The sequence below is a fragment of the Balearica regulorum genome, chromosome 9 (assembly GCF_011004875.1).
Source record: "Balearica regulorum gibbericeps isolate bBalReg1 chromosome 9, bBalReg1.pri, whole genome shotgun sequence".
Classification (NCBI taxonomy): Eukaryota; Metazoa; Chordata; class Aves; order Gruiformes; family Gruidae; genus Balearica; species Balearica regulorum.
In genome coordinates, this window is record NC_046192.1 from 10,528,631 (window position 1) to 10,672,809 (window position 144,179).

Below are 144,179 nucleotides of genomic sequence, written 5' to 3' on the forward strand. Positions count from 1 at the left end.
ATGGGATTTTTAAGTGTTTGCTCTGATTTCACATGATGTGTTTGGTGGCGTACTGCTGCACAGGCTTGCTCCTACCCGCTCTATTTTGCCATTTTGATCCAAGACTTTGCTCTGTAGAGGTATGTCTTTAATGGAACAACTCTCATGAGCAGTTGTCTACGTACAAGATCAGTGCTCAAGCAAAACAAGTTACTATCCTCACTGAATCCTCCCATAACATTGCTATGTTAAAGCAATTTGTAACAAAGGATTTGAAACTCATTATTCAATAATGGGTGTCATTCAGATTTCAAATTCTATCTGGTTCCGTTAATTACATGTCAACGATTTTTTTTTCTCCTTTTCCAACAGAAAAATAAGGTGCTGCCACTGGCAGTCTGCCTGAAAGGTTCAAATGTCAGGGCAGTAATTTTGAATGGAATGGATTTGACTCAACAAATGCCAGAATAAAAATAGCTATTAGAGATTCCCTGACAAGTTGCTGTGACAGTGAAAGCTTAGAACTGCTTTCACCCACCTGCCTGTATGACTTTTGCTCTGTCCTGAATGGTGTAGCACAGAATGCAACACCAGAAGAATAAAAGACCTAGCCTAAAATCTCTGTGGCTTTTCCTACAGTCAGGACTAATGGTTCCTCCTTTACTTTCTCAGATGAGGGACTGACAAGGCAGTATCATGGCCTCGCCTTGGCCAGGCACTGAACACAATGCACAAAGGGGCCGAGCGCGGTGGGCCACAGCCAGCAGGACTCAATACTCCTGCATCAGGAAGGAAGCCCAGAAAGGACAGTTCTGCACGTATGAGGAAAGAACTGCGATTTAGATATAGCCACTGCAGCAAAGCATGGGAGTCAGGACAGAGCTCAGATCAAGCTTCCATTGAGCAAGTTGTCCATTGTAAGAGCACACAACAGCGAGTCAAGCTTCTGACAACTCAGCCATATATCTGACTTCAGTACCTCACTGATGCTTTAATGCACCTTCTATATTTATCTTCTACATGGCTTTTAACAGCTCTTTCTTGTCCAGGTTATATAAAAATAAATGTCAAACACAGGAATGATTCTGCACTAGATCGTTAACACTACTTCTGGTTTGCTACTTCTGGCCATCAATAAAGGTCTGAAGATGGCACTGCTTCTTATCCCTCCTGAAGGGTCAAGGACACACCAGGAAAGCAGGCAAACCCTCAAAAATTAAAAGATGACCAAAAAAACAAAAAAGGAAGAAACTTTAAATGCTTTAAATAAGCAGAAACTAAAGAGAAGGCTTTAAGTCAGTGGATGTTGTTTAGCCCAGACAATTCAATATCATACAACTTCAAGTCATATAACTTCTCCCATACACAGAAATAAGTGCCCCATGGCATTTCACTACAACAGCATTTAAGAAAAGTTCAGCAGAGGAAGTATCCTCAGGGAGCCAATTTCCCTCTTAAATATGTTCACCTTTTTCAGCATCTCTTTTATCTGAAAATTTATGACAACATGCAACCTAACCTGCCTCCAAAGAGAACACAATTTGCCACATGTCAGGTGGCAGAAAAGAAGAGGTGAAGGAGCTTTCTCCCCAGCTCCTCTGGTATGGTGGGCAAACAGCCTCTGAAGACTTCCTAGCAGAAACTTCTGTTCAGGTACAGCAGAGGGGCCAGAATGAATAGGATCACAGCGTCAAGGCTATTTTACCTCTTTGGACGTACCTTCTGTACTGTAAAATAAGAAGAGCCATCCTGACCTTCACTGTAAAGCACTTAAAGAGCAACAAATTAGAAATGGTAAATAAGAATTAGCCATCATTGTTCAATGATGATTCAAGGAAAAGGTGAAACCAGGGTTATAGAGATAAATGATATGACTTTAAAATTCTTGGAGAAGACTACCCCAGGAGAGGGATATTTGAAATAAGGGGCTCTGTATTCTCTCTCTCCTCCCTCAGAGACAATGGCAACAGGAGGTAGGAAAGATGCTGCTTCCTCCTCAGACCTGCGTGTCTTCACCATAGCAACTGGTAACTAAATATTCTTGAATTAAAAACAGACTGGGACAGGTATGTCTCAATAAACACAATATAGTCATGTTGTTTGGCCACTTTGTTAACCACTTCATATTTCTTTAATACCATCACTCACAGGTTGCCCAAGATCTTTAAGTAAGCTGTCGTGAAAAGCACCACAAAAATAAAAAGAGAACATTTAAAGAGTTTAAAGGTGTCCTGGGAAAAGTATCTAGCTGCATGAGACCAGCTCATGTGTCCAGAACTGTCACATGTCTAAAGAAGGTCATTTAAACATTGAAAGACGGTGTCCTGTCTTCCTCCATTATGCATTTTACTGACCTTGTATGGCTGCCTTCCTCTATTTATATGTATCTGGTTTTCATCTACCATTCTCAAAAATTCTTCCCCCATCAATGCTTTCAGTTTTTCTGCTATCTTTCAAGACTTTTGCTCTAGCCAAGCTGTCATGCTAACCTCGCTTCTCTGAAGGCACTGCCTGCAGCTAATTCTGTGCAGAAAAGCCACCAACCCGGAAAAGCAGCAGGGAAGGTTCAATTAAAGGCAGTGCAGAAGACATGCTTCATGTGTGACCTCCCTCCTGCTCTCCAATGACATATCTGCCTCCTTGATCATTCCTACAGATAACAGCAAAACCAACAAATGACACAAGAGAAAATGACTTGCCAAAATAGATGATGACCTGTGCCACCAATTTCCCTATTAAAGGGATGTTTTTGTTTCTTACTAGCACTTATTTTCTGCTAGGGACATATCAAGGCTCAAAATTCTCAATCTGTATCTGTTGTCAGGCAAGAGATTGCTCTTTCAACTTTTATTTCTGTGGTGGGATACAAGATTAAACATAAAATTAATTACCAAAATCCTTTTGCCACCTGAAAGGACAAAATTTGCTGTTGAATATTTCCAAGATCTTTGATTTACACCTCTTCCTCCCAAAATGTGTTTTCGCTTGTCTCATTTGGGTATCTTCAAGCTTTTCTGGGTTCTTTCTTTCTCTGCTCTTTTTTTTTTTCCCCCAGACATAACCAAATTACACAAGGAGAGCAGCGTAACACTGTTCTCATAAAGATGAAAGCCCTAGAAAAGTGGTATATTTAACACCTTTCGACCAATCTAAAGAGCTTGAGGAGAGAGAATTCTCTGTCAATGCATATTGTTGCGGTATAAGGAAAATCACCTAATGACTGTCAACCTTTAGGCTTACTTGCTTTAGTTACAGGCTTTTCCCACTGCTAACCCAACATGGTCTGAATTAAATTCCAGGTTAAAATGGTCAGAATCCTTCTGCACCCTGACATAGTCTTACTCTACCAAAGGGGACAGCCTCTGTTCTACTCTGTCCACACACAGATTCCCCGTACTTGGCTTTGTACACAGAGTCCTAAGAAAGTAATTTCAGAAACCGTGTTCTAGATTTCCTAAACAGTATACATTGGAATAGTTACTGCCAAGGATTAAAATAATGCCTACGTGATTTTTTCCAGGCACTCAACAATACAGTATTCTTTTCATCCAACAGCCTTTCATGTGACACTTTTATATAAAAATGTTTACAGGAAATAGCAAACTTTTCTTTTGTTCTTCAGGTTACATGTACTCCCATAAAATGCAAATGCTGAATGAAGTCATCGAACTACCTGACACTTAAAAATGAACACATCTAAGTATCCTGCTCAAGATCAAATGGTGGCTCCCAGCAGCTAAACGGATATTTCAAACATTAGATAACTGATTTTCTTCCTGGCCTCCAACTGCCACTTTTAATGGGGAGTTACACAGTGAATCTTTATTAGCAAAGACCGTGGGCATTAGGGGGTCAATGAAAGGTGGTTTCCATTTGCACTTGCGCAGTGTGATGCCCAAGCCTTCACCTTTGTGCAGACTTTTAAAACTTGAAATGAGGACTGGGGACTGTCACGGAGACAAAACACGTGAAGGAACACACAGTCCTGCAGCACACCAGAGTCTATGTGCTTCCTACCAGACCTGTAAGAAAGCTGGCAACAGCTGCTGGGCAGTGCCAGCCAAAGAAAACAGAGTTCACTTCTGCAAGAGCTTTTCCAAAAAGTGAAAATGTTTTAAATCATCAGAGAACTTTCAGGATTCTCTCATATGAACAGTTGAATAATGATGTAAAAATGTCTATTACATTCAGTTTTCCCTTTCTCACACCTTCCCTCCAAAGTTTTAGGAGGGGTGTTTTTCCACAAAAGTGAAAACCAAAAAGCCAGAAAGTCTCTAAACCAATTCACAAGTAATGCGTTCACCAGCAGCACATACAGAGAGAGGCACACCGAGCCCCTGGGCACAACGAATGTGAAGCTCCCAAAGCTGAACTCAATGGACATTGGCTGGTGAGACCTACAATTTCTGTGGTAGATGCTTAGATTTCCTTCTGTGCTGGGCAAAAGATAACACGAGGCTCTCCAGCTCAGTGGGAGCAACTCCTAAAAAAGCAGCAAAGCTTTCCTAAGAAGCAACCTTCCTAAGAAGGACGTATCATTTTCCTCTTTCATTCTTGGTAGAGAGTTGTCAGGGCTGTACTTCCCCTCCCTCTGTCCTTCCTTGCATATGGGCCTTTTTTAATCAAGTGATTCTATCACAGCCTTCTTTCCTCTCATTAAAGAAAAATGTCCAACCCTTCAGCACACTGACTGCGATCACTTGTGAGAACAATGAACAAGAGCAACACAGGACATGCCATGCTACTTGGCAAACAGATGGCAAGGCTACGTGCCCTCGGGCTACATTGGCTGCTCAAGGTGTGCTGTTCCTGTGCCTTTTCCCTCGTGGCTACACCGCTAGCAGCCGCAACGCTGCAGCTCACCATGCCCAGGATACAGGGATACTTAGAAGGATGTAACTGATTGTGGGGGAGCGTGTGTACTGGCTGTGTGGCATGATGCCAGCTAAAAACTTTGGGACAGGAACAATCTGTTGGGGCAGGAATTTCTTACATGTCCTTTGCTAGCAGAGGAAATCCATCACTAAGCTACACATTGGGTACAAAGAAGCTGCAGGCTCTCTTCATGTCTGCTCCTTCACCGCCAAATGTGGGAATAGAGCAGTTGCTAGTAGAGTGGCTTAATATTTTGCCATGTTCCTTGTCATGTTTTTTCCCCCCTAAGACCTTATCCCAGTTACTACGGAAGTAAATTGGCAGTTAAGAAATGCTGGCAGTTAGGAGTCCTATTGCTGTAGGGCTGCTTTGTTTCTCAGTGTAAATAGTCAGTATATTTTACATTTACCATCAGAGCTGCAGCCAGCCACAAAAGCTACACTTTCAGCCTTGCAGCTGCAAGGGGAGATACCACATGTCTGTGCCGAGGTGACTTTCCACAGGGGATGCTGAGGTGACGGCTCTTGTGTCTCCCTGAGCGTACCCATAGAAAATACAAGGTTTCCAGGCAGCTGGGACAGAGTCTGGTTCTTTTGCACAACAAATCCAATTGACCAGCAGTATGAAGCATTAGATATTTTAAATTGTCAGAATTTATCCAAACAAAATGCTGTTAATTTGAAATACTTTGTTCCAAACCTTCCCCAGGTCAGAAGCCAGTTGAGATAGGACCCAGCCTGGATTCTCTCTTCAAAGCTGATGACCCTAAAAATTGAGGTCCAAAACCAAATTAAGAACCACCAACAATAAAATTTTCTACAAACCAGAAACTCTGTTTTCCACCACCTTGGAATGTGTTTCATTGAATGCAAAAATGAGAATCTTGGCAAAGATACCAGAATTTTATCACTTATTTTTTTCCAGAGGAGTCCTGCAATATTTATTACCTGCATAGGATGAGCATAATGGCATTCATTCTAACGTTTCATCCAGAAGAGAGTTCATGAGAAAGTAAGAACATGTTTTTTAATGAGTAGAACCAAGAGAAACGTGATTGAGATTTGGCCAATTCAACTTTTTAAAAAGCTTATCCATTTGCAGTCATTGTAAACTTCATTTCCTCACACTCAGGATGTGCACCTGACAATCTGACCACACAACCATACTGTACTTTGAAGTAAGGGTGAGCCTGCAGTCAGACAAACAAATTTCTTCAGCTCACATCTCTGTTTCTGGCATTTTTGTCTTTCTTCAAGAAACAAGTTGGATAAAAGCAAATCTCTTGAGGGGAAAAATGTGTTTCCATTTAGTGAGGGACCATCACTTTATCCATCCTCAGACTGAGAAATGAGTAACATTGAGCTCTAGGACAAGAAAAGGAATGCACAAATGTTGAACTAGTTGATGAGCAGCGTTTCTATGGGAAGGCAGGAAGAGTACCAAAGTGCAAAAAAATGACCTCTGCAGCCCACATGAGGTGTAGTGCATGGGGTTTTCAAAGAAAGCACATCTTGAGTGTACAACAGGAAAATCATAATTCCTTTTGAAATAATTCCCAAGAAAACTGACAGCACTTTTAGAGCTGAAAGCCTCACTGGGGGAAGAAGTAGCACCGTGGGTTACAGGACAGATTCAGAGAAGACGCGTAATAGAGGAAGGGACCCAGCAGAGCTGACTGGATTCAAGAAGGTAGTGTCATATACATAGTCACATATAGTCACCTGCCCTTTCGAATCAGCCCCCATTCCTGGCTAGAAATAGACCTTGGGGATGTAAGAGGCGAAGGGGCAGGCAAAAAGCTGTGTCTGCAGGCACAAGCAGGCCACAAGATCTGTGAAGCAGTGATACATGACTAGCTGATGACATGGCAGAGCTTAAAAATAACATTGCTGATTGGAAAATGTCCACTACACAGGACACACTCTTGGGGCTAACTGCAGAAAGTTTCAGAAGTTCTCTGTGGGGGGGAGTCTAGATCTTGAAAGGTGGACAGCAAAAGCAGATCACTTGGGGGGAAAAAAGACCATTCCCAGGTTTACTCAGTCATCCTGAGGGTACTCAGAAACTGCCTGCTACATCAGAGCTGCAAAGGGAGAAAATACTGAGGTCTCCAACGTGCATTTCTACAGATAATCAGACTTTAAAGTATTTATCTATATAACAAAGGAGCTCAGGAGAGCCAGAGTGTTCAGGATTAAAATTGTTCCAGAACTTGGGCATGAATATGGCTGAAGGAAAAGCCACTTCCACACAATCCAAAATAAGTTGTAATAAAATAGTTTAGGAAATATCTTGTTACTTTGCATGCACTGAATAATGGGTAATTTCACAACTTCCAATGACCATACTTAAGAAAAGCTTTTAAAAACCAAATTCAATGAGTTCTGCTCAAGGGACTCTCTTGCAACACCGTGGAACATGCAATATCCACAGGTATTGCAACATCTAATTGCAAAATAAAGGCTGTTTTCCTCCAAACCTCCTCATGTCCTCCTTTCAGCCAATGATGACAGTGTAGCATGGGGATGGATAGTTTTATTTTGAGTTAAGGAGTTGAATCAGCTCAATAATCATCTGACAGGCGCCCAACACATCCAGCTCAAGAGAAACAGCAGAATTGCAAGGCCGGGAGCTAACAATGGGAATAAGACCTCTCCTGCCAGTAATACTGAGCTATTAGCACGGCTACTTCTGACACTGCAGTGCTACTCACAAACTGCTCAGCTGTCCCCCTGGTTAAAGGAGAGAACTCTGCGAGTCAGTACTGGGCCCAGGAGCTCCAGCATGAACAGGAAAGCAATGCTACACTCACTACACGCATTGTGGTCACAGTTAGAAAGATCAAGGAGAGGCAAAGTTGTCATGAACACACCATTGGCCCAGAAAAAAAAAATCTGTGACAAGCTAACAAAGGGAGCTTTTAAATACGCATGCTTGGAGGTCAAACACTGCAGCTCATGACCACTGACCAAAGAACAGTGGGTATCTTGAAACAACTTACACAATGCAAGGTTTGCTGATACCTCTTCCTTTTCATCCTTGTTCTTAGCTGGTTCCTATGCTCTGATCACCTTTTCAATGCACGCTCCCTATTTTTCCTGAATATACTCTAGCCAACTTCTGCCTCTTCCTCCAACTTCCATGTCAGAATCACTATGCCTTGTTATAAAGAGACAAAATGTGGTACTGAAACAGTTTATGCGATACAGTGAACTTAGCTGCTGGTGATCATAGCAGAAAAACAGTATCTTCCAGAAGAGTTCAGAGTGGGACCCAGCTGAAGGTCAAACGTCTCTGGAGGACCCCGATGGGGTCAGTGACGCAGCCAGGCTGACCTGCTGGCTGGCAGCTGCAGATGGAGGACTCCTGTTCCCCCATGCTATTATTCACACCTCTCCTGTGCAGCCTAGCCCTGCCCCTTCTGTGGCAGGAGCCCTACTCATTATCCACTTCAGCTCATTGGCATGGCAGAAAACTTAACTTCAGTTGTCAAGTCTTACAAACTAAGCAGGTTGAGCAAGCCATGGCAGTGCACCAGGGCTGATGCAGGGAAAGCAGCAGGAGAACTCAGTGGGGGACAGGAAGGTGGAAGAACCAGGATTGCTCCCTCTCACCTGATAAACTTCTGCTGGTGGAGCACGTACGAAGTCTCTCTTTATATCTCTGCATAATTCTGTCATTGGGCACTCGGGCACTCTCAAAGAGTGAGAGGAAGAGGTTACCTGATCAATCAAGTATTTCCTTCAGCTGCAGTTCTTTTTCCTACCGGAAGCCCTGGCTTGTATAAGCCACTCAAGAAGCAAACATCAAAGGACTCCTCTATCACTTAGTCAGGGTAATAGACTGTACTTGAACTCTACTCAGTGAAGTGAAACTTCTTAAGCTGAGAGCTGAAGTTAAATTTGTTATTCCTGGCAAACTGCCCAAGAGGAAATGGATCCAGGGCAGAAGTTTGTTTGTTAGATAGCAGAGAGAGATTGACACTTTTATAATAAGCCACAAAATCAGGGAGAATAGAAAGAGTTGCTGAAACTACTGATTGTTCTAAGATCTACTCTTACTGCTGTATTAGTTATGAGACCTCCTTTTAGTAATTGGCAAATAATGGAAAGCAGAAAGTGTGAATCATCAGTAAGGAGCAGTTTGAGCAAAGATTCTGCACATGAGGCTGATTCAAAAGAACAGGAGGAAAGAGCACATAATCAGTGACATTAGGTCTTTTGCATGCAGGAGTTGTTACTTCACAAACAGATTGGGATCAAAGATGCTCCTTCACTAAAGACACAAGGTACTGCTTGCCAGTTCTGTCTGCACTTAGCTTTTCAGACCATTGTGTGCCTATATCCCGCACACCAGTGTAAAAAAGGTGGTGCAAGGAGCTCTCAGTTGTTTGATAACGTACACTACAACACACAGCTAGGATCCACTCCGGTGTGCTGTCCCATAGATCTGCTTGCCTATATGCCTAGAGGTACATAAGCTCACAGACCCTCAGCCAAGCCAAGCTCTAGAAAGCCAACAGAAAACTTGGACTTTGGTGAACAAGCAGAAAAAATTATTTCACTGCACTGAAATTCTTTGCTATGTTTCTCAAAACAACCGACTGCACCTGACAGCCACACCTTATGCAAAAACATCACATGAACTCTACCCAGTCATCTCCCAGGTGGAGCTCATTTAAGATATCACCTCCTAAATAAGAAATCTGAAGTTGCATTTTGACTTTTGGATTAATGAGGGTTAGCTCTTTATTATATATAAATAGTAAAAATACTCTGTGGTAACATGTCATTTTGGGATCTCCTTTACTGTCAATAACTTGTAAGCTGCATTGGGACAGACAATTCGAACTAATGAAACCCTCCAACAAGAGCAAAAGCAATGCATTTACCAAAAAAACCAAAAGGAACTTGATCTCTGCAGACTTTTTTTTTAATATTTCTTTCCACTTCACTATGCCTGGAGCATAGTTTAAAGAACTGATTAGGTATATAGATTTAAGAACAATTCCAAATATGAAAAAGTGTTATTGTGCACATTTGGTAATGACTCATCCAAAGTTTATTGCACAGATTTTACAACGTGGAGGAATTCTAAATATTGTTATATCCCATTCCTTGGTACTTTGCTCCTTTGGTAAAACATTTTATTTGGAAAGGCTTTGTCTAAAGGTTAAACAGCCCCCATGTAACGTACGAATGAAACAGAAAAGCACGCTTAGATGTCTGGTCCCAACTGCCAGTGTCCCACACCTGCCACCACTCCCAGCCTGCACGGACACTGGCGGCTCCCAGAGTACATTTGCCACCTAGTCCTTTCCTTCCATGTGGACAAGGCAGACTGGGATCCAACCATCAGACTCTCCACAGATGCAGAAAGAGTTTTCAGCCAACTACAGACATTCCTCATCTTTCCAAAAGAAACCCAAAGCACATGGAAGCGTCCTATGGATCAATCTGAGGCCATGAGCTGCCAAACTGACCCATACTGGCTCTGCCATACACCACAATAAAAGATGCAATTTGAACACTGTCCCAGTACGTTTCCTGTAGTTTCCGCCTGGGCTTGGAGAGATTGTCTCTTGGGAAGGAAAGATTAATCAGTAAGCATTTATCCATAATTAAGTAAATAGGCTATTGGACAAATTTAATAAAATAGTAAATAGCTAATGAATTATTTTTATACCATAAAAAGACAAAAAAGAAAAAAGAAAAAAAAAGAAAGAAAAAATAAAAGAGAAAGCACCCTAAACAGGAAAGCATGAAATCTTATTTTGGCTTTCTGCACAAGAACTACAGAATAAATCATATACTGTTGATACATTGCTTTCAGACTCTCACCCAATAGCTGTTATGATCAAATCTATAGTAACTCTGTATGTAAACACAGAGGAACAAGGCTAGTGGAAACTGTTTGGTTCTTCAAAGCCAAGAGAACTGTAAACAGGTAACATCTTTACCTTTAAATGAACAGTTTGCGCTAATTGGGCTGTCACTTTTCCAGCTGCAAGTCACTAAAGCATTTGGCTCCTGAGCTCAGGGAAAAAGCCTCCAGAGACCGTGAGTCAGTGAATGAAAACTGGTTTGGGTCCCATGGCAAAGTAAGTACTTTGCACTCAAAAATAGATACATTTCTTGTGGGAAAAACCAGCCCAGCTCCTTCCTCTCCCATAGATAATACCGCAAAATGTCAGACACCTCCCAGCCTCCGTTCCCAGGAGATCAATAGCATTGCAATGATTACTTTGGTAGTTTTTTCCCTTAAAGGTTAGCTTATGTCTAATCACAAATCGTGACCCAACAGCTCACTGCTAATGGGAGGATGAGGCATGGGACATAAGGTTGTCACTACTGTTGAACTGCCACGGCTGCAAAAAGCAGCAGGGTTCAGGCACTTGGAAGACACAAAACTGGGGCAGGAAGGCAAGGCCAGGAGATGGGGAAAGGCAGGGTGCAGGGGAGCAGGCAGCGCCTGCGTTCAGTGCACAGCAGCAAAGGGCTCCAAAGCAAAGGGGAGGAGCTCACGTGCAGAGGAAACGTACCTGCTCGCTTGTGTTTGCATTTACACAGCAGAAAGCCCATGGGATTAATTTACTGTGTTTACAGTATGTCCTATAGGTTGGCGGCTGTACAGAGTGACAGTGGATTAATGTGCTGATAAATCTGGTTGGCTGAATTTGGGCTGAAACAGTAGAGCAATGTGGAGTGAAACCCCTTTACTCAAAGATAATATTCAAGGATAAAAAGTATGCCACGTATACCTTTTTAATTCAAAGCCTTTCAAGCAGTGGGTTCCTTGACTCAAGCATAAAAGCACTCGTGACCCTTGCACTGTAACAGAACTGCCAGTGCTGCGGAGCCACAGCAGGACCTGCGGTGCTGCTGGCCCTCCTGGCTGCTGCAGCACACACCAGCACAGGTCAGCCTGAGCCCCGCTGGCAAACTGCAGTCCCAGCACAGCCAAGCAGAGGGTCTGAGATCATCAAACAGCATCGTTGCAACACCACGGTGTAGTGCCGCAGCGTTGCAACGTTGTGTAAGACCACAGCTAATCAGGAGTCCCTACTCATCCTCAACCCTTCTGGGCCCCTCGGCACGGCATGTTACACCTGTACTTTGTGCCGGGTTTGCAGACAGTGATCTCTGGAGCAGGGACAGAAGCATGGATAGACACAAGGACATTCCCCAGAAGTTATTCTGGACCATTGTTCTCACTTCATGGATAATTCCTACATCAAATATGGGGGGGGGGGGGGAGAAAAAAATCCCAGACAGGCAGTTAAACTGAACTCCAGGCTGTGTGCTACAACTGCAGGCTCTGCAAAGCTTTCGCAGTCCTCGGGGAGTTAGGAAGAGGGGGAGGAAATATCACAAGAGATGACTTTGCTTACTCACATCATTGGCACAGACACACTTGTTTACATTGGATTGGCCTCATCTAAACTTTGCTGGAGGTTGACCATAATATTTACAAGCTAAAAGAACAATTATGTAGCTGAGAGCAGCTAAATGGAACAAAACAAAACCAGAGAGGCAGAAATCATGTTATTTGCAAAAGTAAAAAAAAAAAAAAAAAGAGCCATCAGACCACACATCCTCCCCATGCTATATAAATTTACACCATGGCACTATTTGTGCTGCTTTACTGCAGTATGGATGTTGAGTTTATAAACACTTACGGTGCTTATGTGCTCCATGTACTGATTTGTACCATAAAAATTTATATGAAAGGATATTTCCTATGCCTCATCTGTTTGTTTACAGAGTCCACCTTTAAAAGACCAATACTCTTTCCTCTGGGGCCTGTTTACAGTCTGCACCTGTGATAGTTTCTTCAGTTTGAATCTCATGGGCTGTATTTATTACATAACTGTTTTCCCTCTTTTAGACACCATTAATCATCCCTCTGCCAAGATCTTCTTCCCACACCAGGCTTTACTGTACATTCCTTGCATTTTCATACCATGATGTCAGTCCAGAAGTGGAACAAAGATAAGAATGGCTCAAGATTTCCCTTCAAATGATCCCTTTTCTCCAAAGCTATATATAAAATAAAAACCTAATACTCACCATAGAATTCAGAAAGGACGAGGTTTGGGGATTTGTGGCCCTCTCATATTCCATATCCTTATTTCCGGAAAACTAAAAGAACGTATGCGAAATGATTTTGGAAAAATGAGTGCAGAAATACAGAGACAAAAGCAAGCACAACATGGGCTTTCTGATCTATGGTAAAGCAACTAGGCAAGTATGTAAATTACGTCTGCAAATGTTTTGAAAATAGTTTGTCAACTATGCTTGAAAAATTATGAAATTTTTTCACACTTCTCACTGTTTGGGAAAGTGAGATTGTTGCGTATATTTAACACCTTTTTGCCACTGTAAATGATTTTTTTATATTTTAGAATATCAAGAAGAAAAGAATGCTGAGACACAATTTCCATTCATTTGCATGTTTCAGAGATAGGATGGACTCCAAATTTTTAATTATAATCTTCAGTTTATGAAAGAAAGAAACCCCTAATAATCTGGCAAATCAGTATTCTTGGGCAAACACTCATCCTACTGTGCTTTTATTTGACTCAAGTACTCAAAGTAGGTAGCTTCCAGCTAAGTAAAGATCTCTGCCTTATTTTGTTATAACACTAACATTGTAAAGAGTAAAGACTCCACATAACATCCTAGCAACGTATCAGAAGAGCAGTGCTGTAACATGTCTGGCTGTCAAATATCGGCCTATAAAAATACCTAGGCAGTTCTGTTCTTCTCTTGGAGTAGAGAGAGCTGTTCAGGCAGAACAGGGTTTGTTTTATTGACAGATTTTACTGTTATCTGTTACCCACCAGTGGGCTCCATTTGCAGTTTTCATCATAGTGTAATTGCTTATTAGAGCCATTAGCAGGTTGTTTATTTGAAAACTATTATGCTAATAAGGAGCAATCATATTAGCAAGGTGTGCTCTTTACAACTTTATTTGTTTATCCTCAGGGACTAAACTTCTGAAATCCCCAACCTTTTGTTACATACTGAAAGATTTGAAAGTAAAATGTCTGAAGCTTTTTTTCATGTCTGAGAAATTTGTCCAATAATAATCAGTAGTTTTATTGCTGTCATAAATAACAGGAGCTGTCTCTGACAGAAAGATATTCATAGGATTGAAGGCCATTCTGTACATAACCATTTTCTTGCTAAGCAGCCTGGAAAAATTATGTTGCTGCTGTATTTGCATATTTTCTTATTATAAATGTTACCATAGCTATATTATACCAACTTTAGTATATTATTAAGCCCAAAGGAAAGGAAGAAACTAATTGTAGCGTAACTTCTAAGGCTCTGGGAAAGCACCTGTTTATCTTAGCCTTCTTTGAGCCTTAGGGGGTTTCTGACCTCGGACTCACCAATAAACTCCTTTGAAGATAACCTAGATGGATTAGTTATGTTTACACATCCCAAGATGTCTAACAAACCAAGAAGTGCTCATAGCACATATGCACTCTTGCAAGAAAATGCTTTCACCATTGGTACAGCTGAAAGGTTTTGCTACGCTGTTGCTCTTCATTATTATTTGCTGGGGGTTATTTGTACAGTACACAGAATAACTTTCAGGCAAAAATTAAGAAAACAGTCTTGCAATGAGTAGTGCCCACAAGCATAGTAGAGCTGCAGTGATTCCAACCTGACTGCATGCCAAAGCAGCAACACTTATTATTATTGATATTGCAGTAGCACACAGACTCAAATTTGGGATCAGAGCCCAATACTACTAGGTGTAACATAAACATGTAGGTGAAGAACGTCTTGACCCAAGAAGCTCATAATCTAAAGTGATGATAAACCAAAACAACCCAACCCCCAAAGCCCCCAAAAAACTATCGGAACAAAAGAAAGCAAGCAAAACAGCAAGAAAAGCAAGCAAACAGCAGAGCAGGGGAAGGAAACAAGGAAAGAACAACTCGCACGGAGACTAACCAAATACAACTCAGCTCACCTCCTGCCTGCTGGCTCGCCTCGGCAGTAACTGAGCGTGGGATGAGGCTTTGGATTAAGTAATCAGACAAGTCTGTGTAAAAATGGAAACAGAATAGGCTGGATTTTGTTATGCAAATATATAGATATTAAGCACTGTAAGTATCACAGTGTATTTCCTATCTCCCTCTTTCTTTGTACATACAGACCTGAATGTGTGCTCATTTATGACTCATGGTATAGTTAAGCTTAATTCAATCTTATTGCAGTATAAGCAAAGCACATGAAAAGGAGGTAACAATGCAGAGAACAAGACATGTTGTATCAGAATCGCATGTGTCTGTGGGCTGGAGTCCAAAGCCAGCAGTCCTGGTGTATTTTGGAAACTCTTAGACCTGAAATTGGGTAAGCATACCTGGATAACTACCTGAACTTTCACTTCACTGCCTTCAGATGAGGAACAAGGGGCAGAAGTACATGAATTCTTACAGCAAAACTAAAACTCTTCTTGCAGCAGTCTTTATAAAGTAACAGCAAAGGAAAGAGAAATACATAAAAGGCACAATGCTTTGTTCTGAAGCCTCAGCCACTCTTCAGGAAAGAGACCTATCACTTTACATAATACTTTACAAATCAATGCTTGCTTCAAAACACCTCTATTAACAGTAAAACCCGCAGATCTGGCGGTCTCCCAGTCCTCGTGCTGCCTTTGTGCCAGAGAAGTCTCTCTGAGTAAAGGCTGCTCCAAAGAGTTCCTAGGGCTGAAAGCTCAGCTAAATATCTGTGTGCTAGGTGCTCTTCCAGCCAGCCCCCTGCTCTGCCAGGTACTCAGCCCCCCTTGGCTATGCCAGGGGATCCCCTTCTGTGCCAAAGGACTGTCCTGCATCTGGAGTGGCAGGACAAAAGCCAATTTTAGACAGCTAAGAGCACACAAGAGCATGCAATGTAGTCCCATATTTTAAGAAATAATTCCAGCAACCTCTTAAAACAGGTCTGTGCCCATTAAGGTTCATCCTTTAAGTCTTTACTGCGAATTGCGTGCCTGTGCATACACTTGCATGTACTTCAGTAGGACGTGTGGCTCACAACACATGATCCAGCAGAACTGGGAGCAGGACAGTCCCTGCTGCTTATCCTCCCCTGCCCCAGATTTTGCAGGCTGCTCCGTTTCGCCCTGCTAACACACAAGGGTGGCAACTGAGGGGCAACAGCTTTCCAAACTCTTCCTCAGATACTTACATCAGCCGGCAGAAATTCTTCAGAGATGGCAAGAGGGCTAGATATTTACAAGTGGTGTTTACTTTTCTGGAATAGCATATGCAGTCAGCTGCATGTTCTCTTCATCATAAAGTCTTATGATCTGAATACCTTTAAGCCAGTCTCCTGTGTCTCTTGTCCCTCTAGATAATCTTTTAAAAAAAAACAACAAAACAAAACCAAAAAAGAACACTTTGCCACTTTATGGTGTGCTCTTACAAGCACAGTCTTGTTTGTTAGCACATAGTGGGAGTACAGGATGGCTTTGTGAAGAGCTATCTGTTCCAGCAGGTTTATATTTGAAGGTGACAGTAATGAATGGGATCAGCCTGTTCCACGCTAGCAAGAAGCGAGTCTTAGGCTGAGACAGCCAGTGCGGTGAGGCAGATTTGTGTCCACTTGTGCTCCAACACCACAGCTTTAAAGCCCTTCTCTTGGGCTCACCCTTGCTCCAGGTCGTTGCTAAGAGAATTAGCATGTGGGAGGTTGTTTTGTTTTTCCATCTATAACGTACTGACTGTAGCTCTGGTCATAGCCTAACTTAGGAGAGCAGCTCTGCACTGGCTTCACACACAAATAACTACAAGTGAAAAAATATCAGCAATGCCACAGTAGACAGGAACAGATGAGCTGAGACTTCATAATGTGCTCAGAAACACCTATCTGAGGGAAGCAAAGCCAAGCTCAGGCAACTGCAAAGCCCCAAGCTCCACACGCCTGCCACCACCTCTTCACACCCAAAGTGCCCAGGGCCTGCTGCACGTGGACAGGGTGCAATGGAGCGGGAACACCTTCCCGCCTCACACAACAAAGCTGGGCACGCTCTGCCACCATCCGCCAAAGCAGCTACTCGCTCCTCTGCTTCGTCTCTGTGCAGCTGTTGGGTGGAAAGGCAATGTCCCACCAGCAGTGGTGTTAGTCTGCTGGGAAGTCCAACGTGTGGAGCACACGTATGTGAACAGCTGTAACAAGCCATTGTGGCACACCTCAGTTCAAAATCACTGTTTTAATTTTTGCCCTGTAAAGTAAGTCTTCCACAGAATACATTACTGAAATTAGTACTTTCTCTTTTTCCTCCACACTTTCAATTTTCTTTCTTCTTCCAGTTTTGGGTTTTGTTTTGTTGTTGTTGGTTTTTTTACTAAGTCAGTTCTAGTGTGCAGCAAGAACACTGCAGAGAAGGTGGAGATTTTTTCTAGCCCTTAGACTGGACCACGCTCTGTAGGGCAGCGTCCAACCTCTCAACCCTGCCTGCCTCTTGGGGACCAACTCAGCAGCAGTGTTTGGGTTATGCGCTGGATATAGAATTAGTTCTTCTCCACTCTTCTGTTCCTGCAACTCCACTAAATTTCCACTGGGTATTTGAAAATAGCATTATATATGTATATACATACATACACACACACAGAGAGAACAGAGTTCTTAAGAGTTTGCGTCCTGGGAGGAAGCCAGCAATGATTTCTTTAAACTCACAGTGACTCCTGACTTATTATGAAGGAGGTCATGTGTCTGAGAAGCAGCAGTGGAAATTTGTCTTTCAGTGTTTCCTCTTATCACTCATCAAGGTTCTGGAGTACATTCACATCTCTGTAAGGGCCCTGAAGAAGCCTCACTGAAAAGCCTTGTTCCCATTAGCAAATCTGTGAAATTGTCTGAGAGACTGACATATGGGAATACAGATAGCTGCATCACATTCGTTGATCCCTGCTACCCAGCTTCCTAGCTGCACTGTTTAGCTTCCATATAGCATCACTAGGTGCTAAAGCTTTGATATTTTATCCACTCTTCCACTTGTCACAATGCAGAATGAGTCTGTGAAGTATTAATATTTTTAAGCAAACACATGAGCTCCCAGGACTGAAGAAAAATCTGGCAAAGGTGAGACATGACAGTTTGGGTGATGGCCTGATCTACCAAAGTGCTGAGGAACTCAGGTAGCACACACACTGTAAACCCACAAATGTGCTGCTAATGTCCAAGAAGAAAAGGCTGCTGCCATAAATCACTTTGTCTGTGAAAATATTCTGAAATGACATCATAATTCTCTATATTGGGAGATAAAGTCTGAAGGAGGCTGAGGAAACTGGATAGTTTAGCACAGACACAAAGGAAAAGTAAAAATAACAAAAAGAAATTTATCTGAAGCCACTTAATTTTATCTATCTGGACCTCTGAGACACGGTTCATGCAATTTCTCCTCAGCACCATTCCCCTTCTTGGAGACATCACACTTAGGAAGTAAAGTATCTAATTTAAGTGAGTGTCAAAAAATTAGCAACTTCTACATTTCTGAAAACGTTGAATACAGTGTTGGGGCTAAGCCACAAATTGGCACCCAGGTCATATTTTTTCAAGGTCAGAATTGCTCAAAGGGGGCCCCTGGAGATGGAGCACAGATACTTGACTTGAACTAACTTAAGACTGAAAGAAATATATTCAAAATACACCTGGATGAGACTTGGTTGATAAACTCCCAGGACAGAAACGTCCTCTGCTCTTTGCATTGAGAACAAAAGGGCAGGAATAGGGAACAGGGACATTTGCATTCAGTGAGCACACAAAAGCAATTAGAAAGGCTGGCTTCTCCTTTACTTGCTTCTGCTACTGCCTTTAAATGTCAAAGTTTCAGATAGATCCTTGTCCTGTTGTCCTAAACATCTGCGGGGGCTCATAAGTAAAGAACTCTGCATTTTGTCCGGGGCAGCAGAGCGGTTTTCAGTGCTGAACGCCGAATGGTCCCTAGGGCAACCTCTGGTCACCACTTCTGCCGGCACCTGCCAGAAAAGTACCGGCCCCTGCAGAAACTTCTGCAAAAAACCCCTCGCAAACAGCGACAGCCGCAAGTGAGCATATTATAAATGGTAAAGAAACACTGAAAGGTTCTTTTCTAACCAGAAAAAGGCTGTTGTTGAGTGATTTAATTTCCCTGCTAAATTGTATAGTAAAAAATAAATTGCATGTAAAGACCACGTGATTGGGAACGAAAAGAAGCCTCTCGTTGAAAGCTTTCATTTGCCCTTTATCACACTGTTTTGCTTCATATTCTATAAATAGCTCGTGTGCACTGTTTTTCCTTTTGGCCTCGTAACTATGAACTGGTTCCTCACTGGCTTTGAGGAGTCTAAAGAAAATCTCCTGAGAATGCTGTAAGCATATTTGATAGAAGCTCACAAGTGGATTAATTTCAAAACAGGGCTCAGTTGGCACATTTTAAAATATGTAATAATCAGAGCTGTTTGTAATAGATTCATCTCTTTCTGCAGCAGAAATCAGGAATCAGAGTAGCATGGTTTCTGCAATCTGATTTTAGTTACAGCTAGGCTGCAATTTATTTTTAGTAACAAACTGTTTCCCCGAGACAGATTCGGCTGCTCATTAGCATTGGGAGTCTTCTCTGCAAAAAAATATATTGTGAAATTTCCTTTTAGCACTGACTAGACCTATCCATTAAAACACAAACTCAGTTCTGCAAAGAAAGAAGATTTTACTATACATCTTGTCATTGATGGAAGATAAAGACATTGGAAATAAATTGTCCCTCTTCCCTCAATTTTTTTGTTTAGTATCAGCACACAGTTTCCTTTTTAAAAGGCAGGAAAATCTGTTAATCTGATACATGTATTAAGAGCTTAAGGGAAAAAAGCATAATTGGAAAATGGTTTGAATGAAAACCAGTAATATACCAGTTGTGATTTTATACCACTGAACTGTTTCATCAGAAGAGAGGCTGGGGGAATCCTCCGCAGTGACTCCTCTAGGTGGGTTAATAGGCAGGTTGGGATCCAAATCATCGCCTTTACCAACTGATCTTTCCGGAAGGAGGTTAATCTGCTTTGCTTCCCATTTCACTACTGGTGCCAGCCCCTGCTGCTGCAATAGCCACCTGTTTTTACATATTAATCAGTATTTTCCAGGCCATTTTTTCTGCAACACCCGTTCAGGTAACCTCCAGGCACCCAGACTTCTAACACTGTGATTTCCAGCATGAGAAGTGCCAGCTTGGGTCAGGCCAAAGGCCCCTCTCGCCTCCCTCCAGCAGGAGGGGAGCTTGTCACCAGCCAAGACCTTGGTGTTTAATAGCTATGAAATGCCTTTCTCCAGATGTGCTTAGTTGTGCTTATTAGCTTTTAAAGGTTACCCACAGCAAGCAGAAGATATTTACTTTAGCTCACCCCTACGGGTGATGAAAAATACCTCCCCTACAGCACACTGACAAACATCAGCAGATGGTGATCCTAACACTGAGCAACCTCTTGAGTCATGGTCCTGCGAAACGCGGCTCCTTATTGTTCCCCAAATTCTGGGGTAAAAGATAAACTTGCTTTTGCAAAATATTTGCTTTACTGAAGATGAACTCTACCAGCTGTTCAAAGGAGCTAACTCCAAAACTGACAAGTGTCAGAGTTCAGACGTGCCATTTGGCAGATTTGGTGCTCTGTGGGTTTGGGATTTTTTTAATTTGTTAGCTACTACTAATGAAGTGTCATGTTAGAAAGTTTGGACATTTAAATTATTTTCAAGGTAGTCAACCTACTGCAGTAGATTCCAATCTATGCCTGCCTAAAGTTTCAAGCACTAAAATGCAGTTAACAGTTCAAGTGTTACACAAAAGTTGTAAAATTTAAAGAAAGTTACTCTTAACTTCTTTGAATTCCCAAAGTAATTAATACATTTCCATACAGTTTTCCATAAAGATAAACATTTTCCCTAAGAACAGTGTTTAAGTTGGTTATGTCCAACCACTATTTTCATACCTAACAACACAAAATAAACCCACTTTACTATGAAGTATGAATACAATCTGAACCGTTAATTGTCATGGTGTTACAAAAATACCACTCAAACCGGTATGAAGACTGCTCAGAGCAATTGGTAGAGCCAATTCACAAGCTAGTATTAACAACTCGTCCGATTCATACATATTTACACACAGACCTTTCACATACATGGCTATGTGTGCTTTTGGAAATTATGTCAACTGGAAAAACATCATTTCCTGATGTAAGGGATGCAGCCTTCATAGATTTTTCACTGAAATCACACTAGCTGATTCAAAAATTCTTAACCCTCTTCTTTAACTAACCTCGACCCTTTGACCCTGAAAGGTTTCACAGCTAATTGCCTGAGCCAATACACTGGCTTGAGGGAGAGATCCACAAATGGTGGATTTCAAAGAAAAACAGCCATCATTTTATATCAAACATTAGTGTACTTGTAGGCAATGGCATCCTTCTGCTTTGGATTTGCCTTATTTTGGTTGCCTTCATCTTAACTGCAATGTTATTTCCAGGAATTTGGGTGCTTAGCTTTCTGGTGATGGTATCTGTAGTAGCACCACAAACCGCCCTGCATTCTTTGCATATTTGGTGGCATGCATCAGACCAGTTTGGAACAAAAGCTCTCGTTTTGGACATATCACTGCAGACTGTTGCCTGATCCAAACTGTCTGCTTCCTTCTGAACTTCTAAACAGAAATGACAGATCATTTTGTCGTTTTTAACAGATCTAGCCTCAGAAAACTTATCTGACATTGCCTAAATATGAGCTACATTTTGCATCCAGGTTTGTGGTGTTCTTTTTAATTTACATCACATTCTTCAACAGCTTAGTACCCAAAAGACAAAGAAAATTTAGCCATAAGCTCTAACTATGGGAGGATTTTACTTGCAACAGTATCTAAATATGTGCAATTAACACAAGTCTAGGTGTTTGAAGAACCATTGCCAATGCTAATTAGGAATGCACATACACATCAGCTGCATAAAGCAGTTTCATTTGCAATGCCTGGATATCCAATGTGGCCTACCTGTTCACTGCTCATAGTATTCATGCAAAGAAACAGCATCTCTTTCTTCCCATACACAAGCTGCAATGCTGGCTGCAATGGGGTAGAGGACAGATTATCTTCCACATATTCCTGATCACAGACAAACAGGGAACAGAAAGGTAAAACCTTAGATGCACTCCTGGCTACTTTCCCTACTTGCTAGGCAGACAATTTTGGTAGGAACAGAGAGTAACAATTCTGTTTTGAAAAGTAAGTGAACAAATTTAATCCCTGACTACCTCAAGTATCAAGGCAAAGCATTCCTCCTCAGGAGAAAAAAGATCTTTGAAAAGAAATCAGATAGGGACATTGAAAGGACATCCAGTCCCTCCTAGGTCTCAAAGTAGGAACAACTATCTCCATGTTGTTTATGAGAGGTATCTCTCTAACATGCTCTTTAAAACCATCACAGATGTCATAATCTCCCGAGCAATCTTTTCCAGTGCATCACTATCCCTACTTTGCATAGTCAAGTTGGGGTTTCCTCCCCCCACCACCTTTTTTTAATGCCTTCTTTGAATATTTTCTGCTCCAATTTAGTTCTATTAATTCTTGTTCCATCTACTGCAGAGCTTTTACTCTATGCAAACAATACACTGCTCTTCTTTGCAGCAGCCTTTTCTGTATTTGAAGACTCTTGTAATGTTTCCTCTGGTGTTTTATTCTCTACACAATCCAAATTGTTTCAGTCTGCCTTCTAGGTTTGTTTCCTAGTCATTTGATCATTCACACTTTGGAGCCTCTCCAATCAGTCCACATCATTCTTGAATCTACCATTCATCTTGGGATAGCCTCTTGGGACATTATTACCACATATGAAACCACGTTTTTCCAGTCAGGTTTTAAAATGACCTCTATTAAGCTGAGGGTTGTGTCTTCAGTGCACAGTTAACTTGAGTTATTTGCACTTGAGTTAAAATGTCCCCAGTTAGCCTCACGTCACAGAATCAGAGGAACAGAGAAGTGGAAGGAATCGCAGGAAATCACCTAGTCCATATCCCACCTCTGAGGCACAATCAAGTGGCATATATCTACACTGTTTTTAAAAGACTCCAGCAGCAAAGTCATCATGACCTCCCTAGGCAGTCTTCAGATTAGAAATTCTAAATCCCCATTTGCCTGTTCATCCCAGGATGTCTCAGTCAGACGTGTGCCCACCTTACTACATTTTCACCAGCCTAATTTGCTGACAAAAATGTGGTGTGAGACTATGTCCTCATTTGCCTTGAAAAGAAGGTTCCACCCAATCTACTAGACCAGTAGCACCAGTGCATAACGGTACCATAATAGTTACTTATCATATCTGTAACTCAAAGAAAGATTTTTAAAGCATCATCTAATGATTTATGCCATTATTAATTTTCAATACTGTATAAGCATTAGCTTTCTCCGAATTCTCCACAGCTTCCTTCCCCTCAGCTACCCTTGCATTTTCAAACATAGGTAATGCATTTGCCTTCTTGACATCATCAGGAGACTCCACATTTTTTAAAGAGAGTGGCAGATGGCTTAGCGTTTGCAAATTTTTCATATTATAGGACATCATATCAAGTCCTGCTGACTTGCATAATCTCTCTTATCTATCAACTACACCTGACCTGTTCCTTTTCAGTCCTATTTTTATTAAAATTAACTGTTCTAAGTATCTGGTCATAATTTACCTTTTCTGTGGCGGTCGAAAGGAGAAAGATATCAGGTAGATCACCTATTATTTGCTCATTTCCACATTAATTAACAAACTTCAACTTTCCTCCACCTTCATTTCTCAAGTACTTTCTTGCTATTCTTCCTTCCTTGGCAGTTGCAATTCAGTTTTACCCTGCGCTTTCTGACTTTTCCCTACATGTCCATGAAATCTGTCATATCAGTCCTCAGCAAGTAGAAACGCACCTTTTCCATTTTTCCCCGAGTGTAGTAAGCCACGCTTGTCTCTCACTGCCTGCCCTCCCTTTGGAATCATTAACTGAGAGCAGCCGCACTGCAAAATAACCCTTGCATTGCACGGAGGGATTGAATTACTGCACAGAATAACTGCGTTAGCAGCTGACAAACTGTGTTAACTCGAGCTGTAGCCTATGTGACCAGACAAGCCAGTCAGTTCAAGTAAAAACACCACCATCCTCATCTTAAAGGTTGCTGCATTTGGACAAGACTTGAGCTGGGGTGAAACTGAACTTACGACTCAAACGTACCGCAGAGTCAAGACAAGCCCAGAGAGCACTATGAAGAGACATAAGTGGATACTTTCCTTGAGCTCTGTTGAAATAAAACAAAAGCAACAGGCTGCATAGCAGAAACAGAGGCCTCGCTGCCTGCTTACATTTGAGCTCTAATGAAAACGAAAAGGAAAAGAAAGCTTGACTCTTTCAAGAGTTGCTCCTTCTCCGCTTTTACATGAGATCCTCTGTCACAGAGGGTGCACAGGAATGCTCTGAGCCCACAGAAAATCTTCTCTTCACCTGTTAATGAGACAAAAGGTATCAGGCAAACCCAGATGAAACATGACAAAGCATGGTAATACGGACAGAGGGATCCTATTTATCTGTTTTGCAAACGGAAAACGTTGAGAAACTAATGTAAATAGGAACAAGCTCCAAGAATTGTTCTGCAACCTTAAATTAACTATCTAAGAGCATGGCAGGCGTCTTGCTGGTAATTCTGCACTTCACTTAGCTCCTACAGTCATACAATCCTACAAGCTTCAGTGGAAAAGAAAATAAAATCCTCCAATCCTTAGGGAAAAGTCACAGTTTATCTCTAGAAAGCATGAAGCCGCAAATCTGAAAAGATGCCAAAGTTGACAGTTAACTGCCACATACTACTGAAGTCTTTTTCTCCCCCCGCTTTTTCTTAAACTCTTTCTTCCCATTCCCAGGCCAGACTCAAGTTTGGAAGTCGGTGAATGAATTCCGCAAGTACTACAGTTTGTACTTTCACAAACAGCTTAAAAGCGGAGGTATCAGATTTCACAGCTCTGTGAGGAGGCTGGCACAACTTCAAAGCACTTCTGAAATATCTATTACTTTATTCTGAAGAGACAATAGCCTCTCCATAGTGAAGGCTGAAACAGTCCTTCCCTTCGAAAGTTGATTTTGACCCATACAGTCTCAGCTTCAGTAAAGCAACACCAACATGTCTGAAATTTCAAGAGCTTATGCCAAGGCAGAACTTACCTGTAAAGTCTGAAGCAAATCAGAAAGCATTTGAGACCCCAAAATTTGTAGAGATCTTGGGTCTGTTACAACTCAAAAATGGGTTGGATTCAAATCCCATATTGGCTTCAGTGTGCTAATCCTGGTGGAAAGCAGGTGCTTTTGACAAGCTTTTTTAGTTACTAGAAATAGCTCTCTATTACATTATCAAAACTACATAATCTTCAATTTTTCTCTTGACTGTAGTTAAATTTTAAAGACACAAATGTATCAATCCCAGAATTTATAAAGACGGGTCACATAAAACCTTCCTATCCTGAATTACTTCAGATACAGCCATTTTAAAAAGACATAAGTTTTGCCTTTCTCCTTTGAAATGAAGTCAACTTTCATAGCTTCCTGCATAGATAAAACATGCAGGATTTTGTATACTTTTGCCAATCAGTTTACAATCAAAACCTTTCACCCAATCTCAAGAATGGTTGCAAACGTCACCTCCCATAAAGGCAAGGGCGTGCCAGAGAAATGGATTTTTACCAGGAATAGCAAAATGAAATAAGAAATAGGGATCTAAAAAACCCAGATATAAATATATCAAGAGCAACAAAACTGACTAAGCAAATACTGTACTGAGAATACTCTTCTGTGCTCCAGGTCAATGGAAAATTTTAATTTACAACTGTACCATGTGCAACAGAGCTGCTACAATTCCAAACATGACAACTGGGTGATATATGTCATTTCCCATGTTCTTATATGTCCTAGTATTTCAGTTATTAAATGACAAGCTGAGAAACAGTAATACAGAGACAAGTGACAATAAAGCTGGTGAAAGGATAGTCAAAATTTGTCAAAGTGTGATGGAAACTATGAGAAGAACAAAACATGAGCTGCATTGATGCTTGGGAAAAAAAAAACCAAACACAAACCACTTGAGAATTTGAACCAAGGACAAAATGAAACACTAGACACATTCATGAGGCGAGATGGCATATATTTGGATGATCCTTGATAGAAAAGCTTAACGGAAAGGGAAAAGAGAGGCCAGCTGAAAGCACGTCAGTCTGATGCTTCATCATCCCCTCTCCCTCTTCAGAACCTACTGGAACAAACTCCATACAGGGGAGAAACAATCTCAGCATTGTTGTTTAATCATAGCTCTCCTTGCAAAAGAACAAGGGGAAACAACAGCAAAGTTTCCATGGAGTTTATCAGGAAAAGGAACTTACCTTGATTACTTAATCCCCTTTTATCCTGTTGATCTGGCACTTTGCATCTGCACTACTGCAGTCTAGTCCCTGGGTGACAAACTGTTCACGTGGCTTTCCTGCTGCCACTGTCTTCCTCACAGCACTTGTCTCACCTGAGTGTTTCATTCACAAAAATGAATGGAAAAGACTTTTCAGCTAAATTAGCAGCTGGCTTTATCAACTTGTGCTGGTTTTCCTCTGTGGGGCTGGGCAAGGTTTGGATGGTGAGGAGTCTACCCTGCGCTGTCGTTCCCACCCATGACCAACATAACTCTATTAACAAACTTCAGGTAGATTACGAAAAGTGTGGAAACTGCCTCTCAGAGCCTCGGCCTTTAAGCCACTTAAAAGGTATGAGCTGTTCTTAGATGATGCTACTAAATTTGGGAATCTGACTCTGGTACTGAATGCAAAGCTGATGAGCCCAACATCCAGTCCATCTCATCCCCCTTCCTCTCCAATAATCTCATCATGTAACCTTTATTTCTTCCTAACTTCAAATGCTGCAATGGTGCTTCAAGCTAAACTACCCAAACACTGTAAGGTCAAGAATCAGCTGTATGTTCTGTGAGGCATCCTACAGTTACAACATTCAAAGGCAAAATGGAAGAAGAATCTTTGATGGAAATATAGTCTTCTTTCTCTAACAAGTCATCAAAAACAGCAAGGGGGGAACAAGTTTTTTTAAGAAAAAAGAATAAAAGGGAATTATCTTGAGATAACATTTAAAAAATAAAGAGTAGAATCTGAAAAGATAGCAGGTAATAAAGATCAGCCACGAACCACAGTACTGGCTGCAGTTTAAACTTATTTAAATTAGGTTTGCTGTCCCTCCTCCAAATGTAGGGTCTATGAGCCTGTACATTGTTGAGCAAACTTTTTCCCATGAAACCATTCCCACTCCAGTGCAGAGATAGGCATTATGGTCGAGCCATGTTTCTAACAACAATGTTTGGTTTGGCAAGTTTTAGTGTGGTTATCTTGGCAAACAGATACTTCAGCCTGTGCCATTTATTTGGCCCCAGTACATTCCAAATTACTTTGATGAAACTTCAAGTGTGATATGAAGGGAAAGTCATAGCTAGTAAATCACCTGGAAAGTCCCATAAAGGATAGGTCTTGATGGCCTCACCCTGCCAAAGAAACAACACCGGGTTGCTGATCTGTTACGAATTGGAAATGCTTACAACAAAAGCAGAGGTTCTTTTTATTGCAAGAAGGCAAGGAAATATATACAGCACAAAGAATAGTAATATGACCCCACAGCAATGCTCACCATAGAACAGAAGGATCATAACTCTTAAGAGCAGTCAGCACTTAAGTTCACAAAGTTATTGAGGCGGTTCTCACAGCATTCCCCTCTCTCTTTTTTTAAAACTTGTTATTTATGTGCATGCACATGTATGTGCACAGACGCACACTTTTAAATATGTGGATTATTAACTTAAAGGCAAGAGTTCACACCAAGCAGGAGGAGGAACGAGCTGTTTCTTTATCAGCACTATCTCCTTTCAACAAACAAAACAGAAAAAGCACTGCAAATCGTAATAAAATAGAAAGATGACAGATTTAAATCCCAGATGATGCATGATAGCTCACGCAAACATGATTTTTTTTTTCAGCCTGTTGCTCTTTAATGATGCTGTAAGAATTGCAGTATTTTTCCTGAAAATACAAGGTTTTGCAAATAATTCACAATATCTGGGAATAGTACACATCACTTTTTATAGTCCTGAATACTTTAAGAAGTTACTTTTAGAAGTGCAGAAGTAGCAGTAAATGGCTTGGTTCTCAGAAATGCACCCTAACCTCAGAGCCCAGTGTAAAAGACAGCATCTGTCATTGCCTTGCACTTGTGGAAATCAGGCCAATTCTAAAAGCTGGAAATAAAAAAATAAATATATTTTCTATGTCTGTTGTATTAAAGTAATTCCTAATTACTTTATCAAAATCTCACCTGTTTTAAAAACAATAAATAGAAAATGCATAGTGCTTAGTTCTGATCTGTATTCACATAGTTTTTCCCACAAATGTTCAGATGCACCTCTCCAGCTTTAAAGCCATCCTCAATCACAGACATGAAATACCTACTTTTCATCTTCCTCCAACCCAAATGCTGACTGCTCAGGAGTTAAGAATAGCAGCAGCAAGCTGATAGAAAACTAGGAAAAGGAAAGCATTTGAAAATTAATGCTCAGGTTCCCAGTATTATCAGAATAGGCTGACTGACAGCCATGATAATCTTACATACATCTATAGGAGATTTCATTATTTAATTTCTCTCATTGCATATAGTATTATAAATAGGAACAGGAATTAATATGCAATGAATACAATTAAATGTAAATATTTGGGCTCTTAATTTCATAGATATTCTTCAGATGCCATCTAAATGGGTACGCTGACTTACCTGTATTTTTCTTTTCCAGAACAGATATCCCTCAAATCAAACAGCAATAGAAGAGGATTATCTAATTCACTAAGTAGCATGCTATAGAAGCAAGAATCATATACTGACCTCTTTTTCACTGGTGGAGATCCAAGATGGCTATCACCTGCAGGAAAATAACTCCAAACTTACCTTGGTTCAACAGAAACTGCTACACTGTACCTCACCTCACAGGTCTATCACTGAAATTGAGTCCTGGGTAAATATTTAACATACTCTGAAAAACTGAAATTTCCTCCAACGGATCTTCATCTTTAAATACATCCCACAGAACATGTGCATCACAACTACAACATAAAGCAAACCATAACTTGAACCCCGTACAAAATACGTCACTTCATGTAATTCACTAATGAAAAAATGCTTACTAAATACACATGTTACGGCTGTTGCAGGATAAAAACAGAACTGAGTTTTAAAGGGCGATTTGTGCCTTTTGGTTAGCTTGCATTCAGTGCTGTTGGAGCATTTGTTGTTTTACACACATACATTCATACACACACACTTAGACACAGTCACTCTCTGATGCTTTTCTATTTCGTCTTTCCTTATCTTCTACAGTTCCATCTAATTCCCTTTTTCCTTCTTTTTATTTTCTTTTGAATAATCTTAGTGTATTTTAGGTCCTTAGAGAAACAAGAAAATAAATACAAATAATTTACACTAACCTCTGCATAGAGAAACTACACTGCTATGGACACTGTCTTTTTCTTCCAGCAAGTCAGCTTCTTTAAACAAGCTGTACTCCACCAAAAACACACATCTTAAAAACAAAGTAATTAGCTTCCTACAAATTAATTTTTTCCTTTCCATACTCTTAAAGCTTTTATCTACATTTTCCTCTTTTACTCTAACAATAAAATTGATTAAAGTCAAATTACATTTCTGTAGGCATTGATTTGCTAAAGCTTTTGATACAGCCCATTCCGGATGCATTAGCCGATATGATAGATCCTGGGACGCTGCCACGGATTCCAGACAGCGTTTGAAGTACAGTTATGCGTTGGATGCCACAATGCCCGGGTAGTCAAATTATCCGGTCTTTACAACTAAGCTTTTTGGTAGATGGGTAATTCACACGGATCCGTGCTGGTGTCTGTATACAGAAACTGCGTAACTGTCTGGACAAGGCACAGTTGAATATGTGCTCAGAAGTTACTATACACCGACCACAGAAGTGGTCATTGGGAGTAGTTCAAAATGTTTTACAAGAATGCTTTGATGCTATCCAGAGCAGTACTACTGGCCAGTAGCTAAACTATAATTATGCTAGCTGGATCTGAAAGTCAGGGCTGAGTTGCAAGAATTCCCTTCTCGGCTCACCCGTTCCAGACCTTGATCAAGGCCAATGTACTTTTGGGAAAGTTCAGTTCACTGAAAATATAAGCCTACAGCTGAAAACCTCTTGGGTTCGCTTTTTGTTTTAAAATCTAGGTCATGTCACTCTAGGAGCAGTGGCAGACTTTCCACACAGGTGCAGAGGGCGTGGGGATACTCTACACGCAAGAAGGTACAAATAAAGGAACGTTTACAAAAATCTAACTGTATGCGTTAAAACAAAATATTAACATCAATTCATTATAAGCTTTGTCTCTGGCCTGGCTACCATCTGTGATGGGGATTTTGTTATGCAGTGAAACAAAAGAAAGATAGAGCTTTAAACGCTGCCTGGAGCACACAAGCCCTATGTTTATTCCCAGCAATATATTCATAAATTATAAAACCGAGAGAGGACCACTTTGACTCTGTGGGCTGCAGGAATTTACTTAGTCATGACATGTTCTGCCTGTTACTGCAACCAAAGCAGACATTCAGAAGCTTGCAGCCAAATTCCCATTTGTTTTAATCATGTACATTACCACTGTACACCTGGATGGTGGCCCCTACCTCCATGCATCACGGATGAGTGATTAATAGCACTCAGATGGTTTCCCACTAGAGCAGGGTTGGGTGCAGCCACTGCCTGGGCCCGGGCAGCGGACCTGTCACATCACCCTTGCAAATGTGCATGCTCCACAGGGAGGGCCAACAGCACGGTCACAGATGGCAGCCACCACCGGCTGAGCCCACTGATGACATGGTGCACCTTGTTCCTGAGGTCACTTCTGCCGAGGGGAGATCAGATAAGGCCAGTCAGGAGAGGATCATCCCTACGGGGTGAGCGGGATTAAGTTCAGCATCCAAGCTCCACTTTGATCATGCCGTTTCCATGGGCAAAGATCACAACTGTGGATTTTGTTAGGCTTTTTCCTACCTTTGTTGGCTATGTTTTTTAACCCACTGCTTCCCTGCATAAGCACGTGTCCAAGCTTGAGCCTATCACCTAGCTTTCAGCTCCTTCAAATTTTGCTGATGTGAGGAAGGGCTACCTCTATTCTCCGCTCTCTAAACTGGCTCTAAAACAAGTGATCAACTGAACAATAATTATAATCTGGAATGTCTTTGCTGTGTGCCTCATGACGTAGGTTTATGGAAGCCTGTGCATAGCATACTCCCACATCAACCCGTGTACGGTTCCCATTATCACATAACAAAACTGGCAGGGAACCACAATTTTTTTCCCCTTGCCCCCAAATGAAGAATCCTTATGACATTGAACTCCCTCTTCCTTTAAGCAGCCTCATTTTAAGCCTCACTATTTAAACAAAACAGAACACAAACCAACACACTATCTTACAGACTACTTCATATGGTAGAGAATTATCTTCTGTTAATTCAGCTCCCTCTCAGAAATGGACACTTTTTTTTCCTGTCTTAGGAAATAGGGATGCCTTACTGCATTTGTGTATTTCAGTTCACTCTGTCATACATTACCCTGATTAATTTTGGCAGTGACAAAGTTGGAAAAGTAATTTAAAATTACAATCATACGGAAGCATTGTATTTTACTGCAGCAAAATCAGCACTCCTGTTTAACTCTCCTGACCTTTCATTTCCTCTGAAGGAGCACCGGAGGTAAAACCTGTTTCTGAAGGCACAGCCTCAAGAGTTCCCACAATTTTGTTTTTGAATTATTATCCTTCATAATAAATGAAAACAGATACAGTGTTACACGTAGAGAGACCACAGTACTGCAATAGCACCAAATAGGTATACTAAAGGTGGAATTAGACTAGAACACTAATGCTGTTAAACCAAAGAAAGTCAATCTAAATTTATCTTTGTCAACCTTAGAAAACAACAGGGAAGAAACCAAGGAATGCAAATGATAGGCATGAGAAATCTGACTCATGTTTGCTGGGTAAAGTTTGCTTTGAAAAAGAACATGCAGAAATACTGAAAACACCAAAATATGCAAAGATGACAAAGGGAAACTTTGAGTACATTGGACTTGTAATTTATTTCTTTTGAGTTTCATTTCTTGTTTCCTTCTCATTATAGCTATTGAAATATTTTTAAGGAAGTATTATAATATAATGAGAGTTATCTATGTGAATTTTAAGTCATTCATGGCTTAACTCCTCTCTTTAAGAATTGGCCTTCACTATTTTCCAGACTAAGCATGTACTTCCTGTCATTTCCCAAAATAGCTTCTGGTGATCACTGGAGCTAGAAGAGCTACTGATTGCTGGAAAGTGATGCTTGAAGTGTCTACACAGAGATTAAATATGAATTTATTAGAGAGCACCTATCTGAATGCCTATTGCGATGTGATGAATTGTTGATTCTTCACTGACAAGCTTCTGAAAGCTGCTTCTACTCTGCACGCACAGAAATGTGATAAGCAGCAAAAACATCCCAAACAAACAAAAAACACGCCAAAAAGCCATTAAATTCTTAAGAGATGTTGATCACAGCTCTCCTTAAAAGATCTAATCTATTCAGCATCAATTTATAATACTGTTATATATGACAAACATCCTACTTAAATAACAACACTGTTAAGAAAATGGACTGACAAGCCCACATCCCAGTTCTGACAATGTTATTTGCTTAGCAAGGATATGTGATTATCTTACAGTGATGGAAGTTTCATTAGTTCTTCACTGAGACAAAACTCAAGAGTGGAAGAGACTGCTGGACCAAACACCTTCAGGCAACCAAGTTTTCTGTTGGAGCAAGATGATATTAAAAAGAACAGAGAAAGCATTGAAGTGGATACTGAAATCTGGAGAGATAACAAGGGCTGGATAGTACTACTGTTCTGCAACAACAAAGTTTACGTAGTTTCTTTACAAGCATTTATATGTTGCCCAACACTGCAGGAGTCGAGTACTTCTTATTCTTTACTTAATCCTCCTAACAACTCGATGAAGGAGCTGAAAATCATTTTCAATCTGCATACACAAAACTAAGGCAATAATATTAAATGATTTATCCACCTTCATACAATGTTTTGGAAGACGTAAGAACAATCGGCTCGCTCATGTCTGTCTCATTGTTAGCTCCAATTTTAAAAATAACACAGCAGGCAGAAGTCTCTTGATCTTTCACATACATGTGTCATGTTCAGACCCATCTCCTTATCTGTCACCTCAGATGACAACCCTCAGGATTAGCCACATGACTGGGAGACTGGTGATGAGCCAACAGATTACCGTGCCACTTCACACAGAGAAAGCCTGACAAGGAAGAAGCCAAGCAAGTTGTTTCCTGGCACATTTAGGAAAGAGAATTTCAGCTTACCTTTTCCTGTGGGATCCCGCTGAGGTGGCACCGACGGTGCAGATGAAGAAGATGGACTGCATGACTAAGGGAACCTGGCAGGAACTCCACCAGCAGGCTGCATTACAGCAGTCACAAGTGCACTGTGAAAAAGCTGAAATTAATGCAAAATGTGCTACTGATAAAGGCACGCTGATGGTATGAGCTAGATTACTCTGCCACGTAGCTGAGGAAAGCCAGATGTTGTGGTGAAATGGCAGGCTGGGCAGGACAGCAATGACCTCCTCCTCCTCGGAGGTAAAAGCATGCAGAATCAGTGCGCAGGGCCTTCAGGCTACTCTGAAGAAGTAGAATTCTAGTTACTGAAACCACAGGAGTATCTGAAGGTTGTTAGAGAACACTCTTTATTCTCTCTAAAGTTAGTCATATCCATATTTAAAAGGCAAATAACTACTTTTGGGCCCTTCATGGGCTCAGTCCGTGTTTTGGATTGAGACTGTGACCGCAGGAACTGCACACTCACCTTATTTCCACCAGCCTTTTAAAAATAAAAGCCATCAACCTGTGGTTGATTCAGAAGATGCAGCCTGAGGAAAAAAAAACAATGACAAGTTTGCCTTGCACCCACCGCAGCTGACTGCAGAGAGAATCAGCGTATCTGAGAAATTCTGTTGTTGTTCTCAAACTCCTGCCTTAGTCAAATTTCCAAACAGCAGTTTAAAGAAAAATGAAATGTTGGCCTAAATTCACGAGCTGAAGGTGAAACAGTAAATTGATAAATGGTTGTAATTATAATTTCTTCTTTCAGTCAATGATCCAAAAAGTGGAAAACCAGAGCAGAGCACTATCACTGAGGTAAAGAAATGTAACATGGCAGCACTACTGACCACAATAAACTGAGGAGAGAACCCCTCACATTTCAACTTTATTGTATTTTATTGACAATAAATAATTCATGGCATAACTGACATCTTATTCAGCCAAATTAATAATCAGTTATTAAAACCAAAACCCCTAAAGAAACCAGAGGAGATGCAGGAGCTATCACTCCCTGGTTGAAGAGGAGGGCCCCTCAGAAAGCACCCCCAGGCTCAGGCCCAGCACAGCCCGGCTTCCATCCCAGCAAGGTTCAACTGTCACATCAAAGAGCCAAACCACGCCAGACTGGTTTTGAAGTTAAAAGTATAAAAGAGAGGCAGAGACTGTGACTGCTGTGTACAATATACTGTAATGCCACAAGCCTGTGGATAGTCAGACAGGAACACAGCTGTAAAGCAGAACTTTTCAAAAATTACTGGCAAAAATATCAAAGGCATTACCTGGCATTTTTAATTTTTTATCAATTCTGTAGCAGCATTGCTACTTTAATGGGTTTTTTCTTGCAACACTCTACCCTCTACAAACATAGCACCTGAGTTCTTCAGTCAGGTCTCTTTCCTCTAAATACTTTCTATAGATAGAAGCAGGGCCTAAGAGTAGCTGAAAAAGCATAACCACTTTTTTCAAGCCATGACACAGAGTAACTCCTCTTCCTGTTGTTCTGATTCAATATAATTTATCTGCCTACAGATAACTTGATTTCACTGAGATGTATTCCATTGGTTTAATCTACAGAAGGCATATAGGCTTTACTTTATTCTCTTACCGTCCATCTCCAAATATAACTGTCGTGTATCCTAACAGAGCAGAAAGAGGAGTTTGGGGATCCAGAGAAATACCCACCACATAGAGCCTTTCAGTGCAACGTCAGGGGAATTTCCCAGCAGTCGCTTTTCCACGGCCCTTGGGTACTGCAAAGTACTGATTTTCAGATCGTGTACCAACTCAGTCAGGAGTTCAGAATGGCACAGGACCTTTTACAGAAAGTGTTCCCATCAAGCCTTGCAAGGCACAAGGTGTTTGAGTCTGTCTCCCTCCCTGCACCCAGCTTTACTCTGCCTTACAGTACTTATAGATAAATGTTCTTTCAGAACATACATTTGGAAAGAAGTGACTATGACAGATGATGATCCTCCCCATCTCAGATTTCTCATTTCATCTTTTCTGAGATGAAACTTAGAGATACAAATACAAAAAAGAAAGAGCTTTTCTACAAACTGAAAGTCCTGATTTTTTTTCCCCCCCACTTCACTCTTTTCCACTCTCCATCCTCCAGCCTGAAGAATTTCATACAGGTATCCGGTAAGTTCACAAACAGCTTATTTATGGTACCTTCAAAGTCACAGCTTAATGAATTTACTAATAAGCAGGTAAGTACAAGGTGAGCTGGACAAGGGTGAATACCATCACTTTACACCAGTGAACTAGCCTCAAGGCTTGCAGGTTGAAAAAACCAAAAGCCATCAGCAGCACCCAAAGATGGGTTGGAGATCACGCAAGAGATGGGCACAAGATTTGCCCTAACTTCACTATTTTCAGTATTGCTTCTTTAAACTAAGCTAGCTTAGGTGAATTAAGCTGCAGAACAGAGTACTCAAACATCTATCCAGACTGATTTAATTAACAGCTGACATACTGTACTTAAGCTGCTACCAAGTACTAGCTTCGGCTAATCATTTCACAAGCAAACATGAAGGCTGTTCATATTGCTGCATTAATCTGTTGCTGCAGAGTTATGTAACTGAAAAATGGCACACGCTAAGTTGATAGGACCCATTTAAGCACATACTACTCATAACATAGCCCTTGAGTGTAATAGAGGGCATGAGTAATAGCTTCAGCTGGAAGTCAGCTGGTAGCAAGATGGACACGGGTGCTTAGTTCTTAAATATGCAGAAAGTAAGGCTACAGCAATAGAATATGCTCATAAACGTGGCCCATTTCCTTTTTCCTTTCTGAATTTGTACCTTTGCTAAGAAAAACCCCCCCCACTATAAGAGACATATGACATTTTAAATACTAATTAAAGAGGTTAATATCAAAGACTAGAAGGATGAAAATTTATTTAGAGTTCCACAACATACACGCCAACTCAGCATCAAATTGAGCTTGAACACAGCAATCCTTGCAAAAACCCAAGTGTATAAGTGTTGCTTGTGCTCCTGGAGACGGCTTCAAATGGTTTTTCCAACCCCATTCATTTTCAACCAATAGCACTAATAAATGCATTCAGTACAGATTTTTTGAAAACTGAAGCTGTCCCAGTAATGGAGCCAGAAAAGAACTCAAATAATAACCAGAAACTTCCACTTGAAAAAAATTCAAAGCAAAATAAACTCCCGAACATCTGAGTTTTACTAGCTGATGTAGGACTGATCCCATTTGCTCATTTTCAAACTTGGAGAAATGATAATTGCTTCTGTGACAGACAGAACAAAAGAATTCATAAAAGGCTAAGATAGGATAGTACGGTGGTTTTGACGCATTTATGCTTTAATTTAAAAGGGTTTGCTTCATAATGGTCTATTTATTAAAGTTTGCCATTTATAAGAGTAAAAATCTATGCAAGAAAAGAATCAAGAGTTTCAGGTTTGGTTATGAATGCATTTTGTTTCAAAAGCCTTTTCAAAACATTTGCTAAACAGGCATGTTTAATTTTACTAGGAAAAAAATAACGATTAACATAAAAACTATGCAAGTTAACATCATTAACAAGCTGTTTCTCTGGCCGTACTTTACAGTGAACATGAATGGAAACCCACCAGATCTGCACTATTCTCCCCCACCATTCCCTTCCATAATGACCATTGCCAGTTCTTAAAAGTTTTTAACATTCACATTTTATGAACAAAATTTGCTCATAGAAGTATCACTACGAAATACTTCTACCTGGATTAAATGTACTCACTAATGCCTTTTAAAACTTAACAGTAGTTTCCTGTACCTACAAACCTTTTATTTCAGTAATTGCTAGAGTATGCAAATTATCTGAAACAATGCAAAGCACAATGGCCATAAAATACAGTTCTATCCAAGGCACTTGAACATCAACATGGGCTAATATTTAGCAACCAAATCAACACAGTGAACATTTATGTTAATTTATTAAGCTGGGGAAGGCTGTGGGCAAAGGGGTTGGGGGTGCGCTGTTTTTATGTTTTTACTTCAGAACATATGCAAGTTTTCATTGCAACTAAATCCCATTAAAAAAAAAAAAAGGATCTTAAGATAAAATTAAAATGGGGAACTTACAAATTTAACTACTGATATGATACATGGGGCTTTCTTTTAAAAGGAAGTACTGCCTTCTTAGATATTAATGATTCTTTGGAAAAATACACCCTAATGCTCATCAAGAATAATAGGCAAGCTACAGAGAATCAAACTTGCCCCTTCCTACATAAAAAAAGAAGCAAAGCCTCTTATCTTTTACTGATTAGTATCAGCCTCTTTGGGAGGAGACTCTCCTGTCAGCAAAGGCCAAGATTTCCAAAGGCAGCGCCCTGGGCAGTTGCAGGTCCTTCTCAGGCTGCGGCCTCACCATGCAACATCCTCAAATCTGCCAGCACCACCACTCGTGCAATTGTTCCGAGGGATCTGGAATGGTTTAAATATTCTTAAGCTGCAAGTCCTTTCTTAAGTGAGTATTTTGATTTGATAGGGTCAAAGTGGTTATATAGGTGCAATATTACCAGCAGATCTAAGGGAATGGTAAGCCTCCAGCAAAAGGAGAGTTGAAAAATAGCTGTGCAAGGGCCCCCTCACCCATACTGTAGTCAGAAGAGGCCATTGCATTAACCACAGCCTAACCCCAGACATCATAAACATCTCAGGGGAAAGAAACCCCTTCTTTGAGGGTTTGACAGCCATCCTGCAGGGAGAGCAGCTGGTGCTTCGAGTGCCTGCCTTGTCCTGATAACAAGAATCCCATTGAATGTGCACTGGTCCATGGAGTTGCTTCACTGAAGCAGGAGGACGGACCAACAGGGACCTGACATGGCTTCAAGTGCAATTATCACTTCAACAACATTTTACTTGGAAATCCATGATCTTGGTGTTTTTCCAGTCTCAAAAAGAATTAAAGCTCTGCAAATGCTATGCACAAAAGAATTTCCATCTGCACAGAACCAGAGTGGAGCGCAGGAGAGTCGCAGCAGAATTCTTCCTCATCCTTCCTCTTGCACTGATTTCCAGACAATTATCTGGGCTGTTCTTGCTGTGGCTTCCAGTGATTTCACTTGCTGTAAACTCTTCCACCTACTCAAGTGGAAAGAGGGCTGTATCCTGAAGATTCTCCAGAAAACTGAAACAAGAGCTTTAGTGAAATAATTCAAGGAAGCATACTCCCTACTACACCTAATTACACTTGACTTTATTCTTAAGCTATGGTGATCCACAGCCATTCTCAATTACACACAATGGAAATATCAAAAAAAGCTGGTGGGACAATTTGAGATATTTGAGACAGCTTAGCAAGAAAACAAAACACCCCAAAAAACACTACAGCAGATAAAACAGTATCTAGTTTATTACATATAGAAAGAGATTTCCAGAATTTACAAACACCCATATTTTCATTCCAGGGAAAGAGTCAATTTGAAAAGTTCACCCTTTTTTGTTTTCATTTTGTTTTGTGGTTTTCTGTTGGTTGGGTTTTTTTTTTTCTCTTTACAATATATACAGTGGAAGACTTTGATTTCTTTTTTCTGATTTTTTTTTTGTCAGTTCCTGTGCAATTGATGAATTCAAGTTGACACTTGTAAATACCATGTACAGTAATGTTTGTCTTCATTGTAGTTAATACAGACTATTATTTTACAAGGAGTACAAAATTATTTTTCTTTTGGAAAGAACTCAACTCAACATCAGGGTTATCTTACAACTGATAGTATCAGTAAATACGACTGTACAATCAAGGCCCAGGGACCAATGACTCATATTATATTATTTTCTGAATTACAATCTTAAAACAAGAATAGTACCCTACTCTATTCTTAGAAGCCTTGTTTTAAGCAGGTTTCCCACTCTGTTTACAACAGAATATAGTATACCTCAGTTCCACATCAAAAAAGATGTGCTGTAGGAAAAGTTACATTTTAATTAAAAAAGTACATGTATAAATCAAAACCTATGTTAAATATTTAATACTCTTCAACCAACATTAAGTTTTGTATGTAATAATTTACAATGATGATTTGTCATACAGGTTTTCAGCAGCAAATGAAGTTGTGTAAATGTGCTAGTAAAATACCCATTCTCACCATGACATAGTGGTGGGCACATCAGTTCATTGTGGCCAGCTAAGTCCTTATGGTAGAGGATGAAGTAAGAAAGACTCATTGTCCAGGTGTCACAGTGCTTCTGCTTGGCACAACACGGGATGTGCAGCTCAGTCAACTAACTCCTGAGGTTTGTGTAAAGTAAACAAACTGAACTGGATGCATCGTACCCATTTACAGAGGAAGAGGAGGAGGAGGAGGTGAGGTCCTAGTTGTGATAGCATGAAACATTTATAGTCTTGATACCCATGAGTTAAAAGAAGGATTTGCTGAGGTTGTATAGGTCATCATTCTGAAATTGAAAGAGAAAGAAAATTAGCATCATGGGCACTTTAAAAGCTTTTCTGTAATTATTTCCCTCCCCCTCTTTTTGGTTTGTTGTTTTTTCTTTTTTCTTTAAAAGAGTTATCATCCAAACTGAAAATGTTAGCACCTTGAAAAAATATGGCATACACAGTTGAACCGTACTCAAGCATCTGAATCCCAAAAGCATTTAAAACAGATGTTGGCAATAAAATTCAAAGCACTCAGAAATACACTTAAAACTTGCAAGAGATTCACCTAAGCAGAAACAATTTAAGTGTCCATACTGATTAACTCTGACAAGCTCCTGTGACAAGAGAAAGAAAAGCTCAAACCATTAGCCTGCTGCTGGCATTTTTACCCACTACAAGAAAGATTTATTAGATATAAGGCCTCTTTGTAGGGCTTCCTGGCCACTTGCAAATGTCATGGCTTGCATGGGAAGGATGACCAAGGAATGGAGCTTCAGGGGTGCAACATTACTATTCCCTACTGACATACAAGTTACAAAAAAAACGGTATCCTGAAAATCCTGTTAAAGTCCATAAATTTATCTACATTCTGCTTCTCTCTCTGAGAAAGGACTGGGTGAATAATAAGGTCCTGCAACCCTAATAATGCACAGCACAGGTTTACTGGGGAATCGATGTCAGAAGCTGCCTTTGATCCTGTCTCACCAGTCCTCCTCATCTCTTGGCTCCAGCCTCCCTGATCCAGCACACAGCATAACTGTCTCTGTCAACCAGTCCTCTCAACTCTGCCTTTCAGTTAATGTTACACCGGCAAGTCATCAGTACAAGGGCTCTGATCATGAGCAACATGGTGCACAGTGGGGCACTCTCGGTGCCGATCTGCCTTGTGTCCCGCAGCAATCCCACGGCAGATGCCTCGTCCCCCGGTGGGGAGTGATGTGCCTGCTGGGGGATGCAGGGTTGGGGTCGCACGCCAGGGCGTCATGGGGTGCCTCCCTGCTGCGCTCCAGGCCCTGCTGCAATGGCTGGCCACACGCACAGCAAGGGCCTCCCACCAGCCACCGGTGTCAGCCCCACTGCCCGCAGGGCGGCCGTGCAAGCATGCAATCCCCGAGCCACCACAGACCACAGCCCCGTCCTCCTCCCTTCACACTACAGTCGCATGCAGCCATACCCACTGGGGACTGAACAACGCACCAGTGAAATGAATACTATTTTTGTTTTAACTGGGGTTAGAGGACTACCATCATTTACATTTCAGGAGTTTCATCTAAAATCTGATGAAGCAAGACTTAGACTTTACATAAAAGTGTGTCTATTTCTATATTCGATATTAACTATGCTCCTGAAAAGATAGGTAAACAGTGCATTTTCCTCAGTACAAATAAAGGCTTCCCATAGACATGTTGAAGTAAAAAAGCTGAAAAGACCTCCTGTCCTATATTCTTTCATTGCCCAAGAAACAGAATTTACTTTGTGTGGTCCTTCAAGTGAAAGGAAAGCTTATCCCTGCAAGTGATGTGTGGTATGCTGTGAAAACTCCCTGGAGAATTATCTCACAGATCTCTTATTTACTTTCAGCTTTCTTCTGCACTCACATTGCGATCTACTGGAATGTTCCTACCCAAATATCTATATACAGCTTCACATAGCTTTGCAGCTTTCAACTACGTTGGACCTAAAATTAGCCAGTAATGCCATACTTTATTAATAAAGACCAGACGACAAAGGAGAAATGGCTTCATTTAAAATGGAGGAGCAAAGCGTGCGTGACTTGCGTGCTGCATATCTGAGGTGGGTGTTTCACACCCGGCTCCTGTGCAGTGGGCCCAGGGGAACAGTCGGGTGCCCAGCAGCAGGGCCCCACAGCCCGACCTGCCCTGCACGTACAGGCAAGCGGAAGGAAAGCAAATGCAGCTTTTCTACATTGCTAGACCTTATTCTGCTAAGAGATTTTAAGTACATAAACAATAACTTGCCAAATATTACACCTCTTCACTAGTATTCAGGTCATCAAGCTGAAATACATCATGTATTGAACAAAATGGTCTGTCCAACCCAAATCCTCACCAATTCAACTAATACAGTCAAGACATCATCGCAACTGCTACTAGAGAGCGTTCATTCCTGGATTCAGGAGTCAGAAGAGCAAAGGAAGAAAGAGAATAACAAGTCTATTTGAAAAGCAAAACACTTCCTGGAGGAATTCACTAAGAAAATAATACTGAGGAAACCCACAGTTACAGAAGCCCAGACGCTCACATATTACAGTCCTGCACATTTATAAAAAGAATGAAAAAAAACACAGCAGACTTCTGAAATATCGAAGAGTTTGAGACTTGGGATGAAGAGCCAGAATCACGTAGGATGCAAACTGGCACAGACTGCATTTCAGACAAACTTCAGCTGCAGGTATAACAGGACACAGGGGCACAGAGCAGCTTCAAGTTTGTAATTGCACCTCCCGTATCTTCAACAGTACAACATGGAAAACTGTCACTCTTTGATAAAAATATATTGGTAGCTTTTGTTTCTTCTGATTTTGTGAGGGAAAAAAATTTAGACTGTCTGCTACAGACCCTCTGAGATTATTTATTGCAATGATTTGTTTTCACATCTCCAATTCCTCTGACAAATCTCTTTCCACAAAACAAAAATCGTGTAACTGAGAACGACAACCTATTCGGTTGGGCTATTCGGTGCCTGCTCTGTCTGAATGCACACAAAACTGCCTAGAAAATGGCCATTCTGAGAGCAAACCTGCTCCTCCAAGGTCACTGGAAATACAGTTGACCTGCAAGGTCTTGGATCCAGGGAATTCTTGTTTGTACATAACTTACAGCCAAAAGCCCCATCCTTAATTTTATTGTACAAATGTTCTTTGCTAGACTTAAAATTATATTTCTTAAATTCTTGACAAAACAATCTAAATATCCTCTCCCCTCAGTGAACTATTACAGTATGTTTCAAGGCGGAAGTACCTTATTTGGAATTTTAGTCATTGGTGGATACCTCACTGTTTCTTATCAACAGCCATCAGCATTTCCTTAACAACACGTAAAAACAGTGCAGAAGACAAGTGCTTTAATAGAGAGTGCTAGGACTGCAGCGAGCTGAGGTAAGGATCATTAAAACTACTGACATCACTGTTGGCAACCAGAGAAAAGGGGAAACCTGTGTTTAATCTATTTCCTCTTCACCACAAGCTTCAGCTGGAGTCCCCAATAATACAGTTTGCGGTTGACTTTATGGAAAAAATTAGTGATGCAAGAAAAATGTACCGAAACAAACAAGCATCTTTAAAAGTTACTACAAGGTACCTTTGACAAGTAGTCTCTGCTCAACATCTGTTACAATACACATACAGATAAAACTCACGCACGTTCCAGCTGGCAACACTTTCTTCTCCAATCTAGTAGTGCAGGCTGGATACGACACAGCTAACTGTAGTTCCTTATTACAGCCGAAGTCCCATTCTTAAATCCAGTAACTAAAAATAAGTTGATACTTCATTTTATTTCCAATATCAGGGAGCTGGAGAAGGAGAGGAGTACTTAAAATTTGAACTTTCTAAGAGCAGAGCATCTAGACAATTTAATAATGTATCTTTCCTGAAGTTAACAGAATTTTCACACGTAAAACAGATGTGTTGTTAAAATACACTGAACGTATAATCCTTACTCCTTCCTTACAATCCATTCTCTTTCAAAAGTAAGCAAGAAGGAACAAATATATCAAAAGAAATGAAAGTGAAAACTCAAGTAATCTTCAAGCAAAAGACTTTCCAGTCACCAGTTTAAACTTCTACTTGCTATTAAGGACTATATGTCTTGTCCCTAAACCACCAACAGAAATGCTCTTCCAACGGGTCATTTCATTTCAAACCAAGTAAGACAATGCCGAGTTGCTGTTGAAGCTCCATGATCATCTCAGCAACTAAATGCAACCACTTTGTCACTGATCAATATGGCAGGGCAAAATGCAGCTCCCCGACACCAGACCTGCTCAGCACCCTGTGACACCTTTGCAGTGTTAGCTAGACATCTGTTTAGGAAACAAATCCACAGATAACAGAGCCAGATCAATGAAAAGATCACTCCTGACCAAAGAAAATGCCAATTTTTCTAGATCTGCGAAAGGAAGATAACTTCCCAACTCTGCCATCAACCTTAGGAAATGAAATGTATTCTGCAAAACTGTACATATCCCACCAGCATCTCATTTGAAACAATGAACAACAAGGACTGGTTGCAGATTCCTTTGTCAAAGATACTAGTTACAAACAAAAGGTTTTAAAAGCAAATGCATTTATTGTTTACTTTAGGATCATATAGAGTATGCTATTCTGTGTAGATTAAATGGTGATTTACTGCATAATAAACACATCTACCTAGTTAAAAAAAAAAGCTCAAGAACGAAAGCTCAAAAGAAAAAGATAGTCATTATGAAAATAGACCAGTGGACTCACACAGAATTTCACAAGTCGAGGTCTGCATGCAGCCTGGGCACCCTTTGTCTGGGCAGGTATAGCCAAGTGTCTTTAGAAATCTGACACAAAACAAACACATGAAGTAGTCCTGAAAAGCTCATTTACAGCTCTTGTCTTGGTGACATCCACATGAGTCATCACCTAATTATGATGAAATGGTGCACACCTACTTAAAAGCTGAATTTATCCACGTTTTTGTGTTCACCATACTGATGATCGTAAGTAGTATCTGTTTACACTTTTCTTGGTATTACTAACGTGCTCACAGATATGGGAAGTATCCCATTCGGATAAATTAAAAACATCAACCAAAATTTAAACTAACTCAAATAACTTCTTTTCAAAGAGATGCAAATACATTGTACAGTTTCCTCAATCTCACACGGACTGTTGAAAGAGTAAAGGAATGCAAAAAGAAACAATGGTTGCTCTAGTATGTTAATTGTAGCCTAAGTACTAACAAAAGGAATTCAAAATAGAACTAAACAAGGTAATTACAACATTGCTATTTAACTTGACAGGCTATAATCTACATTTAATAAGCCTAGATAACCTTTTCTTCATTGTACCCCAAAATGCCTATTTCAGTTTCTTGTGAACGTCGTAAGTGGGGAATTACTGACAATTTGGTTTCACTAAGTCCCTTCCTATCAGGCCGAGTAACTGGATTTGGTGTTTTCACCCCCTTTTTCCTCTTCATACAGGTAATCGTTCACTGATGGAGGAACCTAAGGACCAGTAAGAGACGGTACAGCCTTTCTGCTGTGAGTTCAGACAAAATTCACTCCCTTCATGTACAGCACTGAAAAAAAAAAAAGCCATCCTCACCACAGAGGAAGGTCTTCCTCTTTTCCCTAGAAAGAGAAGGTGGGAAGAAACAGAAACTAAGAGACTTTTAAAATAAGATGATGAACAGAACCAGGTTCTTACATTTAAGAACCTGTTTCCTGGGGTGTAAGTATAGTGGGAAAACACAAACTAAACCATATATTCTTTGGACGAGCTTCTGCCCAGCAAAGAATTTGTATGTTTGATTTGAACTTCACAGCGTGTCAACCTGATTTAAACTCACTCAAGACAAAACTAAACCCATCAGTGAGGTCAGCACGAAAGGCTGCTGCCACAGACAGGAAGCCCGGGACTGCCTGCGCCAAGCACCTAGACAGAGACTGACACTGCTGGAGATCAGAGTTGCTGTTTCCACCTGTAAAGAGGAAGAAAGCAGCCAGCAATCCTCTCTTTCCAGTATATAAAGATACAGGAAAAAGGAATTCACTGAGTTTGTATGTAGAAAAAATATTTTAAGGTATTTCCTGATCTATTACACAAAATCAGCAGCAGTTACAGATTTGAACAAAGCTGACTGACCCAAGTACTGAACTTCTGATTCAATATTTCATCTTTTCAATTTTGGAAAAAAAAGTTACGGACTTTTTTGTCTTGAAAACTAAAAGAAAGAAGACATGACTAAGTCTAGAAAGAAAGAGCTTAAATTCACTAATCTGTTTTGTAAAGAAATTCTACAATTTTTCTTGCAGGGATGCAGCTAAAGTGTAAAACAAAACAACTGTCCAACGTTGCAAGTTACAAAAACCTGAGATACAGCCCTAGATTTTTGTTTGCTTGGTTTTTATGAAATGGGAAACGTGGGAAGAGTATCTCTCATTAAAAAATGCTACATTGTAAGTGCGATTCTCATGTTTGCTCCTTTCAATTTTCTAAGGACTGAAGGTCTGGATCTCTCCCCTTCCTTTACTGACAGTCCAGCTGAGTAATCTGCTAAAGGTTGAGTCCAGCTTACCTGAAGAGAAATTCCCTTTGTTTCAGGACTGAAAATAATGATGTTACCATGAAGCCAGGGCATGCAGGATCTCACGAGATCAATACTCCAAGTTCATCCCAAATCTTCTTATAATGCTTCTCTAATACTCTTGGCAGCATTGTTTGTGTTTGATGTCCCTCAGATAAACCCACCGCTGGCCCAGGGTCTTCTCCCCTCCCCTAGACTGCAATAATGAGAAGGGATATCAAAACCTATCATCTAGTTAATAGCTTCAGCCTTCACAGGACAACATTGCTTCTGTTTTTAAGATTCAAAGAAACTTGCAAGTTCAACAACCAGGGTCATTAATTATTTTGGAATTTGTACTGGTCAGTTCTCCACATTATCAGAGTCTAACCCCGAAGAATTTGGGGCATTCGCACTTCCCCTGATGACCCAATAAATCACACACAGTTCAAGAAAGCAATGATGAAGCACACTTTGTATGGCTGTATCCTTGAAAGAGGAAAACACTGCTCAGTATTCATCTTTATCAAACATATAACCATATATCAACCATATTAATAAGGGGAATCCAGAAACACAACTTCATTATACAATTTGTTTCTCAAAGGAGCTTTCTTTGCACATTTTTTTTTAATTACTTTTATGGTAGTTTGGAATTCAATAAAACTCACCAATGTTGGGAATCATTACAATTGCTCTCCCGATGGGGAAGCAGATGATCTGTGGGCCTTTAGATGCACTCACACACCTTCAGCTTGTTAGCTATTTAAACATACACAATTAAATTTGACCAAACTTGAGTGCACTGAAGCTGTGCTCGTATTATATCAACTAAATTACATCAGCAGTGGAGCTCAGCAACGCATAACACCCAGTGTCGCTACCAAATAATCAGAAAAGATCTCAGCTGCTGAATTTTCATTTTCATTATCCTTCTGTGAATTTGTATTTCACATGCCCTTCTGGCATTGTAGTCTGGTTCCCCACTCCTGCAGCCAAACATTGCCCCTTTCTCCTGTGCTTTTCTGACCTGACTTTATAATGCTCATTTTCTGGCAGATTTACTTCTCTCTGACAACATGTTAAAAAACCCTGCATAAATAATCTCAACTACCTTGAAACTATTCTCAAGATGCACGCTAAATTGTGAGAGTTCCACCTTAAGGCAAGGATTCACACCATTCAGCTTAGCAGGAGCCATTTTCCTCCCAATGGACAAGTAAGTGGGAAAAGTAGAACAGACAGAAGAAAAATGGCTTTTAAAAGGAAGACATACAGAAGCGCTGCAGGGGGATAACCTGGCCAGCTGACCTTCCCTTTGAAATTTTGCCAGTGCAAATTAAGTAGCTAGTCTGCAGCACTTCTGGCAGCAGCGTGGGAAGGAAGTTCTGCAGTGATTTTGGATGAAACACTTCCTCAATTCCCAACAACAGCACATTAAATATCAAAAAAGGATAATAAGGAGGTGCTGGAAAACACATTCCAAAAAACATGCCAAGAAAACAGAGAAGGGGATAAGAGCAAACAAAATGTCATAAAGGTGACAAAACTGTAACAAGAAGTTTGGAAAGCCAAGGTAGATACAAAGCATCCATTATTTTGACACTGTTTGCTCTGCTTTAATACAAAAACTGTACCATACAGCAGAAATTAACAGTTGAAAACAAACTAGAGATAGTGCGTTAATGAAGTAAAAGGAGAAGGCCTTTGGTAAAAGGCAAAGAGCAACAGTAAAGTTTGTTACAACTTGAAGCTGGACTACAAAACAATTATTTAATCACAGATTTAACTTTTCACCAAGATACCACCATCAGTCTGACATCAAATGAATTACGTAACTGCTTTGACCCATTGTTTTCTCCTTTGTAGACCAGGAAGATAATAAATCGTACAAGTCTATGACATCTGACATAAAATTTTTTCAGTAAGAATATATTTATTTTCATGTACATCCACAAACCTCCACAATTCACTTCTTGTAATTTGCACTTACTTGACCCAACCTTTTTGCCTTCTCTCTCTCTGCCATAAATTGCAAAACTTCTCTAGGTGGAGTCATATGGCATTTTCATCTTCCTACCACTTCAAACCTGATGTTCAGAACCCTTTGACACTTAAGCTAACAACTGAAATTCAAAGCATCAGCCATGGTCAAAAAAGCTCTTCAACAATAAAGTGCTGCGGTTGGGGCATACAACCTAGAAGCAGGTGGACAAGCATACAACTGGATGCAGAAAGACCCAAAATCTAATTCTACTCCTTGGTTTGAGTTGCTATATAGTTTTACTCAAGTTACTTTGTCTTGGTCTCACGTAAAACAAGATAAAATATCTACCCCATCTATTTTCTACATGAAATTTTCTTGTGAGGAGGAGGAAGTCATCATGTCTCAAACACACACAGTCACTGTAACATCTAGGGAATTAGGTTTGTGCCTTAATCTTCCCAAATCTCAGTGAGATGAGAACTGCTACCTGACAGAAGAGTTCAGACCGTGCCAGGGGCCAGACAGCAGGGTGGTAAGTGTCTCGACAGTGCCCACATGATGCAGGGCAGCATCTGGACAAGGTGCTATAAATAAAACATCAGGCCAGCCATACACTGAGGACAAAAAAAGAACTCAAAAAATGCTTCCTTCCCTGAACACTACCTACAAACCAAAGAATACATTATATGTGGGAAACACTAGTTTCTTACTAGGAGAAAGCACGTGCATGAGGGTAGGGGCAAAAGTATCATTGCTTAAGGAAAAAATAACATTTGAGGATTTTGTGTCTGTATATATTGCCAAGCATTACTCCACATTAAAACAGATTTATAAAATTAAGAAAACTCTATATGCAAATAGAATTTTTAGCTGGAAAAAGAAACAAAATTCCAACATAAGAAAATAAGCCTTTACAGGTAGAGCAAGTGCTCTACCCTTCTACTCCCACTGATTTAGCAATTGAGATACTCTGGACTGAAACGGGATTAACCTCAAAAACAATGCTGAGCACTTTAATGAGCTCTGAGGTTGTTCATGGCTAAACTATTCACTGTACCATTTAAACACTGAAATACTTGTTTGTATATAGATTAGGTTTTCAAAACAATTGTCATCCAATTTGTTTCCAGAAACCATAGTAACAAGAAAACAGTAAATATGAAACAAAACAAAAAAAAAGATGGAAGGGGAGAAAGTGAACATAATTCTGATCCAAAACAATGGAACTATCTCAAGTTTGAAGTCTATGAACAGAGGAAGCAGCACCTGGCAGGCCCTTGGGGAGGGGGGAACCCCATTTGGATACAGCTGTGAATTAAATCCAAATTATAAAGACCAATCAGACAAACCAAGTCTTTTACTGCTTGCTCTTTAGAGTTTCATTCAGTGAAATCCTAAAAGCCTGAATGACTGCCAATATTATATTTTAAAGTTACGAACAGCTTAAATGGACTAATCTTCACTTGTTCAGTTGCCGTGATTTCAAATGGGAAACTAATCAAGAGCCACGTTAATTATCTGATATAATTTTAACACTAATCTAGCATTATGAAACTGTATAATTACACAAGCAAAAGCAAAGTAGGTAAAAGTTATTCTCATCTCAGACTTTGCAGTCAGGCATTTTAATTCAATAATTCTTCCTTAAATTCTTTTAAAAATAAATGCCAGGTGGAAAGTTTTCCCGTATAATGAAGTTGTTTACAACAGTATCAGTAAGAATCTCACTAGATGATAGATGCTGTATTATTGTGACACACAAATCAGTTGTCAAACCTAGTATTAAGGATAACCCTTTAGAAGCTATTAGTATAAGTCAATTGAAAATTAAAAGCATATACTAATACAGATTAAGGGCTTAGCATGCACACAAAAGGATCTGTACATGATATCACATCTTGTTAAAATATCTTGGTTAATCAATGATTGAAAACATACACTAAACATTAACCTTGACAAAATACATAAAAATTCAGCCTTATTATGCTGTATGACCGTACTATATAATCTCATGAAACGGATAGTTCTCCATGTTCTCATAATCTACGACATGAATTTACACCATTGGCCGCTCAATCTTGTTAACCAAGAGAGAAATTATCTTGGACTGCTGTTAGTCTCACTGATTACAAAAGTAATTGACACTACATTTAAACCTCTCCCCCAGATAATAAAGGATGATTAATAGAATTTATCAACTTCACTCAAAAAGTTACTCAAAACACACGACACAAACGAAGTCTCTTCCTGAAACAAAAAGAAGTTTAATATTATACTAGTTAAGCACCAATAATGGTTTTAGAAATACTTTGACAAAATAGTATCTGACAAGTAGTTATTGTAACTGCTAGTCTTACTGACTATAGCACTGTTTAAATTAGCGTCAATGATGGAGCATAGATTCCTTGAAGTCCAAAACTAGGCATACTTGCGGCATTCAGCATTCAAAACCTAAAATGTGCTAGAAGGAGAAGCAAGCAAGATTAGAAAAAACTTTGGCATACAGAAGTCAAGGTCCACAAGACAAAGTACTGAGTCGGACATTACCTTGTGCTTCCTTTCACCATCAGGTCTTCTAACAACTGCGTATCCCACAACTGAAGTCTATGTTACAGTTCAGCCATGTCACAGAAAAGCCATTGACTAAAATACGCTGAAAATAACTATTCTAAGCACATAAGTATTTTCTTTTCCTTCAGTGACTGCTCAGCAGATTGCCCAACTGGCAGCTAAACACAAGCCAGTCAAGGGGCAAAGATGTTTGTCTGCTGCAAAGTAGAAATAGAGCCAGCACAAAACCCAAAGACAACGAAGTGACAGGAGAGGAATGGAGGATACGGACAGCACAACTAACACAGCACAAGTAACACAGTCACCAAGAAGACAAAATACGTTGTGCCATACTCAAGAAACCTTAGCTTGTGCTGGTTTCTTTGGTCTGGTTTCCTGAAGAAATGGAGCTTATGGAATTGGCAGAATAGAGAGCAGACCTCCTAAACAGGATGTAAAATTCAGTTTAATTTTGGCAAAGACATAAACTTTCAGATACACTAAGCTGCTGTACATTTTGTAAAAATCCACAGCTGAGTGGATTCCTTTTCTGAGGCACAGTTTTAACCCGCGTGTTCCACAGAGAGCAGAGCGGTCAGCACCCACCAGCAGCCCCTGCACCCATCTCCTCAACAGCCCCAGCAGAGGAAAAGCAGCAGAGGGTGTACTGCAGGTATGAAAGGGACAGTTAATACATGTAAAACAAATCTATAGGAAACAGCGCTTCATTAGTTCCACTGCTCACAGATCATCTGTTTGTACAAGCAGTTTTGCTTGGAGCAGTGTTTTGTCAGTACTATTACTGTTATGTTATGCAAAGAATGTATTAAATTCTTAAATATTACATGAGATTTAATGGATTGTGTATTGCATGTGGGAGGTCAAACAAGGAGGGTAATGTTCCATTCAACCTTATAGATATAACTTAAAAAACAGAAGCCTGCATTATACTTCAAGGAGCAAATACAGATCAAACACATGCCAGAGATGGGAGAAGGCAGCTTGAAAAGCAGAGAGAAAAAATGAAACCAAAAATTTAAAAATTATTTTAAAAATATCAATGGTTGTGACAAGCAACAGTGCAATTTTCAAGGAAGTTCTTGTCACTCTGATCTTTGTTATAAAAGGTAACTCAAACCACAATAAGACTGCAACCAAGCAGCTATGCCACTGATGACACCTAGTAGTAAGTTACTTCCAAAGCCAATGCTCCACAGTAAGGAAGCTTTATAGCACGGTTCCTTTTAAAACCTTTTCTGCTTTCAGAAGCTATCTATAGGAAATTATCCCCATATCCTTTCCCTTATCCAACAGAATACTGCATTTGGTTTTTAAGTTCTTGTATATGTTTGGAAACTTTGCAGCTGCAGTGGTAGGGACTCTGAATGTCCTTGCTACATACAGTAAGAACATATAAAGAACAGCAGAAAGTATCTTGACTTCTACTTTCCATCTGTATTTTCATGCCAGAGACAAAAATACTCTAAGTCTAATTTTAGGTCCAGTTCACTTAAATGAAGGTTTTAATTAAGATAAAGCTAGCATTTTTGTTATATAACTTCCACTTTCATGGCCTTCTGGAAGAAAAAACAAAAAAACAACCACATAGCACAGCAACCAAAGAAATCTCAGTCTACATTATTTTGTCCATCTGTTTTCCAATAACAGCAGATTTTTCATATTATTATTAAGTACATTTCATCATTTTAAATCACATACGGAACAAAAGAAAACAACTTTGCAACTATGTTGTCATATTGAAAAAATACTTATCTTGCAGCTTAGAATTTTATCAGAAGGTATATTGCTTATCACTTTTCTGCAACATGAGTTTTCTACTTTTCACATGCATTGTACAAAATGTAAGAGTATACCACCACTGCCTGTATAAGTATGCATATACACAAAAAGGAGCTAAAGTAGGCTATAGTAGCATGAAAAAATAAAAGTTCAATTGCTTTACTGGAAAAAACAAAAAAAAATCCCAAACCACGACAGCTCCCTGCCTCAGTTAAAAAACAAAACCAAACACCCACCCCCAAACCTCCATATTGTCAGACATAATTTATGATTCCCAGGACTCAGAAGTAAGAATCGTCTTGGAAGGAGAAGGGAAAAACAAATAACAGTTATTTTATCTACAGATAAATATACCTTACATAGGTAATGATTGTTTTCTATTACATTTTCTCCAGTCTCAATAATTGCATATTCCTTTCTCTTTAAAAAACATTCCTTTTAACTTTTCAAACTTACTTCATTTCCAGTTACCAATTATGGATAACGCTTAATGCAATGTTTAATTTCAATTAAGAATCGTGACAATTAGAAGTCAGAGTTTCTGCAGCAGGCATCTTGTTCTACAGAGACAGTATGATGAAATACACAGGAACCTCTTCTGTCTGCAAGTCAGAGTCCTGGTATTTCAGCAAGGTAAACCAACCTTTCAAACTTTCCTTCTCGTCTGTGATTCTCTTCTAGCTAAAAGCCCTAGTTGCTAGGAAAAGATGCATCATGGTCTGTGGAAGTACACACAGTGAGAGCCACAGCTTTTAAAAATAATAACCAAAAGGTGTAGCAAGTTCTACTGTAAATGCAACTCGGCATTTTTCAGTTCCTTAGAGTATTGACATAACAAAGCATGGCTTTCAAACAAATAGAACACCTGAAAGGTAGCAATTACTTCCTTCTAAACTTCAAGGTCACTTCAAAATCTGCAAAACATCAGAGCTGTCCAAAGAATTGCTTGGAAGGGAAGAAAAAGGAATACTGTTCTCACCGACGATGGTTAAATTCTTTTCGATGAGGCTTTTCAATGAATTTTGACTGGAAGGGACTGGTAACAAGCATGGGAAATTTCAGCCTTAAGCACTGAAAGTTGTCAAAAAAATATGAGCAAATTACATGTTCTGCTATTTTACCATTCAAAATATAGACAATACAGACATTCACATGACCTTTTAAATGAAAATCTTCTTGTAATATACACTTTCAAAAGAATAAGCAACTTAGCTAAAATACTCTAAACTTCCTTATAGGGCACAGCATAATGATTCTTTTAAAGCTAGCTCATCTTAGACAATCAGATTTTTGCTAGCACAATCTTTGCATAACTGTAAACACAGCTTTTTATTAAAACCCCCACAAAATCCTCTCTTTTGCTACCATTTTTATTTGTCAAGTGTCTTCCAGATGGGCTTAAGAATACATCCACACATGCTTCTGTACTCTTATGTCCTTTTCTGTGCTCAGATGCCTCCTTGCTGCTGCTATATTATTTCTCAGTTTAAACATTCAAGAGAGGAGTAAACAACCAAATATTTCTGCACTGTTCTTTCAGCCAGAGCAATCTTTGACAAAAAGTAATAATATATTCAGACACGTGTAAGATTTCAAAGCTCTATAGTTTATATGTTGAACTGGCCACTTCAGTTATACGATGTACATGAAATATAGAAAACATTAACCCACTTCACTAAACAAAGCCATGCTTCATCGAAAGTGAGATCACAGAATTAACAGAAAATTAAGAAGGGAAAACATGGTTTAGGAAACAACCCACAGCTCCAATTTAGATGTAGTGATTAAACCAGGGAAGAACACAGATACCTACTGCTTTAAAAGGTTTAAAGAAGACTTTCCCCTTAACTTAAGGGTTTAAAAGTCAGATTCAGTTACAGAAAAACAATGGTGCAATCTTCATTTACAACAAACCCTGAATTTAGTAAGCCATTAGCAGTAACAAACAGACTTGAGCATAGAAGAGCCGGTACCTGAACTACGGGCAGGGCAGTCCGTACAGCACAGACTCCTCGCTCCCATCCTTGTATGCCAGCTGCTTCTTTTGACTTTGATGACTGTCTTAGGGCAAGTATTTCCATAAACCAATAGTGCTTTTCTTTCTTTTATTTAGTTAACCATAAACTATATGTTTATAAAATTTTAATCCATATTCTGTAATATGTAAACAAGTATCCGTTACTTCGAGGCCACAGATGAGCATAACATTAGTCATAGAAACAGCTGCATTTTCCTTTTCCAATTGTATTTCTAAAGCATCCAGTCCTTAAAATATTCTCCATACAAATCAAAACATGTTGTGCCTGAATGAAAGACAAAACAACAGTAGTTTTAAAGCACTGCACTTCCTGCAATGCTATGCAAAGTAAACTTCATTCTGCAGTGTGAGTAGGTAGGGTACTTCAAAGGGTATAGCAACTAGAAAGGTTACTGCTGCCAGCTGGCAGGGAGAAAAAGGCATGCTTCACCCTACTGCAGATTATCCATCCCACCACCCAAGCAACCTTGATATTGCAATCATTCTTAAATGTGCGGTTTTATGTGAGCTAGCCCACTTTTTGCCTTCATTTGCCAAAAAACAGTTTTTCTCTCTTGATACACACATAGGTACACAGAGATACATATAAATATATACATATACACACATAACATATCCAAGCATTCTTACCCGGTTGACATGGGTTAGCATAAAGCCAGACCTATTTTAGCATTTCCTTCAAATGTCTACAGTACGTGCTATCTTCCATGTCAGTACCAACTACAGGTAAAAATTATGTGCACCGATTTATCAATCATTAGAAAATAAGGCACTCAAAACAGATGATCCAGAAGCTTTGAAAGCTCTCATCACTCTTTTGAAAGATAAAACATAAATACTAAAATCACTTAACAGTTGAGGGACAATCTTTGTGTGATCAACAGTGCTTCAAAATAATTAAGTACTTTGAGCTAGCTTACCTTTTGCCTTCATCTGCAGCAAAACAGTATTTAAATATAATTCTGTAATCTGGACTATAGAGGTATCCAAAAGAAGCTGGGTTAGGCAAGAAGCTAGGTTTCCCCGAAATGGGAAAACAGATGTGGTTACAAACCCACAGATATAATCTGCTGTACGCCTGCAGATTCTCATAAATAAATGCACACAGAACTTGCAGCTGGGATTTCAGACATTTCATAAATAATATCAATTCACTGTTTGCAAACCTACCTGAAATCAACAGGAATTGATGATTTTCTTTCCCGTGTATCCCAAAATTACCTGTAGTTGCCAAATGATATCTCGGCTACCGCCTTACAAAATAAGCCACTGGTAACAACTGAGTTAGCAGCTCACTCGCAAACAAAGTTTCTAGTACTTTTTGAGTTGAGTTTAATTATTTGGTATAGTTTTGATTTTAACTTAATATAAAGACAGCTTCTATAGAGGCTCAGGTCTCTTGTGACATTTACTTTCTGCAATTTTAACCTTTATCAGAAAAAAAGCTTAAAAGAGGCCCTGGAATACACAATACTAAAATCAAACTATGCTAACAAGCAATATTTGGCCTTCCACTCCCTGCAGTTGGTAGCAATTGTTTCTGTGAAGATCAAATAAAGTGTTAGTACCCATGTATGCCAACATAAATTAAAATACAAAAAATTAATCTAGTACACACATAAAAATAAAATAATCTATTTTTTTAAAATATAAAATAATTTCAAGACTCTCCATCTTACAGGCTGTAAAGATGACATGAAACCAGCAGCCATTTATAAATTGGTATAACACTGGTATACCAGGAGGGAACTCATTACTTGCTTTGACTTTGAAAAGAATTTATCTGTTCTTTGGATTCGGTTACAGCAGAGAGGCCCCACCAGCCCCTCTTCACCTTCTGTGGATTTGGCCCCTTTCCAGCTCGGGAAACGAGCTGTACTCCCTGCTCCACGACGTGCGGCTCCTTCTGCAGCAGCTACTTTATTTTTAAACTTATCAGTTGGGTGGTGGAGAGTCAAGAGTATTGGAATAGATTACTTAGTTTATATTATCATTTGTGAAAAATACTGATTATAATTTTGAAAGGCCATTACTAAACACATTCTATTCTCAGCAGAGAACAACAACTCTAACAACTCCTATACTTCACGTTTTTCTTCCATCATTTCATGCATACCTTCTTTTGCATAAAGCAGATACTCGGGTTCAAACCACAAGACAAGCACTAAGCCCCAGGCTGCAATCCCAAGTTAAACTGGGGTGCCTGTGTGCACACTTCAGCAGCTGGTGAACATCCTGACATAACAACCACTGCACAGCAGCTGTAGCAAATCAAATTCAGAAACCTTGCTGCACCTCCTGTATGTTTTGGTATGCATGAACAATTATTTCTACGCTACAACTGAATAAAGATCATATGAACAGAGTGTAACTAAGCCAAATAGCTCCTCCAAAGGAAGAATTACATTAATAATAGCAAACCATAGCATCGGGTTTTCTAATACAGAGCATAATCATCAAATGGGGGAGATTTCTTTTAAAAAAGTGAAAAGACTGTGTTAGTACTGTTTCATGCACAGCAATATATTTATAGTAACCACACAGAATAAAGAACAAGCAAGAGTATTATATGTGTCACTAATGTCATCATTATGCTGCAATTTTTCTAGTTACCACAAACATGCAAACATTTGCATGAAGATAAGAGCTCTAAGTTATACTAAGAAGAAACAACATGAATTCACATCACTACAAAACAAAGCATCAAATAAGATTCACACCAGATGAGTACCTGACACCCATGTATTTAACTTTCCCGAGCAGTGCTTCTCCTCCATCCTGTAACTGTTCCGTGTCATACCTACCCGTGTTTGCCAACATCCTTCCATAAGTGTGCTTATCAACTGAATGCAACACTTCAGAGAGACAGCTATACTTACTTCACATTTCAAAGCATATCTAACAGGCTGCTGGCTCTTCTGCACGTCCCTGCACATCAGTTGGGAGCCATCATTCTAGTTGTAGTCTTTCCAGAATTACAAAAATAGATACAACTAACCTTGCGACAGTGCAACTGAATTGCAAGTTAATAAAAATCATTTGGGGGGGGGGGGGGGGGAAGGAGATAGAAACTTCTGACTTTCACTGTATTTTGTTTTCACACCGGTCACAGAATATTTTGAAAGAATTCATCAACTTAATTTTTCTTTCCATATCACCCAAAGGCCCTAATGAGGCATTGAGAACAATTACCAACATAAAACATCACGGCCACGCAGATATTTTCATTCTTCGTAAAATGTCAAAGTCAAGCAACTATGTAATTACATTGCTTTCTTCTATAATTAGAAGATACGATATTTTGGGGAAAAGACTACATCAAGTCAACATGCTGCCAGAGCACAGTGTAAGGGTGTACTCTGCAGCACAGCTGTGTGTGTCTCTTTCAGCAGAGCTTCCACGTTTGCTGGAGTTTTCCTATCTGCTTCAATGAAAACCAATACCTCTAGGTTCCACGGCTGGCTGTTTATGTGAAACTAAAGTTAGAAGCCAAGCTGAGCACCACCAGAGGGGGGTGGGGTGTCAAGACAAGTGTGTAGCCAAGTAAGAAGATGCTGGGGGAGACTAATCTCATTCTTAAGTAAGGAAATAAAGGCAGCAAATGAAAGAGTTATGCCAATAAATCTTACCCTGCAAAGCAGATTTTGAGATGACAAAAAGACAGATGCATGTTTTTAAGTAACATGAAATGCAAGCACATTTCACAGAGAGCCAGCTACCCTTCTACAACTAGTCTAAATGCCAATTATAACAGACAATTTGAGCTAAATATAAAAAGCCACAAATCTCACGGTTTGAGATAACTTCCAAGGAGGTGTTAAAGTTAACTTTGAAACTATACAACAAGACTCCAGTCTTCTCATAATGAATATGTTATTGCAGAACACCCAGGAAAGGACAACCATGCCAGTCAAAGCACCCCATGGTTTGTGGGAATGGAGAGGCTGTAGAGATTAGGTAGGTATTTCACATACTTCACCAAGAGTAGCAGCAGGAATTTTCTGCTCACAGAACTTCAGGGATGAGAACTTAACTGTGCAGACTTATCAGTGGCAAGACTTTAGCTAGTAGCTTCAGTAATCTCCGCATGTGACCAGGCTATGGTCACTCCTGACTGCAGCAGCCGGATTAGCAAGGCTGCCGTGGAAATACTGCCATGTCTGATGTTCTGCAGCACCAGTAACCCGCGACATGGAGAGGCCAGGGATCCAGCCTGCAAACGGAGGCTTGTAGCCTTCAGCACTTCACCTTTTTATTAAAATGATTCTGCCACTATAACCTCAAGTGCAACAGACAGGTTGCCATCCCCACACTAGCTGGAACTCAGAATACAGCTTATTTGACAGCTTATCAGATGGTTTTCTCCCTTTCTAACAGGCTGCTTTTACATTTGATACAACCAAGCTGCATGTTTTCTGTTCATGGTAATGTCCTGCAGCAGCAGCTGGGGACGGTAGATCTGTCTGTCCCCTTTCCGGCCGGTTTGGAGCTGCATGTTTTCCACTGCCTCTCCTGTGCCTCTAGCTGCGTGTACAATGCAGCTGCCCAAGCTGCCTTCCTGACATGCTATGTTACGGTCAGTCACCTCATTATTAGAGAGGAGTATTTCGGACAGCTTTTGCCAACCTCTGAATGCTAAATAACCAAGCGAAGCTTCAAATCCAACTACCAATGGAAATACATATATATTAGCAAGTTGGATTGGATTTCATTTTCTGCTCTACCAATATAGTTGGAAAAACCCCCAACTTCCATAGAAACAGAGAAACTGAACAAAGTTACTACAGTCTTCTAGGCTGCAAGATTTAGCTCTCCTCCTTCAGTAGTGATGAGGTTGTAGTGTTATCTGTAAGCATCCATCCGCAGAAGAGTAATACCTATGCTTTAAGTAGGAAGGCCACTTGAATGGATATTGAAAGCACTGAATTCATCACTGCTGGCATGCAGTTTACAGCCTTACTTAGCCACAGAGAGAATCTCAGCATCTTGCACCTCCTCTTACGCTGCATTTGTTAAATGCTCTCTCCAGCAAAAGCATACTCAGACATGTACTTTCAGCCACCCTTGATCAAAAGATGTTGATGCTTATCCCTGATTACTTGTATGCAACACACAGGATCAGGTGGCCTCTGCATGTTTCCCTGTGCTACAGAGGTAGGCTCCACATTGCCCTCAGAGGTTGGTCTGCCATCACCAGGACCCCGTCCCTGCACAGACCAAATTGTAGCAATGTAATATTTCAAGGAGTGGTATGGCTACCAATGGACCAGCAAGGCAACGTAAGCAGCTTTATACTGGGGCCTTCCATAAAAACAAACATGTTTGAGGAAGACTTCATTTCCCCCCCCCCTTCCTTCACTCCTTACAGCTGATAATTTCTAGGGAGCAAAAAGAAGTCACAAACCAATCCACATAACCATCATCCTCCTTCCCCATCGCTACAGCAATAACATCGTTAAGAGAGTGGAAAAGTCAGTTTCTCCAGAGTTGTTCAGGTAGGCGCATCCTAGCACGGGACAAAAAGCAAAGGAAGTTTTCTCCATACGTTCGTTTTTCCGTGTTGCGTGCCGTGACTGGAACCAAACCAACCAAAATCCTAATACTTCTAAGCTCATGCCTGCAGTGTTAGTGCTCATCATGTTGCCAACCCCTCCGTTTGTATTCTTTTAGTGCTCTTCTTGCCACCCACCAAGAATGGCTTTTAAATAAGCTCAAACTCATTTATTTTGATCACTAAATACAGTATCAACATTTAAGAGTATTTTCATTGCATCGGATGGAAACACTAGACACTCTCAAAAATGAACAAAAAAAGGTACAGAGCTGGTTCAAATGGCAAACATTAAAGACTGTTCACAGAATAGTAAATATTGACTTTTTTTTTTTAATCTAAGTATTTCAAAATTTAATAAGAAGGTATTCTCCTGGCCAAAGAAGAAAAACTGGGTGTTTTTTTCTGTTTGGTTCTTAAGTTAGTGAGTAAGCTTTACTTTATGTGCTTTTATTCCGTATTAAAAAAAGCCAACAAACACCCCCCCCCCCCAAACATCAACGTTCCCTACCCACCCCACCCCCATAAAAAAACCCAGAGGGTCTTTTTCTGTATTCTAAGAAGTAGAAGTGTACTGCTAAGATTTATGGCCTCTTTCAAGGAAAGACTTTCATATAACTTAAGATTAATTTACACTTTGACCTATCAAATTTTACTGCGCAGTTATGGAAAGAGAAAGAGGGGACAGGGAGGGCAAGAGGACAAGCTCTCGCAGGGCTCATACTCAGCGTTCTTCCAAGACAACTATGCCCTAGCAAGAAAAATTCAGATGGGTATATCCACATGAATAATAAGTATTGCTAGCGTAGCCTTCTTCAAGATGGATTCTAGAGCAGTTTGACACTAGACTAAGATGAAGCTCGACCATGTCCAGATTTAGATATAACCTAGCTCTTTGCATTAATCAAGTTTTCCTGCAGGATAAAATATGTTGTAGAACATTATATTAGAAATGGGACATTTATTTATCTGTTGTTAAGAAACCGAAGTTAAAAATAAAACCAAAACCCCACCACTTTTAAAGGAATGCCCTCACCATTTTTCTATTTTTCTTATTATGCCATTTTTAGCATTTGTTCAAATTGCTATTTTTCAGCCTTGCAGTCTCTCCAGCCTTAAAATTATGCAAAAACTCCAAGTTCTCTTTATTAATGTGTCTTTTAGACGATTTCCACCCAAATTCATTCTAAAAATATAACAAAGAAAACCACTAACAGCACTAGGCTCACTGTCCTCCAGTTACCAGTGGTTACCACCCTACAAGCCACTGCTATACCCAAGTTAACTTTGTGAGGATTTTAAAAAGAAAACCACATTTACTTGAAAACAGTGTAATATACTATCCTAGACTAACAAAAGAGCTACTGGCATTCTTCAGATTATGAATCAATGCCTTCTAGCTGTGGGTTTTCTTCTTGCTCATGAGCAAGGTCCACCAACTCATTTGCATCAATATACAGTGTTGGTAACTTGGAAATGAGGCAGGGGATGAAGAACTCGCATTTCTTGAAGCACACTGGGACATAACCAAATAAGGAATATGTCACACCGATGAAATGATAAAAAGTGTGTTGGAGTCTTGTTGCATAAACAGCAGTGTACCTGCTTACCACCACAAACTGAAGGCAGCAAAGTCTAAATAAAATCTTATCACTAGCAGCTGAGCACTATGCCAAACTTCTCCTTGTAATCTGAAAGGAAAATGATGAGTGTGACCCAGATGAATCACATTCCCAGATGAACTTCCCAGTATTTTTTTCCTGGCTAGAAAGAAGGAAATATTTTCCAGCTTACTATGAAGCAACAGGCATCTCAGCTTGCAGTACCGATGAATTTAAGCAAGTAGATCAAAAGTCTCCCCTGGAGGTGCAGCTTACTGAACATTAAAAAAAAGAAAAAAAAAAAACCTTCATGCCTCCCATCTAACCCTGCCGTGAATGTAATTTTGAGTGAAAAACAAAAAGATCCCATTAAGCCTGAGAGCTCAGGAGTATAAGAAATGCCTGGCTGGGTCAGACCGATGGTTCATCTAGTCCAGAATGTGTCTCCAACAGGGCAGAAAAGATGCTATTTAGAGAGAATCCATAAACCATGTTCTGTGGTCCACTCCGCCTCACGCTCTACCTCCTGACCATGAACTCTCCTAACACTGTTTTGAACCTGCCTATACGGCCTGTTTTCAAAACATCCTCTGGCTGCAAGATGCATAAATTCACTACCTGCTGTGTAAACAAATACTTTCTTTAATCTGTCTTAAACTGATTCCCAACCAGTTTCATCAAGTGTCCTGTAATTCAGGTACTGCAAGGTTTCTGTCAACAAGAGTTCTGCATTCACCTTACCCACCACCTTCACGATTTTGTAAACCTTGATGATATTGCCCCTCTCAGCCTCATCTTCTAAATCAAGCCTTCTAAATGCCACAACTCCACACAAGACAGTGATACCATCCCCCTGGATTGAGGGTTGCCCTTCTCTGTACCTTCCCTAAACTAAGGGTACTAACTGGACCTTCTTAAGACGCGGACACCAAAACTGTGCCCAGTGCTTAAAATGCGGTGGGCATCCAAGCGTTTTAATCATTGGCAAAACGACACCTTTTTCTTGTCCTCAGCACCTTTTTCTGATGATGCCAAGAGGCACTGGCCATGGTTTTCTGGCTTTTTTTTTTGGCTGCTGCGGCTCCACATTGCAGACAATGATTCTGGAGAACTGTCAATGACAACCACAAGGCCTCTTTTCCAAGTTACAACCCTCAGTTCTGAGTTCAGCATCACACAAGCATGGTTTAGTATAATTTTTTCCTTACCAGAAAAAACTTATGTTTACCTATGCTGACATTCATCTACCGCATTTTTGCCCACTCAGTTACGTGATGGCCTTCTGGAATTCCTCAGCACTGACACAGCATCCAACTACCCAAAAGTAACAGTAATCCCATTTTTCATCAGAACTGGAATTATTTTGAGGCTGGTGCAACTTAACAAATCGAGCTGTTCGTTTGAGTGATGTCTAGAAGCCACAGGGAAGGCAACTGCGATCAATCAAGACCACTAGAGCTAGTCTTATCATTGTGGCAAGATTACCAGAGGCTTATTAAGCAGGACAGAAATCAGGTGCAATCAGGTGCAAAATTTAACGAAAACAAAAAAACCCCACTCACATATCACACGTCCATGACTGATGATGGAGAACAGTACAAAACCTGCAATGGATTGTTCATAGAATTGTGGACTGGTCATGGATGCAGCTACTTCATCACTATTATGGAGGAAATCAGATCTCTTGTAAAACCAATTCTGGTGCTATTCTAACATGACAACCAGGCAGTGGGGTTCTTAATGTCATTTTGTATCTGTCAGCTATCAGTTCTCATTTTTACCTTACAATGAAAAAATTACTGTCAAAGAGATCTTCAAAATTACCTTTTAAAAAGTTAACGTAAAAATCCAAGTAACATTGGAGAAAAAAAATTATTCTAATTAAAACTCACATGGAAGACTGAAGCAGGATTATTCTGTTAAAGAATTCTGTATTTGGGCAAAGCTGAACTGCCACAATACCAACAGAAACTGAACAAAAACTTACTCAAATTATCACACAAGAAAATTAACCAGCAACTGTAAAAAAAAAGAAAAAAAAGCAAGCCTTAAGAACTTCTGTGATTAATGTAAGATCTTCTTAACAAAATAAGTATTTTGGCTCAGCTGCATCCTGAGAACTGTTACATCACCACAGGAATCATCATCATCTATCATGTGCAGCACTGCCAAGGGCTGTCCCCTAAAACGTATCACAGAAACTACATGTGGTAGCAGACAAAGTTAAAAAAAAACCCTGGTAATTTCTACTTTTGGATATGATTGCAGTTTTCTCTGTGAAAGGAAAAAAAAAACCCACAACACCTTTGTTCAGACACAAAAGTTAATTTCAATTAACTATCAAAAGTGGATTCCCACTTTTCTTGGTCAAAGGAATCAAAGACAATTTTATGGCTGTTCTCTTGAGCATTCAAATAATTTCAGACAAAAAAATACCCAATTTTAAAAATTAGTTTCATCAGATTCTGTTGACTTGTCAGTGATTTTACAAGAGAAAGCCATTTTTTTGCCATACCTAGTAGATCTGGGAGTCTGTTTCAGGTTTGTTCACAGAGACTGCATCCTAACAAATGGAAATACCACATTCATTTTGTACTTTTCATCTTCAAAGATGCTTAGACATTGCTTGTAACAATTAGCATATACCCTACTGACTGAAAAAATGCCCTAACCCCCCCCAACCAAAAGAATCCCACTAACTTCCACATTCCAACTGAATTTCTGATTCCAACAGATTTAGGTTTGAAACCTACTTTCTCTAACCTCCCCCTCATGGATTTTCTGAATGTTTTGCTCAGCAGATCTGTTTTCAGAAACCCCAGTTCTCTAAGAATCTTCCATTGGGGATCAGGTGATGGGTAGGTACTGACTTCCTTAAGTTTTGAATGCTAATAAACCTTGTAGCAGTCCAGAACAAGTGTTTCTGGATTACCTAGGGTGTTATCTTCTGCAACTGAATGTTATTGAAAGCATTGCACTTTTGTGGAGGGTGCTGAAGCCTAGTGTGCCATTTGTCCTCTAGAGTAGTTTCCATCATCTTAACTCTATTTTCCCCAGTCTGAATGTAAAGCAGGACATAATTAATAATAAAAGGAGAAAATCTACAAAAGAAGAAACCAACTTTTGTTCTCAAATGAAAAAAACCTTTTGTGCACCATCTCTTAAAATAGATGGGTTTTGGTTTGTTTTCCTGCAAGTCAGCCAGAAGTAACAAAACATGGCCACTAACGGGTATGGCAAAGTCACACTAAATATGCAGAAGCTTTTGAACCTGAGTAGCAATGACGGCAGCAAGCTCTCCCTTCAGTACCAAGACTGTCCAGCGCAGAGTAGGAAGTTGTGAGCATGCAGACAGCTATGCACAGTGATGTCACTCTTGTCAGCTCTTCTCAACAAGGCACCTGCTGCTCTGCTGAATAAACTACTGGCATATTCTCCATGCATCTGTCACCAAATAGCTGGATGTTAAAAAAAACTCCAGGAGAAGGAAACAAAACCAAAAACCACTTCCACTCTTAAATGGAAAGAAAAGTATTATGTGACTTTGCTATTAGTAACCTACTTCCACAGAACAAGAAAAATCCCTTTCCGGTGCTTTCCTGCCTGAAAGCTGAAGTGGGAGTTACATTTCAGCTTCTCTCCTCTTCCTCCACCAGCAACAGTGGCCAGAGGGTTTTTTTGAAGGACTGAGCTGCCGTTCAGTCTCCCAAGCAGATTAAAAAGGCAAACCAGCCTATGGAAGGAGCAGGAGAGTTCAGAACAGGAGCAAATTAAAGCATCAGTAAGTTTGGGGAAGGAAAAAAAAAAAAAAAAAAAAAAAGGAAGGATTTGTGTAATAAGGAATTTTACAAAGTAAATTTTAAAGGTGTTGTAGTGCCTACCTTAAGGGAGAACAGCTTGAAGCATTAAGCTGCATGGTGCTATGCATTGCACAATCTTGACCACAAAATCAGCAGCTCCAAATTCTTCTGGTGAGTATCGGGAAAGAGCAATTCAGCTGCATCACTGTTTCTTCACTTAATGTGCTTTTATTTTCCAATTCTACATAGGGAATGGTGTTTGGCTCAACATTTAATTAAAAAGCATTTTTAATATTATTAGAGGATATAGTTCTCTTTGGGAAAAACCCAAACATTCTTACCTATATAAAATTTTATCTCCCATTTTTCATGCAATTTAAACAAGCTTTGCACTCAGAGTAAGTCTGTTTCCTCTTTTTTTTTTTTTACAAAAGGTGTAAATAATGAGTTCATTAAAATGAAGCCATTCTCAAACACTGTTCCTTTCATCTTACAAATTCTTTCCTGCCTTGTCCAACTCTAGATCTCCTGTGCACTTCGATCACACATCAGAAAACCTTAGATATAATTTCATAAACTGAAGAAAGCACTAAAACTCCACTAACTTCACGTTATGTCTGCTGCCTTTTCCTTATGAACAGTTTAAGTCTTAAGGGACAAGTCTCTTACTTTGAAACCTTAACATAGCTTCAATTTCAGTTCTTCAAGTTTTATTTTCCTTACAACTTTGGTATAGAGAATCTATTTTCTAAATATTTTGAAACCTGTATATACAACAACAACTTGTTAGCGAGTAAGTTACCAGTATACACACATTTGCAATACTAGCACATGCTAAATCAAGTTTTTGGTTCTTCAGCCTGCACATCCCAAGTTTGTTTAAGTTAGTAAAGCAGAAAAGACTACTACTATCACATTTACTTTGGCATGTGTATCTAGTCCTCCCCTAAAAAGCAATCCGCCCACGTAAGTCAGAGGCAATAAATAACATCATTTATAATCTGTTTAAGACAGGCAAAGGCTATGTGTCAAACATTACAGCTCACCTCTCTCCTCTTTCCAATTCTCTGCTCTATTCATTAGATTAAATCTTTTGGTTTCTCTAATCTGCATTTGCCATTAAAAAACATTAAACTCCCTTTAAAACCTACAGTACTTGGTAAGAGAAAACTGAGGAGCTGACAAACTAAATTAAGATACTGCCTTAAAGTTGCACTTATAACAGTGATACTTCTTGCTTTACACCTCTATCCACAGCAGCAAAGAAGCATTCAGGCATTTTAAAGTCTCTGAAATGCTGCCCCAGGAATGCCCATCCTGCCCATCTCCAGAGTCACTTTTCAGTGGTCAGTCTAGTCTCAAATCACAGACAGAACTTCAGAATGGGAGATGTATTTACCCTCAGTTGACTAGCAGTGTTTACATGTTTTCACCTACAGCTGTTCTATTCCTTTTGAGCCAATTATTAATTTGAGGTTCCCTGGACTGAGACTTTCATCTATTAAGGCATTAAGTTATTAAGGGAGATGAGGCACATGATGATGACGACAGGTTAGCGCACCTAAGATGATTATCTGTTATCCTATATCTTTTATGAATTGGTTATGCTTGACTACAAGGTAATGGACACAGTGCAGACGAGTAAACTTAAAACAGTTTCATCCAAGAATTTTCAGCAAGATCAACTACACCATTCCGTCAATCCTCTAAGAGTATCTCTTAGGTAAATGATACTGGGTTTTACTGGTAGATTGGTACGTCCTAGTTACCAAGCCTCAGGAAACCTATAAAACATTTAGGGAGACTGCATAGTAGAGATGTGCCAATATATGTTGCTGAAAAGATGCTTCTGCAACTAAAACTATACAAACCCTTAGCGTTACAGGCGTAGCTTGGACTACACATGCAAATGGCACAGATCCTGCATGAACTATGCTCACAGAGGTGGAGCACTTAAGTTTCCTACTACAGATAACCCTGTCACTTGATCTAGTGAAATATAAGCCATGTGATTTGCACAAAACAAATACAAGATTTGCTGGTCTAAAGGAAGGCATTTTGTAGCATGGGATAATTAAAATGTCTGAAGAAAAAAGAATTACAATGTTAAACAAATTGCCAAGTTGCAAAAGAAACAGTATATATATTGACTGTGATAATTAAAAAAAATATTGCACATGCACTTTTCAAAAGAAAAGTTAATTTAGTGCTTGTGAGCACTCTGCTCCCTCAAGTCTGTGCTGACTCAGGAGAATGCAATCCCCCGTTTATCCATGGAACAGGTTTTCCGCCAACAGCTGATTCCTCCTACTTGCTTGAAACTCTTTCTGGCCTCTCCAGCAGCAGCAAAAACAAAGCTGTCAGTTGTCCTGGCAGCCCGCTTTAGTATGTAATAATGTTTTTAAAATAATAACAACTTAGAATATTAATAGCATACACCTTAACAAACAGGCTCAGGAGCAGAAATCAGGATCCAGCTCTGCTGAGGCGGCAGCTGGATCGCATTTGGCGGGAGGGCGCAGACGCAGCGAGCACCAGCGAGCTCCGGGCGAGGGACTGAACTTTGCCCCATTTACTGCCTTCACGTACCGCGGCTTTGGGTGAGGGACTGGAACAGCACGGCCCCAGCGCTCACAGGCAACAAGGTGTTTTCGTCACATTTAACGCTTCTAAGTGACACGTTTCCAGCTTAGGATCCAAACCAGCGGAGCAGGTAGCACCAAAAAGAGGATTTTTTGTTCTGCCCCTCAGCGAGCCACCTCAGTCCTTCATTCAACATATATGTGAAGGGAAAGCAAAGCCGGGCAGCAAACAAACCTCATTTAACAGCATTCCTATGACACCATAGTTCTTGACTTGAGGCATTTAAAAGTGTCTAACCCTACAACAACAAATTAGATCTAAAAGTAAATATTTGATGATTTCTAAACCACACACACACACAAAAAGTTAAAAGGTTGACCTAGAAATATTTTTAAAATAACTTAGAAAGGCAAGAAGTGGGACCGCAGCTGAAGTGAAAGAAAAAGGAAAGCTGCATAGAAAACTAAGTCTCCACTAATTCCTGGCCTTAAATTGCCCCACACAAGTGCAACACTTGCATGCCCTGGTAGCTCCTCTAAAATGGTTTATCAGACTGCTATAGGCAAGGAGAGCTGACGCGTCCCCTCCAGCCCCCCAGGTCACCTACTCACAAGATACAAAATACCCCGCTTCTCAGAACACTGAAATATTTTTCCATCATTTACGTGACCTCATCCTTAAGGACACTTTTGAAAACAACGTTCGATGCCTTCTGACTCACAGCCAGTGGTTTCACTGGCAGCCAAACATGTGCACTCCAAAACACTCTCTACAATCTAAATTGCAAATACAGTACAAGTATATCAAGTTCCCTTTACAGTTTATGGCTTCATATGTGAGGAGAAAAACCACTCAAAAATAAACAGAATCAAAGCTATACCCTACCTTACGGAAAGGACTTCAGTTATAGAAGGACTGTGAGTGTTTTGTCCAAAAAGATAGCCCAACTGTCTATTTGCGCTTCAATAAAGCTAAGCAAACAGCTTTCAGCAAGAAACAGAGATCTTTGACTGGCAGTGGGTAAAAAAAAGCTAGTAAAAATTCAGAGTAAAAGGAAACACAGAGGGGAAGAAAAAACCCCAAAACCTTTTTATCCCCTGAAGTACAAGATGGAATAAAAAAAAAATCTTCTGTTTCAGAATTATGGGTTTGGCATCAAAATTCATAATTACCCTTGTATCTTCTCCCTCCCTTTTGCCTTTCTGAAATTCTAAGCTAATTTCGGAGCTCTCTGAACTTCTTCCCCAAGGCAAAGACACGAAGCAAACCTCTTTTGGAAAACTACCCTGTCTCTTCTGCGTGGCAGAGCACAGCTGTGGAAGGAAAGGGTGTGCTCTCTTTGAAGTCTCATTATTAGCACTTGTATCTGTTAAATATAGCTCTCCCTCCTGCACGGCTTGAGCGATCGCACTGTGCATTTTGATGCCTCTTGCTTGTCTGTACCAGTTGTCTGGCTGGTGCTCTCTCTCAGGTGCCCCCAAAAGAGGAACCTCCCAAGCTCTCTGGTTTCATCATCCCTGAAATCACTGAAGATTTAAATTTAGATGACTGGGGTCATAAAATTGAAGAGTTAGCAGCTCTTTCCCCCTCTTCAAAATGCTACAGTTCCAGGTTGTTTTACAGGGAGCGACCACGTCTGTCTCAGCTCTGCTGCACTGAGAAGCAGCTGCACGTGTGGCTCACACAAGGTATACAGAACACACTACAAGCCGTATAACGATTGTGGGGAGGGAAAAAGATCATCGGTCATTTGCTTTTTAACAAAATATCACTTGGCAGTAAAAAGGATCCAATTCTTATTAAATAATGAAAGATGTGCCTTTTAAGAAGATCGCTGTTATTCTTAAACACCAAGAATAGCAAGTAGAGACAACAAGACAGATTACAGGGCAATGAAAGCAATCACACATGCAATTCAAAGTTAAACACAGAGGAAAGGAACCTAGTATACACATCATATTTCTGGTTACAACCTTTATGATGCAGACTTGAAAAAAATCCTAGTGCCAGCACTTCTGGACAAGTTTCGGTAGAAAGAGCTACTGGGATGGAGGACGGGGAGAAAGCTTGACAACTCGAGGTTTGCAAACAACGTGAGGCTTATTGATTTGGGGTTTATGAAGACTTTGAATCTCAGCAGTGGCAGAATGTTATGTATTTGGACAACGCTCAGCCGGCGCTGTACAGGAACTGAAGCGATAACCACTGATAACAATTATTCATATTGTTTGCACTGCAACAGCATACAGGAGCCTCAGTCACAGTTGAAGGCCTCACTTTACTGGCCGCTGAACAAACAAAGTAAAATGACAGTCCCTGCCCCAGCAGACCTATAGGGAAAGAAAAAAAGAGACAAATAGATACATCAGAGCACAGGGAAATTACAGCATAATATTTCTCAACATGTCGTGAGCCGCATGTACAACTTACCAAAGGCCACTGATGGGTTATTTCTCATTAATTAATGAACATATGGCTGCAATTGCATAACTACTCAACATCCTTTCTGCATCCACATCAAAGAACTTCCATCTGAACAATGAGGCTTCTTATCTTTAATTATGCTTAGCAGACTAGTGCAGGACACAACATTAAAAGAGAGAGTGCTTGGAATTAGGCTTGGGTGTTTTCATTCCCCCTCTTCTCTTTAAAGTGACCATCATCTAAAGCTTTAGAAATACATCCTCACTATTATGAGGTACCATATTAGCATTTGGATAGTAAGAAGATTAACAATGGGTTACAGTGGCATGGCTTCTATTAATTCCTTCATGGCCAGAGGCCTTAGGTGATGTGGTTATTGCCTCCAAACTCAGCCCAGAGTCCACTGCAGAGGTCACCCATCAGGTATCCCACACATGAAATTCTAGGTTTCTCCCTTTTAAGTAAAAAACTCATTAACTAATTTTTTTCTTAGGGACCTGCTCTTTATTTGGCATTTCCTGAAAAGATCCAGAAGGTTTTTCTTTGAAGTTCATTATTTTCCCCCTCCTCTATCTTTCTAGTCCAGAAACATGAGGGGAAAAAGGTCTTTATTTCTCCTTCTTTGAAGAATGCCTTGAGTTTTAATCATTGTTACAAAACCAATTAAGCACACATCTGTTCCTAACTCTCAAATAAGTAGCAAGGTGGTAAAAAGTCCGAATCAAAATACTTGCTCGCAGATCTGAGAAACAAAACCTAGAATCTGCCTTGTGGCATAAAAAAGTGCATCCCCTTCTAGAGCTTAACAGCAACATAAATTACTGATCTATTCCCTGCAAGTCAAAGTCACACGTTGGGCAAGGTAAACTACCAGTTCATCTGTTGTTGATAATGACAGGCTTACAGAATAAGCCTCAAACATTGTATTTGTTGTACTAGCTAACTGCTACAAAGAGTTTAGTGTGACACATTTCCCAAGGAGCAAGAGATTGTATGCTTCCACAAGCAGAGAGAGAGAGAAGATATCCTTTCAGGACAGTTACTCAAGAGAAAACAAACCAAAACAACAACAAATCCCCCATCTCACTACATAATTCAGCACAATCACTCCCATTTCTATTAATAACTGAAAATCATCTTAAAAATAACTACAAAACTCTCCATAGTTTAAAGACAGAAAAATTACTAATTAACACTCCTAAGCAGAAATTCAGGTGCTCAGTGCCACGTCCGTATCCCTGACCTAGCAGGTACGAGATAGGACCATGTAAGGAGATGCACACCCTTCTGGAGCAGGAGCTGAAAGTTAAACAGGAAGCCCAGGAGCTTCTAAAGAAATGCACTAGACTAACCATAAAGGTTAAGATTTGGCTGCTTAACATCAAATGGGTTTATACAAAAAGAAAACAAAAGAACCTTTGTGCATAAGGCTCACTTCCAGCCATTAGAAAGTTTCTGTAATCCTAGCGGAGGAAAAGCCCCTTCAGCTTCACACCATCAGTACAATGCCTCAAGGCACAGTTATCCTGCCCCAATGAAATAACTACTCTGAAAAATGAATGAAAATGTTGCAAGAAGATGATCGCGATTTCATGTCTACTTGAAGCCAGTACAAGTCTGTCCTGCTGTTTTGCTTTAAGTGTTCCCACCTACTTTACATATCCCCATCACACACAACATCCCCTCCTTTGCCCAGGCACAAGGGACTGCATAGCAGCACGATGAGTTGGACATGAATTAGAAACTGATTTCTCCCCTCCCCAAGCCAGGTTACTTTTAGTCTAGATTAGGTCCCTGATGTAGCTGCCTGCTTAGCTACAGGAATGCTTGTACTCGCACGAAGGAGGCGGCAGCATGGGGGCAGGAGTCAGAATACTTCTCCAAAATGACAGTCTAAAAAGTAGCAGTGAAAGGATGGTGTACAGGTGTGCCCAAAGCCTTGCGCAGGTACTTGTGTACAAGTCCCACCCATACTCTGAACTGACAGGGCACATACTCTGCCTTGGCTGTTCAGAGACACGTCTGTAACTGCACCTGCTCCAGTAAACCTTTCTTCTTCCTGGGAAAGAGGAGGTCCAAATCAGACAGCATGCTCAGCTCAGCCGTCTGATTCAACATGGGAATATAATGTCATACACTATGATCAAAACCATAAAGGGCTTACAGGGAAGGGGGGAAATCTGGTTTAGTCAGATGGAACTTGAGCTGATGACTGAACCTTGAATAGCCGTTCATACCTGCGGTCCACATAAGTAAACAAAGTCACTGAACTTACCCTGGTTAAAATTATACCCAGTTGTAAAAAACCCACAAAAAACCACCACCCCCTTGATTTGCTATGAAATGTCTCTATGTCTTCCCCAGAGGTCTAAATTAATCTTTCACTTTATGCCATCGTTTTCCTTTGCCCAGATCAGTCACTATTTTGCATGGTATTAAAACACTTGTATTAAAATGCTGACTTCCTTAATTCACACTTTTTGTTTCTCTGTGCAAGTTTGTACGTAGGCCAGCCTTTAATGTCATAGCATTTTCTTCTTGCTTAATCAAAGCCTTGTGTGTGAGGACACTGACGCACAATAACTTGATATTATTCAGCCAAATCAGAACACCCTAAGTTCAACAGAAGTATAAACCAGATTTTACAAATCTATGACATACACGTCAGAAATATTTCACAAGTGATTTTCATTTCAAATCTTTGATTACCCTTTTTCTCTGGAAAACAATGCTCTTGGGGATTGGCTTGAAGAGCACAAAGCACACAACTCTCACTCTAATGCACACATACATTTCCACAGGAAAGAAAGAACTAGAGAAAATAAGAGTTCAATAGCATTCACTATCAGCTTTTAAACACTGATAAAGGACCCTTGGAAAAGAGCATTTCTGAACATACAGCAGCACTACAGCACTGCAAACCCTACCTACTTCCCTCTACTCTGTCTATACGACTGAAGAAACTCCACCCCAATGAAGTCAACGGGTGTTAAATGAGAATATATCTCCCAACAGGGTGCAAACACATTAGCAAAGCCATTTCTTCCTGCTGCCTTCAGGATAATGGTACAAAGGACTACCTAGCTTAAAAATTTGACTGTGGTACAGAGAAATCAAAACTAAGCCTATTTTTCTAAGGCACTGCAATTCAAACTGCAAACAGATCCAAAGGCAACTGTAGACGTGAGGAAGACACCCCAGGGAGATGTGTCTCGACCAGAAGGTGAAGCTGCTTCAAAAGCCAAATGGCTGAGCTAGATGGCCCTTGGAAAGGAGGTGCCACCACACAATGTAGGTGAGCTGAGCTTGCACTGAACATCTGAAACACTATACTCCATATTTTGGTCCAGTTTTTCTTATTTCTGATTTCCATACCATTGCTAATAATAAACTGCCAGATGACAACTGTTGTGTGACCTTCAGTTGCTGAAGCAGAATGAACTTGGGGCAATCCTGTCATTGACAAACACATCCATTAAAAGGTGCCAAATATTTGCACTGCCAGAGCTACTTAAGGTGGAAGAAAACTACTCATCCATCTGGATCAGTGGATTTCCATGAGTCTATGAAGAGCAGGAATGTAACTTGAACACAGTAAGTCAAGTTCATGCAACACAAAATTTAAGGTTCTTTTTTCAAAGATCTAAGAAACCTGTGTCTGTGTTCTCTTCCATGTTTTTTGGTAACACCCAAGACACACCTTTATATTAAAAAAAGGGGGAAAGAACTAAAGTTCCCTCACTTCCTTGCTCAGAAAATACTCATTGTTTGGATGAGCCACAAAATTAACTTCAGCTGTAGAGAAAATGACTCATTAAACAGAACAATCAAAAATTTCACTGGAGAGAGGGGGAGGAGGTAAGGAGGAACTTTAACCTTCCCCCTCTACTGCCAAATAAATGACACAGTAGTTTGAAAAAACAAACAGAATGCAGTAATACTTCTTAATAGATAAGGCTTAAAACAGAAAACTACAGAAAATTGAGGCAAAGAGGAAAAAAAAAAAAGCCAAGCTACAGACAACTGTAGCTCTTGCAGCATTTTAATCACCCAACTGTACTCAAATACATCTGGAAACTGCAGGGAGCAGAAGAAAGGCAGAGGTATCTTTAAGAGGTTACTTCCTAACGTAGATCACAATGTTAGAAGTTCAACAAATAGTTAAAAGCCAGTTTTGTTTTTACAATCACGTATCTGCTGGACAACATGCATTCAGTTTTGTATCACAGCACAAGGGATAACATGCAAAAGATTGTTTTAATAAAAGAACAAAAGTTTTCTTCCACAGACTCATCTGAGCTGCTGCAAGATCAGTAGGAAATGTTTCAGGAAGACTGATGTTTCCTTCTATTGGAGTCAGTTACTTACTGAATCCTCCTATCAACACTAAATTTGAACAAGAATTCAGGGCAGAAAGGTGGGAACCCTGCCTGTTTCTCATCTGACACCCTGAGTAACTGTATCAGAAGGTCTGAAAGACAGCTGTCTGCAGCTATTATATATGTATTTCATTTCCACCTGAAAATGTTTTCCACATACGTATGACCTTATCTAAACCAGAAAGGCTAATTTGTCACTGTGGATTTTGGTTTTGGTGGTAAAGGTTTTTTGAGAAGATGACTAACACAGACAGGTAAATGAGTAGGAATACTAAAGCAGCAGGTGCAGGTTTGCCAGTAAAAGATGTCTTTTCTCAGATGCAGCTTCCTATTTTTCACCTGAACCAAAATAAGCCATATTTCTCAACAGCATAAATACACTTATATTGCATTAGCACTTAAAAAGGGTACCTCCAGAACGAGTGAAGAAGCAAACCCATTTTGATAAAACCTTTGTGATTCCAGCCCAGCACACCTCCAAAGGCTTCTGGGGCCAAGGGACTGGTGGTACAGCTAGTTCTGGCCAACTCGCAGTTGGTGAGGATCATACCTCACTAAAGGCACAGTTTCACAGCAACTGTGCAAATAGGCAAATTCAAACACAGTTTTTGCAGTTGGCAAGCAAAAGGAGAACCCAGACCAGAAGTAACAGTAGTGAAGGCCAAGACAACGGTGGTTTCAAGGAAACTAATCATGTAATGTGTTCTACTTGAAGTTTTAAATAACCCAAGTCCAGATTGGGGGAAAAAAGAAGTTGGGGAAAATTGGGGGAAAATGCCTGAAAGAATATTGCAGATGAGGTTTCACAGCTGGTTTTAACCAAACTAGGAGCAAGCTGCTGCCTAGAGAAGTGGTCCGGCATTCCCTCCTGAACACAATTCCAAGTGCTCCACTAGCACTTGGAACCTGCTAGCAACCACAAGTGATGCCAAAAGCAACTCTCCAGAGAAATACGTGGTCAAGGAGACACACAACAGGGTGGCTGCCAATTACTTTAGACTGATGGCAAAGCTGCGTCCTGCATTCTGCTTCTAAAGTGGAACAATTACCCATACTTATCAGAGCTCTTTCTAGCCTTAAATCTGTCACACGCACCTGCATGAACTGAGCCTCCAGACTCAGAACAGAGAAAATTGCAATGGTAGAAGTTGTTAAGTATGACTACAGGATATACAGATAAAGCCAGAGATGTGAAAATAGATTCCAGATAGTGATTTGTATCACCCTTGACTTCACAAAAACAAACCAAAAACCTTCAAAAAGTTACAGTGAAGATCAGTAAGAAGCTACTGTAAGACTGTATCAGTTAAAAACACAAACAGGTTGCAAAGCTCTAGAAACAACAGGAGTTCTATAACGCAAAGGCTATCATCAAGTGTTCCGTAGTCCTGTTTACTCTAAGCATATAGCAGTCCTGCTAATAGTCTTTTGCTTTTACTTGTTTCTTCAACCTAAATGCAAATGCTGAAATGTGACCCAAATCTATAACACACAATTAACATCACAGGAGTTATTTGATAAAGGAATAAAAGCTGATGAGCTACTCTAACAAACATAGAAGTAAACAAGCTTGAATCAAGACAGATCAAACGTCTCGCCAATCTTCAGGAGAAGAATTTTTGGAAAAGATGAAATACCCAAGGTGGGAGATAAATTAGACACTGAATTACAGATCATTTTGTAGTACTTTAGAACTAACTCATTACTATAGCTAATTAAAATTAATGAGGCCTTGCTATTAATTCAAACAGAACAGTGTAGTAACAGCTTACAGTAAAAGAAAAAAAAGTTACAGGGACTCATTCTAAAATGAGGCATGTTGCCCTCGTCCCATCAACTTCAAGCAGGTACAGCAATTTACATCAATGGAAGTTCTCTCCTCTTCCCCATCAAGATGAAAAATACTGCATAGCGCACTCATGCAAAAGGATCATCGTTCAAACCTTCCTCCAAAATATGTTTACACCAGTGTTATCACCATCTTACACAATTTTTTTCCTCTAACAATTCTTGGCACATCAGTGCTTTCCACTACTGCAATCCCACAAAGTTATCAGTGTAAGTAACTTCATTCATACCTTTGTTTAAAATTTTAAACAGCCTATCAAGGTAAGAGATTATGAATCATTCAAGCCACAAAAGCCCAATTACATCAACTGAAATCTGAGCTTCCCAGCATGATTCCAATCTCTCCTTCTGCTCACTCAGCCCTTGTATGCCTTCCTACACAACTTTGCCTTCTCTAACCTTGTGAGACTTCACTTTCAGAAGACCCACTAACTGGCCAGCCAATGTAAACAGCCTGCCTGTCACACCCTTCAATATATTTAACTACTATTTCTCTGTACTTGTGGTTTTGTGCTCTCCTCTCACCCTCCCAACCTCTTACTATTTCTTGTATTGTCTGCTGCTCCTCCTCTGGATCAGAGTAGGTCCTGTAACCAGGTCTTTTCTGTGCCTGCACTTTATTTCTGCATGATCATATCAGTTCAAATATATTTAATTATCATGAGTATACTGACACTTGACTTCACGGTGGATTAATTCAAATTAAAGTGATTAAAATAATCAAATTTAGATTAGCAAATGAGGAAACTTATCTTTTTATGTTCTTAATGGTCATTCTCAAAGAGCGATAACCACCAAATCATGCTGATCTGCAATATAACCTTTTAATTTAGCACTTGGTATAGTCCCTAGTTAGACAATACTGTTAGTGTATATTTATGCAGATTCTTGATATAAAACTAATGACCAATACAGGTCACTGTTTACTACCTGGTTAAATTTTATATTTATGACTTTTCAAGTTGTGTTTGAATGAAAATCAGGACAAAACTGTGAAATAGTATGCTCCGTATTTAGTTATCACTTAACTAAAACCGAACAAAATATCCTGAACACGTAAGAAAGTTGCTTAACAAAATAAACCTCACATTTAAAGAGAATTCCTCCTCTTTACTTACTAGGTGAAGTTGAGTGGGCTTGGCTACTACAGACTTCGAAATTTCAGATTTAGTAGAGTTCATGTGTTTTTTAAAACTAAAAAACTTCAGAAAGGAAAGCCGTCTTCCTGTCTTTTCAGTTTCCGTTGATCTCACTCAACTTTGAGTAAACTAATCACGTCATTAGGCTAGTCATATACTAAAATGAAAATAAATTTCTCCGGATACCTACTTAAGCAGCTGCTGTTCTCAAAAATAAGTTTCTAGCACTTCAAACCCTGATTCTGGATACTTCACCAATCATGTTCACTAGAGCAATGGTTTTATTTCCTCTAAACATTTGATAATTACATTGATTGAAAGGTCTCACTTAATTTAGGTAATATTAATATATTACAGCATATTTAGTCCTGAACACAGGTTTATTTTTGAGACAGCATTACAAAGATTACTTAAACTTGAACCACCCTACTTTCTCAACCTCAGCTTGCCTTCTCCAGGGATGTGCTACCACCACCTCAGGGTCAAAACAGGATTTAGACGAAACATAAATATTTGCTCTCTTCCTGGGAAAGCACTACATAGAGAGGAGGGGAAAAGAGGGGATGTGCATACGGGGAATTGCATCAGTATAATTAGAGAGTTTTATCAGGCTGGTAAATGTCTGTGTAGGCAATCCCTTTGCTCTAAAGGGTATTTCCTAATTAAAAATATGCACCCCATTTTCCAGAGCCTTCCTACTGAAGAAACATCGCACCACCACCGCCCAATTAGATCAAATTGGGTGGCTGGCTGTTTTTGTTGTGTGCATGATAATACAAAGCCTCTCCAAGTTCCAGCTCAACAAAGGCTTGTGTGAAACAGGCTTTGAAGACACAATAACATTCCTCTTGCGAGTTTCAAGCCCGGAGGCTAAAAGCACCAAGTAACTATTCATTCTTCCATCTTGAGACACATTCCTAACCTAGTTCAAAGGCCTGAAAAAACATGCCCTAGCTACATGCCTGCACACCTTCAGAAGGGCTTTTCCCTTCTAACAGAGCTTGCTAAGGGAAGAAGTTTCATACAGAAAAGAATTAAATGTATTTGAGAGTTTTGTTTCATTTTTAAGAACCCTTAAATTGCTTGAAGTATTCAAGACTGTCTTGCATGTAAACCAATCAGCTATGTTAATCCACTTAAGAATGAAGTTTCACCATTTACATCTTTAAACTACAATGTGCACCGATGCTAGCAGATACCAGTTCTTTAACTTCTGCTCCTAAGAAGCTGCCATGGGAGGAAAGAGTGTGCACAGCAGTTGTAAAAGGAAGAGAGATGATTTGAGCTGTTTGGTTTCCATCACTGCTATTCCATTTAATTTCATCTGCCTCTGTTTTCATCTCAAACTAGTAAGATCTATGTAAATCACACATGGCTATCCACCCATATCAAGATATCCAAGGAATTCAAGAACATTCTGCATCATGTTCACCAGATGACAATAAAGTCAACAAAATACAAGATTATTTCCAAAATACTGACACTAGAACAAATATTAACTTTCAATGAGGAAAAATATTTACAGTTTTCAACCTACAGCTTCCTAAACAAACTAAATTCCTCTTTATACATTTTATTTTGCTGTTTCTCAGAAATCTGAATGCCATTATATGCAAAATGAGGAAATATAAACAGTTACTTAAAAATACGTCAGCCTAACTATAGTTGCCATTTACTTGTATGGAACGGAGGAAAACAGAGAAACAGCGGGAGCATGCGGATGAATAAAGGCGGCTGACGTGCCACCACCCTTTTCAGTAAAGCAAGCTGTTTAAATCTGCCCAAACATCTTGTAGGAATACACCACAGATGTGCCAGCCAGCCTGCTTTTTGAGATTCCCAACCGACATGGAGTAGATAGCAAGTTCCCTGTGTCTGTAATGGTTTTCAGTACACGTAAGCTTTAGAAACGCTAAGGTTTCCCTACCTGTATTTCATTTTATGTCTGCGATCACGCAATTAACTATTTAGTACTCATGCACTTCCCTTTCTTTGTCAAAGGGCAACAAGTATTTGTTATTCTGCAGTTTATTTGCCACTAGTTTAAAAAAAAAAAAAAAAGGAATAAAAAGAAACTGTGTTCTGCAATACAATCAAAAGTGGACCAAGTGCTAAAAATACTGTAACACAGCAAAGCATGAAGGGACAGTATACTGTACCTGTGCTTTGCAAGCAAAGAAGTCAAAAAGAGAAATAGGGTACATGCAGCAGGTTAAAGAAAGGCAATTTTTTCACTTTTAACAAAGCAGTTCCTACCTGGCAAAAATATATTTTTGTCCTCCACAGGATTTCAGTAAGTCACGTTCCTTTTCATCAGATGAAAATGGTTCAGTTTGAATTTACCATCACTGCAAAAAGGTGAGTATTGCTCATTTTTCCTTTCCTGCAGCCTGATTGTACAGATCTTTGCTCCCACCAAAACAAGCAATACATTACCTTACTGACTTCTATGAGTCATTTCAAATCCTCTGGGCAAGTTGAGCTGTCCTACCTCTTTCAAGGACTGTGCAGCTGGGCTACCTGCTGTTGGTCACTTCCATGAAATGCAACTGTACTACGACAGGAAAATCCTCATGGATGTATTTCCAAAGTAGAAAAAAAAAAGTAAGAGAACATTGTCTTAGCCTCAACTGATTAAACTTGTTAATTTATTTCCTCATTATTCCATAACATTCTGCTCCATAAATGCCACATTTTGCTATTTTGAAGTAACAAGTAATTCAGCATTTGTGATCAGGAGAGCAATCAGTAATTATGACAGCACAAACTTTTCTGAGGAAATGAAAATTAATCTCAGCTTTCAGAGACCATTCAGCCAATGTCTCCATCACTTACCTACAGTGCTTGCAAGAAGCAGAAATGGAACAACAGCCATTATTTCAGCAGAAGTGCCCAGACTATTTCTCTGAGTATCACCATGACAGAACAAGTACCATGAAGCAGCACATTGTACCCTGCCAGGGAAGGCAGCAGACCTTACCAGCCCTATGACGTGGTAAGCACAGGCGCAGCAAAAGACATTCCATTACACCTGTATCTTCTCCAGGAAAGAGAAGACTTCTTTTTTTTCCCCCTTTTCCCTTTTTTAGTATCAGTATGAAGGTTCTTGCATACCACATGCATCACTGCTGACACTTACTCCCGAACACCTTGTCAATCACTTGCATAGGACTCATCAAACAAAACTGGGAAGTTACTGGAAGACCACAGTCTCCTTGCTCTAGCAATTTTCAAGGTATTTCAGCAGAATGATTAAACATTACTGATGCCTGGGCACCAGCACTCCCCTGGTGTGCAGCGCACACAGAGGGCTTCTGAGCTCTGACTTTGGCTCTGAAGCTGAGAGGTCTCCCCTGTCGCTTGTCCTCTGTTCTCTAGGGGTTAAAAATTCCTCTTCTAACACAGCAATCTTCTCTTCAAAATGAAGGCCAGCTATGCTGAAGATGAATCACCATCCAGTGTTTTAATCTAGAAGTTTCCCTCACTGATACACATCAGCTGTCACTCTAGATGTCTTTTTGCATCTCTCATACACAGCGCAGGGCACAGGAAGCTCAAGTCACAACTGAAGCAAGTCACAGCTTCAGCCATGGCGTTTCGAGCTCCCAACCTCCCTTCCACTCCTCTGCTGTCATTTACAAACTGATAAACAGCGAGACCCCAGCTGAGATACGCCCTAAGAGGAGCAACAAACTCAATCTTCCACCTCCGATCTACATTTCCTGAGTTCTTTTTTTACTCTCCTGACCAAGACACGTGTCTCCTCCACAACTTTGGGCACAGCATTTAAACATGGATGTTACTTGTGACGTACAGACGTCCAGTATCTTGTGAGGAGAAGGAATGGGGGTTTCGGGTTGGGTTTGGTTTTTTCAGCCTACAGTTTAGTGAAGTAAAGGCAGAAGGAACCCATACAATCACTGGCTTAGTCTCCTCTGCTCCACGTTTGAGCTTTTTACTCCTTCGGGGAACTGTGCCATTGAAGGAAAGCTCCTGTGCACAGACTAGTTACGTATTTTATTGACTGGCAAAGCCAGCTTATGGAGTTCTTGCCCCATAGTTACATCTTACCAAATATTTGTGCACCACACTGAAAGCCAGACTGCTGAACCTGGACAAGAACCAAGGCTGATAGATAATTCACGGTTTTTTTTCTATTCACACAGATTCTATACTTCAAAGAAAGCTTGTCCAATGCTTAAGTGCCCTAGTGGGTTACAAATATCCAACCTACACAACCTGAAGAAGAAACACAGTCAAAGCTGTAGATGTTCCCAGACTACCACCTTCCTGCATTTTATAACATGTATTATCAGACAGTTTATATGTACAAGTACACTTCAACAACTCTACTAGCTGTAAAGTGTACAACGTAATTCCATTCTTCCTGAAGTGTATCTTACTTGAACATTTAACAGGTCATTTCTTCCACATCCCCAGCTTCCAAAAAAATGGTATTTTACAACAGTTGACAAAATCCACACAGGCAAATCTTCTGTATCATGGGAACGGTACCTTTCACCTCACAGCTCAGGTGGCTGACACCAGATCTTCTACCTAGACTCCCAAATTATTACAAGCAGTTGAATACACACAAACTTTCACAGTTTCACCTACCTGATCAAAAACTACTCTGAAGAAAATACACTTTGCAATTACCCAAGGTTAAATCTCTAATAATAGTCTTCAGAGAACATGACCTAGATATGTCAAACATGATCAGAGAGATACATACCAAGACATCTTCTAGTTAGTTAAGAGTGCCAGGCTTATTTAAATCTCCTTTATCTGTTCACACCTCAGCTTTTGTTATATTTCCCATCATTTCTGTAAGTGGAGAGTAAAGCTGTTAAACTTGAGAACCCTTTTAAGTTACCGACATTTCTCCTTTACTACCTTTGTCTCATGTATTCAAAATAATAATCATCACGATCATCATTTATCAAAAACCCAGAATGATGTAAAAATAGAATAATGATATTCGCTTTTATGAATACGTACTGTAACATATCAGAATATGTACAGGTGACCAAAAGCCAGCTTTTAGCATTCTGACAAATTGGGAATTCAGATCTATTTGTTTATACTAATATATTTGTGTTGCAGCTCTTACCACAAAATGAAAAACACAAGATCAGCTATAACAAGCCACAAGAATTTTGCCATTTGGAAATTTCTTTTACAAGATATTCTTTAAATTAAAGAATTTTAAGGGAATCTATACTTACTACTCCATAAGACAAATTATGAAACTAGTGAACCTCATTTTTAATCAAATTTATAACTGTCCAAGTAGTACAGCATAAAGAACAAAATACTGCAGTTAAAAAAAACCTATGTGAATATAGTTCTCCTTTCTTTATATGTATTTTATAAAACCAAGGGGTTTTAATGTTGAAATTCACTCATTCTTATTTATCTTGTAGTTAATTCAGATTCCTACCTGTGGTTTACTGCTGTGGTTGTGACAGGGAAGCTGCAAGACAAAGAATTCAGGAAAGAAGAACCAAAGGCAAATTCTGCCTATCTTACTATGCACATTATCCTGTTAAGGTCAGCAGAATATCCAAATAATATGTAAAAAAAAATAAAAATAATCTAATTGCAAGTAGGGAACACATGTGCTCTCTAAACAAAGTGTCTATCCCAGTAATAAAGATCAAAAGAAAAATATGTAAGTAAAAACACCTTCAGAAAACTGCAGTACCATGCAAAATGAATGCCTCTAGAATAAACTCTCTGTATATATCCAGGCTCTCTGCATTTCTCTATACTCATCCTCAAACTTTCACATACCACTACCCTAATTCCCTTCAGATCACGAACACCTTGCAATTCTCTCCACCCACATCATCATACCACAGTTCCTCTGTGTCCCCTAAGTAATTTCTCTCCCTCATTTCGATCTCCCTCCCATACCAGTTTCTAAAACTATTCCCCAGCCCACACCTCTAACTCTCCATTATCTTATGTCAGCATCCCATAGCCTCTCTTCTAGCCACAGCACAGGGGTCCCGTGAACAGCATTTCCCCCCTTATCTCTTAAGAGTACTTTATTTCATAACTCTGTCAAACAGAATAATTAGTTTTCAATGAAACTTGTCACAGAAGTTAAATTTAGTATCAAATTTGTTTTGGAAAATAGTATCTATTTCTCTTCATTATCATGGGACACCAAAATATTTTTTCTTTAAAGCTTATGTTCACCAGTGACTTTATTGACGCAAAATCAGTACTGAACAAATCCACTTTCAGAGCTTCAATAAACTGGAAAAAAACACCCCACTTTCTTCACAAACAAGCTATTATACAGCTACTGCAACTTGTTCAAAAGAATATTCAAGTACATTTTACTTTCAGTACTTGTACTCATGTATTTACAAAGTCATGAGAATGGTATAGTCCTAATGAATATCAAAATTTCAGCTACTATAAAGCATTCCTGAAACAACGCAACATACTGAAGATATTGGTCAAATAACATTCCCGCTCCACAGCTGCTTGCTGCATTTTATTTAAGAGCTGTAATTCTCTATTTACGAGTGTTATCTAAGGAAACATATGATCTCTCCACAGTTGCTAGTTAAAAATGAGCGTCATCCTTGCCCTGCAATGTCCTGTTTCATTTTCAAAGTTAAACCACATTCAGAAATCAGTTTAAACATTGACTAAATACAAAACCTATGTGCTAAAGAAGTCCAGATATTTCTTCATAGCTGACTGAATTGGTTTATAAATCATACAATTCCAATTTATGAGCCAGGAAAACAAAAAAGTCCCAAGAAACTTGTCATTAAAATCGGGGTGGGGAAATAATCAATATTACAATTTAATGTAACTAGATTAAAGGAACCGATCTACTGTCTAAATTACAAAAGAAAAAAAAATCCAATAAACCCTCAAAAAACCTGAAAACATTAATTATAAGCTTGTGGTCTTGTTAAACAGGCGAACTGCAAATACACGAGTATGTGGAGACACAGGCTCAATTTTGGCAAATAATTAGGTATGGGGAAAAACTGGTGTGCGCATACAGTAAGAAATGCACTGTTTTGTCTACAGTAATACCCATAAAGCATGGAAAACTTTCATAACTTACGGTATTTACCTTGGTGCTGACCCAAAACTACAGAAACTTCTGTTCTTTCAGTTCTGGAAACAACGTCCTCCCCCCAAAACTTAATTTAATTGTACATGTCTTCTTTTGGCATTTGCTGTGTTTCAGTTGTTCCACCTTAAGTTTTTAACTTGAGGAAACAAAACTAGCTATTGAAAACTATTAAAGAAATAAAATAAAAAAGCAAGCAATGTCCCAACAAAAAAAGTCCACATATATTATACAGGAATTACATGAGTAATTTTCTGTTTACCATCATGTGTATTTTGACGAGACCCAAACAAATGTTTAGCTCTTCCCCTCAGTAGTGCTTTGCTTTAACTGGAACCAGACAAAAGGCCTAACAACCATATAGATGCCATTGTACTGTATTCCCATTATACTTATTCCATTTTCTTACATCACCAAAAAAAACCCCAAACCACCCATGCACTGGGTAAAATAGGCGTCAATAAAGCTGCCAGTGAGCCAAGTTACCGCTTGCTCACACTACACATATTCTGTTCGGTGTTATTAGCACTCACTTTCACGAGTTCTCAGACTCATCAACAAAATGGAAATGAGGCAGGGGAATAATGGCTTTGCTTTGAAGCTCTAGAGATCAAAGCCACCTACCTGGATTCATGCTACTATCCTACTAAAGCCTTTCCTGTTTCTCTGGAGCCAACGTCTAATGGTTTCCTTTTTGGAATATTTTTTGACTACTTACTCAGAACACAAGCTATCAGCGGTTCATCTTCAATACCCCTGCTCACTCTAGGAGCCCTCTTCTCACAGCAATTCCAAAATCAGGATCCACAACATATCCACATCTGCTCATCTGCGCATGCAAAACTCTAAGGAGGAGGAAAACGCCTTGCAGCAACACTGCTCTTCCCCTCCCTAGCTCTCCCCTCACTTTCTCCATGTCATAGGCTGGTGTTTCCCAGCACAATTTGGCCGTTGCAGCAATGTGGCCTTCCAGCTACAGCTTAACAGCCCACTTATCAGAGGGTCCAAGCACCAGAGTCACCAGCTAGGCTATACACACACAACAGCACCCAGTTCTCTGAAGTAGAGGGAAGTGTTTGGGCAGAGGAACGTGCAGGACTGCATTGAAATTGCTGCACTTTTGACAGGAGAGCAGAGAGCTAGAAAGGCCAGGGCAGGGCCAGCTGTTAGGAAACAGCCAAGAATATATGACAAGGAAGGCAATGGGATTGGAGAGTGCAGAGGAATGCTGTGGGTGCGAGAGAAATGTTTTTTAATTAAATTTGGAAAACAACGTGATTATTTCAGCCAGTGTCTTTAACATTAGGAGAAATAAGTATACTTGAAAGAGGTTAAAAATACTTCAGAATGTAATGCCTGAGCAACTTGGAGGCAGCTGGGAGGGAGGACAGGGGAGCAGGGATGAGAGGAGTTAGCTAGCTTGCAGCAAAACAGCAACAATCATTTTACCCATTAGGAGATGAATGGCCAACATTTGGGGTCCTTGTCTTGTAGTCTGGAACAACCGAAGATTCCAGAATAGATAAAACAAGAGTAATCCAGATAGTTTTGGTCTTTGGAGTGGGGTGGAAGGCTGCTCTATGGGGAAAAAAAAAAAGCGCACATGCAATCCCTTTCTTACTTCTGAGATCAAAAGTGTAAATAATAACCCACAAAAGAGATGGAGAGCAAAAGAAGAGTACTTAATGCAGCCTTCCCCATCCCTTTTTCTGATACTTGCAGCTTCACCTCTCTCTTCCCAGGTCTGGATGTTCTCTCCTCTCCGCTGTACCTGCAAACATACCAAGTAGCTTTTCCTTCCTCTCTCATGTTGCTCGGACACCAACAGGAGAAACAACAAGCACAGCCTCCCCACTCTCAGCCAGAGCCTGAACAGCCTCACCTGCCAGGAGGAGCACGGGGGGGAAGCTAGCCGAGGGAGAGGCAGCACAGCCCGCTCGACTGCTCCTTGGAGAGGGCATGCAAAGCTTCAGGGAACTGGAACACCCTCACGACACATGGAATTTTCAGGAGAACGGTTTAGCTGAAGGTGCTCAACAACTTTTTTAGGCATGTGCAAACAGACTGTTTGCAGGCCTGTAAATCACTCAGCTCCAGGCAGATTTTCTCAAGAATGGTACAAGGTATAACCTACATGGGCTGATTCCCCTGCCAAACCTAAGTTCTACCTCCAAAGCAAAAAAAGGTATGAGGACGTGTCAAAAAACAGCTGTAAAAATGGTTTAACACAGACAAAACATGGTGTTTTTTTCCTTAACACACTCAACAACAGATGAGCTAATTGGGCTTAATTTTGCGAGGAAAGGAGCAGCTGAAGGCAAGAAATCTAGCCTGGGAAATAAGAGCCCAAAGGGTTAACGTCTGAGAAAGCTACAAGCAACTAACACACCTCTATAGAGGGAAGGGAACAGCCATGGCTACAAACTCCCCATATAATTATAGCCTGACTCTTCCCCTGCCTCCCAGGAGAAGCTGTGCTTGCTCAGTCCAATCCTAATTTTGGGAAATAAGAACTGACTTCAAACAGCAATTACTCTATTAGACACTACCTTTCACAATGCTGCTCTGAAAAACATCTGCATAATATTTTTCAGCATGTTCTTCTATCAGGTCTTTCACATCCTGATCCTCCACTGAACAGCATAATCACAGCAGGTATCTACCTACCACCATGATGAAGAACATTGCCACAGCTTTTATGTTAAAGGTGACACACAGGATCAATTAAGTAAGTTGTCTACAACAAAAGTAAACAGTGCATTTGGAATAAAACCTGTGTAAGTACACGGTTATGACACTGCTCCCCACCATACTTGCAATCTCATACTCTCGCATGCTTTTATTATTTATCCACATGCTGACAGTGGATTTTCTCTCACACTTGCTCCCCCAATCTTAGCACTCACCAGGGGGAGAAAAAAAGTGATGCTCCTAGCAATGTGACTTATAGCACAACAGGCTGCATCCTCTGGCAAAAATCCCCCCCTGAAGAGTTCGTAACACCAACGCTGCCCTAGGCAGATACAGATCCCCAGGGTAAGGGTGGGCATCACGAAGACAGTCTAGACAGGCTCTTGCAAGCACATCCCAGAAGAGAGAAAGGGCGTGGCACTGTAAGTCTGGTCACAGACAGCATATTGTGACAGCCAGCACGCTCCCGTCAGATATCCACAAAAATAATCATTTCCTACCAGTTATCGTTTGAACCAGAGCAGCAGTATCTGTACTGATCTTAAATCTGACCTCAGACTTTGAGATTAACCTGGTAATCACAGGTCACGTAAGACTAACACACACCACCACATTGCTCTGACAGGCAACAGCAGCAAGTGCTAAGTAGCAAATACAAAGAGACTGTTTTGCTTATTCAGGTTATAAAGATGGAAAAAGAGATAAAAATGGTGAACATACAATCCGAGGCATCGTATCAAGACCAGTCCTCAGCACTCCCTTGAGCCAAGCGAATAAGCAATACAAATGTTAAGTTTATTACACTTACAAATGTAAGCAGTGGTATGAGATTCATCCCCTAATGTCATTGCACATATTCATAATAACTACTTAAACTACTGTGATCGCTGCTGCTCAGGTATGTAGAAAACTGCTAAAATTGAGTGTTGCAACAAGATTAACTGGGTGGCTATTTACTAGCGCTTGTCTGCACCAAAACAGTCTCCACCTCTCCTGAAAGGACTCACACAGGTGCGCTACACTGTGGGAGCTCTAAACAAGATTTTTTTGGTGTGTGCTGCGTGAAGTTCTCACGTAGCAGAAACATCACATTCCTTGCAACAATGCCCCTACTCATCTTACACGCCTGTAATCAACATGCAACAGCCTGGCAGAAGTTTTTCCCAAATTAAAAATGGAAAGTTTCAAGGAAAAATAGAATATATCAGTCAATGCCAAAGACATAGTTCACACGGCCCGTTTCTTACGCAGTTTTTACCACTGTTGTGAGCATGGGACAGCCACGGTTAGTATCAGTTGAAACACAAGTAACAAATACAATGCTTTGTAGCCTTTTTCAAGTTCAAAGCACCTTGCAAACAGAACTGAATTAACACTCATCACAGCCCTGTGAGGTAGATGCCGTTAGCTGTGTGTTGCACATGGGAAAGCAACCACGCACACAGTTGACTGCTTTACCCTTGGCCACAAGAGTGGTTACTGACCAAACCAGGACTACGACGGGAGTTTCCTGTTTCCAGCCCTACCTTTACAGTTAATCCACAATTCACTTTTTTTTTTCCTCCCCTGTACACACTTCTGAAGCTCACCTAATTCTGAAAAGTACAGAAACGTGGCAGCACGGTAAGCACAGTGTCCTATCCCCGCCTCAAAAGGAGCACCCAGCGTGCTTTGGAAGCAACTCCCCGTGCAGGTGAGAGCCAGCCGCTGGGACACCCACAGAGATGCTCTGCTCCCGGATGCTTTTGCCACTAAAACAAGCTGCAGATATTAAGGCCAAAAGGCACAACGAAACCAACCAAACGTGTCACAGTCACCCTGCCCGGGCTGCGGCAACTCCCGAAGCCTTCCCGGGGGAGGGTGCCGCACGCCGCCAGCCCGTCCTGCGAGCTGGCAAGTCCCCACGGGAAGAAACCGCAAGGCGCGGCCTCGGGCCGCCGCCCCTCGGCCCTCTCCCCTCAGAGACGGCCGGCGCCGTTCAACTCCCTGAGCGGAGCCGCGGCTCCCCCCGCCCCTCTCCGGCTCACCTTCCCCGGCGGGCGCCCGGCTCCTACATCTCCTCCCGCTTCTGGAAGCTGATGCTGGCGTACGCGCTCAAGTCGTCGCTGGAGTGGCCGCTCCCGCGAGGCTGGCCCGGGGGCTTCGGCGGCGGCGGCTGCTTCCCCCCCGGCAGAGCGGCGCCCTCGGCAGGGGGGTGGAGGTGGTGGTGGCGGCGGTGACTGAAGTCCTTCACCAAGTCCAGGTCGATGTAGTTGAGCCCGTTCTCCAGGGCGGGGGCGGCCCCCGGCTCCCGGCGGGCGGCGGGGGCGCCGGCCGCCTCCCCCGCGGCGGGCCGCAGCCAGACGTTCTCGAAGGAGGCCGAGCTGTGGCGCTTCACCTCCTCGGCGCCCCCCGCGCCGCCGCAGGGAAAGGGCGCCCCGAGCCCGCCGCCGCCAGCCGCTCCGCGGGCGGCGCTCGGCGTGGACGAGAACGTCTCGGAGCTGTGCCGCCGCCGGCCGCCCTGCGGGTCTGCGCGGATCACCTTGGCGCTCTGATTGCGGCCGGGGCTGAGGCTGACGCGGGTGAAGGCGCTGCCCGCGCCCGGGCCCCCGAGCAGGGAGGAGGAGCGCGGCGGCGCCGCCGACAGCTCGGCCGGCGGCCGCGGCAACTCCGGGGAAGCCGTCGACGCCGGCGGGGGCTTCTCGGCGACGGAGCGGCCCGCCCGCACGTCGGCGTAGCTGAGCAGGAGGGCGGGCGAGCAGGCGGAAGAGCTGTCGGCGCAGTCCGAGCAGGAGCCCCCCGCGGCGGCGCTCCCCCCCAGCTGCATCGTCACGTAGTCGCGGCCGCCGGGCGCAGCGCCTCGGCCGGGCCGGGCCGCGGGGGCAGCCCGCGCGGCGGCGAAGCCGGCCGGGCAGGGGGCCCGCGGCGGCCCCAGCTCCATGTTCATGTACTCCTCGGCGCCCTCGTTGCCCGGTGGCGGCGGCAAGCCCAGCGCCAGGACGGCCGAGGGGAAAGCCGGCTTCTCGCCAGCGATGAACTCGATGTTGACATACTCGCCGGGGCTCTTGGGCTCCGGCGGCAGGAGGAGCGGGGGCTGCTCCCGGGCCCGCGGCAGGGTGCTGGCCTTGGGGCCGCCCAGCGACAGGCGTGTGGGTCGCGCCAGGCGGCCCTTGGTCTGCACGGCAGTGTCCACCTTGCGCGGGGGCTGCGCTTGCGGCGGGGGGCCACCCTCCGTGCCGCCGCCCCCACCCAGGCTGTCGCTGCTGGTGGAGGAGGACGAGTCCTCGGCGGCGTAGAGGAGGCGGCCGGAGCCGAGGGCGATGTGGGGCTGGGGGCTTCCCTCCTCGCCCGCCACCGCCGGCCCGCTGCCGCCCCGCCGGTGCACGTGCTTGAAGGAGCGTGGCAGCGAGAAGTAGGAGTAGATGGGTTTGTGGTGGGCTGCGGCGGCGGCCTCCTCAACGCCCGTCTGCCCCGTGCCCCCGAAGTAGCAGTCGGGTGGGGTGCTGGTGGTGGAGCCGCTGGCTGGGGACATGTTGATGTAGTCGCTGCCGCCACAGGGGAGCTTTCCCTCGTTGCTCTCCACCGAGAGTTTCGGGTGGTGGCCGGCACCATTTGTCCAGATCTTGCCATAGCCCGCAGAGCCGCCATCAGGGGAGTAGCTGCCACTGGGGGACATCATCATGTAGCCGTTGGAGTCCACCGTGGCTGGAGGGTGGCGGCCCCCCCTGCTAGGGTTGATGATCTGCTGTGGGGCAGACACACTCTTAGGACTCATGGGCATGTAGTCACCACCCTTTGGGGGCCCCCCGCCACTGGGCACAGGGGCTACGCCAGGTGACATGGGCATGTAGCCATCGTCCGTGTGTGGGGTGGAGTTGGTCCGATGATGGCCACTGTCCAGGTGGTGCATCTCCAGACACTCCTCTGGGTAGGAGTGCGTGGGCACGAAGGCTGAGTGCCGGTAGGAGGGCAGCCGGCTGCCACCACAGGGGTAAGAAGGCAGCATCTCCGTGTACTCCTCAATGGAGGCCACTGAAGACTGTGAGGGTGTCTTCTGGTGGGAGATGGTGGGCGAAGTGCCTGCAGAGTGAGTCCGCTTCCTGAATGTCTTCTCCAAGTCAGCAACCTCCTCGCTACCACCTCGGGGACAGCATGGCGTACTAGGGTAGCGGGGCTGCTGCTGTGGGTGGCAGGTGCGTGGGATGAAGTGGCCATTGGGGGCTGCCAGGCTGCAGCAAGAGGAGGTGGCCTTCCCCCCCATGCAGATGTAGTTGAGCTCTTCATCGCCCCGAGCTGGTGGGGTATGTCCCAACGAATCTGGGGTTACGCTGCGAAAAGAGCTGCGAAAGTCACACGGGCTGGAACCGTACTCATCAGAAGAAATAAATCCGCCATCGCTAGGGGAGCCGGAAACCGAAGCACTAGACCTCCGTGGAAACAGGCAGTCCGAGGTGGAGCCATGGCCACTAGTGCTGCTAGATGACAGGCTAACTGGACTGGTGGCTGAAGGAGAGCAGCGCGAGGAAGGCATCGGGATGGACCGGCTGTGGTTGAGCGGAGGATGGAGCCTGGAGTTGCCACGGTGTCTGTGCGAATGGGTCCGGTTGGCACTGGGACTAACTGGGCTGCCATCCACAGAGGCAGGCCTCGACATCGTGCCTTCCCCATCACTTGATGCTCGAACCCGGAAAGAGCTGGGTTTGCCACCCGTACTTCCACCCCCACCACCAGCAGGAGAGGTGGCTGTGACACTCTCAGTCCTGGACCGGCGACTGAGCCCCACTTGGCTGGGTGGAGGATTGTTGACATGGTGCCTGCTGCGAAGGGGCACGGAGATGGGGTTGGAACAGTTCGAGGAGGACTGGCTCTTGCTGCGGGGCCGGAATTCCTCACTCATGGCTCGCATGGCCTCCAGGATGGTTTCATGCATGTTCTGCGCCACCACCGAGTCATCCACCTGCATCCAGAACTCACCAGGCCCGGTCACAGCTGAGCGCCCCACCTCAATGAAGAAGAAGTTCTCAGAGTGACCACAGCGGCGGATATTGAGCAGCTGCAGCACCACAGCAGCGGCATCTGAATTCAGCTTCACAAAGCTGATGGTCTTGTTAGTCAGGCACAGGCGGTAGATGCCAATCAGGTTCTTTGTCTGGCCTAGGCCCTTAGGCTTTAGAATTACTTGCCAAACTTCCTTAAAAGCCGGGCCAGGGGCTACCTCGCCATAGCTGTCCTCACCTGCTTCCCCCAGTCCTGCATTGCTGCCTCCAAAGGTGACATCGCTGTGGTGGTGGTGGTGATGGTGATGGAGATGGTGGTGGCCCTTGGTCCTGTTGTGCAACTGCAGCAGCGCTTGGTACCAGCTCTCCTGTTCAGGCTCGCTGTCAGCTGCAATGGCAAAGTGTTCGTCCTTGGTGTAGAGGGCCACCAGGTGCTTGTTCTTAGAGTCAGCCCGTTTGTTGATGTTGAAGCAGCTTTCTAGTGGGATGGAGCGCTTGGGGGCCCCTGACTTGTGTCTCCATTTCTTCTCATTCTCGTAATACTCCAGCCGGGCGGGTCCAGACTCGCTGGCTGCCCTCAGCACGAAAAAGCGTTTATGCATGCTCTTGGGTTTGCGCAAGTAACCCACCTTTCTGACATCTGAGAAGAAGCCCTCGTTATTATCTGTGGGGCTAGCCATGGTGAGAGGCAGTGGAGCTGTTACTGCAGCTAGCAGCCCGCAAGACCCCAAAACAGCCAGAAAAGACAACCACCTAAAATAAAATTCATGCAACAACAATCAAAAAAGAAAAAAGCAGCAAATAGCTCAGGATCCCCTTTTGAGAACGGGACGGAGGAGGGACAGAAGCAGGGTGAGAGCAGCTGTTCAGTGGCAGAGGCAGCTTCCAGCACCAAATCAGAGTTTGCGTTGCTGTTTATGCCCAAATCGCCCTTAGATGGGTAAGCGCGTCCTTAAAAAGTCCAGTCCCGATCAGTCCAGACGAAAGTCTCGTCCCAAGAGCAGCCGCCGGGAAACAGAAACGCATCTTCCCTTGCAGAGGTCGGGCTCCGCCGGGGCCGGGCGCGGGGGTCCCCTTCCTCCGCTCCCTGCACCCCTTCCCCGTCTCAAGTTTGCCTCCGCGAGTAGCGATTTCTGTTGCAGATTAAATATCCTCTTGGGGGCGGAGATTGTTTTGCAAAGTCCGGGGTTTGCACCCAAAAATACACGCTTCTTTCCCCCTTCTCCCCCCTCCCAAAAAAGCGGGGGAAAAAAAAAAAAAAAAGCCGCCCACAACACAACCCCCCCTTCCCCAAATATCAGCGCTGAGGTTGCTGCTGCTGCTTCTCCCGCTCGGGCGTGCGGAGGAGGCTGGCGACCCCATTCAGTCCCATCTCGTTAGGCAGAGAAAGTGCCATTTCCACACACGGCGCAGCCCGGCAGCGGCGGGAGGGGAGGCAGCCCGAGTGCCGAAGGAACATCCTCTCTTCCTCCTCCTCTTCATTCCAGTCGGCAGCGCCTCAGCGGCCGGTGGCGCGGCCCCCTCCCGTGCCCCAGGCCGGCGGGGGAGCGGGCACCGCCGCGGCGACTCCCTCTCCGCCGGCTTCTTCACGGAGTTTCCCGGCGCCCCGCACCAAAACAGGCGGCGGGGGCCGTGCTCGCCCGTCCAGCCCCCTCCGCCCGCCGCCGCTCAGGCTCACTCCAAGGAGAACAACACGTGACGGCGCCAGTGCGTGGACCATCCCCGGAGCCGCCGCCGCCAGGCTCCCGGCCAGCCCAGCGCCGCGGCCCCGCGGCCCGCCCCGGCGCTCCCCGCCCTCCCTCCCTGCCCTCATTCAGCGCGGCCGCGGGGGCCGCCACCGCCGGGCCCGGCCCCGCGCCGCACCGCCCGCCGGGGGCCGCGCCCCCATTGGTGCGACCGCCTGTCCGTCACGGCGGCGGCGGGGGGCGGTGCCCGGCGGGGCTGAGGCGCGGAGCGTAGTAAGGAGGCGTAGACGCCATTCAGCGGCGTGTTATTTATAACCGCCGCCGGCAGCCTCTGCAGTGTGGCGGCTTTCGCCGCGGTGGGCCCGGCGGGGCGGGAAGCCTCCTCCCGCCCTCCTTCCCGCAGCCCTTGTCGCCGGCCCCGCACGACGGGGCGGGCCCGAGCGCGGAGCCGCCGTTACCCGCCACCCCTTAGGGCGAGGCAGCCGCGCGCCCGCCGCCGGAGCGGGCCGCCGTGAGGGGAGCCGCGGCTGCGGGCGATGGGGTGGGTTCCCGGGGCCAGCGGGGAGCGGCGGGGCCGCTGGGCGTGCGTGCCCTCCCCGCCCGGCTGGGGCTCATTCCGCTCCTCGGGAACGGCTTCCGGCTACTACGTGGCCCGGAGCGGCGCGTCCCTGCGCTGCCAGGGCGGTCGTTCCCCGCAGAAGGAGCTGGCGAGGCGCGGGCGGTTTGGCAGGGCCTCCGTGGCGTGCGGCACGGTGGGCGAGGGAAGGGCCCCAGATGAGTCTTTCCCGGCTAGTGTCAAGCAGTTAACTGTATTTCCCCGAATCATTATATGCTAAATTAAACTGAATATTCAACGCAATCTGCAGTTTACAGGGCTGAAATGTACCGTACGCATAACTTTTACCTCTTAAGTAGGAAACAAGACAAGTGTGGCAAGCCAAGTCAAAAAAATAAATTGCTCAATGCTGCCATCTCCGGGACAGTTCAAAATGGGCCCAGTTCATCTTTTTCTGCATTCAGGAGAGAGGACCTGTTTGCAGGTGTTATCTTCTGGTTCGGGTTGGGTTTTTTGTTTGTTTTTCCTACCGCCATCTCTCTTGCTAGGTGACTCCGGCTACTCTGTGCAGCACAGACTGTTCCCCAGCTGGTTGGAGGTGAAAGCGTCATAGCAACGCTCCTACCTACTCTTCAGGTTGAAATGCAATACAAAATCAAACTTCTGTTTGGATTTATGTACGTCCAAACATAGGATAAATAGGTTAGAGGCTTTTCTAATGCATCTGCATTACTAAGTTTGTTGTCAGGGAAATCATAGTTCTACAATTATTTGAGATGAGAAGTTAGCTGGTGAAAAGGTGAAAAAGTCCCCTGAAACAGTTGCAGAAAAACACAGAGAACCCAGAGAGGACAACAGGCAGCACTGCAAGCCACCCTCTCATGTTATCCTATAGATAACACCATAAAACATAGCATCGTTTAAAGGTGTTTACCAAACACAGGATGACAATTTGCAATGTAGGAGCAGAGTCTAGCTGGCAAGACACAAGGAATGAGAACAAAAGATAATAACCCACACTATAACAGGTAACCTATATCATCTCATTCTTTCCTCCACACTGTAGCACATTATGACAAAACCAAATATTTGTATTGAAAATAAATCCGTTACACATACCTTGAGACAAAGTTTACTACAAACAAAACATATTTCCATCTTCAACAAGTCGAATGACAGGAAATTGCTCCCCCAGCCCATGCCACGGAGTCAGGGACAGAATTGCAGCCTTGAGGTGTATTAAGATCAGCTATTGTGGCTGTCATTAATGATGAGGTATGTTTTGTGGGCAGAAGGCACCATCACCGTACACACACTGCACGTGCTAAAAAGGCAGTGGGTCCTGTGGCAAGAGGATAGCTCCTAAACCTCCTCTCCCTGCCCTTCCACAGGCATGGGAATGCATGTTTGTGCACAGAATATATGTAGTGCTGGTTTTTTAATTAAACATTTTGCATACAGTAGGTAACATTATTAATAATAAATAATAAATTATATTTGCTCTGCCCCATTCTTTCCTTTGGCAAGTGATACACCGATATGCACATGTGAGTGGAACGATCTCTTGATGGCGGATAACCACCACCTGATTTGCATTGTGTTGCACAAGGAAACATGGATTTGAGGGTAATAGCAGGAGATAGTCCTAGAATCTCAGAATATCTCAAGTTGGAAAGGACCCATAAGGATCATGGAGTCCGAGGCTCCTCATAGGACTGCCTAAAACTAAACCATATGACTAAGGGCATTGTCCAGACACTCCTTGCACTCTGACAGACTTGGTGACGTGACCACTTCCCTGGGGAGCCTGTTCCAGTGACCGACCACCCTCTCAGTGCAGAACCTTTTCCTAATGTCCAATCTGAACTTCCCCCAATGCAACTCCATACCATTCATATCATGTCCTGTCCACAGCATGTGGGCAGACAGTGTATTTAAATGTGCTCCATTCATCTTGGGAACGTTCTCTCCAATAACAACCGATTTTGCCAATACAATGAAATGTGGTTGTTCTTATCTGGTTTTCAAGGGGATTCAGTAAGTGTCCCAGAACTGTTTTCAAACACTTGTCCTTTGTCCAGCAGAAATAACAGCCAATAACTAATACTTACAGCCTATTTTGAAAACTATTTTTTTAGAGATAGTTTGCATCATACCAGACCACACTTCTCTGTAAGTACGTAAGCATGCACACCAGCACACCAAAGAGAACATACCCTTGCTTTTTCTATTTCAATATTCCCCTGCTTCGACAGTGAGCTATCGAGAATTAATTGCAAAGGGGTTCACATACTAGAATATCCTGGCAGAAAATCAGGACATTTCATTCCCTATATAAATACCCATGGCTATCCCACTACACCACTGTCTCTCGATATAAGAAATTCAGCTTCAAAAAACATGAACAAAATGGAGGTTGCTATTTTAGTATCCATGTCCAAACCCTAAATTCCATACAACCAAGTTTCTGCAATACCCTTCATCCCCACATTTGGATCACACACCTCAGAATATACTGGAATTAACCATTCTTTTGGAGACAATATAATTATTTGATGTAGAGAAGGGAAAGGAGTATAGTAGACCAGATAAAGATCAAAGTTCCCATTTTTTTGTCTCCCACAGTAAGTGGTTGAAGATGAATTTAGCACCGTGTAATCCCATGAGACAAAGTGTTTGAAACAATTAGTTCCTATTGTGTCGCTACTGAACCTGGCAGAGCAGATGGGTAAGGGCCATGAGATATTCAAAATGTGTCTTTAGTGTTGGTGGAATGGCATCTCAGGAAGGCCACTGTGAGCATCTAGAAGTAATTAAAGATGTGGTGTTGCTCTAGATTACAACAAAGACTAGTTTCTCTTGAAGCCACCTTTACCTGTTCACATATAGACTCTCAGCTAGCTGCAAAAAGAGGGTTTGGGTAAATGATATTTCTAGCTTCTTGAGTGGTTTTTCTGGGGTTTTTTGGTGTGTTTTTTTTTTTTTTTTTCTACATTTGAATGAAAAATGAAGTGAAAGTAGGAGTTAAGATTAAACATGCACCCTTAATGCATTAAGGAAAAAAACCCCCCACTTTTCATTTATCTTTTCAGGTGACTGTCACAGGCCGTTGGTCTTTGCCTCTGCTGTTACCTGCTTTTATTGCTCTTTTTTTTCCCCCCAATCTTTCCCTCCTCTGCCACATCTCTATGCACTGTGCTCACTTTTCTATGTACCTGACTGTTCTGTTAAAAGGGTGTTAAGTCTTGTTATTACTTTCTTCTAGAATTTCAGGGTCCACCAAAAATCTCACTCACAAGGACACAAACCACAGGAAATATTCCCCAAAGGTGAAGTTACATTACTGTGAGCCTCTAAGAAAAGCAGCATGACTCTTGTTCATCAGTTTCATCAATTCACCTTCCAGACCCAACTGACCAACACGTTGCTTACTCTAACCCCCGCTCCCAGCTGCTCCTAAAACACTTGATCTCATCTTCTACATCCAACTCTTCAGTTAAAACAATTGTAAAAAAGCTCTAGTTCTGGGTAGAATCTCATGAAATAACAACAGATCAGGAAATAAAAACTTTCTGAACATTCTTTCCTTCCATTTCCTTCAGAGTTTGAATCAAGTTGTCCAGGAGCAGGAAGAATGAGTTGCTGTGCAAGGGAAGGGGAGCCGGGTGCCAAGGGGCAGGGAGGCAGTGACCTTCCCAGTAGCAGCCCACTCCTCTCTCCCTCAAACAAGGTGAGCAGGGCAAGCTGGTGACAGAAGCCAGGATCACAGAATAGCTGAGGTTGGGAAGGAGCTCTGGAGATTCTCTAGTCCACCGTGCCCCCATTTTAAGCAGGGTAAAGCACAGCAAGTTGCTCAGGTCCTTGTCCAGTTGCATTTTCATCAGTATCTCCACAGATGGAGATCCCACAGCCTCTCTGGGCAACCTGCTCCAGTGTTTGCCCACCCTCACAGCAAGAAGGATTTTTGTTACATTTAAACAGAATTCCCTGTATTTCAGTTTGCACCCATTGCCTTTTGTCCTGGCGCTGGGCACCACAGAGAAGAGCCGGGCTCTCTGTCCCTCCCATCACATCGACACAGTTATGTTCTGGCCCTCATTCCAAGGTTGATTTGATTGCATATTTTATTTGTTTAAGCTCATTTGTAGTATTTACTTTTCTACATTCAACAGTAAGGATGAAACTTGCATAACTCCTCCTTCAAAAATAGTGTGGTTTTCTCTAAACTAGTTAAATCATTACTTAAGTAAACAAGTTGTTTAATTTCTCTGTTAAAAGAGTGGTAGTAATGCAAACAATGGATCTTACATCCCTGACTTCTACTGTCATCTCTCTGAGGCAAAGCAAGAACACAAATGACTAATTAGAATCTTCAAATGTATTATGTTACAAACAGTAAGCATATCTGATTGTTAGCAGCTGTATTCCACTGTATCACAGTAACGAGAACTAGAAAAGTCCAAGTCATCATTTCCATACCTCACTTACTAGGATTGCTTCTGTAGTGTATTCTCCAGTTCATGTGTAAAGCACTTTTACTTGTATCAGCATTTAGACAGAGCACGTATATTAATTACATGAAATATTTAAGTTATGTTCTAGTGATCAATTAACCAGCTTTCATCTTAAAAACCACACTATTAATTCATATAGATGATTTTGATTTTTTTTTTAATTTTTCTACCTCATCGTATACCTCCATATGTCTGTTTAAAGCAGCCAGAAAAGATAAAACATCATTCCTATGCTTTCCATTGGAGAATATGGATATCCCACTGAAGTATCACTAAACTAACAGGAAGCTAAGCAATATTTTTGGATAATTCCCAGATTACACTGATCAACCTTCAGCTCTGCATCTATTATCTTCAGATTTCCATCTTGTAATATGTTCAGAAAAGGTTTTGATGCTTCACAGACCTTTTTTTTTTTTGGCTTTAATTCAGTCTCCTTCACTGCAGACAAAACTGCCTGGAGCATGAATTTCAAAAGGGAAGTTACAGAATCTTTTATCTAATTTATAGCGATTTTTGTCTGTGCGTGGCTTAAAGCAATGGTCTCAAGCAATTTTTGACTGAGGAAGGGAGTTTCGTAAGTCCATGGGGGTTTTTGTTTTGTTTTTTACCACTGTGGCAATGTCCACAGAGGTATGAAAATGAAAGCCAAATAGAAGGTTTTGCCCATGGTTACTTGGTGATAGCAGCAAGTCTTGGTCTTGCTCAGAGGCAGCTTTATTTCATCTTTTAGGTGTCACAGTGTTTAACCATGAACAATAGATAAAGCAGAAGGTAACGTACGTGTCATTGCCCGCAGTGGTATTTAGCAATTCCAGAAGAAAGGGAGGAAAGGTGTTGATCCCTACAGAATCCCATGGGCGAGAGCCTTCTGAGGCAAGAATCAGCTACTTGTCTGCTCACTCTGCTGGAGAGGAGTGAATGGAGCCTGGCTGTGCTGACCCATCTACCCTACTACCTGCCACTGAGGTGGGTAAACTGTACTTTGGGGTTGACTGTGTCAGAAGCTGCATGGGAAATGTGCAGCACGAAGTCAGAGATTGACAAGGAAGCTGCCTGTGACCAGCTGTCTTTGCTGCTAGTGCTTGCACTGCAGTCTGCTCTCAGGGCTGATTACTTCCAAGCAGGATGCGCTGCTGGTGTTTGATCATTACGGATTTCTCAGTTGTGTTAATCAGGAATGGAGGACTGAAAATGTGATAACAGAGCAAGGGTAAGCGATAGTTTCTAGAGAAAAAGGAGTATTACTGTGTTTTTCAAAGAGTTTAGCAGTTGAGCTCATCTAAAGATCCAACTTATGTCCAGTGATAGTGGACAGAATTTATTAATTTTTATCAATGTGGGAAGGCACAGACTTATTTCACAGGCTCCAGCTGTGATTCAGGGTTCCTTGAGCTTTCACTTGTGTGATAGGATCAAGCTTAATCATGGCCTGCTGATCATAAACAGAACATACTATCTTGGTCTCTGCTCTTCAAAGGATTACTAAAGGTTCAAAGAGTTGAAGAAAAGCCTCATGACACTATGTGATGCTGGGCAATAAAATGGTAAGTGTAAATGCATGCAAGGAAAAGCAATTCTGACTTTACATATTCAGTGACAGGCTGAGTTAATTATGGCTACTTTTGAAGAAGCTCTTGGAATTGTAAGAGGCAACTCTATGAAAACATCAGCTCTATATGCAGTCGAAAAGCAAATAGAACATTAGGAATTGTCATGTAAAAGAGAGAAAACAAAAGAAAACAATTTTTTTCAAATGTTTAATCTATGGTGCACATTGTCCTTGCCTACTATGGAAAAATTCTACTTTCTGGTCTTGAAAACAATATTAAATAATTGGAAAAAGATAAGAGTAGATGATCAAAGATAGCTCAAACAGCTAGCAGACTAAGATTTTTCAGGATGGAAAAAACATGCCTGAAAAGGGATGTGACAGACACAAATATCATTATTGGCACAGAGAAGGTGAAAAAGGATTGATTGTTCCAATAGAAAAGATAAAGGACATGGACTAAAACTAGAAGGTTCAAAACAACATTACTTCTTCAGGCAATGTCAGGGACCCTGTGAACTCATTGCCATAGGATGCTGTGCCTTGACAAACCAGTGGATGAAATACTTGGGGAAAGCCTGTCCATGCAGTACAAAGACACCACAGCCAGCTCTGGAACTGCATGAGGTAGAAATCTGCAGAAGCTGGGATATGTTCTGGGTAAGCGCTGCTATTTACGAGTCTTACTCTTGCACGTGCCTCTAAACATCTGCTGTTGGCCACTGTTGTCGAATAGCTGCCTACATGGACCTTGGTATGGTGCAGGACACGCATGGTTATGCTTTTAAGATTGTTACTTGATCCTGTAAGAGTTCATTGATAACTCTTCACGCTTTCGGTGTTTGCATCCGTAGGCTAGGCTGTGCACAGCCTCCTATAGCATGACAAAGTTCCGTAAGAACTACTGTTATTTGTGAGCCATTATCTGACTCAATTTGCATTAACAAAATTGTGCCATCAATTGAAGTGGACTGCAGAACTAGATTTTGGACTCTGTTTAATCAAAATTCATATTCATGGCACACACAATGGGGATTAATAATCTAAGTGTATTCCAATTTTAAAATTCTTATTATTTCAATGCTTCAGCTTCTTCTTGGTCAGGAAGCACAATGCACTAACATTCACTTCCTAGACAGTAAGAATCAAAATAAGTCCATCCCCAAAACTTCATGATTTACAAATAGTTAATTACAGTATTAGAATACATGTAATGTCTTCTGAGATCATACTGGCCATACTGCACCATTACCTTTCATTGGACAACCTTTGGAACTTAACATGCTGTTAAATCTCTATTATTCCTTTTGTATATACTGCTTATTGATTTTTTTAATGAAAGATGGTCAGTGAAGTCCAACTTGCAGATAGTTTTGGCAGACTAAAGAAATGTTGAGATTTCAAAGGCCAAGCTCAACAGGATGTATCTTAGTAATACTGTGGACACAACATGGCATAGCGTAAGAGAGGTAGCATCAAGTCCAGACTCCGATTAGTCTCCAGAGCTAGCGCATAACAAATGGTGAAGCAGTGCTGATGAAGACATCCCTTTCCATCTTTCAACAGTTATTGCATTGTAGTGTTTTAATACACCAAAGAAAAAAGGACAAAATAGTTTTCTTCATCCAGGGAAATTCATATGCACATTTGTAAAATAAGTTTTCTACATTTAAGAAACACAGAGTTGTAAACAGTGATATTAATTCTACATTATTTAAACAGGACCATTTAGGAACCTGCCAAATATTCTTTTTAAGTTACTGTAGTAAGGAATCCACTGACTTTTTTAAAAGACCTATTGGGCAGGGAATGATTCAAAGTACAAATTAAATTACTTGCTTAGAATCCCATACCTCTCCTAAACCATGTTATCTCAGCAGTTTCTGGGATGAGAACCAGAAAATATCCATGTCTTTGTGTGTGATGCAAACACTGATGTAGTAATTTCAACATTTATACACTGTTTTTCATTACACCTTTCATGCAAAAAGTTTTTGTGTATGGGAATCAATACCCCAGAAAATGTAATCATGATGCCATAGCAAATGGCCTTTCTAGGATGGTCTGAACTGGACTCCTGTTGGAATCACCTTAACTGGATAGTCATTATCAGTTTTCATCTGTTACCTCTTCCTGTTTGCCGATTTCTGCTAAAGCTTTTTAACCATTAGCTCCATAAGAAGGCCTTACATCAAGGATCAAGAAGTTGTAGGGTAAAACACTCAGGAAGTCTGTTTTTCCCTTAATTTCTAGATGTACCTGTAGCTGATTCAAGTGCAGATCATTAGCTGCAGTTTTTGAGAGCGCCCTCTTTAAACTTTGAATATAAAAATATGGCATAAGCACACTTATGCATGTTAATTACTATGCTTTATGTTTTAGTTTGCCCCAGTTGCCAGAAGGTTTTATCTGCATTTGGGGAGGATTTGCAGAGTGGATGGAGGGGTGTATCAAGCACTAAAAAATATTTACTTTCATATGTGCCCACTGATGAGTAGTATGCCTGCAAGTTCATACATTTTACCATGCAAAGGTAGGCACTGGAAGAATTTAAATCCCATTTTCACATTATTCAATTTTCTTTGTACTTTCAGGACTCAATTTTAATAACTGATCTCAGACAAAAAGCAAATTTAGGAATTCTTAGACAAAATCCGATCAATTGTTTTGAGTTCTGTCTGCATTAAAAAAATAATTCAAACTACATTTTTCTTTTTTACCACTATTCAAATGTTTCCCTTTCAAGCCTGCTCTGAATAGTCTAGTCAAAATCCATTAATTTCTCTCAACTCCTACTTCTGCTTAGTGCAGGTTTGCTCTATAAAAATGAAAGGCACCACATGTATTTAAAATGTTACCACAGTAATTACCACTTAATTGATACATGCCAAATTAGAACAGTCTTTTTTGCGGACATTGCTGAGGAAACTGGTTTCAGCCTAATGGCAGTTAATAACTGCTACTTACTTGGAACTTCACTACTATTATTGCTTAAATAGGGTCAAATTTAATTAAGAGGTCATGAGCAAGAACATTCTCAAAAATGCCTGCCGATCCTGGTTCTTGCAAATATTTTATAGATTCAGCTGAAGGTGCAGAGAGGAACCACTGCAGGTTCTCCTCCAGAAGGACCAAGGTCCTGTGTAGACCATGGATGACATCCACCAGTCCTGTGCAAGCACTTTGGATATGCTGACTACCTGAAACAGCACCAGTCATTCAGGACTGGGCACCTGCCTCTAAGCATTTCAATGAGCTGGTCATTCCAAAGAGGTGATTAGAAATACTGATTCCTCAGGTTAGAAATAGCAATCTGATTCAAGAGCATAGAATAGCTAATTGGGTGGGAAGTAAGGGGTTTAGGGTTCTGAAGTTCAGGAATGCCAAACAATACAGATCATGTTTTCAGAAACATGCACATCAATGGGACTCTAACAGAAGCTGCTTTATTCGATGGAGGATTTAGTAATGGTAATAGCAACTTTTTTAAAAAAATACAAATTAGCAAGAAAATAAAATGTGAAGAAATGTTAAGTTTATCTGCCTTCTTAAAACGTTATTTCTCTATTTACACGTTAATATGTCAAATGTTTGAGAATTGAGCAAGAAAATCAGACACTGGTCCCAGAAAGCCAGTTTTGCCTTGTAGGCTACAATTTCTAAGATTTTTTTTTTAATTACTGTAGAATTGTACATAGATTAAATTACTGAAATACTGAAAGGTGGTTTATTATGTGTCTAAGATCCATCAGGCTCGAAAAAGACTGTGCTAAAATAATGGGTTTTGGTTTTCATCTTCAGTCCTCCAGCTGAGGTGGTTTCAGGACTATCATAAAAAAGGTCCAATTTTTGTCTTTTGAGCAAAGCAGGCAACTTGAATGTATGCAACTAAAAGCTGTTTACTAAACCAGTATGTACAGTATTTATCTCTAAATAAATCTGTCAAAGAGTGCTGTTATGTAATTTGTTTCTAGTAAGTACTTTGAAGAATTGCTATTTAACAGATACTGAACTTCCTTCCAAAAATTGTCTTTTGAGATTTTTGGGAGCTTAATAGAGAAATATATCCTTCTTTCTCAATATCAGAAAAAAGAAGATAGGAAACAGCCTGTCATCCAAGTACAGTGCTGATCTAGCCATAAAACAATTAGTGACCTCTTTTTTTGATAATTTTTTTTTTTTTTATATCAAACTGTTTCATTAGTAAACTAAGATCTGAGTTACTGTTAATTCCAGGGCCAAGGTAAACTGTTTCTCTGTTTACAGTGAAAATAATCCAGCAGAGAGTGTAGCATATAGAGAAAGAAAAGGAAATACTAATTTATGCACATACGTTTTTCTGGAAAAGCTGTATTAGTTGAATTAAGGAAAATCTCATTGAGTAGAATGAAATAAAGAGACCATTAACTGTGAGGCAAGCATTACAAATCAAACACTCACCTAAGAGTTGTTTGTGTGATTTGTTTTTTTTTTTTTTTTTTTTTTTATTTGGTTTTTTTGGGGTTTTTTTTTTTTAATTCTGATAGCTCTTTCAGAAGACCTATATCATGTCATATCCAATTTGCAGAGCCTCTGAAGTTACACAATTAAGATGAAGGGGCTCTGTTGTTTCTGTACAGGAGCTCGAGCTCTTCCATTCTCTTCTGTTTCACAGCCAGGATCTGTACTCCCCCCAAGACCTGCATCTTAACAAACCCTACAGCTATAATTATAAATAAAAAATTCTGACTAGCCACTATTATTGTCAACAGCAATTACTTTTCTCAAAATTTAAGTCAAGTTATCCAAACTAAATGGCATCTGGTCTCCTTAGTGTGTATACTAAAATCAGAAAAAAACACTTGCTGCTCTAATACTGTACTCAGCACAATGTAGGTAATACAAACAGAGCAGGATTTCCACCTCTTTCACAGACTGCTCCTATAAATTTAAATAAAAAAAATTGAGCTGATAAATCCATTTTCTTAAAACCAAATAACATTTTTTGTTAACTTTGGACACCGAAAGCTAGATCTTTAAAAAAATCCAGGTGCCTAATTCTCATTAATTTCAAAAAGAACAGAGAAAGTTTGTTGCAAGAAAAATTGCCCCTGAAAATGCTAGTAAGTAATTTGCAATGCTAGTAAGTAAAATAAGTAAATTTCTTATTTCTTTTTCTGTGCATTCACATACAACCACACACACAAGTATTAAATAATAGTATTTACACATGCAAGTTAAACACATATGTACAACATATTACTCTAGAGTTACTACTATCAGGTGATTTTCTAATGTGAAAATTATTTTGCATCTGTTTGGCACGTGCAGTGCTACAGCAGCTTCAACCATTTAACAGTCTCTGCTGACAAACAGGAGAAGGTCTCCTTGCCTATTATCCTCTGCTAGCTTCTCTAACCACTTTAATACATTAATTCTTGAGGATGTTTTAGTTAATTTACATAAATACATTCCCTTCTCCTATTATGTTATTACATGCATTAGATTATTTTTTACAAAGCATTATTGGGGCTTATTAGTAGCCAACAGATTCAGAGAACACACTGTCTTTGCCGTACAGGCCAGAAAAACAGACTATGAGCACCTTGTTTCCATGGTCTCCTTATACAGATTTACATGCTGGTGTTTACACGGAAAATACAGCAAGTAGCTGTTTTTCACTCAAGACATGACAGCAGCTATGGAGAGGAGGGCCTCAAAGTGGATGACACCTGCATTTTTTTTTCTCCAGTATAGACAAGAAGAAAACATTTATCAATTGATGGATTTAGGTAGACTGAAAGGAGCCAGCAGAGCCCAATTGTATAATCTGGCAAAATCAGGATGATTATAAAATGGAGGGGGGAAGGTGGGAGGGGAGCAAGTGGTAAAACAGGTGACATATTTGTTTGATTTTCAGGGCTTCCCTTCATGTCACTACAATGTGATTAGGAGAGCCGCCACTCAGCCCAGTGTGCAGATCGGCAGGACCATGCTCTTGACTTTGCATCTTATATTTGAAGAAAGCCAGAGCTAAAGGTCTAAAACTCAAGGGCTGATTTGCAGAATACGAAACTGAGGTTTCCTCATTCTATATAGTTTTTACAAATGAGGCTACTCCCTGCAGGAATCCTATCTTTTTTTCTCCCTTTCTTTCAGGGCTCTTAGTTCAAAGATCAGATTTCAAGTAAATAGCAGTTTCACTTATTTTCTCACCCAAGATCTCCCCAGGTTTGCACAATTTGGATTTATCTGGCTGTTTGGGTCACTTCTGTATTTATTGTTTCATGTTACAAGTACAAAACTAGTGTAAATACTGTGAAGTAAAATATTTGACTTTATTCAGTATATTTTCCACCCTATCATTTCCTTGTTCTTCCTCTCAGCACTCCAGAGGCTGCCTCCAGACACCATTTCTGTGTCCATTTGCAGTTCCTACATTTGCTTTCTCAGAGAGAAATCTTTAAGGATCACACAATTTTCCAATTTGAATATTTTTACCAAAAAGAAAACCTGAACATGCTACTAAGGATATTCCGATTTCTGCAGATGACTACAATTGCCTTACTTCTCCCCTTTTTCATAGGATTAAACTATAAACATGAATATAGTTGCTAGACTGATTTGTCTGTTTCTTCTGCAATTTCTAAAAAACAGCACCCAGGAGACAGGAACAAATGAATTTTTTATTTCATACGGGAACAAGACACCTCTTGGGCTTTTTAAGCATTTAAAAATTGTTTAGCAGTGATGACAGATGCAAGACTGACATCTCAATACAATGAAACCCTCAACTTATCCATGCTATCAGCAAGGCTCCAATTATTGCATGATTCTATAGCTATGCAGTTTCATTACTGAATTAATTCCTTCCTATAGAATAGTGATTAATAATCTCAGCTTCTGTTGTCTGAAGCAGATGTTTCTGGCCACAATGACAAAGATCAACTTAAATACATGAACAGGATATAAATAACGTCTGCTTGAGTCTGCAGAACAACCTGAAAAAAGTTAATGGAGAGGTCTGCTTCCCCCTAATCATCTGAAAGCGTTGTCAAGTCTGGAACTGAAAGATAAGTTAAAATGTTGCCCTCAGTAATTATTTCTATATGGAGAATTTCAGCAGAAGCATCCAGCTTTTGTTCTTAACCCCCGGTCCAAAGCTGCCCATGTGGTGGGAAAAGTAATAAAAAAAATGAATAATCCAGAGGAATTTATTCTCATTATGAAATACTTTCATATTTAACTAACTTCAAATGTCGTCTTTTAACTTTAATTAATCTACATGTAGAACATCCAGTTTCTTATGTTAGAGTTCTATAGCAAATTCGGTATAAAACATAGGTTCAGCTTGCTAAACAGCGTTAGTGTCCTAAACACATGTGCACCAAGGTCCTGCGTACATGTGCTACAGCAGAGTACAGCTTCACCAATCACCCACATTCTTGTCCTGGTAGGAATTACCCTCACTACCTTTCTTTTATTGCCAGAGAGGACTCTAAAAACCAAGGGATAAAAAGATCTTAGTCATGCCCTCCCTCTCATCTGAACCTGGTAACTCTGATACTAGCATCAGTCACTTCATGAGAATAAACCCATCAGTTACTTTACAGGCATCCTCTTTATGAGGATTACAGCTGATGAACTGGATTGCAATGTCTACCTCTGCCATCCAGTTGGAAGATTCACGCAATGCTTCTTGCTCCAACAGAGTAGCAATACAGCATGGCTGCCTACCCCATGTTTTATAAGTCCTGTATTTTATATCTATGACTTTTGCACCTCAAAGACCAAGCATGCCTACATGAAATAGGTATATACTTTGAAGTCTTAAGACTTGCAAGGGAAATATACCTGTTTAGAAGTGCAAAGCCTTCACCAGAAAGGTAGAGTAGAGGCTTGTTAGGGAAACTGAACTGCAGTTGGCTCTGTGGAAGGAGCCTTATATAGCCAAGACTTTTTAAATCTGTGATGACAGTCTTCCTCGATAGCTGCATTCCTCAAAAATAAAGTGACCAACCTCCTGTATTAAACTTGTGAGCAGAAAAAAACCCATCACCCCACACCAAAAACTGTTGGCTTGAAACTCCTCATCCAGATGATATCAGAAGGACCACAAATTCAGGTTTAAGTGTTAAAATAATTTAACTGTGATTTCCCACTGCAACAGTTAATAGGAACAAAGGATAGAATACAAAAGGAAGAGTGAAATAGGAGCTAAGAAATACAGGACATGGACTCTAAAATCAGACACAGGAAAAGCCTGGCCTGTACATATACGTCCCCTTGCTTTGTAAAAAGGAGAGATCAGACTATTGTGTTCTGCGGTTTCAGTATCTAAGAACTGGGATACTATGCTAATAGCTGTGATTATAATATTTTATGTGGGTTTCCAGGTCGATATGGACACCATTGAGGTCTTTCACTGTAGGAGCACACAACTCCCACTGAAGTCACCTCACTGGGAAGAGGGACAGATATTACTGAATCTAAGAAACATGCCATCTCTTTTGCATACCTGCCTTAGTATGTGAGTGGGACTATGCACAATGAAGACTGCAAAGGGCATGAGCCCACTGGCCAACTCCTGGCTAAATCCTTTCCCACAGTTGCATGAAAGGGAAGTAATTTCAGTGGAATCAGCAATGAGTTTGATTCTACATCGGTGCAATATTCAGTAAATGTCGTCTTTAGTGCACAGTGTGAGAGACAGATCTGTTGCCACTGACCTTAATACTACTGATTACTGTGTGGTTTGTTGAGTAAGCACTGTGTAAGTGAGCAAGTCAGAAGCATATCTTCTGAATAAAGATAACTTTACATCAATATATCATTATTTTAAGCTTACATTAACAACCCAAAAATATTTGTTAAACTAGTAGAAATTGCACCATGTGAAGTCCTCTTTCACTTCAGTTCTAATGCAAAAATTCTCTGCAGAATGATCTCACAGAGACTGCAGAATCATATATAAGCAACAAGGAACAGTTAAGGTTTGCATATATAATCTTAACTTTGTCATCTCCTGATCTTTATGAAAATGTTTTGGTTTTTTTTTTTTTTTCTAAGGGCTTTCAATCCTTCAAATACTTCTGACCATGCTTAATTTCAGTCCACTGAGTGATACTTATGGCTTTGCTGGGAGTACTGTCTCTAAGAATGTTTTCTCTGCAAAGCCAAAGATTTTGCACCAGTACACACACAGATTACTTTCATCATAACATAGTTCTAAGTGAAATAGCTCTAAGTAATCTTGCAGGAAAAAAAAAAACATGCCTGCATATTACTATTCCCTAATTTAATTTTATACGCAAAACTAATGATCCAATATGACCTGTGAGGGGGGTACCACTTTCTGTTCGTAGAAAATGCAAATGGTTAAGGACCTTGAAAACTAGTGCTTGCAGAGGTCACCTCGCTGATCTGTTATCATAGCTTGCATAATTAAGTGGATGACACAGCCATTAACTTGCATATGGGTTTGTATATGTCAAAGCAAACCAGCTTAATCTAAAGGTGAATTCAATAATGTTATGCTGAATTGCAGCCCAAAAAAGCCTGCAAAAGCCTATGATTAAGGGTCAGCACATCTGGCTTCCGATTTGATGTCAGCTGCTAACCTTTCTTTGACCTTATCCCCTGCAGACTTTCTAACTATTACTAAGGATATTTTACAATGTCATCTTGCTGACTCTCACTGTGCAGTGAGAAATACCATGTAGCTTCACCTTTGCTAAGTTAATTTCAAAACCTCTTCAGTGCACCTGGAAAACTAACATTTTATTTTAATTTCCTAAACCTGCAGTAAATTTGTCATCTCACATTGGGAGGACATGAATGGAAATTACAGGAAAGCTTATTCTTCCTTTCGAAATAACCATTCCATCCATTAGCCAGTGTGATCTCTGGAATTTGCATGCTTTTCATAACAGCACTGGTGACAGAAATTTATTCATCCTTAGTGTAGCTGTGTGAAACAAACAGCAGAAAATTTTGCTTATGCTATATGAAAAAATCATTCACACTGCATGAGATTTCCTACCTTACTGACTTTTATTGTTTTTCCGTTTATTCATTTCCCTATATTTGGCAGGTTAGTGTCCCATTTCTGTTGTTGACAGGCTGAGGCTTGTTTATGCCTTTGAGTAGGGCGGTCCAAATCTGCCAAAATATAAGGACAAAGTCTGTTGAGACGCTGTATCCTTCTACATAAAAAAGAAAAATCTCTCTCAACTTGGCTTTCCATTTGCATCAGAAAACAATCTGTTTATTAGAAACAGTTCATAATCTTAAATGGTTCTCTAAGCTCTATACCAACTGATTCTTGTAACAAAACAAAAATTACAATTTACAAAAATGAAAGGTAGATAATTACACTAGTACACCAAGTTGTTACATCATTTCCATGTATACGAAAGGAAGGAAATGAATGGTTTGTGAACACACATATGCAATAACACACTTTTCTTACTGAGAATAAATTAACGAGTTTTTCAGCACAATGAATGCCCCAAGGTACCACAAGGATTTACTTCATAGTAGAAAAAGATACATGGAGAATTTGATACTTAAATATTTTAGGAACACTGATCAGTTAGAAAACACCTTGGAATTGTTTACAAAATACTCTTTTTTTTTTTGAGAATGATGTGGTATAGGCTGATGTACAGGAAGAAAAGAATCACACTATTTCAAATAATATGCTAGCATCATACATTTAAAAAAAATCTATGTAGATTTGTGAAAGCCTAAAAAAAGAAGCTATCCAATACTTAATTTATTATATGCATTAAGATTCATAATATAAGAGATATTTATTTTAGAATTTTACCAATTATCAGCAATTCCCACTTATTTCACCTTTCTGCCACATTTAGGGAAAATGGGGCTTAATTATGGAAGCTAGCAGCTGTTGTAACTCCATAATACATATAAGTAATACACCAAAAGACTGTGGGGCCTTTTGGGGTTACTATTTTAATGAAGCAGTATCACAGTTCTAGCTTGTTCCACCATTTCCACTGTACATATCAGCAGTAAATCTAATCAACTACATGCTGCATCAATGAATAACAGACAGAACCTACTGAGATGCAGCTGAAACCAATATGAATTTAGAGCTACACCATCCACAGCAGGAGAGGCAAGTCCTGGCCAGGGACTGGGTTTGTTGTCCGCACCATGGCCATTTCAAAGTATCAAGTAAATAAGTATCAAGGAAATGATAAACATAAAAAATGTTCAATAACTTAGTTATCAATATCACTAAACACAGCTTTCATAACCATATCAAGTCCATGCCTGCAAAGCCTGGTAGTCACTTGTCTCTATTACTCATAGCCAAAAAGCAAACCTTCTTCATCATTTAAAGTCCACCTGGTTCTCAAAACAGGGCTTACAATACCTATGGTGCTGTTCCACAATAGAGCAAATTTAGTCCCACTTCATAGTCGTTTCGACTAGATTGTAACTGCCACCCAGTCTATCTGCCTCTCATTAGCAAAGCCTACCCTGTTAATAAGCAAAAGGGCTTTTCATGTATGACAGAGAAGGTGAACACATTTGCTGGATGTCATGCTGCCACTGACTCCTATGTCCATCTCAGTAACGGAAGCCTTCTATAAGCATCAGTAAATGTGTATGCACAAAAAACATGTTTTACTTGCTTCCCATGTAGGCTCTGGTTGGCACATACAGCAGTCTCATTCTGTTTGTGTGAAAGTTTCATATTTTTCCCCATTATGAGTCCCCACAGCCCAGATTGATAGTAGACCCAGCTGTCCTTTATAATTACATTTTAATGACTTAGGATGGTTGTTTGCATTTTGGCAACTTGTTTAATAGTGATGACATTTAAATTGTCACAACTAGGCTTCAAAGTTATCAATTTATTAGATGATCAGGAAACTTCACACCTATGGTGGTGCAGTTTTTTGGCTGCAAACTCAGTAATCCATCAGCACACTGATTTATATAATGAAGGTTATTTCATAGGGATATGCTTTAGTTAATTCAGCCCTGAAAGGGATTAACTTGCACGAATTAAAAAGGTTCTGTTTACTTATTTATTATTACTTTAGATTGACAGATACTCTAAAAACACACAGAATGTGTTTCGTCTTCTGTTGCTTTCTTCATTTCAGTATATTGACTTTTTTGTGCGCGCATCCATTTATTTCTTCTGCAAATGAACATGGGATTTGCAGAATCACATACAATTCCTTCAGAGAAACACTTTTCTCTGATACACCAACAGAAGTACTCAAATACTGCATAGATTATATACTTGGTAGATTTTATTTTTTTTTAAGTATTGCACCACCTCCCCACCGCTGCATCAAAACAGGTATTTAACTTCTTATATAGATGTAGAAGTCATGAATAGCAGAAAAATTAACCCTGATTTCCTATTCTGAATATCAGGTTCAATCATAATACTGTTCCAACTCTCTTGCATGTTCCCTACATACTACTTGTTTACCCCTCTCCCTCCCTGCTTCCCATTTCCAACCCAACAGTTTCAAGTCTCTCTAAAGCCTGTTCATGTCTGTTCAACTTGCCGTCTGGGCAAGAAACACCACGTCGTACATGCAGGCAAGGCTGTGTGAACTTACAAATCCACCAATGCACAGCCCCCAGGTGCCAAAGGAGACTGCTGAAGTGACCAGCACTGGACAGGCCTGGTAGACAAACTTGGTATCTTTTGCCACATCTCCAGTATGTGAGCTCAGCTCTGGGATTCGCATGCACACCTTGGGCACACCCATCCCATGGCACAGAGCAAGTCCCTTCACCAAAAAGATTGTCCATGAGTTGCAGCTGCAGGAGGTGGTGGACCTGCAGCCCACGAGCAACCCACACTTCTGGCAGATAAGACTGGATCTGGTCAGTTCATTCAGAAGTTACTGGGGGAGGCCAACATGCAGGTAAAATTGCCACACATTAATTTTTCAGGAAATCAACTAAGACATGCTCATATATGTGGTTGCTGATCAGTATCAACATGGATATGCCAGTCATCACTGAGGAAAGCAGCTCTGGCAGGGGGGGACTACTGCTCACTGCCAAGTCTCTGATGTCATAAATGCCACTGCTGAAAGGTACGGTGCGGATACAAGCTAACATCCTGTGCGCTCCTACCTATGTCAGGGACTTGGCCCAGTATAGGGTCTGCCATATAATCTTTCCTCAAAGAGAACTGGCTTTAACACACAAAAAGGAGAACAAAAATCTAATGAATGTACTTCTCTTTACATTTTTGACTGGCTTTTCCTCCTTATCAGAGGTATTACCTTCAAGCAAGCAATCATTAAGTAAATAGATCGCAAAAGTCATTTCAAGTACAGATTTCTTCCACTAAATTCCCTGGGGTGCCCACTCTGTAGCCCTTGGGCAAAATCCAGCCCAAATTTATCTCAAGAATAGGCCAATGCTCATTAATCAAGCAAAGGCCTGGCTGAAATCTTCAGAACCGGCTGCACAGAACGCTGAGTCACCTTGTTGTAACTGAACTAGGTACCCTGCAATGCCAAAAGCCAAAAAGCTGCCAGAGATCATTATTTTACAGATGGAAAGCCGGTAAAGAGAACAAGGAAAGTAATTAAAAAATATATTTCTCAATCTCATTGGACACAGATAAAAATTAAAACATAGAATGAATAATTGAAATAAATGTGAAAGGTAGCAAAAATACGTATTATTCAGCTGTGGAAAGAAAAAGCTGCAAATTGACTCTCAGGAGTTTTTGGGAGGAGACGAAAAGGTCCCTGGGGCAATTCTCATGGTAATTCTTTGACGCTGGGAAGCGGGAGGGTTCTAATGGGTGAAAAACCTGTCCTTCTACCTAGAAAGCTGGAAGATCCCCAGAAACCTGAACAAGTCCTAGAAAGTTTGCATAAACACCCATGCAGATGGCTGAGCGCTATCTTTATGCCCTTGTCGGTGCTCATTCCATGCCAATTGCAAGCCCTCTGCCCCGACCTCTGCTTTGTTCCAGTGGTGGCCTTTGAAGTATGAGATTCCCTCTGTGGAGATGGCTTGTGGGACAGGACAGCCTAGGGCTGTATTAGTTGTTCTAGCTGGGAGCTGTACTGCCTCCTCTCAGCACATGTAGAGGATGATGTGAATCTTGCCCTCTCCAGCCCCACCCAGCCCCTGGAGACAGCCCCAATCTGATCCCAAGCCCCTGCCTTGTGATTTTGTTTAAAGATTAGAAAGCTCTATCAGCAGAGGACTGACAGGCAATCATCTTCAGCAGAGTAGAAAATAAACTGGAGTAGTAGGACAGCAACCTGTTGCAGCTGTTTGCGCAGTGACTGCACCATGACCAACCGTTTCTCAGCCTCAGCTGCATGTCACGAGAGGCAGTCACGGGAAGTACAACACGGAAGCATCTCCCACTACTATCCCAGGTCTGAAGGAGGGCTTCCATCTGTATTGGCTGATGCCACCAACAAGAGGTACCACATCTGTCTACACACTTCTGTCTTTGTCCTAAGCAGACCTTTATGGCTACAGCAGCACTACCACAAAAAGAGGGATGAAACTTGCTATTTGAAACCAAGCTAAAGACTGATACTTATTTCCTATACATACACAAGAAAAACCATCTTCCCCAGCAGACTCACCAGTTATTTCCACTTGGCTGCTATGTGCAACCTCCAGTATGCTCTAAAATCAATCAAGACAAATTACTCTCAATTTTTACTTAACTTTGAAGTCCACTGCTTCTATTTCAGATTTGAATTAAACCTTATGCACTTGAAATCTTGTCTACATCTCCCATCTATACTAGCTAATCAAATAAAACGTATTTGCCGGGTTACAGTAAAGTTTCTGCTGAGCTGAACCTCAGTAACACCCAGCTACAAAATACAAGCTCCCAGGTTTGGTGACATTCAGTAGTTTTACATAGTTTGACTATAATTCATACATTACTTTCTATGCTAAAAATGCTTAAATGCTTTATAAAGCCAGTTTGATCTTCATTTACTTTTCTCCTTTCTACAACAGCTTTGTAATTTCTACTGAATGTTTTATAAACAGAACCAATAACAAAGAAAATTAAAGTAACACTTTGATAGAACTTATCAATTTTGAATTGCCATTTTCAGATTCACTGCCTCGAATATCACATTTGCCCCTTTCCTACTCTGGAACAATCTATCTGAAGGGACTCACCTCCACGGTACCTTAGCAAAGGGCAGGGAACATCCAGGGATGGCAGCCAGGCTCAACCAAGAGCCTAGATCACAGGACAGCCCACAGTGCTGCAGCAGGTTGGAGGCAAAGCTAGGAAGAGTCAGGACCAGACACAGCACCAAGACAGCTAGACTGAGCCATCAGCCTGCAGGCCAGGCCCAGCTCAGCAGGACCCACAGCCAGGGCAAGGCTACTGTAGAGCTAGCAACCAGCATTGCTATGGCCCCGCTCAGGAAGGGACTATAGGCCTGGGGCTGGACTTACATGGGGCTCCTGGGCCTGGGCAGGGAGAACCAGGTGAGGCCAGTCAGGGCAATTAAGGCCTATCAGTGCACTCTGGGATGGGACTAAGCCTTTGTTAGGCTTAGTTTTGTTAAATAAAACTTAGTATGTTAAAGACAGCTTTAGAAAGCCCATTAAAACACCAACAACAGCAGCAACAACAAAACGAAAACAAAGAATCAACTCCCATTTCAATATTATGAATATTATGACATACTATGCCTCCTCACTACTTCTGAGATTCAAACTTCCAAGGGAGATACGGCTTCTTTCATTGTAAGAAAGCAGAAATAAAAAGAATGACTTGTAAAGTAAAATTTTAGGACCATTCTTCCCCTGGTATCAGCCCCTCATCCAACTGCTTCCCCACCCCTGCCTCTCAACCTGTCTTCAGGGGACGTCCGTTGGGCTGGTGAGCGTATATGTTGTAGAACTGAGGTTAGTATAAAAAGACAAAAACCTGAATTCTACTCAAATATCCATGAGAAAATAGAGAGCAAGAAAAGACCTCCAAAAGGGGGCTTAATGTGATTTCTGGAGAAATTCCTTTACTATCTTTGACAAATCCTTCTTTACAAGGAGTGCCAGATAAAGCCCTCCAGTATTGCCTCTGGATTAGCCCAACTTTGAGAGCTGGAACTTGGGAGTACTATGAATTGACGCTTCATCTCCCTGGGGGAGCACGATGCTTCCACTGTCCTGGCATCCTGCAGGCCAGTGGAGCACACAAAATGTCACTAGATTACTATAACTTCCCTGCTATAAAGCAGTTAAAATTTCATAAAAAATTGGATCAAACCCCATGTTTCCATAAAGGAAAACATTATGTGAATGCTTTATAGAAATGAGAAATAATCACAAAATTTTCACAGCTACAGTATTAACAAGAACTCCCTGCCAGCAGCAGAATATACTTTAACTTTGTGCTTTGTATAAACTGTGAATGATGAGATGTAAATTATGTTGCTACTGAAAAAAGAACTGTATTCAACAGAATATTTTCTGCCTATAGTATTATTACGGTTAACAACTTTCAGACTGGTTTAGTAATGATTACTTAACATTTCCGTGGTCATGCAAAATGAAGATTTTTGCATATACATATTTTTAAATGAATTTTAGATGACAGAAGGTTACTGTCTTGTTATTCCATAACCAATAACTTTTTGCATTATAGTTTTTTTCACCAGTGACCTCAAATTATATTCTCTTTGATTTTGGTATGTTTTTTAGAAAGCCCTTTAGTTGCATAGAAGGATTGCCTAGTACCAACTTCTTGGCATATTCCACACATTAATTTCCTTAACATTGCCTTTTGGTCTGCTCTGTTCTCTTCTGGTCACACAAAACAGCGTAGGCTTTTGAGGATGAAAATGCTTTGGTTTAACTGAAGTCTCTCAATGCAATGTGGAAGTATCTGGATGAGCAGGAGGTGACTAGATGATCAAAGGCCCCTTTGGCTGTAAGTGTTACGAAACCTTTTTGATGTTAGTCTGTTTCTTCCGGCCCATGTTCAGACCAATACACTCTTTTTATTTTCCACCAGATGTTTCTCCCATTCCTTCTGGCAGACTATATGAACAGATCAAGAACCTCCAGAATACAGTCCTTTTTATCTCTGTAAGTTGGACAGAAAGCATCTACATTTTTCACTTTTTTACAGTTGTCCATATTGTATTATAAAGTTATTGTGTTGGTGATGTGCTGGCAGCTGAACTGGAGAAAGTACACCACCAGCTAAGGAAACATTAGCATGGGTGGGCTACATAGCAAAAACAAAGTTAATGTCAGATCAAAGACTCTGAAAGAGTAAGCCCTGAATTCGTACTAAACATTTGTTATCAGATTATATTTCCGTACACATCTCTTAGAAGGGCTTGCCTCCACAGTTTCCAAAGTATTATGTTGTTTTCAGAACCAGAATGTTCTGGTACAATAGCTGTACATAAACTACTAACATGTTTAAACCGATCCTTTAATCATCTGTATTTTGTTAATTTTCTGGCAGACTCATAATATTCCATGTATCAAATTCTGGGTTACTGCTTCTCTCTTCTTCTACTATTTGTAAACTCTGTCACGTACTGACAGTCTAGGAAAGTCACAGTTCCTTTGCTATAACTATGCTTTGACATTCTTCTTACATTTGTAGGCTAGTCCTAACTAGTTCCTTCAAGATTAACATAAACAGCATTTCAAATATGCTGCTATCAGATTCCCAGCATTAATTAAAAAAATATACTTCAGATACGGATTTAATTTGCATCCATGCATTCCATAGCAGGCTGTTCCTTCCCAATTATTTCATGTTGAAAAGCCTCAGTATAAATCTCAGAAAAATGAGTATTCCGAGACTTGCTCTCCTGCTCCTAAACCCTGTTTAAACCTTGTGCTATTAAGCAAAGGAAAGATCTCAATGTCACTTTTTCATTATGGGTCAACATATGACTAAGCTGTATGTTTACACTGATAATAGCTGTATTATAAATATTTACATGGATTATATAGTTAGCAGCAAGGCGTAAGCAGTGCTAACTGTATGCGTCACTTCTGGGCTAAGTGTACATGGGTTATGAAAATGATGTTTTTGTTTATTTCTTCCTTATTTTCTTTCCAAGTATTGAATTCTCTTTCTAATCAGGCCAGCCATAACTAGGAAACAGAACCTATGCTGTTAATAGTTGCTGAAATGGAAAGGGATATTGTCTTACATGAACTCAACTAATTTTTCATGTGCCAGCCCTTCAGCCAAACTAAATTGCTATTCTTACTCAAGAACATCTTTCATGTTGAGGAAAGCTGGGTAATCGCACATATGGGACATGTATGAGCAAGGCTAAAGAAATAAATTTCATCAACTTCAGCATTTTTCCATAAAAAAAGTTGTAGTTTGTGAACAGTATTTCTCATTTTATTCAATTTTATTGATAAGAATCATTAACATTCAGACAAAAAGGTAAAAGAAATCCATGAGATGGCATGAGATTAAAGAAAGAGAGCAGCAGGTGTTTTGGGCTTTTTTCTAACCAGCTATTTATGTCAGTATAAAATAATCCAGAAGATCTGGGGGGTTGTACAGAGCAAGAAACAAATTTTAAGAACGTAATGGGTATTAAATCCCACACTTGTGAAAAAAGGACAAGAACAGTGGGTTTTTTTTTTAATCTATCTATGTATGTGGCCCATTAATTATAGCATCTGAACACGTCATTAATTTACTTAGCCTCCTGTTGTCCCTGTGACTTCTATTATCCCTGCTGTATCAATAAGGACCTGAAAGATGGAATATTAATAAATCATTGCTCTGGTTGACCCAGGAAGTGAACTAGGAATGAAATCCAGATTTTCTAGGTCCCAAAAAGAGAACAACCACCTCAGGACTTGTACATCCAGTAATAAGATCTGGACCTGTACTCAGGCAATAAATACCGCATCTTTAAGAATTATGGACTGGAATTATGATTGCATGAAAATGGAGTATGCTATTACAGAAAATGGTGCCAATTATAGAAAACCTGGTGTATGTTAGAAAATCTATCAGTCTAGGCATTTATAACTCCCACATCCTGTGATTTCTATGAATTATTATGATTAGCATTAATTGAGGTAACAGATCTAAATGTGCCAAAGCTAAGGAGCTTAAGATAACGTGTCTAAATGGTGGCACACACTGAATCTGCCCTCCTCTTTTGGCTTCTGTTTGTTCTTGGAAGAGAAGACTATGCTGAAGTTGCTTGTTTTGGCAGTTTGCTCCTTTAACTTGATCTCCACCCTATTTCTAGGAATTCAGCCCCTTTCATGCCTGCCAGTCTGCTGAGCTGTGTGCTGTTTTTGGAAGGGCAGAATACAATTTTCTTATAAATGCTATGACATAGTTGTATGAATTGCCAAAATGTTCTATGAAACCTAAGTGCCACATAAATGACGGCAAAATAGAGCCATTTACATGTAGCTTTGGCTATGGATTTTGTATGATTCACTTCTAGTCACATATTTGCACCATCAGCTTGCCAACATTTCTATGATAACCTATTATTTTAGGCATTTATAATTTGCTCAATGTATTCCCTACTGAGTATTAATAACAAAGCTCCCAGTCTAGATATTTGTATCAAATTCAGGGAATATTACTTAACACCAGTGACTAGTACTCTACACAAGTGAAACTACTGTGTTCATCTAATTGCCTTTACTGCTTGAAAAAAATTAAAGTGGTTGAACTATTAAACTTACAGAACTAGTTACTGTTTTGCATGTGTAGTAAGACTTTTTCAAAGGGAACCTAATTATGCATTTTAATGGTAAGTAGTACCAGTAACAGGTATTTTCACAGACACTATTAGAATAAACACAATTCAAAGCCTTCTACCTGGGAAGTTGGGCACCTTTTATCACCTGGAGCCGGTATTTCACCAGAATGTACTCGCTGAGGGGTTTGGCTTAGGATCCGGTGTGCTCCTCGCCTGCTCTTAAACACCTCCTTATCTTCGCTAATTTGTATTCGCCTCAACACCCTTCCACAGCTTGCATTGCAGATAAAGCTAATAGGAGGCACTTGCCTGCTCCTCAGTAATTGCCTCAGCTCCTAGGCGGAAGCCGCCTGAGCAACGCGACAGCCAGGGCGGAACATAGCGCTGGACGGACTGGCAACGGGCCTTGTGCCGGTCTGCGGCCGCGGGGCCGCCCTACTCCCCGGGGTACGGCTACTCTACGGTAACTTTACCGGCCCCAGCAGCACCCTCACAGCGCCGCCTCAGCCTCCTCCCGCCCCTCTGACAGACGGCGGGCCGGGCGCCTCCCGGCGCGTGCGCGGCCGAGGGCGGGCCTGGAAACCGCCTCCCTCGCCGCTGAGTGGCGGCCGCGTCACGTGGTGCGGCGCGAAGGCCTGGGCTGCTGCTGCGCGCGCCGGAGAACGTGAGTGTTGAGGCGGGGAGGGGGCGAGCGCCGCCGCCGCCGCTGCTGGAGCCCTGGCCCGCCGCCGCGCGGGGAGCGGGAGGCGGCTCCGCCGCGACCTGCTGCCTCCTCCCAGTGGCGTAGCCTTCCCTCCCCCCCCCCCCCCCCGCTCCCGTAGCCCGTCCCGGCTGGGCCCGCTGCGGGGTTGGCAGGGCTTGGGCTGGCAGAGGCGGTGGTGTCTTGCGGGGCGGTGTGAGGGCCCCGGCGTGCGGCGCCCGCTCCTCTCCGGTGGAGGGCGTGAGGCGAGGCGGGCGCGAAGGCGCAGTCCGGGCCTGGGTGTCGTGTCTGAGGAGCCGCCGCCCTCCTGTGCCCGCGGCTGTCCGGTACAGCGAAACGAAAGCGCTTTAGAGGCTTCTGTGCTGGGCAAGGCTTTCCCTGAAGCCGTTAGCTCTCTGGAGCTGGCTGCTAGTAAGTTGCCTTCCGCCGAGCCTAGCCCGTCACAGGCCGCTGGAAGCGGAGGGAAGTTTATGGAAATGAAGTGAGTCTCAGAAATCGCAAAAATACCTAATATTTTACACTCTAATAACTTTTGGTATTCCTCCACCCTCTTTTGTGTAGGACTCTGTTCTTGCCAATACTTTGAGATGGTAGAAGGAAGCAGTGTCTGTGTCACGTGAAAAGCAGTAGGGATGTGGCAGTGCTGGTTCCCAAGGTCTAAACCCCAGATACGCCTGTCTTATCAGGAAACTGTAGCAAAATCATTTTAAATGCAGTGACACCTTAATATGCACTGCGTATTAACTCCATTGTTATTTATTTCTTTACTCTGTTTCCCTTCAGCGGTTTTTTTTACAGATTATGTAAATAATCAGCTGTGGCGGTTTTTTAAGTCTACCAGAGCTATATCTCTTTCTTTCCTTGTTAAAATGGTAAAAAAACCCCACCCCAAAACCTGTAAATAACTTGCACCTGTATCAAAGGAGAAGCAGTGACAAATGTACCTCAGCTTTATTTGGTAAACTTTCTTATGTTTGTGTAAATACTGAGTTTAAGTAATTCAGGTGTTTATCAAATGTATTTAACGATACCTGTGTTGGTTTAATTTCCTGAGATAGTGCAGTGATGATCTTCCCGGAGCTGCGTTTTGTTAATTCAAAGAGATTGGAAGTCTTTTTACAAGAGTTAACACTAATAGTAGAAAGTGTATATTTCTGAATTATTTGTATATTTAACCAATATTACTGCAAATCAATTTCATTAGAAAGTAAGCTTCCTGTCCTTCCTTTCTCCTACAAACTGCAGACAAATTTTCCCTGGAAGAAACATGAACAAAGGAATGCTAAACATGTAAGAGCCCTTCTTATTCACACTTCTGAATTTGTCAGGGAAACATTGGCTGTTTCATTTTAATTATATTACAAAATTCTTGAGATAGAGGATGCTATTCTGGTATAATTGCCTAGTTTTAGGATTATACAACTCTTAAGTATTGCAGTCAATTTAAAAAAAAAAACAAACACCACACCCCCCCCCCAAAAAACCCCCCCATCTCCCCTGACATTAAACATCTGTGAAATTAAAACTGTGGCCTAATCTGAAGTCCACTGTTGTTCTGATGTATCTTTATTTTTTAAACTGTGCCATCCCCTCACTTTCACCAATAGAGTGATGTAACTATAAATATTTATTATTGTTTTTCTTCTCTAACTTGAATTATGTGTAGATGTGTCCTAGCATTTTGAGGCAGTTACTAACTGCTGTCTGTTATGAGATGGGGATAGTAAGAATATTTATCAAACCTTTCCATGTCCCTTTTCTTCTACAAAACTAGCAAGGGACTTAATATGTCCAGTTTCTCCCCTCAAAGTATGATAAAGTAATTCTGACTAACTGACCAGAGAGGTTCAGCAACAGCTGATGCTTCAAAGAAAGAAAATATCTATTGACATCATCTTCTTCTTTCTAGCTTGGTCAAAAATTCTTTATCTGTTTGATTATATGTGGCACATAAATTTAGAGGTAGAGAAAACTATGTCTGTGTTGCTTTTAGGGTTTCTAACAAAAAATAGCAGTGGTAGCACATTGCTGTTGTGGCTTCTGTATAGATCCTGAACAATTTTTTTTTAAATGAAGGAAAATTTAGTAATTTCTAAGGAGAGTTGCTAAAATGTAGGCTTTCATAAGTGTAAATTATAAAAATCTATAAAGATTCCTGCTTTTTCTGTCTCTTTTTACACTAAAATCACTTCCTGACTTGGCAATTGCAGCAAAATTTCTATTACATAAAACTTACGTAAGCAAGCCTACTCCTTTTGACAGTGTATTTGTTACCAGCTTCTTGACTCTAAGTTATAACCATGAAAAGGATTTTTATTAGGTTGTTCCATTTCAGGAGCTGATTTGTATTGCACTATGAGAAGACTGGTGTGATCTTTGTCTCCAGAGGAGGAAATAGGAACTATCAGTAGTATATGTGCTACAAGTAAATCCTCTACACTATACATGAGGCCTTGGTTTTGAGACATGTGAACAAACCACTTCATAGTTGTTGCCTACCAAAGATAATGGAGAAACTGGAAGATCAGGAAGGAATGAGTTTAGTGGTAGATTATGAATTAATATGTTTTCAATAATTTCCTGGATCACAATGTAAAGAAGTTTTCAGTAATTGTTGTTCTAATTTTTCACAAACTGAAGAGGTTTTGAAGACTTTGTTGCATCAAATAATCTTTCTTATATTGCTACTACAGGATTTTTTTAGCTTTTTTAACTTCTAGCATCTATTTTTCTTGCAACTTGAGATCACTGTTTTTGTTCAGATTCTGGTTGCTTTAGTCACTGCTGTATAATGCCCAATCTATAAATTGCCTGCAATGCGTCATATCAGCTTGAGGGTCAAGCTGGTGTCTGAAATGCATAATGTAATTTCCAGGATAACTCTTCTAGTCCGTGCTTAGCCAACTTTGTTGGCTCTGAGGGAAGGTTCTGACAGAGCAAATGTGCAGCTGATTCTAGCTGTACGTGGTGGTGGAGTAGCTCCTTACAACCAAAGGACTGTTTGGGCAGACTGACTTCTGCTAGAATTAAAACTTTCAGGTGTATATCTCCCTGAGACTGGCTTTAAGAAGCTTGTTGGTTCTACGTGCTGTGTCCTTGCATGGCACAAGGAAGTGTTGCTTGCCATGACTTCGGTGTCATTGTAGCCGACAGAATAATTTGAAGACTTTTAATTAGAAGTGGGTGCTACGTAGGAAATGAAGGCAGACAGATAAAATAGAGTTATGTTAAGCGTGTTTTAGAGATAACATCAGTAGTCTCAAATGATGACAGAGAATAGAATATCAATTTATTTCTTGTGAATGAAAACATGAGTCCAAAATTGGCAGGGCTTCCAGTGATATTGAAAGTTAATAATTATTATGAAACAATTTGAATAACTATTTTAAGTGCAGGATGGACAGTTGCAGGGTTTAAGTATTTTTCTTTTTAGATTAAATAGCAGTAGTCAAACTGAGGCAATTAAAAGCCTAAATGCTTAGTGTCTCAGGTCTGTCTCAGTGAGGTAGAATATGAGATACCCTAAAAACAGAATTTCTGAAATTGGACCTTATCTGTTCTTTCCTCTGAAAGCTGTCTCATTTATTGTGAGATAAGGTGTCCAAAAGTGTTCTTGGCCTGTAGTTGCCACACCCTTCAGAACACAATTTTCAGTTTTATGCTGTTAGCTTAAAAGCTTATTTTGTGAAGGGCTTCTTTTTAGTAGTACTTAAGAGGATAAAGGAACTAAAACATTTTCAGTTTTCATGCTGAAGCAAACATAAGAGGCAGAGGAACTTCCTTATTCTCACAGAAAACTTTGAAAGACATTTAAAATAAAATTAAAAGACTTTGTAGCCTTCTGTGCAGTCATTTTTGTTGGTATTTAACTTCGTATTGTTTTCTTTCAGCAAGACAGCTACTGACTTACATCTGTAATACAAATGTTTCAAAATAATTTATGACTTCACAAACCAAATTCTGAAATTGTTATGTTTTTTCAGTTCAAAGTTCAGTATTCCTTTGTCAATAAAAGCACATTATGCCCTTTAAAGGCACATTTGATTAATCCAAAAGTCATTCTTTATAAAGTAATTACTTTTATAATTATGTCAAAACCTTGTCTTTTGTTATAAACTGTGCAAATGACTAGATGTTTCAAAGCTTATTATAACTGACAGCTTGTGGTTGACCTTCTCCTTGCATACACATTAAATATAAACAGGATGATTCATTATGTTTCAAATTTTTGAGTTTTTCCTTGCAATGTTTGTTTTTCTGTTATGCCTGCCTTCCCCCCTGCTCCAAAGTTTGAGGGCAATAGTAAACGGGTTTACAGTTTGCTTCTGGTTCCTTTGTAGGACTCTTGCCCTAAAAACACTGTTTCTGTTTCATTCTTGACTGGGGTAGATCTTTATACCCTGAGACCATATCTTCATAGACAAGTAGCGTGGGCCTGTTGAGGCTTATCTGTAGCGTGAAATGGTTTATGCTCAGGATCTGATACTCACCCTTTACACATGGCAAGTGTTTTATACATTGGTCTAGCTCTAATCTGGATATGTAGGCTGAATGCCCAATATTTTTGGAGTCCACTGGGTTCTTTCCTGGAACACATCTCCTGGTTTAGTCTCTTCTGAAGAGACTAGTTCATGCACACTCAGGCCACTCCACAATGTGAAGTCAGTGGGGGTAATAGAGAAATTCACTTCAAAATCATACTCCTGAACTGAAAGAGTAACCCTGGGATTTTTTTCTGTCAGTGAAGAGTTATACCATGCACATAAAGTGCCTCTGTTACGAATCATTTTTGCAAAGCAATGAGAAGAACAAAGCAGATATAGGGAGAAAGTTGGTGACAGATCTGAAGATCAGGATGTGCTGTGCAGATAACAGCAAAATCTGGAGGTCACGGCTGCATTCACCCTCAGTAGGAATGAGATGTTGTATGTCTCTGTCCAGTCATAAAAATCTATTTTTATGTCACAGTGGGTTTTTTAATTTTTTTTTTTTTTTTAAGCAGAAGGGCAATGGGTTGGATTTTGACTCACATAAACAAAATTTCAGGGTAGTTCTGTCTGTTTTGGGGGAGCAAGGATTCAGGGAGATTCTTTTCTTCTAACTTCAAATTACAGCCATACGAAAAGACAGTATAATGTTTCATTTCAACTTGTATTTACTAAAATATTTACTTTATTACATGAGTTTTCAGTAATATTAAGTCATAATATTTTATGGTTGCCAAGTGAGCAAGGGAGGTTGTCACAGTAAAAGTTTAACTGCTTTGCGCTTGCTTAGTACAAAACAAACAAACAAATTCCGAGAATGTTTAGTTCAGACATTTATCTTGAGTAGGTGACAAAAATGCATACACGTGGCAGCCTAGAAGCAAGACAAATGTCCATTTCAAGTCTCTTTTGGAAATTTGTACATTTTGAAGTGGGTGGCATGTTTTCAAAAAAGAAAAAGTGCTTCATTGTTTCAAGTCTCGTTAGACTTTTAATAAACACAGTAGAGGCTGAGGAAGAATGTTCAAACAGTTGAAAGCCCTACATATTTGAATTTAGTTGCATTCCAGAAGGCTCTCAAACTACTGATTTCTTATATCTTTTTCCTTTATAATCAAACACATAATGGTTCTTGGCTGACATTTTTTTTATTGCTCCCAATAATGGGAATGAATTATAATACATAGCACTACTGTAATCATGGCATAAACCATTCTCAGTCATGTTACATGATTATTGTACAGATATGAGCTGCATGAGAGTTTCTTTTGCTAGGTGCATGTATGTTAAAAGTGTTTAAATTGAGAATTAGAGTAGCAAAAGGGGGGAGGGGGCACTTTAAAAAGTAAGACTGTAGTATTTGGCAATTTGAACAATGTGGTATGGCAAGATTTTTGGAGTTTCCACGTAACTTGGGTTTAAAGGATGCTAACTTAAATTCTAACAGTTTTTATGTCAACTGTTTTGTGGTGGGGAAAAAAATGTAGCTGCGCAGTGATATGAGGACAATCAGAAGTTTGAGCAGGTGTATATAAGAACAATTTTATATACCTGGTATCAGAGCATGTAGCGTGGAAAAAGAACGACATTGAGTAAACTTTGGTTATCTAAGTATTTTTTTTGTAACATTGACATTAAAAAGTCAAAAGGCTGACAATGTTCATTGTGGTCTGCAACAATCAATTTACATTTTAAGTTTTAGCTCATTTGAATTTTGTAGGGACTACAGCTGTGATCTCTGTAGTTAAATTGTGAGGATTAGAAACTGTTTTTTAAAGGCACCATTTTAGTTAGTTATATGTTCAAGAGGCGTAGTATAAAGCATGTTTCTGTTGTTTACACTATGTTTTGGGCAAGACTTAGATGTTATGTAGCATCTCTGCTATGTAAGAGATTAGACCATGGGAAAAAATGCAGTGAATTCCCTTTTAATGTAGCAAATAATTTCCTTGCATTCTGTTCTACTGCAGTTGTCTTGAGGATGCTAGCAGGGTTTTTTTTCTTCTCTTAAAGTTCTATAATAAGCATAAATGCAATTTAAAGAGACTAGAATAACTTAATTTGATTAATTAATGCTACTTCTTATAGTTATGTGTGTGAACTAGCATGGAGGTATATGCTGCTCTCAGATCTAAATAGAGGAGGTAGGCTGGCCCCTAGATGATCTCTGATGTTCAGCCCTGTGCAGGTTTCATAGTTCCTTTTGCTGTTACAGGATAACATCATTCAGAGGTGATTTCTTTCTTTTCCATGTGTTCACTTTGTGCAGTGCAACCCAATCAAATTATTAATGATACTCTGAATACCTAAAGAAAAATGCTTAGTAAAGTGTTTGCAGGCATATCAATGGTCTGTAGAAATGTGCAATGTAGTAAATCCTAACAGACATAACATGGAATGTTGAACTCTGCATCTTGAGCTGTTGTTCTTTTCTCCTTATAAAGGTGTCATTTTTTCCTGTTGTGCTCCAGAAGAATTATTGTTGTTTATCTAATAAAAATGTTTACAGAGGAAGTATTTGCAATGAATTGGAAAGAAATTTAAACTAAATAAAAAGTTAGCGTATTAACAAATGATTCTAACTATTTTATTATATAATGGAAAAGGAGGTGAATGGGATGTTGAGATGAGAATTTTGTATATATCTAGATATTTCAGAAAGTTTCATTTGAAACTTGATAGCAAAGTTTTGATGAGTAAGTGTATTTTGCTGGCTCTGCATAATTGATACTTAGATGTGAAATAATATATTGTGTATCTTGAATAGTTTAGCAAAGAACTGGCATACTAGAGGTGGAGAAGAGTGGCCGTGCTATTTTTATGCCATGTTGCACAGTTTTGAGAACTAAAAATAGCTCTGGCCAAGTTGAGGTGGCCCTCAGAAGCTACTTCAAATTCAGTGTCTCTTCCTGTCTTCTGCAGGTGGTTCCACTTTCTAGAAACTCCATGTCACCTTGTGCTGTGTTCTCCACTGTAGCTCCCTCCTTCCTCTCTTTATAAGCTTGCACAGGTTAGCTTGATTCCCTTTTTCAGTTTCTGTTGTAGTAACCCTATTTCTAGCTAGATCTAGAACTTTTATAGCCCTTTTTCATCCTCTACTTTATCTGGCATGATTAGGGCAGAGATGAATATTTTGCTATAACGATCTGGAAATTTTATGTGCTGTTTTTGTAGATGCTTTCCTCCTACAGTTTTTTTTCCTCCATTGCATTCTTTTAAACTAAACTTTGAATTCTAGTCATTGGGATAGCAAGAACAATTTTCAAAGCTTACATTTAGGAGTACTTAGCTGTATCTCTGTTACTTCTTGAAAAATAAGTTTTAATTTTCATTCTTAGCTTGCATTGAATATTTGTAAAAGTTGGAAAAATGGTCATGAAAAAAAAGTATGTATGTGGCAAAGATGGGAAGTCTGAAACCTGAAAGTCTAGAGAAATATTTTTAATTAGTTTGCTTCCTTAAATTTTAGTAGTTGTGAATCAGGATATTAATGAGAAGGTATCTAGAACACCCAGGAATTTTATAGATGAAGTAAAGCCTGTCCAGGGACATGAGAGAGACGTTGCAGGTTCCTTTTTCTCACAATGCTTGTCTGGATTATCTATATAAATCCCTTTTATTTGTACGTTATGCCAGTTTAAAAATTGTGATTTTTTTTTTTTTCTCACTTGAATTTTTGTTCGGATTTAAAAAAGAGGTATCAGCTGATTAGCTTGAAGAATTTGCTGTGTTTTAAAAAAAAAAAAGTGATGAGCTTGAAAACATCCCTGTATGTGTATAATAATGCAGTTATCTTTTTTTTTCTTTCAGAATTTCCAAAACTTGTATGGTTTTGAATTTGAACAAAAGACTAGAAGTTGGAATAATCTTCACTTTTTTTAATAAGTAATAATGCACCGAAGGCAGGGGAGAGTCAATGCTGGACTCCTTTTGCTGCTTTATCAAATTTCTCAAGTTGGACTCCAGAACATTCCTTCTGTAACCCTGGGCGTACTTGCACTGAATATTTTTCTCTTTCTGAATCCTGTGAGCCCACTGCATGAAGTGTGTATCAGTGTACATGAAGGCTTCTACAGAAAGAACTGGCAGCGTTTACTGCTTTCTCCTGTCCACCATGCAGATGACTGGCATTTATATTATAACATGATTTCCATGCTTTGGAAGGGGATAATGCTGGAAAAAAAGCTTAAGAGCATATGGTTTGCATACATAATTGCAGTATTTTCAGTGCTGATTGGAGTTGTTTATATGGTGCTGGAATTCATGCTTGTGAAAATTCTGGATGATCCTTTGTATGAAAGGAATTGTGCTGTAGGTTTTTCAGGTAAGGCACATAGTCCAGTTTACATCTGTAAAATTAATATTTATAGGTAGTATATAGCAATATTTAAATGCAGAAAATGGATAGGTGTACATCCATATGCATGTATGTGGTTGTTATGTCAGTAAAGTTAACCTGTTTTTTAATTTAAAGCATGTACTTTGGGTACATGCTGTACTCATGCTGTCATTGAGACCTAGCATTAGAAGGCAAACCCTCCTTTTCAACCTCTGAGAAAGGTGCTTCAACACTTCTGAGAGTTCCTTATGGTATTCGAGTTGATACTAGTTGTAACATCCTAGTAGTTGCTCATTTGGAGCTTCAGATATTCTCTGGTCACCCACTATGAGACATGCCCAGTTCTAATATTGGTCTTTATGGTGGCTGGCTGTAGGGGCCCTGAGTGCAACCTCTTCCCCTGTGGAATCTGGCTGCCTGTGCTGAAGGCCAGCTCTGATATGGGGCAGCTGTGACCCACCTCAGACTAGTGGGATAAGATCTGTGTGAGACAGCTGAGAGAAGCTACACCAGGGGCCTTTTTCCCCATTCCCAGCAGCTACTTTTAAGCTCAAGCCCTCTAGTTGTTCCTGTCTGAGCTACATTGCATCTATGCCCGGCCATGTGCTTCTCTGACCTGGGCCTTGACTTAACTTCCTGACTTTCTTTGGGCCTGCTCTGTTAGGAGGATGTGCCTGGTGATCTGGGCTCCTGGCAACCCCGCTTGCCATCACCAGCTGCCCTGGGTGCTTTGCTCAAGGAGTGTGGGGACTGGGCCCCTACTGGGCAGGTTGCCGCCTGCCTCGCTCCCTCTTCCCTTTCGATACCCTTCCTTTGCTGAACATCTCATTCTTGTTGCTACCTAAATGACTGCAGAACCCTACTGAATATTATTAGTAGTAAAATGGTCCAGTCTTAGCTGGACTTTATAGGGTTAGCTTTTATACAATACTCCCAACTATTGCTGAGTGATTTGTGGGGGAAATGTGCTCTGTAATATGAACAACTGAGAGGTGCTGCCATCCAGCATCTTTTTGAACCTCTTTTCTTGTATCATCCTAGACTGTAGGATGAGAAGTTGAGACCCCTAGAAGTTGGGAAGAAGTATCCCTTTTTGGTATTCACTTACATAATGCACCATCCGTGGGAGGTTTTTCCTATCAGTCCATACCTTAAAATAGCTAAATATCAACCCAGTTCTTAGTAGGAATGAGAAGGGTGAATATTTCAAGAATTTATGATGAAACTTCTTTATACTCTTAACTGGGCCTATAATACTACCATATAATTGGTTAATGTTGAGATTTCATTATAAGACTTTTTCACCGGATTAGTCTCCAGCTTCTTACTTAGCCATATAGCAACTTACATGTCCCTTTCCTTGAACAAAAAGAAGGGAAGTTAGATTTAGTGATATGATTTTCCAGGTGATGCAGCTTTATGGCAAAAGAGACCAAGTTACTGAACAGCAGCGGTGCTGGCAGGCAGAGCAAACGTTGGTGATGGGCCAGATTGGGTCCCCATTTCATTCCTTACGAGAGACTCCTGTCAGCCATACTCGACATATTGGTCGGAGCATATATATACTTCAACGTATTGGTCGGAGCATATATTTTGGATTTTTTAGTGAACTAAAAAGAGTGTGGGACTAAGCCTGTAATCTACTAAGTCATTTATATGCAGGACAAAGTCAACCTTTTTGTCAATTTAGGGATTACCTAATTGGATTTTAACTTACATGTTCTGCAAGATAGTTCAGATCTAGCATTGAATATTGCAACCTGTCCTGATGTGACTTACATTCTGCAGCGTCTTTTGAGTATTTCAAGCTTGGAAATGTGGGACTGCAGCTGATGTGCATGTGAATTTGACCATTATTCAGGCAGCAAATTAAAGTAGGTATGACAGAGTTAGTATCCATAGTTGATCTTTCTAAACCTTCAACATTCTCAACATGACCTTCAGCATAGGTAATTTCTCTTCAATTGGGACAAGTAGTATGTATATGGAACAGCTGTTGAAGAAAACAGGAGTATTTTCCTGATAATGTTCTTTAAGAGCCAATATGTATGTGTATTCATGACCCCTTCGCTTTACCAGGTTTTAAGAGTTTTAGGGTGCCTGTATTTTTTAATTATTTTATTTTGTTCTAAATGGATGAAACAGACCTGCCTCTTGTCCCCCTGGATGGAACCTGATAACATACCAGGTCAGGCAGTTCCAATGGACACTTAAACCTTTAAAAAAATAATAACTTAAAAAGTTGAAGCTGTACAAACAGGATTCTTGTGAGCAAGGGTGGATTGAATGGAGGTGACTCCTAAACTACGTTGCTGCTATCGCATGTTTCTCTCCTTTAGTAAATCTGTAGTTTCTGACTAAGTCCAGATTTATCAGCAGTAAATAGTGTGAGCATTTGTGTATGTGCAAACACATTCCTGTTTATATTTGATCTTAGAATAACAATATTTACATCAATGGATAGATGAAGGCATTTCGCTGTCCCTTGTTTTCTGTGGTGGTAGAAGGGGAGGGAAACACTTTTCATGTTTTTAGTCTGTCTGTTGATGTTCAACTCTTTTCCATGTCAAAACATTTATTTGTTGATTTTTCAGATTTTTGGAAACAACTGTGTGAGCTTTCTCTTGAGAACTTTTTCAAAAACATTTTGAAAGTTCCAATAAGTTATGTGAATTCATTCTGTCATATTGACTATTGCTTGCATGATAAAACAGTTGCTGTCAATTAGAAATGAATGATTATTATAATTAAAGATGATTTATCTACTTTTTTTCAGAAACAAGTGATTCTGGAGCATATGTAAGATGATTTTCCATTAATTCAGAATTTGAGCCTACCGTTGAGCTTCACATGCATCTAGTTGTCATGTTTTCAGTAATGGCTTTTCTCAACTCATGGAACACTTTTTTGGAGTTCAATAATTTTGTCAATTATTTCAACTAGAACTCACATTTTTAAGTTATGTTTATATTGCTTTGAATAGCTGAATAGCTACAATGAGCAGGCATATTAAAAAGCAACTTAGAATTGGCTGCTATACAAATAGGTAATTTTTTTATCTTAAGTCACTGAAAAAACAGCTTAGAACTGTTGTTCTGGCATGCAACAGTATGCTTCATGATGCTGTGAAACTGCATGATACTTCAATTTCAGTAGTTGTCTGCATTTCTTTATTATTTGAACACAAGTACTTCTCTATGTGATGATTTCTTGTTTGCAGGAGTCTTGTTCGCTTTGAAAGTTCTTAACAACCATTACAATCCAGGAAGAGTCAGCAATGTCCTTGGATTTCAGATACCCAGTAAATATGCTTGTTGGGTGGAGCTGGTAGCTATTCATTTAATCTCCCCAGGGTAAGTACATTTAATATTTCAAAGTTAGGAAATGAGATTTGGGTTATCTGAAGTACTTTGAAATATATTATGAAGCACGTGTAGTATTAGCTGGTATCCAAATGGAGTGTTGAGACTACAATTAAGTGTTGAGGCTACAGTCTGTTTTTTTCTTTAACACCCTGTATTTTGGTGCCCAGAAGATATCACTAAATATTTGAGGGAAGATAACAGAAGTTGATGGGCAAGGAAAAGGGATGTGTGTTTTTCAGCAAAGTAACCAAATTAATACACTGTAATGCCAAGGGCTTCATAAGGAAAACAGCATTCCACTCTTTGCTTGCTATTTCTGTGCTAGTCCCTTCTGACCATTTGTTGTAGTCACTTCTCTAATTTATTATTAAAGCTATCATCCAGTATTCTGCAAATTTTATGCAGTTTTACTGTCCTGCAGTCTTGCTGATCGCTTCCCTTGATTTTCCTGTGTTCTGCCAGCACAGTTCATCTACGCATAGCTCTGTGAGAATAATGTCTTTCTCCTCTTTGGCAGTTGATTTCTGGAGTTCTAGTTGCAAATCACTGATTTTCTTGTATTTTATAATTGTCAGTCATATTGGAGAATGTATGTGAAGTACAGACACCAAACTTAAACTATCAAATCACAGTTTATATAGTTTGCCACTTTTTCAGAAAGATTTAAAAAAACAAAACAAGAGGGGAGCAATACTGACATACTTCTCATCAGATACTTTGATATACCAGATAGAACGTTTCCTAGACCAGAATGAGAATTCAAATATTACTTATTTTAAACAATGGTTTTATTGCTTTATGACTTACTACCTGATTGACTGCAGCAAGGAATCCTAGGTTAAAAGACACAACAACTGCGGAGTGCTCTGTTCCAAATGCAATTTTAAGTGTGAGCTCAGAGGTCACTTGCACGGCATTTCTACAGGTATAAACCCAAAACTTTCAGTGCATTAAAAACAGTCTTCTAAAAAACATAAACTTTGTTAGCTGAACATAGTTTTTATTTGGTGATGTGTTTAATAAGATTCTTTACTATTAATAGTGAAAGCACATTATGTCTGAAGTAAAACAATGAGCATATCATACTGTATCTGGTAGAGGAAAAACATGAGTTTAGTAGTTGGGTGCTATTATTTTTCAGTTGCTTTATTGCAGAAATGTCTTTGGGGTAGAAAGTGTATAGGACGTCCAGATAAAATGTCAAAAACCTTTTCATAATGTTATGGAAGCTTAGATTGCTGCCTGGTCTAAAGAACCTCTACATTGTTACATGCAATCCTGATAGGACAATTTCACAGCACTTAAATAATAATGGGGGCCATAGAAAACAAGTAGTAATCTCCAGAAATTCATGTCCCAGAACACATGTTTAATTAGTAACTGCCTTGAAATGAACCATAACAATTGTAGCTCTCAGAGTGTTGCTTTTATGTGCTTGTCTGCGTGGTCAGGGCATGTCGTAATATTTGAAGTGTCTGATTAAATGGTATCCCTTTATAGATCAAGTTGCATAATTTAGTTTTGAATAGATAAGAGGTTAGTAATCGCGGCAGGATTCTGTCCAGTCAGAAAGACATGCAATAAACGTGGGTCTGCCTTAGTGGAATGATGTATTGGGATCACCTGAGAATCCATAACCAATAAAGGACTGTTAAAAACTTTGATTTGTGTGGTAGGAGAGGGTTTATGGTTTTACTGGCATTTTTACATTCTTTTTCTATTAATGTTTTTGTTATAGGGGAATTTTAAAAACACATGTAATATAATCTTCACCTTCTATAAAGTAAAGATATTGAGATGTAGGCTTTTTATAGCAATTCTTGGAATTATTTCTTTGATGGAAGAGCAGGCATGTGAAAAGTTATCTTACATTTAATCTCTGTGTCCCTTCCAGAATTAGGTGTATGGTATCTGAAGTCTTCTATGACTTTTTCATGGAAGTGCTTTACCTGTACTCAGTATTAAAGGACAAGCTTATTTTTCAGGTTGTTTCTGAACTAAATATTTATCAAATTGACAAAAAAGACACTTTGGGGTTGGAAGCTGGACTTCTTCAAGCTTCTTTTTCAGAAAGTTGACAGTAACAAAGAATGAAAATAATGGAAGAGGGGAAAGCTAGGAATGGAGAAGAGTAGAGTATGTTTTTTTGGTGTTCAGAAGTGTTGAGGTTTGATATTATGACTGTCCAGAATTGCTGTTTTTGCAGTTTGTCAGAAATACTGAGACTTGCTATTCTGGGGTTCAGAGAATCTCAAAGATGTCTAACATTTCTGTAGCTCACTGCATCTCTGAAAACTGACATAGGCATTTCTCTAGGCCTCTTTTTGACCTGTTTTTTGTTAGGCTTTATAGTTACTGACTTTCAGGTGTCTGAAAGTTTTTCAGATTTGTGGATGATGAAATCCACAGTGTATAATTCTGAGTTTTTTTCTATTTTCTAAATCAGTTCTAGCTTAAAGTTTGTTTCCAAATTTATCCTCATAACATTTTCTAAATAAACTATATTGCTAAGTGTTGATCTGACCCAGTTCTGTTGATCTTTTGGGGGGTTTGCTGTTGGGAAGAAGTTATGTGAAGTGATAAAGGTAGACTTTATTGCTCTGTTTTCATTTGTTGAGTGTGTTGACTGACACCACAGAATTGAAACAATTAATGATGAATTCACCAGCAGTGAGGAATTGATTTGAAATCACTGTAAGATTACTGGAATGGTATTAATGTAAAAATTAATACTGAGAGGCTTGTAAATATTGGGTCAGAATCTCTCATACATGAAAAGCAAATGCAGTCCAAATGGTTTTCCCTCTAGTGATACCAGTTTTCATGGAAATTATACAGCCAAATGAGAAAGTATAATTAATTCTGTTTAGAAGATTTTTTCTGAAGTAATATGTGCATCAGCTTGATGGCAAATGTCTTCAGGAAACAGTATTTAAACATATTGCATAATTATCATTAGTATGAAGTGAATGGTTGAGATAAATAAGATCTCTGGGGATATCTACATTTTCAAATAAAAAAATTAAATGAGACATCATTTGGATTTCTTTGTACCAGGGAGAACATTAGTTAATATTGATAAAGCTCATTGACATTTAGAGAAGAAAACATGCCATTTAAAAAGTCAAGAACCCGTTTTTTATTTCTATTCAAAGTTCAGCTAGTACTATAGAAAGTGAAAATTTTACTGTGAAAAAATTACCAAATTTTCTTTATTAACTGGCAGGAAAAAAAGGCAGTAGCAGGAGACTGTTTCTTCACTAGTCTAACTGAAAAATAACAATCAGTTTTTACCTAGTAAAATGCACATTCCAATCAAGACATTGCTGTTTTTGTGAATAGTGTAAAAAGCCTATTTGGGAATTGGTTGATAGTGGCGGTTGCTTTACTGCTGATACTGTAAGAGTTTTTAATTATATCCAGAATTATTTACTGTATATAAAAAAAACCAGACAATAGGAATAAACTCAGTTTTCTAGATTAGACAAGGAAGAGTGGAATTTATAATACAAGTGAAAGAAGTCTTGATGGTATGTGTTTGGACAAGACTTCTTCACACAACTTATTTTGCACTTTTTGTAAATTGTTAATTAATTTCTTTTGAGCCAAAATCCAAGCATTTAGTTCTAAACTTTGCATATAATCCTGCTTGTGAAAACAGTTGTAATTTTGCCCTTAGCTTTAATGTCTGTGGATAAAACTCAGGCAGCCTCATAGGCAAGAAAGCCATTATGTAAATTTATAAAAAAAGGCAATCTACTGAAAATAAAAATTCACTGCAAAATGTAGTAAAATGTCAAGAAGATTGACATTGAAGTATTATTGGGCATTAATGGTTCAAATATATTTAAGTTCATTGGAAATAGGAGTATCCACTTTGGACTAAGGCATGTGGATAGAACATTAATTGCATATGTAAAACAGTTATTTTATGGAATTTACTGATATGGAATAATTCCATTCTTTTTTGTAAAATAAGATTATAGGGCTTCTGAATGAATCTGATCTCAGAACAAATGCTCCGAGTGAAAACTTCAGAAGGACAAACATGTATATGTTTGTATATAAACATATATGTGTGTATATAATTTATACTTATCAATATTTAGTCTAATGCACTTTTAAAGACCATCACTATAATAAACTCTGATTGCCCTTTGCAGGGTCTTAGTAGCCCTCTCATTTTGCCTTACAAAGCAGAGACAAGTGTAGGCGAAAGTGCGCTCTGAGCTCAGGAGGATCTGGGAGGCCTCTGCCTGATGCGGAGGGAGACTCTCAGTTTCTCCAGTCTGTTCTACTACTTAAATGTTTTTAAATCTCTTGCTGTGACTTACATCCATTACTCCTTGTCCTATGGATAGAGAATGTGGGGAGTGTATTCATTCCTATTAGTGACAATCTTTTCCATATTTTAAGATTATTGTATCTGTGAGAGAATTCTTCAATGGACTTAAGTGATTATGATCCCTTCAGTCTTTTCTCGGAAGTTGTTTTGTGGGCTCTTTTTTTGTTGCTGCTCTTTATGTGCAGTATGCAAAACGTAGGCTCAGTTCTCTAGCTGAGACCTACCACTGCTGAGTGGAGTGGAAGGCTACTTCATTTTACTTCCCAGTAGTGCTCCTGTTTACATATTTCCAGTAAAATACTTGGCTTTTCTATAGTGGTGTGATGTGTTGATCTGTGCTTTATTGTATAATTCACTGTGTGCCCCAGGTTCTATCCTGAAGCTCTCCTACTAGCCAGTCACTTCTAGCCTGTTTGTATAGTTGATGATTTCTGTGGTATGTTCAGAACTCCGTATTTGTTTTTACTACACCCTATTTTTTTCCAAATCACTACTTCATTTTGTCAAGGTTGCTTTAAATTTTAATGCCATCTCCCGTGACCCTTACAGCTTCTTTTAGCTTGTTGATATTTGTAAGTAATATTTGGAATAGACTCTTGCAGAAATCCACGTGATTTGTATCCTAAGTTTGATAATGAATCACTGATAAGTATCAAGTCAGGCTTTCCAACCATTTAGAGATCTCCTTAGTGTAGTTTTAGAGTTGAAGGTTTTTAAGCCTTCTTTACAACAGATGCTGTGAGACATCTGCTAATTCTCCCTTTCCATGAGGCTCTTTGCTCTGTCAAAGGAGGAATTTTTGTTGATTTGACATGATTTGTTCTTGACAAATCTGTTTTCTGGTTTGGGTGTTCTTACCTAGGTTGACAAAGTGTGTGTCTTAAAACTATTTGTTCAATGATTACTATCTGGGAACAGAAGATAGTGATTAATATGTAGTCCTCTGACTAGAGTCCTCTATTTCTCTTCCTCCCCCACCGCTTAAGAATAAGCATAGCAATGTCCTTACAGTCCTCTGGAACCTTACCCATCCTCAAAACAGCTAGGAAAAGACACCTGTTAACTAGGTCAGAATTTTGCTACATAGTTATGGTTTTTTTATTTGTTTTGACAATGTTAAAAGCTTTTAATAAAATTACCTTTTTTGTTGCATATTTGTAACATATATGCCTGATTGTGTGTTATCTGTATGTTTTAGTTGTTACATCTGGAAAATATCTATAAAGATGTTTTCTATACTATAAATCGTACCAAACATTAGCAAAAGAAGTTAAGTTACCATTCTAAAGTGAACGTTCTAAAAGGCAGTGGTGTTTCTTTAACTTGGCTGTAGCATTAAGCATTTTGTTAATGTAAGGGAAGCTGTCTTTTTGTACTCTACAGAATTGCTTTTCCTTTGGAATTATAAGTAGCAAGGTGCTACTGTTGATCACACTGATATTAATTTTAAAACAGCATATGGTGAAAATTCTTTGTGATTTGTCAAATGTACTAATTTTATCCATGTCAGTGATAGTATGTGTGTGACAGTGTATCTGATAATATTTTTCATTTAGAAAACTCTGTTGAAACATTTTCATTATAAGTTTCTACTCCTTCAATATAACTTTTAATTAAAAGAGTCAATAGTGTGTAGGCATAGAATCATAGAATGGTTTGGGTTGGAAGGGACCTTAAAGATCATCTAGTTCCAACCCCCCTGCCATGGGCAGGGTCACCCTCCACTAGACCACGTTGCCCAAAGCCCCATCCAACCTGGCCTTGAACACTTCCAGGGATGGGGCGTCCACAGTCTCTCTGGGCAACCTGTTCCAGTGCCTCACCACCCTCACAGTAAAGAATTTCTTTCTAACATCTAATCTAAATCTCCCCTCCTTCAGCTTAAACCCATTCCCCCTTGTCCTGTCACTACACTCCCTGATAAACAGTCCCTCACCAGCTTTCCTGGAGGCCCCTTCAGGTACTGGTAAGCCGCAATTAGATCTCCCTGGAGCCGCCTTTTCTCCAGGCTGAACAATCCCAACTCTCTCAGCCTGTCCTCACAGGAGAGGTGCTCCATCCCTCCAGTCAGCTTCGTGGCCCTCCTCTGGACTCGCTCCAACAGCTCCATGTCTCTCTTGTACTGGGGACCCCAGAGCTGGATGCAGTACTCCAGGTGGGGTCTTACAAGAGCTGAGTAGAAGGACAGGATCACCTCCCTCGACCTGCTGGTCACGCCTCTAGTACACTAACTTGTTCAATAGACTTGAAGTGGAAATTACCCCCTAAAGACTTTTTAAAGTTGAAGGGTTTTGATTATTCATATTACGTAAATATACAGCTGCACTGTATTGCAAGCAAAGGCCTTGATTTTGGGTTTTGTGGATCAGTGTTGTTCTCAGATAAATCAAGATGAGCATGACATTTGTTTAAAACACTGCCGTGAATATAGGTGAATCACTGTCACATTGGTGATTTCTAGAGTAAGGCATCTTGAAGTATTTAATGTTTTACATGTACAGACACTTTTCAAGTCAGGCATGTGTTTTTCACAAATTGGGAAAATCTGTTCCAGAAAAATCTGTTTGGAAAATTAGTTCTTTATAGGTACTTTATTTTGCTAACTACCTCTTACCTATAAATTTTCACGTCAACATCTATGTTTTACTCTTTAAAAAAAAAAAAAATATGCTGGTTACTTATGGAAGAGAACCGTGAGAGAAGTTTGTGGTTAAGTAGATGGCAAAAGAGTGAATTTAGATTTGATCTTTATCTCCCTCTAGTGACATATGCGTTTTCTTGTATACTTTTACCAGTGATGTCTGGAAGTTGTACTGTCATGAGTGCACATGCTATAATCTGTGTAGCTCCTTTTGGCTATCTGGCCAGAATGTAAAAAGTGTAATGTTTAAATCTATTTTTATCTTAAATAGAGATTTCTTTTCTGCTTTATAAAAGCAAAAATGCTGATATTACTTGAATCTTTGGACAACCAGTGTAAATCCAGTGGATTGAGTTATTTATAATTGCATATAATGGGAAATATTAATGTTTAATGTATTGGCTTCTCTAATTTCATAACAGAGCTGAACAATTAACAGATAATATTTAAACGTGGTTAAACTCAAAAGAGTTTAACTCTTAATTTGAATGCTGAAAATTCTGAATTTATAGAGTACCCCACAGTCATGGCAATACTTGAAGCAAATCTCCTTATTTACTGTAAACATATGCTTCCATGTTGATGACTTCTCAAAAGAGTCTAGAGCCTTTTCATTCTATATGCAAATGGGCAGTGATCTTTAAAAAAGAAATTGTTGGTGTGTCTAAAAAAGAATTTGGATCTCAGCATTTCCCTCATTGTTCTTTTAATTTTGAAGGCACTGTATTACAAAGATTGCAACAGATCTGCGTTCATGCTTATCTCAGTGCAGTAAAGTACTGTACTTATGCTTTCACTTGAAACTCTAAATGGTTTTGACAGAACCTACCTAGACATTTCAGTGTAATTCTCTGGATTTACTTTTTTATAGATTAAAACTAGTTTCCTACCTCAGTCTTTAATATAAATTATTTCAGGAAAATGGTATTCTGTCCTTTATACAAGCAATTAAAATATCTCCAATTATTTTCCAGTTTCTTCAGGATATTTGTTAGATGCTTTTCTGTAACTGTCTATACCTACCAGTTTTAGGGTAGGTAGAAGGAAAACTTGGCACTATATCTTTGGAGGCAAATAATTTCTTTATGCTTGGTCTTACTCAAGAACATTCTGTTACAACAAATTCTGCATTCCCCCTTCTGAATCCCTACCAAAAAAAGTCTTCCTTGCCATTGCTCACAAGATTTTCCTTTTTTGTAGGACTTCTTTTGCTGGGCATCTGGCAGGCATTCTTGTTGGATTGATGTACACTATGGGACCTCTGAAAAACATCATGAAAGCCTGTGCAGGTATATAATCTTACTCAGTTTGTAAAATCTGCATAAGGTGCTTTTATTTTTAGAATTCAGTGAGTCGTGCATATAGAAATTCAGGCCATTTCAGCAAGTTTTTAGGCAGTTAAAGATAGGCTGGTTATTAAAGTGAATGCAGAAGAAAAAAATGAACTTTTTTTCTCCTTAAATATAGACAATAAGAACCAGTAAATCTTTCAGATATCTTTACTTAGAGGAATACCTTTTACCATTCTTAAATGTTTAGAATAAAATGTTTCTCATAAGATGTCAATGAAAATGTCACTTTAAATAAAGTGTGGTAAAGCCATAAAAATATGACAAAACACAATAAGTTTCCATGTTGATTTCTAATACTTGCATCCATTCTAGTGGAAGTCATTACAGTTTGAAGAAGGTGGTGGGATGCTTGAGAAATTACCAGAGTTCTCAAGCTTTCCAACCATGTAATACTACAGTTTTTCATATTGTAGTAATACTTTTTTTAAAAAAGATGGTATTTTTTAGACATCTTTAGTCTAACAATTGTTTTTAAATACAACCCTGCAAACTTTCATATGAACACTATAATAAATGTTAGTGTTTTATTTGGAAGGCTAAGCCCTGTCACAACAGCTGTGCTGGGGTTGGTTGTCAGAATATTTGTTTTTTTAATGTCTGATTACTTAATATGTTGAGTACTTTATTCATGACTGTGCCATCGAGTTGAGCATGGATATGGTGTTTGTATAGTGGGAAATTATTTGTTCAGATGTGTATGCTTTTCACAGGAGGTTTTATCGCAGTTTAACGATACAGTCTGTAAGTCATATGTTTAGCGGTTTCATGTGGAAAAATAGAGACCAAAGCATCAGATTTCCTACCCCACTGGAGTGAACATACATAGTGTCACGTTAGTTAAATGTTAATATCGCATCTTTCTGTGGCATGGGGGAGCTATCTGATGACTATTAGGACAGGCAAGCATTGGATCACCCTGTCTAGGGAGGTTCTGCAGTCTCCACCCTTCGATGTTTTCAAGCCTTGACAAGATAAAGCCCTGATGCAGTAACCTAGTCTGATCTCACAGCTAACCCTGCTCTGAGTAGGAATTGTGCTAGGGACCTTCTGAGAGGTCCCTTCCAAACTGAATTATTCTAGGATTCTGTGATAAAACCCATAGTACTGTTAGTGAGACATGCTATGGAGGTCCTGCTACTGTGAAGGTTGCTGTGTGACTACGACCTGGAGGAAGGAGTGTTCCAGTACACAGGTCATCTTTTTCTCGTATCTAGCAGAGCAGAAACAGTGCAGTGTTATTGCAGTCCTCAGTTTTCTGTGCTTTAACCCATTTTTACCAGTGTATAATCTCAGTGCAGAAATTATTCATTATATGTTCTGGAGAACATTTGTTAGGTTGGTTTGCATTTTTCTAGTCTAGGTATGTTGCTTAAACATGGCACACTACTAACAAATCTAGAGCAACATACAAGCTTACCAATACTATATTCTCTCACTGATGGGAAAAAATAATCATACATACCTGTTGTTTCATATTTGTATCTTATGAAATAGACTGAAAGAGTACTTTAAATTTGAAGTTGTATTTTATAAAGAAAATTATTAATCTAATAGTACATACATTATTCTTATATTTAGGTGGCATTTCTTCATTCACTGACCCTGCCAGGCCAAGGGACTACAATTCAGGTAAGTACTCTCACCTACTTACCTGAAAACTTATTCCAGCTTTAAAAAATAGGGACATAATTTTCATTAATGATAGTAAAACCTATAGAGGAGCTAGTTAAATGGAAACATACATAATATACAAAATATTCTGCACATATGTATACTTGCTAAGCTTATTGCTTCTCTGCCCATGTCTCACCTTTCCTTTGTAAGGAACTTTGTGGATGTATTTTGTACAAGAGGCTTTAAACCTCAAATTAAGGACGTGATTTCATAAAGCCCTACCCTGGGGAAATACTATCCCTTTTACAAAAGGTGCAGCAGGGGGAAAATTGTGTCTACTGAAAGCAGCCCTTTGAACCTTGGTAAATTTGCCCTGATCTGTCAAATTTATCTGTTACATTCTAGAATGGGGGTTTGTGTGTGTGTGTGTGGTGTGTGTGTTCCCCCTCTGACAAGGAACTCTTCCTTTGAACACTTTCTGTAAATCAAGTAATTTACATGTAAAAAGCCCACTCCTCACCAGAATAAATTTAGTCTATCTTCATAGTATATAGATGGATAGTTGGAATACTGACATACTTTGAATGTAGCACATTTGATTCACTTCTTGTGAAGAAAATTGAGTCGTGTGGAGTGTATACGTGAAGGCCTTGTCTGGGAGGAGCCAGCTGTGCAAAGGGCTATGTGTTGGATCAAAGCTAAGGGATGTATAGCCCAGGGTATCTTATCTCCTGCAGTGATTTATACTCTTTCCTAGGCATCTGCTGTAAGA

The 144,179-nt window shown here is 40.4% G+C and overlaps 2 protein-coding genes across 9 annotated transcripts in view; one reads left to right on the forward strand and one right to left on the reverse strand.

The window, feature by feature from the left end:
- Positions 1 to 36,278: 36,278 nt before the first annotated feature.
- IRS1 (insulin receptor substrate 1) lies at positions 36,279 to 94,330 on the reverse strand. Of its 2 annotated transcripts, XR_012836764.1 has the most exons (3): positions 89,597 to 94,330; positions 69,954 to 70,310; positions 36,279 to 39,809 (listed from the first exon to the last, which is right to left on the reverse strand). XR_012836764.1 is itself a non-coding variant. In XM_075761033.1 (2 exons), exon 1 carries the CDS (start codon positions 93,223 to 93,225, stop codon positions 89,620 to 89,622), a length of 3,606 nt encoding a protein of 1,201 aa, XP_075617148.1. In that variant the 5' UTR covers positions 93,226 to 94,329; the 3' UTR covers positions 36,279 to 39,809; positions 89,597 to 89,619. The 2 variants fall into 2 exon arrangements, 1 of the variants encoding a protein (XP_075617148.1); XM_075761033.1 differs by lacking the exon at positions 69,954 to 70,310 and having other exon boundaries at positions 89,597 to 94,329.
- Positions 94,331 to 121,134: 26,804 nt separating this feature from the next.
- The window catches only part of RHBDD1 (rhomboid domain containing 1), a 48,464-nt gene continuing 25,419 nt past the window's right edge, over positions 121,135 to 144,179 (forward strand). The window contains exons 1-8 of one of the 7 annotated variants that reach the window (XM_075761040.1): positions 121,176 to 121,228; positions 122,510 to 122,554; positions 128,196 to 128,307; positions 128,674 to 128,761; positions 129,562 to 130,075; positions 133,311 to 133,443; positions 141,642 to 141,730; positions 143,372 to 143,422. In XM_075761040.1, coding sequence (XP_075617155.1) covers positions 129,643 to 130,075; positions 133,311 to 133,443; positions 141,642 to 141,730; positions 143,372 to 143,422 — 706 coding nt within the window. In that variant the 5' untranslated portion in view covers positions 121,176 to 121,228; positions 122,510 to 122,554; positions 128,196 to 128,307; positions 128,674 to 128,761; positions 129,562 to 129,642. Of the gene's footprint in view, positions 121,229 to 121,337; positions 121,746 to 122,509; positions 122,555 to 128,195; positions 128,308 to 128,673; positions 128,762 to 129,561; positions 130,076 to 133,310; positions 133,444 to 141,641; positions 141,731 to 143,371; positions 143,423 to 144,179 lie in introns of those variants that run through there. The other 6 variants (XM_075761035.1, XM_075761036.1, XM_075761038.1 and 3 more) reach the window with 6 other exon arrangements.

What these genes read in the sequence shown, in the direction of transcription:
- IRS1 (XM_075761033.1), bottom strand. Translation starts at nt 93,225, where the DNA reads ATGGCTAGCCCCACAGATAATAACGAGGGCTTCTTCTCAGATGTCAGA.